A 125,582-nucleotide genomic window follows, 5' to 3' on the forward strand; every position below is an offset into this window, starting at 1 on the left:
GCAGGAGTCACCTTCTCCTCCCCATTGTGCCCGACCGGCGGCGATACGACAGTAGGAGTCACCTTCTCCTCCCCATTGTGCCCGACCGGCGGCGATACGACAGTGTGAGTCACCTTCTCCGGCGACACGACAGTATGCGTCACCTTATCCCATTGTACAATCACGTGCTCGTCTATTGAGGGGTTCCTTCTTGCCCTCAACTGCGAGAGTATAAAAGCAGCTGCCCCCGGACGCCAAAGGAGGGCTCCGATTTCTTCTGTTGAGTAAAGTGCACTCCCGTCTCTTTACTTCGGTCAACCTGACCGCCAACTCTTTGCGATGTTAGAATAAACAAGTTGTTTTGTTGTTACCAGTCGACTCATGCTTTGCCGGGACCTTCGGATGCTTCCAGTTGTACCCCAGGCCGCCAGGCCAACGCTACCCTTGGGGCTTGCGACCCAGGTGCAACAACGGGCGTCAGCGCCGAGTTCCCAACAGGTCGTACCATCGGTGCGACCACAACAACTGTCTGCCAGCGGTGAGATCGCGACAACGGAGGCCAGCAGCGAAGATATGCAGTTGACTGTATGCTGAGCAGCTCAACGACGATCCGGGAGCAGTGCAACGAGCCCTGTGTGATGACTGGTTGCCTGCAGCGGAACGACTGCGCTGAACTCTTGGCTGCGAGGTTTGGTGAGTGCGGGACTTTCTTCTTCTGAGCTTTGCCAGGCTTTTGTTAGTGTCAGAAACAGAGCTGGTAATTGTGGTTGTCGTTGCTGCCGGGTTAGTTTGCGGCAAGACAATAGTAAGCAGTAGAGAAAGCAGCATTCAGAGCAGCCATGGATTTGAAGTCGTTGCGCAAACCGAAATTGCTGGAGCTTGCAAGAGAGTTGGGTCTGGATGTCTCAGACAAACTCAGAAAACCTGAACTGCTAAAGGCTATTCTTGAGTTAGAGGCTGAGGATGACGAGCTGTCGGAATGCCTTGAGACTATTGAGGAGAGGTCAAAAAGACAGGAGCGCGAACTTAAAGAGCAAAAAGAGAAACAGGCGCGCGAACTTAAAGAGCAGAAAGAAAAAGAAGAGCGCGAACACGCTTTGGAAATGAAGCGTCTCGAGGTAGAGGTGGAACGCGCTCGTAATGGAAGTCAGGCACACGGTGCAGGAGAACGCGTATTGTTCAAAATGACTGACCTGATGCGGCCGTTTAAGCTTGGAGAGGACATTGGTTTGTTCCTGGTTAACTTTGAGCGAACGTGCGAGAAGCAGGGGTTCTCTCGGGAAACGTGGCCACAGCGCTTGCTCACTTTGTTACCCGGCGAGGCGGCCGACGTAGTCGCTCGCTTGGATAGAGAGGAGGCAGAGGATTTCGACACAGTGAAATCGAGTCTTCTAAAAAAGTACAGGCTGTCAGCGGAGGCGTTCCGTCGGAAGTTTCGGGAAAATGAGAAAGGCAGAAGTGAGTCATACACAGAGTTTGCGTACAGGCTTATGTCAAACATGCAGGAGTGGCTCAAAGAAGAGAAAGCGTTTGGTGACCACGATAAAGTTCTGCAGTGTTTCGGGCTGGAACAGTTTTATAGTCGGTTACCTGAGAACGTGAGGTACTGGGTCTTGGATAGGCCAGACGTTTGTACGGTGGCTAAAGCCGCTGAGCTAGCCGAGGAGTTTGTGACGCGTCGGGCTCGCGGAGCTAAGGACGGTCAAAAGGGTGAATTTGGCTCGAAGTTTGAGAGGCCGAAGTTCACACCCATGAGAGCAAAGGGGAACACGCGTAGTGAGGATGCGAGTGAAAGCAGTCCGACCAAACGTAAAGAGACGGCGGCAGCCGAAGCCGAACGCAGAAAGCGGTTCGAGATGAGGCAAGCGCGCGTTTGTTATACGTGCCAGAAGCCGGGTCACTTTTCGGCGCAGTGACCGGAAACAACACCAAAAGTTGTGTTTTTTTCATTATGCAGCACTGACGAGAACATGAAGCTTCTCGAGCCTTACATGCGAGACCTCCTCGTGAACGGGAAAGAGTGCCGAGTGCTTCGCGATTCCGCAGCTACGATGGATATAGTTCACCCGTCTTACGTAGAACCCCATATGTTCACGGGCGAGTGCGCATGGATCAAGCAAGCCGTGGAAGCTCATCGCGTGTGTCTGCCGGTAGCAAAAGTGCTTATTGAAGGACCTTTCGGAGCGCTTGAGACGGAGGCGGCAGTGTCATCTATGCTGCCCCCCCAGTACCCGTACCTATTTTCGAACAGGTCCGATCACCTCCTGCGCGAGAAGGGGCTTTTGTTTGGTGAGGCTAGCGTTCAGGCCTTAACCAGGTCGAAGGTTCGGGAGCTCGCTGCAAAGGCGGTAGTTGCGGGGCCGACGTTATCAAACAATGAAAAAGAGTCAGAGGCGCAGCAAGCCGATATTCAGAGCACGCCCGAACTGAATAAACTTGAGTCTGTAACGTTAAAGGCACCAGATACCGGAGAGGAAAATCCCGATGCGGGAAAGTTAGAAAAGCTATCTGCAGATTTGCTCATCGCGCCTACGTCAGACGGACTTGATAGGTTGCTAAAAATCAGCCGGTCGGCTTTGATAGCCGAGCAAAAGAAGGATGGCAGCCTAGAAAACGTGCGCTGCAATGTCAAGGAAGGTATCGCCAGGAAAAATGCGCGTTTTGTGGAAACAGGTGGAGTCCTGTACCGGAAGTATCTAGACCGCAGAGGAGTGGAGTTCGATCAGCTGATCGTTCCTCAATGCTATCGTCAGGATCTGTTGCGCTTGACGCATGGGGGTTCGTGGTCCGGACACCTTGGAGTTAAGAAAACTAAGGACCGTCTCTTGCAAGAGTACTATTGGCCAGGGTGTTTTCGGGACGCAGACCATTTCGTGAGGACATGTGACACCTGTCAGCGGGTGGGCAAACCAGGGGACAAATCGAGGGCGCCGTTGAAGTTGGTACCTATCATTACGGAGCCTTTTAGACGGCTCGTTATTGATACAGTGGGACCTCTGCCGGTAACAGCCACGGGGTACAGACACATTTTGACTGTGATCTGCCCAGCGACAAAGTTCCCTGAAGCAGTGCCGCTTAAAGAACTCAGCTCAGTTGAGATAGTCAATGCACTACTGTCCATATTTGCGCGAGTTGGTTTTCCTGCGGAAATCCAATCAGATCAGGGCACAGTGTTTACTAGCGCTTTGACGACAACTTTTCTCGAAAGGTGTGGGGTAAAGCTGTTACACAGCTCAGTGTACCACCCACAGTCGAATTCCGTTGAGAAGCTCCACTCCGTCATGAAGCGCGTGTTGAGAGCATTGTGTTTTGAACATCGAACTGACTGGGAGCTGTGTCTGCCTGGGGTGATGTTTGCATTAAGGACCGCGCCGCATGCAGCTACGGGGTTTTCGCCAGCTGAGCTGGTGTACGGTCGCTCGCTTCGGTCTCCGCTTCGCATGCTTCGAGAATCCTGGGAAGGCAGGGGCGACGACCCAGTCGTGGTGGAGTACGTGCTTAAGCTCCTCGAACGCTTAAGAAGGGCACAGGAGTTGTCAGGTGAAGCAATGGCAAAGGCCCAGCAGAGGGCCAAGGTTTGTTATGATCGGACCGCCAGGACCCGTCGTTTTGAGGTGGGCGATGAGGTCATGATATTGCGCACATCGCTGAACAACAAACTAGACGTGCAGTGGGAGGGCCCAGCACGAATTGTTCAGAAACTGTCGGACGTTAACTACGTGGTGAGTCTGCCAGGAAAGCGGAAAGCACAGCAAGTTTACCACTGTAATCTGCTCAAACCTTTTAGACAAAGGGAAGCAGTGGTGTGCATGATGGTAAACGTTCCTGAAGAGCTTCCGGTCGAGCTTCCGGGACTAGGCTCAGTGACGAACAGGGAAGACACCGATCAGGTCATTAGTGACTTAATCAGTAAAGCATCGCTGTCGCCTGAGCAGAAAACCGAACTACACCAGCTTTTACAAGAGTTTCAAGGTCTGTTCTCTGAGAGGCCTGGTAGGACTTCTGTCCTTACTCATGATATAGAACTTACCTCCCCAGAGCCAGTACGATCCAAGGCGTATCGGGTGTCACCCCGCCAGAGCGATATTATGGAGGCTGAGGTAAAGAAAATGCTACAGCTCGGTGTTATTGAGGCAGGTGAGAGTGATTATACCTCCCCTTTGATTTTAGTTGAGGTACCGGGCAAGGAACCTCGTCCTTGCGTCGACTACCGCAGGCTTAATTCCATCACTAAGGATCAAATTTATCCGATCCCTAACATCGAGGAGCGCCTTGAGAAAGTTAGTAGCGCTCAGTTTATTTCCACCCTAGATCTTGTCAGGGGTTATTGGCAGGTTCCACTTACAGAAGAGGCTAGTAGGTATGCGGCGTTCATTTCACCAATGGGAACATTCCGTCCTAAAGTGTTGAGTTTTGGTTTGAAGAACGCGCCATACTGCTTTTCAAGCCTCATGGATAAAGTGTCGCGGGGACAGCAAGAATTCGCTTTACCGTATCTAGACGACGTAGCGATATTCTCCGCATCCTGGTCTGAGCATATGGCACACTTGCGGGCAGTGCTAACCCGCCTGCGCGAAGCGGGCTTGACAGTCAAGGCTCCTAAGTGCCAGTTAGCACAGGCCGAGGTTGTCTACCTCGGTCACGTGATTGGTCGGGGTCGTCGCCGCCCCTCTGAAATAAAGGTGGCCGCTGTGCGAGACTTTCCGCAACCGCGCACGAAGACCGATATTCGGTCGTTCTTAGGTGTCGCCGGCTACTATCAGAGGTACATCCCCAGGTACTCTGATATCGCGGTTCCCCTGACGGATGCTCTAAGAAAAGCAGAGCCTCAAACAGTCGTCTGGGACGAGACAAAGGAAAGAGCTTTTAGCGCCCTAAAGAGTGCCCTAACAAGCCAGCCTGTGCTACGATCGCCAGACTATACAAAAGGGTTCGTTGTTCAGTGCGATGCTAGTGAGCGAGGCATGGGCGTTGTACTGTGCCAACGGGAAAATGGAGAAGTAGAACACCCCGTCCTGTATGCTAGTCGTAAGCTGACCAGTCGTGAGCAGGCGTATAGCGCCACCGAGAAAGAGTGTGCGTGTCTCGTGTGGGCCGTTCAGAAATCGTCATGCTATCTAGCCGGCTCGAGGTTTATCATTGAGACGGATCACTGCCCTCTCCAATGGCTGCAGACCATCTCTCCCAAAAATGGCCGCCTCCTGCGCTGGAGCCTCGCTTTGCAACAATATTCCTTTGAGGTGCGTTACAAAAAGGGGAGTCTCAACGGTAACGCCGATGGCTTAAGTCGAAGCCCCTAACGTAGGAATCAGCCTCAAAATTGTTTGTTACTGATGTTTTTCTTCCTGAGGCAGGATTTTTAACATATTGCTTTTGTTTAGTGTTTCAAAGTGATGACATGCTTTCTAGTGCAATTTTCCAATTTGTGGACGCGTTCTAAGTGCTGCTAGACTACTGTAAGGAACTAGGCAGTGGTATAGAAGGGGAAAGAGCCTGGCAGGGCTTAGTGAGGGTTGTGCCGTGCTTGCTGACTGAGCGGTTGAGTTTCAGCGTAGTTCTAACGCTTGCCGGGAACGAGAACAAAAATGTGAACTCTCCCGAAGTCACTTTGCAGTGTCCTGTGCGAACCTGAACGAGAGAACGAGGCCTTCTCTGTGCGCTGCGCTCAAGAAACGTCGAGGGACGCCCGACTTCGGTTATGAGCATCATCGAGCGACATCCCTCCGGACAGCGGATGCAGTCCCCTGTCCATCGGGATCTCCTTCCCCCGGCGGGGCGGTCTGTTACGTTTCGCCTACGACGCGCGGTTTAGCCGGCGCGACTGCAACAAAGCGGCAGACATTTTGGCCCGTTCGGCGTCGCCGCTACGCTCCCCGCCAAGCGCGTCCAGGCATGTTCCGATGCCACGTGTCTTCATGTGCGTGTGTGAGTGTATGTGCCATTGTGCCCGACCGGCGGCGATACGACAGCAGGAGTCACCTTCTCCTCCCCATTGTGCCCGACCGGCGGCGATACGACAGCAGGAGTCACCTTCTCCTCCCCATTGTGCCCGACCGGCGGCGATACGACAGCAGGAGTCACCTTCTCCTCCCCATTGTGCCCGACCGGCGGCGATACGACAGCAGGAGTCACCTTCTCCTCCCCAATGTGCCCGACCGGCGGCGATACGACAGTAGGAGTCACCTTCTCCTCCCCATTGTGCCCGACCGGCGGCGATACGACAGTATGCGTCACCTTATCCCATTGTACAATCACGTGCTCATCTATTGAGGGGTTCCTTCTTGCCCTCAACTGCGAGAGTATAAAAGCAGCTGCCCCCGGACGCCAAAGGAGGGCTCCGATTTCTTCTGTTGAGTAAAGTGCACTCCCGTCTCTCTACTTCGGTCAACCTGACCGCCAACTCTTTGCGATGTTAGAATAAACAAGTTGTTTTGTTGTTACCAGTCGACTCATGCTTTGCCGGGACCTTCGGATGCTTCCAGTTGTACCCCAGGCCGCCAGGCCAACGCTACCCTTGGGGCTTGCGACCCAGGTGCAACAACGGGCGTCAGCGCCGAGTTCCCAACAGGTCGTACCATCGGTGCGACCACAACAGCGGTCTCGTTGCGCATGTTGCGGTACCACTTGTGCTTTGGCGGGATCCCGCACCTGATGAGCTTTAGCGAACTGAACAGTCATTTTTGGTTTTACACCTGTGATGACTGTTGCCTATAGACCAAGGAAATATTTTTGAGTGGTCCTGCGCAATAGCAGCCCCCCCACTCCCTCCCCTGTGTACATAAAGCCCTGTTTTCCATCAATAAAATTCAGTTGAAGTGCGGCGTTCGTGTTGTCTTTCTCTTCTCGTCCGTGTTTAATTGTGCGCTGGAACGATGTTTGATAATGCGTCGTCTATCCGCGGAAGAGGGTATACGTCCTTCTTCGTGATCTTGTTCAGTCGACGATAATCGACGCAGAAACGTAGGGTTCCGTCCTTTTTCTTCACTAAAACAACTGGAGACGCCCACGGGCTTTTTGACGGCTGGATGATGTCATCGCGCAGCATTTCGTCGACTTGTTGTCTTATAGCTTCGCGTTCTCGCGTCGAAACTCGGTAAGGGCTCTGACGTAGTGGTCGAGCGCACTCTTCGGTTATTATGCGATGCTTTGCAACTGGTGTTGTCGAACTAGAACTGTCAGAACTAAACTGTACGACTTTGGCAAAGGAAGCGGTCAATTTTTCACTGTGAAATACAACAAGCTATATATCAACAAAAGAATGTTATATTTACTCTCCTGATAACGACAGTGTCTGTGAACTTCAATTGGGCAATGTTCCCTGCACTGCTGAATTATCGTCCACTGCTACTAACCACCATTCTGACGCGTCTTTTTCTTAACAAAAATGCGGCACCGGCCACGCAGCCAACCTTGTCGTGATTTCTCTTTTTTATTATCGAATGTGCGAAGTGCAGTTAATAAACGTGACGCTCTAGCATCTATTTTCGATTCACGTGCCGCTGACGTGGTTGTATTGACGGAGACTTGGTTGACCGATAAAATTCTTAGAGAAGAGCTGTTACACTAGACAGTTTTAGCAGAGCGTTTGCTTGCGCTCCGCACACGTTTCACGCGCACCGGTGGCTGCATAGAATGCATTGATTTCGCTTACCTAACAAGCGCGTCTCCCAGAGACGTCGCTGACGTGCTCTAAGCTTGGCGGTGAAACGATTACGAAAGCAACTGCACGCTCCCTGAGGCACCGCTAAATCCGGTTCCTGGCGGAGCGTGGCCAGCGTCCCACGTTCCGCTGCCGCTGTGTGTGCTGTGCGCCCGCGTAGCGTTTTGCTGAGCGGCTGCGTGCCAATTGTGACAGGCCGGTCTGAGCGGAGCGGACCGTAAACGCTCTGCTAAAGCTCTCTATTGTGACAAGAATTACGTTGTTCACCGTCATGACCGCAACCTAAAATCAGGCGGTTTTAATTGCCGTCGCCGACAATATAGTGTCTTACAGGATTCCACTTGCGTCGTCTTTAGAATTGGTTTGTGTGCGTATTGTCATAAACCACCAAAACACATCGCTTTGTGCGTGTTATCGGCCGCCAAGTGCACCATCTACTTTTTGCGATGAACTGCATGACACTCTGAATTTTCTTGTCTCAAAATTTCCACATTCACCGTTATTCCTTTTAGGCGATTTTAATTTCCCCAAAATAACGTGTATTTCGGTATCGCCGTTTGTTGTCGGTACGTCCACAGAAAGTCAATCTTTCCTTAACTTGTGCCTGAACTTTAATCTTACGCAACTTGTTTCTACGCCAACTAGAGCTGGCACTACTTCATGTAACACTCTAGACTTGATCCTTGTCACTGAACCAAACTTAGTACATTCTTTAACTTGTTTCCCAGGACTAAGCGATCACTGTTTTTTGCATTTTTTTGTAACAGGCCCCGTTAGATGTGGGAAGAACAATGCAAAATTTATTAGAGATTATGCGAGCGGGGATTACACTGAAATTAATAATGAGCTTGCAGTATTCATTGATGGCTGTATACCAGAATTTTTCAGCCGTACCGTGGAAGAAAATTGGAACTTGTTTAAAAACAAAGCCACGTCCCTTGTCGCTAAATATGTGCCACTGCGCAGACTTTCCGGAAGGAAACGTTCTCCTTGGTTTTCCACGAAACTAACAAGACTGTCCAACAAGAAAAAACGCCTTTTCCGTATTGCAAAACGCAGTCGAACATCTACTCGTTGGAATGATTATTCTAGTGCGCTGCATGCTTATCGTACCGCATTAAAAGAAGCGAAGGATGTTTTTTTTAATACCTATCTACCTTCACTCCTTTCTACAAATCCGTCAAAATTTTGGAGCACTGTTCAAATAAAAAAGAAAAATATCATATCTCTTACAGATACGGATGGTAACACCATGAGCAATGCAGAATGTTGGAATGTCCTAAATGACACTTTCGCGAAATATTTTTCTATTTGCTGTGTTGATACAGTGCCGCACATACGCAAAGAAGATTTTTTTCCCATGGATCCACTTGTCAATTTTGCGGGGATTTTGAAGTTAATTGAAGATTTAAAACTATCGTCTTCCTGTGGTGCCGACGAAATTAATTCTAATTTTTTTTAGGAATACTGCTGTCTACTCCTCTACATTATTTATGTACCTTTTCACCCAATCTATTGAGTGCTCAACTTTGCCCGCAGACTGGAAGGTGGGCAAGGTGGTCCCTCTGTTGAAATCAGGTAACCCGCATTCTCCTCTCAATTACAGACCCATTTCACTTACCAGCGTGTCTTGCAAAATCCTTGAACACGTAATATTTTCCAATCTTGTCTCATTTCTTGAATCCAACTCATTCTTCACTTCATCTCAGCATGGGTTTCACAAAAACTACTCCTGCGAAACACAACTAATATCGTTTATACATAGGGTGGTTCGTTTTCGGGTAAAACCCGATTTTACCCGATTTTTGCACCCCGAACGTGTTCCTAAAATATCGGGTAAAACCCGATTTTTCCCGATTTCTGAAACAACTGTGCCCACGAAAATGCTGTGCCTCCAGTTGGCGCGCAGGCGAGAGGCGGCCAAAGCGGCCGACAGACAGACAATCGTTGACTGCAGGCCCCGTGGCGCAGCAGGCCCCAGGCCCCGCAGGCAGGCCCCAGGCCCCGCAGGCAGGCCCCGTGGTTCCAGAAGCGGCTGCTGAGTCAGTCGTTTGATGACTACTGACCTCTCTTTAATTCCGTGATGGACGATGTAGGCTCGCTTCGCGAGGAGTTCAACCAGTACTTGCTGGAAGCAAGCCCCACAAATGAAGGTGTTGAAGTGATGGACTTTTGGAACAACGCAACTGTGCGTTACCCAATGCTAGCAAATGCAGCGTTATCATTGTTGTGCCTAGCTAATGGCAGCTGTGACGTTGAGCGAACGTTCTCTCAGCTATAAGGTACCTGCGGAGACCAGACAGGTCTCGCATGGAAACCGAGATGTTGCGCATGCAGATGATTATGTATGTTAATAAGGACGTGTAGAACGTCGATGACCAGCCCTCGTGAATAAGATGTTTCTTTTCTCAAGACTGACCGTTGCCTCTCACTGCGAGTAATAATTAATTACCAAAGAAACGCCAAATTTTGCAATATTTTCTTGAAAGCAGCCCAAAATCTAGCCCTAATTGTTACCCACCGATTAGAGCAAATCGAATAAATTATTAGTTTGCAAATTTAACCCGATAAAACTCGAATTGCGGAATTTTTCCACGAAAAACCCGATTCCTCCCCTATTATCAAGCCGAAAAATAACGACCGATTTTTACCCCCCGAATTTGAAAAAATATAAAACCCGAAAACGAATAACCCTATTTATACATAACATTTCTTCCTCTTTAGACAAAGGCCAAGTCATTGACTGTATCTTTCTAGATTTTGCGAAAGCGTTTGACAAGGTGTCTCATCAATTACTGCTTCTTAAACTTAGTACTCTTAGTATTGACCCTAATATTCTGAAATGGATAGAATGTTTTCTCAACAACCGTACCCAGTTTGTAACAGCTAACAATTCCGCATCCCTGCACTGCGCCGTGAAGTCAGGTGTTCCTCAAGGCTCCGTCTTGGGACCGTTATTATTCCTAATTTATATAAACGACTTACCAGCCATAGTTAATCGTTCTATAAAACTTTTTGCCGATGATTTCGTTCTATACCGTGAAATAACTAATCAGCATGATAACTTTATGCTTCAGAAAGATCTAGATAACATTTCACGGTGGTGCTCACAATGGCTAATGTTCTTAAATCCAACTAAATGCAAAATTATGTCTGCCTCACGTCGCTCGAACTCACCAACTCCTTTCGGCTATATTATCAATGAAACCGACCTTGAGCACGTGACTATAAATATCTTGGAATCCAGCTAAACAGTAATCTTTCGTGGCATGCGCACATCGGAACATATCACGAACAAAGCAAACAGATCTCTTGGCTACATTCGCAGGAATTTCTCAAAAGCCCCACCCCATCTGAAGTTACTGCTCTACAAAACACTAATTATACCGAAGCTAGAATACGCGTCATCTGTCTGGGACCCCGGTCAAAAAACACTAGCAGATACCATTGAGTCAGTTCAGAACAGGTCAGCACGTTTCATCCTTTCAAATTATTCCCGCACATCTAGCGTTTCTTTAATGAAGTCAAACCTTGGCCTTATTAACTTGCACATTCGAAGAAAAATTTCCCGTCTCTGCCTTTTTGAAAAGAACTTTTACCGAAACAGCTCGCTTAAACAAGACTTAATTTCAGAGCCTTCGTACATGTCGTCGCGCCTTGATCATCGGTTTAAAGTGTTCATTCCTTTCTGTCGCACAAATGTTTTCTCTGACTTATTTCTGCCGAAAACCAGTGCCGAGTGGAACCGCCTTCCGCCCTCCATCGCCTGCATCGAGGAGGCATCATCTTTCAAGACTGCAATAACTGATTATGTTTTGAATTTATCATCTTAATACCAATAATTGTTTGAGCATGTATTTTTTATTATTATTATTGTACCCACCCCCTCTGTAACGCCATTCTGGGCCCTGAGGGTACTGTAAATAAATAGATAAATAAATCCTCGATGACGTTGAAAAGCAGTCTTTGTATCGTCGATGCAGACTTCTGAGCTGTTGTTGCTTAATCACGGGGAGACTTGGATTTATGTCGAAGTCTGGCTCGGGAACTACGGTCGTCGGGGCAGATGCGACAGAATCCGAGAGGACAAACGCATCGCTGGTTTCCTGAATTTCCTCAATGTATGCGATAATAATAATAATATTTGGGGTTTTACGTGCCAAAACCACTTTCTGAATATGAGGCACGCCGTAGTGGAGGACTCCGGAAATTTTGACCACCTGGGGTTCTTTAACGTGCACCTAAATCTAAGCACACGGTTGTTTTCGCATTTCGCCCCCATCGAAATGCGGCCGCCGTGGCCGGCATTCGATCCAGCGACCTCGTGCTCAGCAGCCCAACACCACAGCCACTGAGCAACCACGGCGGGTTCAATGTATGCGATCGTCGTGCCCTTGTTGATGTGCTTGAACACCTGGCTGAAGTTTGTCACCAACACTTGGGGGTGACGGCGTGCGACGGCGGCGTAGGTCATCGCTCCTGGCTGGGGCTTCGGTAACTGAGGCTGCACCTCACGAACTCTAAGCGATCACTGAACCTCATCTTTCACCATGTCGGCGATTGAGGCCACATGAGGCTGCGACGAAGGCAGGACCTTGCGCAGTTCTTCGCGCACAATGGCCCTGATGGTCTCTTGCAGGTCGTCGGAACCCAATCCTTGGATGGCGTACTGCGGCGTGAGCCCCTCGCGGTTATATTGCCGGGTGCGCATCTCCAGAGTTTTCTCGATCGTCGATGCCTCTGCAGAAAACTCAGCTACGGTCTTCGGCGGGTTACGAATAAGTCCTGCGAAAAGTTCTTGCTTGACGCCCCGCATCAGGAAGCGCACTTTTTTCTCCTCTGACATTTCCGGGTCGGCGTGCCGGAAAATACGGGCCATCTCCTCCGTGAAGATCGCGATCGTCTCGTTTGGCAGCTGCACTCTGGTTTCTAGTAGTGCTTGGGCTCGCTCTTTTCGCACGACGATTGTAAACGTTTGCAAGAAGCAGCTTCGGAAGAGGTCGCACGTCGTTAAGGTGGCTTCTCGATTCTCGAACCAGGTCCTGGCGGCGTCTTCCAGTGCGAAATAGACATGCCGCAGCTTGTCGTCGCTGTCCCAACTGTTAAACATAGCGACTCTCTCATACGTCTCCAGCCAGCTTTCCGGGTCCTCAAATGTGGAACCGCGGAACGTCGGTGGCTCCCTGGGCTGCTGCAAAACTATTGGGGCTGCTCCGGCTGCCATTGGGGCTGTCTTCTTGGTCGTCTCAGGATGAACTTCTCTGATGATCATCTTGGTCGTCTCTGGTAGAATTCCGTGTTCCGGGGGTAGCTGCTGTAGCCGGCGGCTTGCTCGATGTTCCGGGACGGCGCTGGTGTTGTCTTTGCGGTCCGGGCCTGGATTACGGCTTGTCGGGGGCGTCCGGTACATGAACGTAAGGCACCTCCACCAGATGTCACGTGGTGGTGACGTTGAATAACACAGTAGCAATACTGTGAACGACAAAACTAACTTTTATTGGGCGAACCTGTGCCCACAAAACAGGCTACACTTATAGCACAACGATAGCGGCGAACACGCTCGGCGATCGTCGAAAATCTGATCAGCGGGTCAAGCACGTCCGCTTTTATACAATAGTCGTCGAATGTTCCAGACTAATCGTTGGGACCCGCGTGCCTTCCACAAAGTCCTACAACATTCGAGTCACGCGATGGAATCAGATAACACAAGGTTCGGCGACAACAGACAGCGGATAGAAGCATCGATAACCTTCCAGAAACTTCGGATACATGCAGGCGCGTCCCGCGCTGTGCGATAACACTTGTTAGGCGGCGCAACGTGGTCGCCCGATAAAGATAAGTACACGTGTCAGTTGTTTTGAAGCGTGAACGAAGGAAATCCACGCTTAAATGCCCTAGGGACAACGTCAGTGTGCGCTCGCCCCAGTATGGTGGTCATGAAGGCAGTGTCTCTGCCCTGGACGGCGGCGTGTTACATCGAGGCACCCATCAAACTCTATGGAAGCACCCTACGCCACGCGGCATACGACCAGGCCCCGCACACTCTCAAGTTCTAGCGATCGCCACAGAGGGCGAAAAATCAACCGCGGCGATTATAATACAAGCGAGATATAAGAAGGAAGAAACATGTGCTTGCTGCGGTAAAGCTAGGGAAACGACGGAGCATGTTTTATTAGAATGTGAAGACGTCTACCCAGCGGTCGATTTATTAGACACCCTTGAAGCCCTTGGGTTTAGCAGGAGCAGTGGTAAAGCAAACATGTCCGCAATAGACATTGTCCGCAATAGACTATTGTGGAAGAGGCGATTGGAGGATTGGTGGAAGAAAAGTAGGGAAACGACAAAAGAAGGAGACGTACAAAAGCACAGTTCGCAATAGGGGATCAGAAAATTTGGGCGTGGTAGTTCATAGTGTTTTTTCTTTTTTTCTTCTTTTATTGTTTAACCTAGGTAGGATATTAGGCCGTATAGTAGCAAGAGCTTTGTGGCGCCACTCACCACCCCGTTCCACAGGGGACGCTCATAACATCCATCCATCCATCCATCCATCCATCCATCCGCGTTCCAGCATAAGCGCGTAAGTGGAGCTACTGTAATTTGGTCTCGTACTTTAATTTGTATTTTTTCTTCTAGGGGCGCTCAACGAGACTAAATATTTGATCTATAAATGTACACATAATTACCGTCAAACATTGTTAACGTGTAACTTTTTTGCAACATAAACAGAGAATTGTTTTTTTATTAGACACGTTTTTAAAGCATGTGCTTTATTACATGAATAAAGGTTTTCAGGCCTCACTGACGTGCGATGAGCAGCAGCCCACTGGTATCGGCTGCAGTCCGTGCCGTTTATCCATTCAAATTGTACGGCGGTTATACTTGCGAATGGGGTGGTCGTTTCCTTCGTGCAACACCATGCAGGTTCGTTTTATTTAGCCGACAATAATATCTCAGCCAGTTTATACGTCCGACATTCGATAGCCGCTACCACGCCATCGTGTTTAAAGACGGTGAATGTTATCAGCTGCGGCGTTTCACTGGCGTAATGGCTATATGCACGGCTTCCGTCGTCAGTGATTTGCCGCGTCTAGCCGCGTAATAACGGGTTGTTTGAAAAAAAATGTGCTAGCTAGCGCGAAAACTCGTCGCTGGAACCGAGCACAGTCTGCCTGGAAACTACCCAAGGAAGCGGATTAACCTTGCAGTCTCTGGGTGTGTGCACCGGTGAGTCAAAAAACAGTGCTTCGCATTTTCAACTTTCAATTTCTTCGTGTGCGAGGCGAGTAAAACAGATTCCTGTAGTCGTTTTTTTTTTCAAAGTGGAAAATCTTAATAAAGTGATTGCTCTTCAAAGGCAATTCAAACAAGGCTCTTGTTATTTTTCCATGTTGCTAAAATTCCTAACACGGAGTACAGTATAAGAAATAAATAGTTTTGGCTGTGTCTGCATGAATGATACACTGCGATAAATTCACAGCACATTAGTGCAAGCGTACTTCCGGTGATACAGTTCATCCATAATAAAATTACTATGTTTATTACCTAGTAGCTGGCAAAAAATTTAATCGAGGCTTCACTAAGCACAGCCCGCACAAGGGCACCATTGAAAGAAATGCTCACTCAAGACAGTGTGTGTGTGTGTGTGTGTGTGTGTGTGTGTGTGTGTGTGTGTGTGTGTGTGTGTGTGTGTGTGTGTGTGTGTGTGTGTGTGTGTGTGTGTGTGTGTGTGTGTGTGTGTGTGTGTGTGTGTGTGTGTGTGTGTGTGTGTGTGTGTGTGTGTGTGTGTGTGTGTGTGTGTGTGTGTGTGTGTGTGTGTGTGTGTGTGTGTGCGTGCGTGCGTGCGCTTTTCTGTCATGGAGTGTTTTATGCACTGTTCTTAGTCATACATGAATCGCAAACTCACCAACGCTTCCACCATAGTAATTGAGGCTCTTTCTTCTTTTGCCTCCAGCCTCCAAGATGCTGCTCATATTTGATCAACCCTTTGGACTCTATTGTCTCTGGACATACAAATCAACAGTGAAGTGTCACCACAGAGCCAGAATCCTTGCAAGGTATGTTTCTGAACACTTCAAGTAGAACTGTGATTTGTTCATTTATTGGAAAACTTTTGTTTCACCATTATCTGCTTGCATGTATATCATGGCTTCACGATTTCTCTTTTCAGGAAGAAGGACAAAAGAGAGATTATTGGTTTGCAAGCTGCCCACGCCAAAGCTCAACGGTCACCATAACGACAACAGGTACGCTTGAATACGTGCCTCACCGTGAGATGTTCGCAAGTTTACCAGATAGAGGGCTGTGAGCGCTATCAGGAAAGCAGCAGTCTACAGTTTTGTATCGCACCTAGCAGGAATGTTAAAAATTTGACATATAAGCTTACTTGATTTTAAGGGCGTTTTATGACAAGCGGAGAAGTAACAAGTTGAGTCCCAGCTTGTTTCTTTTCTCGTCATGTAGCAAGCTCCTACTTGGTAATGTTGGTAAGCTCCTACTCTGCCATCTGCTATTTGCAAATCAGATTGACGGGCATTACCACCAAGTGTCACATGCTCCCTCATAGCGTTAATGTGTTACGTGAAACTGCAAAGAACTTTAAAGCCTTCAAAACCACTCAGTGCGATATTGAGGAAATGATGCTTCATGTTCACTGAAACTCTCCCGGTAACTCTTCACTTTATTATTTTATTTTTTATTTAAGGTACGCTCAGGGCCATATGTCATTAAAGAAGGGAGTGGGTACAAAGCAATAGAGTAAAACAAACGAACAAGAGCAGTGAGCTTTGGTAATACAATGATTATCCTGATCATACAATTTTAGCTAATGTTTTGCAAGAAAAGTTTGTTATCAGTGATGCTACGATACTTGAGGGAATGTGTTTCCATGCCTGAGATGTACGGGGGATGAAAGATTGAAAGACTTCGTGTAGCAAGAATCAATCCCTACGTTACTGCGACGATCGATGCAGTTTGAAATGTACTTGAGTCGTCGTGAAGTGTGGTATGACGAAAAATTTTATGAAATAGCGAAACATGGCGAATAGCTGGGGAAATAAGTGCTGGTTAGTTTCATTTTAGAAAGAATGAAACGAGCAGAGCTATTTTGTACTAGTTCAAGCGACGTAGTAAGACTAACGCGACTGGGATCCCATATTGCAGATGCATATTCAAGCTTTGACCATATCAGCGTCTTGTAAAGGTGTTTTAAAGTAGACAGTGCTTTGTAAAAGTTGCACTGTAAGTACCCGAGCAGGTGAATAGCATTGTTATGACATACTCTATATTGGTCCAATTTAAATTATTTGTAATGTGTACACCAACATATTTATAGGACATGATGAAACCTAAGGGAACATTGTTAAGATGGTGAGTGATAGGATTAGAATTAGATCTGTATATTGCATTTTTCATTTGTTATCTACAAAAGGCTCATGTACAGTTTGCATAAAATCAGTAACTAGGCTAGCCCTGCACCCTAAGAGACGGCTAGAATAGGTAACTTCACCCAACTGGCCTACTTCACACTTCTCAAACATGACAAACCAATAAAATCAAGTTTTCTTTCTCTTCAACAGCAGATGACATACCTGAGGACAGTGTGTTCTCTCGAAGTTTGGCTTAACATTCAGCCAATCAACTGTGGACGAGCAAGGGAAGCCTCAACGTGGGAACTTATCTTCATCACCGCCCTCGCAAATATGTTTTATTGTTGAAACGTTGGCTACAGGCCGAGGCTTACCTTGCTCACCTCTGTTACTCAACTGACGCGTTCATCTCCTTGTAACCTTTTTGCATGGTTTGAACACGCAAACCGAGATGTTTTTTCAACATGAAACCGTAAATTGCATTTTACAAGGATCCGTGAGCATTAATTGGGCACACTAATATGTTTATTTAGTGTCCTTGTTTATACACAATATGTGCAGAGGTCCTTGTAAGCACTGTCGTCTCCATAACGTTCCTCGCTTTCCTACGAGTACTCCACTTGTGTCAAAGCCTTTACTGCGGCACCAGAACACTAAGTGTCAAGCAGAAATATCAAGAACACACAATATGTGATCTAAGATTTAGCATAACGTTTTCTTTTTCTCTCTACTCTTCATGCCTGTCGCCAATGTGTTATGAAAACAATGCGACATCGCAGTTCGAGCTTACCTTGCTGACAGTACATCTTTGCTGAGCACTTATGTCTCTTTTTTTAATCTAGCTGAGATCGTGGAAGCCAGACAACATATAGTATGGAACACATCAAACAGCACCGTATGCAACACAAGTAAGAGTGTAGGCGAGCACAATACCGTTGTCCGTTGTCACAATATCGGCACGCCAAACGCTATGAGAAAAATTCGCTCGATTTCAGCTTTCAATTCCGTTAAATAGATTACTATCTGTGTTTCTGTATGTTGCAAGCTCAGTGACTGACAGAATTAGTTCCACCTGACCCGTACGAAAATTGTAGGCATGTATTGCGTCATTCACGATTGACAATAAACAATGTAAGTTTACTTGTCTGACGTGTTTTTTCTTTTTTTTTTTGCCAGTTGAGGCCTCTCGGTCACCTGGCCATATAATAAAAGTATCGGTAGTCATTTTAGAGTATCGCACACACGAACACCGCTCCGAAAGCGGCAGCAGAACGTCGAAAACCAGCGAGCGAGGAGCAAGCACAACGAGCCCCACCAGCCGCCACCGTAGCGGCCATATTGCTGACTACGTCATGATAATGATATTAGTTTTGTTTTTTTGCCAGCGCCACCTCTCGGTCGCATACTTTAGTTCACAACGCCACCGCTACTCTTATTTTCGTTGCATTGTGGAAGGTACAGTTTCTCTTCTCCAAGTTTGCATAGGTGTTCTGTGATACGACGAGCAAGCGGCGCGCAAGCTCTACCCTGCTCCAGCGCCCAAGCTTGTACGCTCAGAGGACTGCATATCAACGTCGAGAAACGCAATATTGCCACGTGGTAGTGACGGTAAAGGAAGCAGCCAAACTGGGAAAAACGAAACTAGCGTTTTATTGGGCGCACTTGTGCCCTCAAAAACAGGCTACACTCAAAGAACAGCCATGGCGGCGAATACAGTCGGTGATCGTCGAAAATCTGATCAGCGGGTCAAGCGCGTCGGCATTTATATAGCAGTCGTCGAATGTTACAGACTAATCGTTGGGACCCGCGTGCCTTCCACAAAGTTCTACACCATTCGCGTGAGGCGATGAAATCAGATAACACAAGGTTCGGCGACAACAGACAGCGTATAGAAGTATCGATAACTTTCAAGAAACTTCGGACACACGTAGGCGCGTCCCACGCTGTGCGATTACATTTGTTAGGCGGCGAAACGTGGTTGCCCGATAAAGATAAGTACACGTGTCAGTATCCTATTCATACGCCGACGCTTGCAACGCAGCTAAGATATTCGCCCACCCTTAGCGGAAACATGTCGTATTAGGATAGCAGTGAAGGCAAATGCCGCAGTTTCAGCATGCCCGCCATGTGTTTCTATGTCACTGGAAGCTAAGAGCGCTCATCTCTGTTTCTGTCCCCTCAAAGTGGACATGGCTACATTCTTGTCGCAGACTTGCCGATATTAACGATATTATTCATTACTGATACGGAAGAAACTGTTTCAATGCGCGTAATCTACTCACGAGAAGAAAGATAATCGCGTTCGGCTTGCTCCACCGACTTCCATTTTTGTTTCGGTGTCCCGCACTGACAGCGGCAGCCGCCTGCTTGTTGACCCGTTGTCATCCCGCAGCAAACGCGGGAAAAAGAAAATGTTTCTTTTCGCGGGAAATTTAACCCGTGTAATGATCGCACCCCTGAATTTGCGTGAATTTTCATCACAGAAAAGTGTGATCATTATGCGAGTAAATAGGGTAATAATAAAAAAGGTGAACCAAGTGTCGCCTATAGAAGACGTCTACGTACATGGTGGTTCAAATTTGATGATTAAACGTCGACTATATCTCTCTATACTTTATTTTTCATGTTCATAAATTTCGTAATTATTCGTTTATTTCACGCACAATTGGGTCATTCCATGCAAAACGTTCCAGACCCGTAAGTGACCATCATTGATTTTCTTGAAAAAGTTGGGCTACATGGCTTGTGCGGATAAGGTTTCACCAAAGTATCCTTGTCTAAAAAAAAAAATTTATCACGTGAGCGCTCTGAAATTTCCGCAAAGGTGCAAAATTTGGTTGGAGGTACATTACCTAGGTGCAATAACAAATTTTATTTGAGAGCATTGTATTGGCATCGTTCTTTCGTATGACGTCATAATTGAATGCATTTTATAATTTCCGTGTTAATTTGGCTCAGTAAATAAGCAATAAAAGTTGCGTTTTCAGAAATTTCTTGCATAGACCGCGTTATCTTTTCAGCCACTATAATTTTTCTCCCTTTTTGCCTGTTACTACAGAGACTGCTAAAAAATAATATGAAATTATTACTTTATATTTTCTGAGAACGACACCTCCAAAATTGGCAAGAAGTGAATTTCTTGTGATATTCAAGCCAAATTTAAGCATTAGGGCCCTCCAGATAAAAATATGTCAGATAGCTCAATATACGCACGACCTCTTAGCTTGTGATTTAGAAATTTTCGTTCGAGTAAATTCTGTCTGAAGTGGGAAAACAATTTTTGAGGTCAACGACCGATACCACCATTAGGCACACTGTACATGTGCCGCAGCTCTCCTCGTCGTCTGCACATCGCGTCGTCGTCTGCTCTTCTCGTTGTCTGCCGCCCAGCAGATGGCGGCTAGTATACTCTTAAGCAAAATTACACCCTTTTGCCACACAACGATAATCGTCATCTGTCTTATCCGCATTTCCTTTCTTTAACGCGGCGAGCCCGGTACTTTCCAGTAACGAACGGCATGCGCGTTATCAGCATGACATAGCGTTCCCGACAGGAAAGTAGCGGGCGCGGCGTTTTCAAGAAAGGAAACGCAAGCAAGGCAGATGGCGATTATCGTTGTGTGGCAGAAGGGGCACCCCAAAGGGTGTAATTTTGCCTAAGAGTGATACGGGATCATTTTTCACTTTTATGGGGTTTTTAAAAATAGCATGTTGCAGATACCGCAATTCTAGTTCTTGAGCTGGATTTTTCAGGGAGGCGGACATTGCTTGCACCAAAAATCGAAATAAACACTCAACGAATTAACTAGCATTCACTAACTTCCCAATTAATTATTCTACGGCACATGTTGAAATTTACGTATTGTAGCCGGTGAGATTGTCAGGCGTATCCACTTCCAACGAATTTCCAGAATGCCACCAGTTTCGAGATATTGTCACGTGGTGGTGACGTTGAAGAACACAGTAGCAATACTGTGAAAGACAAAACTAACTTTTATTGGGCGAACCTGTGCCCACAAAACAGGCTACACTTATAGCACAACGATAGCGGCGAACACGCTCGGCGATCGTCGAAAATCTGATCAGCGGGTCAAGCGCGTCGGCTTTTATACATCAGTCGTCGAATGTTCCAGAGTAATCGCTGGGACCCGCGCGTGCCTTCCACAAAGTTCTACACCATTCTCGTCGCGCATACATGCAATCAGATTACACAAGGTTCGGCGACAACAGACAGCGGATAGAAGCGCCGATCACATTCCAGAAACTTCCGATACATGCAGGCGCGTCCCCCGCTGTGCGATAACATTTGTTAGGCGGCGAAATGTGGTCGCCTGAAAAAGATAGGCAAGTACACGTGTGAATACCTCCCTCTTAAAAAAAGCATCGACCTGATGCTGCAAACGAAAGTGATAAAGAAAACACCCGTAGCAAAGAAACAACAAAACAAGGAAGTTCGTCAGCGTGCGTAACGTACACGTTTCAAGTACAGGTGTCAATATGCGCCATATATCTAGCCTAAATATGCATTGATGGTCCGCTTACTTTTTTAACAAAATGCTGTTATGCATTCAAGCATGAAAGTAACTGTATTTCGTCCCATACTATGGAAAATTTCTCCAAATTGGTGTCATGCTGGAAATTCCTTTTAAATACGTCTGACAATCTCACTGGCTATAATTTGTAAATTTCAATATGTGCCGTACAATAATTAATTAGGAAGTTAGTGAATGTTAATTAATTAGTTAAATATGCAGGGTGTCTACCAAGTTGATATTTCCAAATTCCGAGTTTTCCAGGTTTTCCCTGAGTGAATTTACAATATTCCCTTAGTGACACAGAACTTTGTTTTATGTCAAGACGGGCTCCCTACATCATGTCGTCCAATGGTGTCACTCTCTAGTAAGCATGTTAAAAATTTAAAGAAAAAGCTTAGTCCAGTTTGAATAGTAAGGGGTAGTGTTTATTTTACTCAAAAAGAAAACAGAAGGGAGGGGTAAGTAAATATATCTTCGAAAGAAATACGTAGTAAAAACCATTGCAAATCGAGTCGAACATTCTCAAATACGAATAAGAAAGAGATGCATGCAAAATATTTTCGAATATGAGCGATTTTTATCAACTGATAGCAAGCTAATTGGTATGAGGCCCGAACTTTATCACAAGTGAGATTCACAACCTCAAGTCCCCTACCATACTCTCAGCCTGCACACGACGCCTCAGTGTTGCATTTCACTGTTTTAGTTTTTTTTTGCTTGGATGAGGGACACCTGCACCTCGGCATCAGCCAACACTTCGCTTTTAGAGTGAAAGTTCCTTCAAAAAAGTGGTCGCATGCTTCCTTTCTTGTTCATTTCTGAACGCGTAGGTCCTTGTCTTCTTAGTCTACTTCGGCTGCACGTTCGCCACACGGGCTATTTGAAGCATCCTCCTGGACAATTGCACAGTCAGCGTCCGATTTTTCGGACTCCCTAGGAACCGCGAAAATTTCCGAAAAATGAATGCGTGTATTCTACAGCCCTCAATGGTTCAAATCGCCACAGCCACGTCAGAAAAAGCTCTGAAGGCCGACCAGTACACTTATTAGGCATATCGGTACTTGTACTGTGACAGGAGATGGCGGGTGCACGCTTGTATAATTAAGGAATACATACTGTGTCCCGTGACAGTTGCCCCTTCACACAATTTTATGCTTAACAGCGTAACATTACTGTAATAACGCGAAGCTGACTTACGGGAACCGGCATTAAGCAACGCGCCGTGCTTTCCAAACTTCGAAGACAATCGCGATGACCACAAAGGCGGTATCGATGCTATTGCTGACAGCGGCGAATTCTTTCAATGAAAAACACGGCACAGAACGGCAAGAAGCTTAATACCGAGCCTTGAAGCAGCTAGGCCTAGCATTGCCGCGGTGGTGGCTACGGCTGCAGGCGGATCTGCGTGCGAGTGTGCCGGGTCGAGGCGACGAGGTCATCAAAATGATGGCGGTGGTGGTTTTTATTAATGCCGTTTCGGACCTGCGGTCACGGCCAAAATTCCGGAAAATCGGACGGTGAAGCGTTCTTGTGTCCGAAATTTTAGACGTTGTTATACATTGACTGTAAGAGTTGTGTTCGGGGTTGTATGGACGACCTGCCTCTTGGTCAGGAACTAGGCGTACAGGATTTATTTGCATCAAAACAAGAGGTACGTTTCGACAGTCTGACGTGACTCCCAAATGGAGCACGCAAGACGAAGCATACAGCACACGAGCACAAAGCTCCAAGCCCCAAGCACACCGCTTGTCGAGCACGAGCACACTTCTAGCAGCCGACAAACAACTGCTTAAAATGCCTCTGTTCTCCCTGGATCCCTAGGGGAGAGAAAACTGCTGACCGACCTTCGTCCAATCGGACCGTCCACAGTCGTTGGGGCGTAGCCGCCTTTGAGGAAGAGGGCTCACACACACACGTACGCACTTTGGATTCCCAGAACCCGAGTTGAGCGGGTCCTCGTACCCAGATGGTCACGCTTGATCCCAGCCGGCGCCTCTTAATTCCAGAGCTGATTTCTCCGGTAGGCGCCACGAGTGTCAGCAGACTGACGAATCCTGGGGCCCGAGGAAAAGTTTCATCCTAGAGTTACTGTATGTGCTACCGCAGGTAGCACATACAGTAACTACCTAGGGTTGCATATACAGTAACTCTATTTCATCCTAGACGCCAGCGCTCGTTTCTCCCCTGGCGGAACGATTTCACCTCCAACGGGTGTAGGTTTCCGCCGCTGCTTCCCTTCACGATCGCGCCCGCATTCAGTTCGCGCTGCGCGCGAAACGTCTCTTGTTTGCGACGGCGCCGCTTCGGATGACCGGATTATTATTGTGTTAACTGTTACGAAAGCAATGTAAACACGAAAGGGTTGATGCCACCAGTGAAATTCTGCCGATTCAGAAGAAAATGGTACGAAAAAAGTTGACGACAGACATGGATTACTGCGGTGCGCCGAACGAAGTAAACAATAGGCAAACGAAGCGAGCTCGTTCATTGATCACTCCTGAGTGTACGACGGTCTTTATATGTAACCCACATGAATTTAATAATTACTCGGTATATAATCCTTTTATTCATATAAAAACTTTCAGTTGTTCGACCAGCGCTTGTCCTGTCTTCTTTCTCGTGTTTCGTTTGTGTGTGCGCTGCCCAAGAATGGAAACCACTTCTGTTGTATGCGCTAGTAGTGGCCGAAGCTCACGCGTGTCGAGAAATTGAATATGTGCACGATGCATTGAACATGACCGGGGTTCATTCCTGCATCACCACTGCACCGATCGATCGATCTAGTTATTGGATGATACACGCCCGCGTCTTGGTCGCGCCGGCATTGCTGAAGCAGAAATGATTACTAATACTTTTAGCTTCCGTCTCTTGAGAACATTTAAAAAATGGCCGAGCTATTTACATTGCTGCCTCTATTCTATATTGTAGGGGACGTAGTAGTTAAAGTTGTGTGCATATGTCGTACTTGTGCTATGCAGCGATATATTTTATTTCCGCACAGTGTCGATGGAAGTCCGTTTTCGCCATCAGAGGCAACACGGATTTGTAGCAAACATATTGTGAGAAACTGCAAAAATGGCTTTAGCTCGTATGTATGTGCCGACGATTTTTCCGGCGGCACATACGATGTCGTTTCCAATTACCTGCTCAGCGTCACTTACATGGCTAAGCAGACGCTGCCCTTTCGCCGCATTGCAGCCATAAAAATAATCGTCAAGCGTACCGATCTTCTTAAAGGCAAATAGAAGCGTGTACAGTCTGTCTCACACTTAGGAGAAAACTCGGAACGTATTGCATCGCGATGCGGCAAGCAATGGAGTCGTGCGGCGGCAGCAGCTCGAGCAGGAGCTGACGCTCGAGGGGCGGAGTTGTGATCTGTGTCGTCTGCTACGGCTGCGAGCGCTGGCCGCATTGTCGGGAAGCATGCTACCACAGTACACCTGTGCCACGGCCAGGGGCAGTGCACCGATTTCATCGGTACTGCGGGAAATGGGCTGATAGTCTTTGCTAAACGTTGTGCGACGCCAAACTCTGAGCCTTCATTGGCGATAATGGAATTCCACAAACTTTTGACAGCGTGCTTCGTTTGTTCTTTCGAAAGGCCGGAGTACTGAGCGCGTGCACGTTTATTTCTTCACTGTGTGTGCTACCGTAATAAGCAGCGACAAGAGGCACCAAGATGTGCGCGCAACGTGCTGTCTTTATTTGACTCGAAAGGAAAACAAAGCACTCAACAATGATAACTATGGGGGTCGAACACGATGAAACAAACGGATACGATTAAATGAATGTTTTAGGTTAACACAATGATCTGATGGAAGCGATTTTTCTCGACAATCAATCACTACACCAGACAGACCCTGCCCGCCGGCGGGGAATTGGACACGTCACGCTCCGAGCTTCAGTTGGTATCTCGTCCTGTCCCCAGCGGTAGCGATGACAGCGCACATCCTGGAAGGCAGTGAAGTGTAGAGTGACTTGATGAGAGATGTGTTCATTCGCAGCACGTCTCAATCGCTGACGATGGTGAATCGAAGCCTCTCCTCGGGCGACTGATAGCGGGGATGGTGCGCCAGCAATACTTTCAACGAGCCCCAGACATCTTAAATGATGTTGGCGCCCGGGGATTGAGGCCGCCACACCAAGAGAGTGACGGTGCGCTCTTCCAGCAGTTCTTGCACAATATGAGCAGTGTGGATCGGCGGCCTATTGTGTTAGAATATATAGTTGCCTTCCAGGAACGGGCCGTCAAGAATGTATGGAATCAGTACGTCGTCTATGACTGCCCTGCACCTTTCAGCGATGAACTTACTTGGAGGCGTATCAGTGGGCGTCGCACAACGCTTAGTATAGAGTACCGGCTCATACACGAAGTACCGATGAGAGCGGCGCACTGCAACTGACAGTAGAACGCTTCCCGACAATGTGGCCAGCGCGCGCCGCCGTAGCAGACGACGCCGTTCAATGGGGGTCTTGCGCTGGAGTTTGAGGTATAGTAGCGGCGCCTGGTGGCGGCGCGGGAAACGACATCTGGGTCGTACCAGCTTGGGTCGTATTGAGCCCTGGCTGTGGCGAAGCACGTTTCTAGGCCGAGTTTTGCGTCGATTCGCACTTTTTTCTGCCCTGTTGCGAGTGCGAAAAGGCTCGTCACTTCTCACAGACCATGCCGACCACGCTGCGAGCTCGCCGCAGCCTATAGTTTAACGAAAACGGACTCTCCGTGTGCCGTGGGACGTAATGCTGGGAGCAGAAGGAATCGGTGACGCCGATCCGGAGATACCTAGCCCAGCCTCGAAAAGGCGTCACCGTCATTACTTCTGCGTCGTGGGCTGCCATGAACAAGAAGCCCTGAATCCCAACATCAGATTCTAACGTTTTCCTTCAAGGCCTCACGAAGTGGAGCGTCGGGCGCGCTGCTGCAGTTCGTCGCGCTGAGTAAGCGAAACTTCGCGCCATGCTGACTGCTTCGCCTGTCTTGTAGCTTGCTTGATTATCTGCGTTCTAAAGTTCGGTCTTTTGCACCTACAGTCCCGACAGCAGACCGACATAGCAGCAGGCATGGCTGGTAATTATTAATGCACGATTCGAGACCCGGCCACAGCGACAATTAACAATTCGACCGATGCGAAGTAGTGAAGTGGCCAGGTGTGTGCAAATGAGCACAAATGGTCGGGCTCATTCGATGACAATTCACTACTCCACTACGAGCCGCACAGGTTAAGAGAGTTAAATGCGCTCATCCTTGATCTCAAGCCAGCACGATGAGGCAGCACAGCAAGGTAGTATTGATTACAGCAGATCGATGTTCGAGCGCTGTCATTAAAAGCTACATCAAGTGAGCAGCGCACGAGCTCGGGCTGCAGCGCGATTCTCACGTACGTGCGAGCTCACATGCATTGCATCAGTTATTACCAGTTACTAAAAGGGACTGATGGCCGCTACTACAACGCAGGCATAACTACTTGTTTAGCGGCATGCAGTCAACAAAGATTGCAGGAGGCCCGCCGTTTCGCGGCATGTCGAAAGACCGCTGCCGTCACGGCGTGTACGATCGTGCGCTCGAGCAGTTCGTACATCGCGGCGCGTACCGTCGTGTGCTCGAGCAGTTCCGTACACATGATGTCTGCTTATCGCTGCTGTGGATTCATTTGTAGCAAGCATTTCCTCGCGTTTGTGCGCCTGAATCTAGCAGCGTGCAAGAAGTTCCACTTCGTACGCGACTTGCTTCACTTGTGATTCACACCGCGCTAAAACTTCGCCGCTTAATTCTTGAACGGCGTACAGGTATTCAGCACTGCATAATTTCTTGCCTTTACGCAGCGTGCCACCCCTGAAAAAAAATCTTCGGCGCCCGATATTCGCTGCAGGCCGTGATACAACACAACCGAAAGTGGCGGGAGAGAGAGAGTAAAACTTTATTCAATGTAAATAAAATAAGGCACGATGGTTGGAGCCCCTATTCCAGGGCCCCACTGGCACGAGCGGCTCGCTGGGCTTGGTCCAGAAGAGCCAACTGGCTCTCCCGACCCTCGTCCGCAAGCCATGCCTCCCACTGCCTATTCCTCATTAGTGGATGTTGGTGTAATATGGGACTGTCGATGTGCGGAGGCCTCCTGGGGCACTCCCATGTGATGTGTTTTAGTGTGGGTGTGTCTGTGCACCACGGGCACTCGTCAGTGAACCTCGTGGGGTGTATTCTGTGTAGGTGGTGCAGGTTGGGGTATGGGTCCCTATAAACGTGCTTTCCGAAGCAGACGACCGAGCTTGGTACGACCCATTTTAGGACAGAGGGCGCTTTTTAGCACCTTTTTCACAGCGCCCCCTGGGCAATGCAAGAACCCCATACCCTGCCCCTCGAGCACCTGAGCCTGCGCGAGGTGCTGCCGCCGCCTGACTCAAGCGCTTGCTGCATCGCGATGCAATGTGCTTCGAGTTTTCCCCTAAGTGTGAACCAGACTGTACAGTGTCGTCCTTTATGAAAGGGAACACGCGAGCGCGTGGCCCGCGCTGTACGGAGGTAGAGTTACTGTATGTGCTACCGCAGGTAGCAGAGTTGCGCGTCTGTTTTATCACGCCGCTACCGCCTCTATTGGCAGAACGTCATCACGTGGTAGCCAAGCAACCGTGCATTGCGGAGAAGCAGATGTTCGGGCCAATTTTTTGTATTTCCCGACGCCGCCGCTGCAGCGAACTGGATTGACGCAAGTTATCGCCAGTCAAATTCAAATCCAATCCGGCCGATCTTGCCGTTCGCTGTCCACGTGCGTGCTAGCTGCGTAGCAACAACGCAACGTGCGCAGCGCATCTCACGTTTGTTTTGTCGGCCTGCCTCGTGAAACCTTACTGCAGTAATTGTTTTTCTTCCTTTGTAAAACTAGTGAAGGGTGTTCAGGTAAAGACACCTGAACAAACAAATTTTCAGCCAACTGCCTATTGCGCCAAGTGTGTATGAGATGAAATTGCTTGACTAACAGCTACGTGCTTTTTGGGCTGCGCTAAAAAATTCACAGCTGGAATATTCTGCAAGTCTGGATTTTTTTTAAAAATAATGGAAGCACGTAGAGCTATACAGGAGATTTAGCTGGAATTACCAGTTTTCTGCATGTGATGCACCACACTGCTTTCACAGAAGTGTCGTAAAAAAAGCCAGCTCACATTTTCATGATTATGCACTGCTTGGGTTGTTTCTGAATATGAAAGAGGTTACTACGAAGTAAATATATTGACACGTGTACTTATCTTTATCGGGCGACCGCGTTTCGCCGCTTAACAAATGTAATCGCACAGCGAGGGACGCGCCTGCATGTATCCGACGTTTCTGGAAAGTTATCGATGCTTCTACCCGGCTGTCTGTTGTCGCCGAACCTTGTGTTATCTGATTTCATCGCTTGACGCGAATGGTGTAGAACTTTGTAGAAGCCATGCGGGTCCCAACGATTAGTCTGGAACATTCGATGACTGCTGCATAAAAGCCGACGCGCTTGACCCACTGATCAGATTTTCGACGATCGCCGAGCGTGTTCGCCGCTATCGTTGCGCTATAAGTGTAGCCTGTTTTGTGGGCACAGGTTCGCCCAATAAAAGTTAGTTTTCTTGTTCACAGTATTGCTACTGTGTTATTCAACGTCACCACCACGTGGCAATATTTAATCTGCTACAGCTTATGTGAAGCAGGATGCAAGAGGAATGAATGTCGTCAATTAACATACGGTAAGGGCCTAACTGTGTTTTCAATTATTCCCTATAATGTAGCTATGTCAATCCTGCGAGAAAAACTTTCGCTACACTCCCACAGAAGGCTACTTTTGGAATCCCTGCAGTGAAAAGGCACATAATGAAGTCACACTTCCCGGTGTAGCTGATATCCATTGCTTGCTGGTAGATGGATATGTTCCTACACAATATCTAATGGGATACCAGAGTCGAAATATGAATGGTTGTTCACTGATTGACCAGTAATATTTTAGACTGGCTACATGTCGAGAGCTATGGCACATAAGCAAGTATGGGCCTCATTATATTTAGTACAGTTCCCTTTGTAAAAGAGCACCAATTGATAAAAGTCACTACATCAAAATATTTGCACGCACATACACTAGTGTTCTTGTTTTTTTCTCTGAAATTCGCATTGTGATCTTATTGCCAAAAAAAGGGGCAGTTGCGGCTCGGTGCTTTTTGTTACTGTTTACATGCTAAAAGAGCACTGCACTGCTCTTAGTAGCGTATTTATCTCTGTTGAAACAAAACCTGAGTGCCAAGCAGTATTCAAGCGAATGAAAGTTATTAATGTATCTGATTGTTCACCTCAATTACTAACGTTTGTCCAGTTTTTAATACGCTGTTATTTCGAACCTTATACTACCTTCTGAAGTGGCTTTTTCGCACAAAACATTTTGTAGGATTTCCGACATCTATAAAATAACATCACCATATTCCCTAAGTTTATTCGGTGCGATCTAATCGTTACCGTCGCGGTTCACGAATGCTGCATCTGATCGGCGTATATAGAATACACAATCTATTCTAGATACGCGAGTGCCCATGCGTTATTAGGGCGGAGAAAGTGCACAGGTGAATGCAAGTCCAAAAAACAACTAATATACGCGCTGCATCTTACGCCGCGCGCTAAAAAAGGGCAGCGCCTTTTTCTTCACAATCTAATCCAGTCAGCTGTTTCGATGCGCTTTGTTTGCGATTAGGCGGAAAAGCGGTGCACAGCGATGCAAAAGCGCCCACGGTCGATCGTCAATACGCTAGGCATGTCGCCTGCAAAAACGGAGTGCGGTTTCGCCGCATAGACTTGGTTGCTTCTCAGGCAAGATGGCGGACCTACGCGCAACTCTGCTACCTACGGTAGCATATACAGTAACTCTATACGGAGGCTGCTGAGAGCGCCAGCAACAGGCAGCAAGGGGAAGCACGTCCGCTTGCAGCGCCATCTATTGGCGGCCAGAATAAGCAGACACGGCTGCTGGACTGCCTCCCACGCCAGGTGGATGAGCAACAGGCTAATAAGCCTGCAACGCAGCGTCTGCTGCTATCAAACTAGGGTCCCTAGAAATACTTGCTAGCCTGCCATTCGCGCGGAGCTCCCCACGCAACCGGTTGACTGCGCCTCGGATGAATGCGCAGGGGACGCTGCACACAATCGGAGCGTTGTAACATCAGCGTTTTCCCGGCGTTTTCTGGCGTTTTGTCACCCGGCGTCGCTCGGCGTCGACGCTGAGGCTGGCGCCAAGCCAAAACGTCGTGCTCAAGGGACACCAGATCTCGCCGCCGCCGTCGGAAGCGGCTCGACAGCGCCGACCAATCAGCGCGTGGCAGGGCGTGGCCGCGCTGCTGGCAACTCTTGCAAGAAACTTCCGCAGATTCGCAGTTCGCGCCGCCATTGCTGTTTGTTTGGTTGCTTCAATCATGCTACCGGCGAACATCGATAACGAGCTTCTCATAGCCATTGTAGAAGCAAGGCCGATATTGTGGCAGACCAAACACAAGGAACACAAGAATCGTGTTAAAAAAAACGTTTTGTGGATTGAAGTCGCCGCCATCGTCCTGCCGGGTGTACCAAATGAGAAGCAGGAGCTTCTTTTTTAGCAGCAAAAGCTGCTGCCTTCTTTCCATGATGTGGCGTATGGCGTCTAGCAATAAAAAGCACCTACTTCCCCCTCTATCATAGAATAAAGAACCCTCGATGCTCAGCTTCGCACGCCGACGCGCCGACCGCTCGTGATGTTCACGCCGATATTGCTGCCAGTTTTCTGAAGCTTAGCCTTGTGTAATTTTTCTACACAGCCCTGAATATTTTATTTAGCGTAAAACTATGCAAAAGGCATAAGTATTGCATTGAAGAATACTTATGACAGCTCTTTTCATTGATATTACACAATTAGCTTAGGAGGTATCTGGTAAAATAAATCTGGTCACATTGTGCGACGCTGCGCTGGCGCTGGTCCGCGTGCCGCTCGTGTGGCTGGACGCCCTCTCTGGCGCCGTTCATGCGACCACGCCGGGAGACGCAACGCCAAAAAACGCCGGTAGAAACGCTGACTGTGGGGCGGCCTTAAAGGGACACTAAAGGTTACTATTAAGTCAACGTGGACTGTAGAAATATCATCACAGAAACCTCGAAACGCTTGTTTCGTGCCAAGGAGAGACTTATTTTAAGAGAAAATGCGTTCTGAAGCGTCCGCGTACCTCTAGCGCAGTTCAAATCGCCCGCCCTCCGATCGAGGAGTACTGACATCATGGTCTCATAGTGACGTTGCGCCATCGGTGAGTAGAACGGCGTCCGCAGACGGCGCTACGGCTTTTCTGCGCAAAACGCGAACGCGCGGCCAGAAACAGAGCCAAGACAGAGCCGACAGCAGAGCGAAAGCGGGAGTATGGTGGCTAGCGGAAGGAGAAACGAATTACGTCCCACGGCACACGGAGAGTCCGTTTTCGTTAAACTATAGGCTGCGGCGAGCTCGCAGCGTGGTCGGCGTGGTCTATGAGAAGCGACGAGCCTTTTCGCACTCGCAACAGGGCATAAAAATGTGCGAATCGAAGCAAAACTCGGCCTAGAAACGTGCTCCGCCACAGCCAGGGCTCAATACGACCCAAGCTGGCACGACCCAGATGTCGTTTCCCGCACCGCCACCAGGCGCCGCTACTATACCTCAAACTCCAGCGCAATACGCCCATAAGCTGGTACTTCATTCTATGACGCTAACTTCGACGCTCGTCGCAATGGACCCTGACACCGACAGATTGGCTCGCGATGGTGGGCTAAACTTCAGCGATTTGAGCACCGACGAGCGCGACCTGCTGCTGAGGGCTCGCACTGCCGGCGTCGTTGCGTACTACGACGGCGGCCTCGACACCGGCTCTCCGGAGCGGGAAAGCAACGAGGGCTTCCCACGACATCACATGGACGTGGCATTCTGGCTGCTTGTTCCAAATGAAATTTTCGCGAGCCAGCAGAACCCTCACAGCACGACGCGATAACGAAACTACTGAAACTCCAAAGCGTTCGCGGCGCAGAGTCGAGCGCGCAGAGTCGAGCGAAAACGAAACCTTTCGAACACCCATATTACTGAAGGGTAACGTCAAAATGTTATTTTTTCTTAGAATCGAATAGACGTAGATAAGTAGCATTCTTTTTCGTCTTATAATCGAATGAAATGATATTTTTAATACGAGTAGTTGAGTATTAGTAACACAAATTATGAGGAGTCCTTTCGTCATCGGGCTAGTACCGGAATGTCGCTGGGGGGTCTCAAATCGTGTCATGCATTTACCTCAATTTCTCGGTTACTAAAGCTCTGTTCGCGATTATATTGACGCCTTAGACGTTCTAGAACATTGCTCTACCACTTTAACTTGAGTTTCTGGTAACCTTTAGTGTCCCTTTAAAGGGACGGTCGTGCGGTGCCTGCCGTGGCTGCGGAAGTGTTGCGCGCTGCTTCTTGGATGAATAAGCTCATCAGGATAACGACTGCGCGTGTGCCAAAAGCAGCGTTATACCCGCAGTCCCCAAACTTTGAATTCTTAAAGGACTTCCTTGAACACCTCACAGAGTGGGAGAAGCATGCAAAGGCCACAATCGGTGGATTTTTGAGCAACAACACAGCAGAGGGACTCCGAGTTTCTATTCAGAGCACACTCAGTTTAGTTGCATTTCTCGGCACACTTGGCTTTAAGTACTTGATGACTGCAAACTTGAGCCAAGACAGGCTTGAAAGCGTATTCAGCATCGTTCGGCAATCATCGGGAAGTAATGACCATCCGAATGCCGCTCAGTTTTTGGTAACTGTTAATGTGCTCGCATTTTACAATCTTGCGAAACCACCACCACCGGGAAACTGTGCACCAGAAGTTGTCACGTCCTTAGTTTCGGTGCCTAAGGAACACCCAAGCAGCGAGAATATGCTGGCTATTCTCGACAGCCTTATTGATAAAGGAGCGCTCAATGAGGCAGAAACTGCATTGGTCTCGTGTGCTACACGTACAAGTATTACGTCTGACCAGAGTGCCTGTGTGACAGGAAAAAGCCACGAGATGTTAATTTATTATATCTCAGGCTACGTAGCTAGAAAAGCACTGAAAAAAAAGCCATTGCATAGAGTGTGCGTCAGCCCTGACGAGTGAAAAAGCAGTGGCTATAGAAAATGATCAGGCTGCAGCTTTCACTGCAAACTTTGATAATGGTGGCTTACTCTATCCGTCTGGCCCCTTGAAGAAAATTGTCACCGTCCTTGAAGACAGCTTCACTACTTATTTTAGTCTGAATAAGTTGCACGAAAAAAGCATTGTTGACTTCGCTGATGTTTTAACACATGTAAATGTTCCGTCTCTGGCCTGCGTGAAACATGGACGTGAAATTGTTAATGGCATAATGAAATTTTATATTCTGCTTCGCCTGCGCTTCTACACGAAGTCTATCAATGTTGAGAGGGCAGCTAAGAAAGAGCAGCTGAAGCTGTTAAAGATGAGAAGATGCCAGTAGGTGGTGAAAACAAAAATGTGGGCAGCCTGAGTGCAAAGTGATGAAAATAAATGGGTTCAACAACGATTTTTATTTTGTGCATTACATTAGTGATCCTTTGGTATCTTTTCCCTGACAGTACGTGTTATCTACATAGCATGGGCTGATAAGCCTATTTTACCAAGCACGTGATTCGAAGGAACTACTTAGAATGCATGCTTGTGTTCATTACTTCTGTAACACGGTTGCCTAAGCACTAAGGAATGCGTTCCTGCAGTTTGCCTAAAGCACGTGATTTACAGGGCTCAAGTTCTCATCTTACATGTTTCAATTGTGCGTGCATCTAGAAGTTTCCAGTGCTCAGTCTGCCTTCTAACTTCATTTAGAGTCCGTAGAAGTTGAGATCGGATCAATAGCATGAATGAAAACGGCGCTTTCAATAGCGCACTGTTGCGCGCACACACGGTCGTGGGGTTTAGAATCCTGGGTAATGTTTTTGATGCAAGGAATTTTTATTTAAATTCCTCAGAAGGCGGTATTATAATACGTGGATGGGCAGCAGTATTCAGAAAGGAGAATATGATGTAAAAATAAGCGGGTTCGTTTCACCTTCGACTCTGGGGTACGTGCCCAAAATTTTTCGCAATAAAAAAATCGTTTGCGCCGCTACGCCAATAACTGAAGTGCACATTGAAAAACCACGACTAAGCTAAAATAAAAAAAACAGTGCAATCGCATGCGCACGGCAAATCAACACGCGCAGTGAATTTGTTTCGCGGGGCGAGACGCGCGCGTCCAGAGCAGACGCCGCGGCTGGCATGGCACGCCGATTGCTCGCAGCGCCATCGCGGCGATCATCCAGCAGCAGCCGCAGCTGGCGGACGCCAGACTAGCAAGTATTTCTAGGGACCCTAATCAAACGGCACTTGGTACTTTAGCACATTGGAAACGTGGAAGGAACAATATTTTCCCGTTAGTTAAAAGGCACTGCTGGCGTATTTTAATGTGTAAGCATTCTTTGGCGAGTACCGCAGCAAGATCTGTCCGCCACGCGAAAAGTGTAATGCCTTGTATCTGCCCAAAAATGTGTAATGTAAGACGTGTAATGTGTAATGTGAAATGTTACGACATTTAATCATTATAATAGTTTGAATGTAGATGATTGGTAGCTTTATAAGCGATGAGGAGCAATTCAAAAAAGAATTGATTAGGGAGAATAACAACAGATATGTATAGGGTCCACAGAATATGCATGGGGAAGGATGGGCCAACTTGAAATTTGGGTGTAGGCCAACATAAATTTGAGAGTGGGCCAAATTACCTTCGGGATGCGCCATGGGCCAACTAGAAATTTTGGGGGCGGGCCAAGTTGGTATTTGAAGAAATTTGGGGGTGGGCCAACTTAAATTTGGGGGTAGGCTTATAAACACTTTGACAACTCCAGTAGGGTCTTTGCGTACTTTTTTGCAGTACGGAGCCCTGGCTACCCACTCCCACCGTAGCATGAACAAACCTCACCTGATTCGGAGCGGTTTAGGAGGGAAGTGCACTCAAGGGAAAATTTAGCTTAGGTAAATAAACTTAATTTTGTTATTTATTATTCAGACTTAGTTATTTCTAGAATGACCACGCTTGCTTAATAACGTAATTAATTAACGTTAGTTATGGTTATGACGAATTCGTTTATGCATGTAATTATAACTAAGCTTACTAAATTACGTCTAACTAATCTCAAGGTACTCTTAATTCTTGATTAGGCTCCGTTGATTGAACTTTAGTAACTTCTGATTAGTCTAATAATTTAACGTAAATTGATATTATTTAGCCTCAGTATTCCTAATTACCTTCAATCATTCGCCGTTACACTTAACTAATTTAGTCGTAACTAATCCTATTAGTCTTTATATTAACGTTACTTACACTTATAGCGCCCAGCACTCACTATGTATAGTTCAAATAAAAAACTCATTAGTCATACGTAGTCATAAGGCATTCTCCTATACACCTCTGTAGGACTTCATGTACACCTATGCATGCAGTGCATCGTGTCACGCTTTAGACAGAAAAACGGAGGGACGGACGGACGGACAAACTTCCAAGGGAAGACGCCCTACAATGCTTTCGCTTTAATATAGGTACGCCATGAGTACCTAATAACTACCGGACGTATGTTGGCGCTTCCACGTTTCTAGTGCGTTTGCGTATCCAACGCGGTTAGCAGCACGCGTTGTGCTGCAGGCCCCGCTCCTTTCGCAATAGTCATGCGAAGTGTGGGGAGAGGGGTTCCGGCTAATGCTAACAGGCGCTTGCCTATCGGCCATGCTTCGTTATTCTGGCCGCCAACAGATGACGCCACAAGCAGACATGGTTTCCATTGCTGCCTGTTGCTGGCGCTATAAGCAGCCTCCACATAAAGCCCCTAAAACTTCGTAAAGTAGTGCCACTCTCCTCCTCCGCCTTCACTCCTCCTCGTTTCTCCTCTCTTTCACGCTCCCTCCTCGACCATGGCGCCGCCTACGATGCTCGAGCGCAGCAGACGACCTTTCGCAGAGTGAATGCACGCATAGCAAGGCAGTGCTCTTTAGGCGTTCACGTTGGCTTTCCAGCTCCACGTACCTTCGTGTACAGCATAGAATTTCTAGTTGGATGCTTGTACAACTTCGGTAAACGGCAGCTTTTGTTTCATTTTTTGATAACTATTTCTTAAAAAAGTATCTGAAGGAGTATTAACGCTGTGCGTTGACGACTGCGAATGTATCGCGTGCCCTACAATTAGGTACGCAACATTTGTCAAGAACGTGTCGCAAGATTTGTTGCGAATGGTTGTAAATAACACGTTTACCATCGAATGCCAACCTCTTGGCTTCCAGCAAGCCCTCAGCCTAAAGAATCCGCGCCGCCCTTACCATGTGAATTCGCGGCGCGTATGAGCTATGATTTACAAAGGCTGACGCAGATCATTGCTCTGGAGGTTCGAAAGTGTATTACAAGCTACAGTGCCGCCAACGTGCATGCTTGCCAATCTAAGCGCGCGCAAAGACTCAGAGGTGGGCGCTGGTCATTATGTTTCTCGTGTCTCAACGCCGACAGAAATACCGCGGCCGATCATCGAGTCGGGACTGTGCGTACACAAGAAAATAAAATGAGTTTTTAGCATTCGTGCGCGAAGCGGGAGCGCGATAACAATGCTTGACTCAATCTCAAACAAGACCACTGTGGCCTTCAGTAATTTTTTCAGGTTAATGACTTATCACGAATAACACTTCATCGTGCGTTGGTTCGTCCGTTCACTAAGTGACGTACATGTCGCGAACCGAGTTGCACTGAGGTGCATGCATTCAGGACGGTTGCACTCCCTTCGAAGTAACATTTGCGAGACATGACTTTATTAGTGTAGTCATGATCGCGCAAACAATCCCCCCGCCATGACGCGGCCGGAATTGCGGCAAGTGAAATGATGTTTTATCCACAGGTTAAAATGATATGAAACGGCATTCGAGTTGCAAGTTAACAGTTTATTTTCACATAGATGCATTACAGATTTGACTTTGCAGTCACAAGTCCGTGTGCACCATTTATTGTCTCATTGCGTAAATAAACGCACCAGCCTAAGAGTCCTACAGCAAGCGCGTCTCAATTAGGCATAATGACTGTAGAAACTAATAGTGGCATAGACGAGCAAGCGAACGAGTGTATGAGCGCGCGAACTAAATGAGCGAGCAAACGACTAAGCACGAACGACGACTAAACCAGCTAGGGAACGGGCGGGCGACCGCACGTTTTCTTTGCGAGTGCTCCACCGCCGCATCTTAAGCTTTGCACACTTTAAAGCTCACGCGAATTAGCACATACGTCTTAATTATCTATGATGCGGTCGCTCGACGACGAACGCACCGCGTAACACGGTTTCGGGAGAGATCGGTGCCTCTGTATCGCAAATTCACCGGGCGACCGCCAACGAGGAACACGAACAAATGTGGCAAACAAAGCTAGTCTATCTAAAGAAGGCTAGTAAGTAACCACAAGAGGCAGAGAGTTGCTCTCCTGAGGCGCTTTCATGATCGAGACTGAAATTTTATCAAAAGGACTGCGCTGAATCTTACAAATTTCGTAATCACGTTATCGTACGCAACCTCGCGTGCCCGCGAACTCAAGCCGGTTGGCGTTCAAAACGATTAAGCGCACCAAATATGACTAACACGACCACGTAGTGCGCATATAAGCAAAGCAGACGTTGCGTAAAAATCATGTTAAAGCGTGCGTACAAATGACAACATGCACAGTGAACTGTGCAATATCTACTACGTTATTGCCCGCAGCACAATACGCAAGCCTGGCACATACAATACTCTGAGAGAGCCACAACTTACATCACATAGTCGCGCGGAGGAAGTTGGTCGGAAGTTCTCCCTCCCGATTCGGTGAAGCCATGTCTTTCTTCTTAACGCGTTGCGCTTACCGGACGGTATCGCGAACATATTCTTGCCTTTGCTAAGACTGTATTGGCATCCAAACGCGCAGCAGGTCATGGTAACAGAATATGACGTGAAGCGACGTCGCACTTGCCACAAAACATCCTTCAAGGCGTTCACAAGATCAAAACAACACAAAATAGGAACGGAAGGAATGCCGCCAACAAGCGCCGCTTCTCGAGCAAAGATGGCACTGAAGCGCGACTGTAAACAAACAAAGCCGGCGCAAGGGCCCACGTGATGCCATTAGGCCAATAGCGACGCGGCGTCGGCTTCGGCCAGAGCGCTGGAGGAGGATGCGGCGTTCTTCAAAGCGTGGCACTACTTTACGAAGTTTAAAGGGCTTTACCTCCACATACCTCCACAGAGCACGGGCTAAGCGCTCGCGTGTTCCCTTTCATAAAGGACCACCCTGTACATCGTCCTTCGAATAAAACGTCCACGCACACACACGTAGGCACACACCGCGCGCGGCACGAAACGTGCCCGAACACGCGCAGTGCAAGAGGCAATCAAGGCGGTGCGAACGAGATGGGAGGCGTACCACCCGCTAGTTGAGTTTTGCCCTGCATGCGGCGCTCTCAACACCAGCGCAGCTGCGTCGCTCGCGGTGCCGTTCTTGTCTATGGGGTACGTAGTTGTGCCACGAAGCCGTCCGAATTATCTGGCGTCCGGAAAGTCAGTCGTTGACTGTACTCTAGGAGGAGTACTCTGTACTCCTCCAGCCGACGCGGCGTCAAAGATCATTAGTTGCGATTCCTCTCTGTTGCTCGAGCCAGCATTACCGTGACTTTCATTCCCCTTCAATAAACATCCAGAGTTTTTCCAGACTACTCAAAATCCCTGAGAATTCCCGGTTTGTAGACACCCTGAATATGTGTTTAAATTTTTGGTGCATGTCCGCCTCCCTGAAAAATCGAGAACTAGAATTATGGTATCTCCAACATGCCATTTTTAAAAATTCCGCTAAAGTGAAAAATTATCCCGTAGACAAGCCGCAGTCTACTGGGCGGCAGACGACGAGGAGAAAAGCAGACGACGACGAGAGCTGCGGCACGTATGCAGTGCCTGCTGGTGATATTGGTTGACTTCAAAGTTTTCTCGCTTCAGACAAGATTTACTCGAATGAAGATTCCTAATGACAAGAGGTGGTTGCGCATATTGAGCTGTCTGACATTTTTATCTGGAGGGCCTTAATGCTTAAATTTGGCTTGAATATCACAAGAAATTCACTTCTTGCCAACTTTGGAGGCATTTTTCTCAAATAATATATTTAATAATTTCAAATTATTTTTAGCAGACACTAGTAACAGGCAGAAAAATTATGGTAGCTGGAAAGATAAAGCGGTTTACGAAATTTTTTTCTAAATACGCAACTTTTATTGCTTTTTTTACAGAGCCAAATAAACACGGGAAGTTCTAAAATGTATTCAATTATGACGTCATACGAAAGAACGATGCCAATACAATGCTCTCAAATAAAATTTGTTATTGCACCTAGTTTCAAACCTGAATAAAAAAAGTGTACCTCCAACCAACTTCTGCAACTTTGTGGAAATTTCAAAGAGTGCTCATGTGATCAAACATTTTTTGAAGAAAATACTTTCGTAAAACCTTATTCACACAATAGCCATGTAGCCCAATTTTCTTCAAGAAAATCAATGATGGTCCCTTTTGAGTCTGAGACGTCTTGCGTGGAATGACCTAATTATGCCGACCTTAGAGTCGGCACTAGGTTGACTTTTTTTAACAAAGAGCCAGGTGGACCAATCTACAAAATGTGGTCTGCGGTGCAATGTGGCTAATTTTCAACTATATTGGCACTACTTACACCCGTGCTATTTATTTTACTACGCTGTCACTAATCCTCACTTCGTCTTGTTGAGACCTACATTTAGATACCTTTTCCAACTCACTACGACGCTCTGGAGGTGCAACAGGACCATTTTTCCTTCTGCATGTAAGATTACAAGATACCCAGATATGGCAAACCATGTGAAGTCAGCTAAGACGTCTTGTCTTCAAAACAGTGAAGACTGCTTGGGCGCTAGGCTGATGCGCAACGACTTATGGGGGTCCTAGGGTCCCACAGGAGTGTTGACCACCATGAATTCGTGCTTAGCGAGCCCACACTGCACCACCAGCCGTTGCCTAGCACGCCACTGCATGCATGCTCAGGCCACAAAGAGGCTACCAAGCGCTACGCACACAGGAAAACGCAGTATCACCCCGAGTTGGAGGAAACCGTTTACTGCCTCTCGTGGCACCCAACCAACCAAACACAGTCCTGGGGTTCGTGGGAACCAAAGGGCTCTTGTGCCAAGGCCGAAATTAGACAGGGGCACCTATAGTACATCGCAGCAAGAGCAAAGGCACCTGCGATAACCAATGGGCCAACCTCTGAGAGCTCGGGCAACCTTCAGCTTGGGTTTCTGATAAGTGTGGCTCGGCGCAGTTCGACCATGCGCGAGCACTAGGCACCGCTCTTCAGCTTAGCATCCGGAAAGGATCGACACAAGGTGCACGCTCATCGTATGGGCAAAGGCACCGTATGCGAGCCCAGGAATGAGATACAAAGGGGCCGGCAGATAAAAGGGAAGCCTGTACATACCCAGTGCTGGTCCCAGAGCGATGAGAACCGTGCTCCCGTTGCGAGCAGCCGACAGCGGCTACCCCTGGAATAGCAGCTTGGGCTTGTTGGTTTTCCATCCTGGTGTTAACAAAAAAATGTTCAAGGGACATGAGACGCGAAGACACCACAGCGCTCGTGGTGTCGTCTTCCTGTCTCGTGTCCCTTCTACGTTTTGCGCTGTTAACACCAGGAGCGGCTACCCCGTGACGCCACCTCTGACAACTGTCGCCAGTGGAAAAGGGGAGAGGCGTAGGGACGACAGAACAGGTGAATGCCCACGCAATGGTGCCGGGGCATACCTCAATCTCCACAAGCCTGACTTTGGCAAACAGACTGCATCAGGGTGCATCTAGGCTTGCAGCTTACACGTGCGCCTATCACCGGCTTGTACATTTGCTTTCATGACCCGTTTCTGTTGAAATAGAATTCTAAGAAAAATAATAAACTGAGTGCTTTTTCGCTTTACGCTGACAACACAACTTTAAGTAACAGCCCTGGTAAAGGTGCCTACACGGAAACTAAGCCGATATATGTGGCACATTGGAGGTGATCCAGCTAATGTCCATGCTAAGATGACAAATGAACTATACATTTTCTGAGCTACCACAATGAGAATAATTTTTTTAGTACTGAACCATTTTGGAGAGAGAATGGATTAAACATTGAATTTTTTAGAAAAAAAACTACAAACATATTCAAAACTGGTTCGAGTTGCTTTTGTGTAATAAGTTATGCAGAAAAGCGCACTTCGAATACCATGTAAGCAGAAAAATGTTTTATTCAATATCTGCCACATAGCTTGTTCAGCACTGGCCAGTGAGGTTGTAGATCGCAAGTCATGCAGGCCTTCAGTGCAGGGAGCAAGTGGCAGTAATGAACATGAGTAGGATAATTTACATGCACTCGTCCCTGTCGTCATGACTTGAAGGGGTGGGCTCAAGCTTGATGAGGTCATCGATTCGCAAAATGGTGATGGCTGCTTCAGTAGCAAACTTCAGGGACTTGATCTTGGACACAGTTGGCTCAAGGACACCAGCCTTCTGGTTGTCGCGCACTGTTCCCTCATACAAATCCAAGCCAACCCTGAAAGAATTGCCACTCTGTTTAGTCTGTGTACACTACATAGCTGCAAACTAATACTAATGGCTTGGCAGACACACTATGAACACTACTACAGTGCGACAACATCTAGAGGTGCTCCAGATGTAGAAAACATAAATATATCCTCATCATGGCAAAATGGGGATGTAAAACAAAGCCTTGTGATCTATTACAAGGCACAAGCGTTTTTGGAGTGCATGCCGCAGCTCAACTTCAGCTGCGCAGTGTTATGCCTAACAAAGCAAGAAAATTCTCTTGAGAAGCTTCATTCTGCTGCCATCAATGGCCAAGTTTCTTTGGTTTAAATGGGGGGGGGGGGGGGGGGGCTTAATGCCTTAACTGCTCCATGCATTATTAATCTCAATGTTCATGCCACCTGCTGAACAGTATGAACGAACTAAAAGAATTGCTCTAACAAGCAACACTGCACTACACTAAAGAAAGCCAGCTGTAATGGACGTTTATTGCAGAGAGCACATATGGGCATTTACTTGCACAAAATTTAGTTTAAAATTATGCTACTATTTGCTAAAAGTTTTTTGACCCACCCTGACAAGTGACACAAACTGTTCACCGGCAACTTTGGTCTGTGTTTTATGAATAATTAGATATCATTCATAGAAAGTAGCACTGACACAAAGTTTCAAATTTGAGATCTTTGATTCATATGCGTGCATAGGCACCTCTTACTGAGTATTACTGATGAAGTTTGCCTTGAACACATATCAATGTGATTCAAAATCAGCACAAGCAGCTGGTTTCGAATTGCAGCATCTCGCGACACCTATCAGTATGACGCAATCTGTGGCTCCTAGGCTCACACAGACAATTTACCAGCTCATCTGCAATAAAAATGACTGATCATCTGCAATATAACCAGTATTTAGGTTGTTTTCACTGCACATGCCCAATAATTGTTGCACTTAATGTGACGAATCTCGGCCAATATTTGCCAGCAAATGCACAAAGATGTGAGAATACAGGTATCAATCTCTTAAAATTTTTTTTTACATGTACTTTAGTAAACGTTTTTACATTAGTAAATGTAGTAAATGAAGTTTTCTACATGCACTAATGCACGATGTCTACCAAGTTGACATTTCCAGGTTTTTCCCTGAGCCCCTTTGCAAAGTTCCCTGAATGAGCCAGGATTTTGTTTTATGTCAAGACAGGCTGACACCATGTCGCTCGATGCTGTCACTCTAGTAAGCATGTTGAAACAAACAAAAAAATGACATAATTTAGTTGGAGTAGTAAGGAGTATTATCTATTTTATTTAAAAAGAAAGCAGAAGCCACAGCGAAAAAAATGGTAAAACCCATTCCAAATTGAGTCGAACATTTTCAAATATGAATGAAAAGGAGATGCATACCTAAGTAAATATTTTTGAATATGAGCTATTTCTATCAACTGATGACAAGCTCATCGGTATGAGGCCTGAACTTTGTCATAACTAAGATTTTCTCTCAGCAGCTGGAAAGTCAACCTCAACTGCCCTGACATACTCTCAGCCTGTACACAACATATCAGTGTTGGGTTTCACTGCTTTAATGAGTTTATTTTGGCTTGAATGAGAGACACCTGCATCTCGATGTAAGCCAACACTTCCGTTTTTTGAGCTCAAGCTCCCTCAAAGAGGCGGCGGCACGCTTTCTTTCCTGTTAATTCCTCAGTGCTTCGGTCCTTTCTGTTCTCATCCTCCTTCTGCTATGCGTTCACCCCATGGATCATTTGGAGCATCCTCTTGGTCAGTTGTACAGTCAACGTGCGATTTTTCAGACTCCACCGCAAAAACATTCGAAAAATCGGGCAGTCCGAAAAAAATGAATGCATGTCTTTAACTGCCCTTAAGGGCTAAAATTGCCACAGGCACGTCCAAAAAAGCTCTTAAGGCCTGCCAGTACATCTATTAGGCATATCGGTGCTCGTACTGTGACAGGAGACGGGGGTGCACACGTGTGTAATTAAGGAATGCATACTGTGTCTCGCGACAATTGCCCCTTCCCACGCTTGTTATCCTTCACCGCATAACACCGCTGTACTAAGGCAAAGCTAACTTTCAGATACTGGCAATACACAACACTGTGCTCTGCGGGCTTCGAAGCCAATCGCGAGGATTACAAAGGCGGAGTCGGTGCCATTGCTAACAGAGGCGAATTCTTTCAATGAAAAACGCAGCACCGCACAGCAAGAAGCTTAATAGCGAACGTAGAAGCAGCTAGGCCTACTAAAGTTGCCGTAGTGGTGGCTATGGCTGCCACCGGATCTGGTTGTGAGAGCGCCAGTTCGAGGCGCTGAGATAATCAAAATGGCGGCGGTGGTGGCTTTGATTAATGCCATTTCAGACCTGCAGTCAGTGCAATATATGTTGACTATATGGAGTATGCGGTGGTGCCGCAAAGCTGTGCGAATTATCGGGCATGTTCAAAAAATCGGTCGTTAACTACTCTGGCAATACCTCGTGCCGATGACACGGCGTCAATGACGATTCGTTGCAATTCCTCTGTTACTGGGGCCAGCATTGACACAACATTCGTTCCCTTTCAATAAAGTTACAGCTAATTTTCCCTGATAAAGCACAAATTCCCTTTTCCCTGAGTGAGACTATTTAAATTCCCTGAGAATTCCCGGTTTTCCCAGTTGGTAGGCACCCTGTAATGACAAGACAAATCATGCCACCAAATTTTGTTAGAATCGACATTTCAGTTCAAAAGTTGACCTTTCAGCCCTGCATTCCCCTTGTTGGTTCTACAGGCAGAGAACACTGCTGCCGGGATGTCCAAATAATCATGCAGGCCCGAAAAACAAAGCTCCTGAAAAATCGGCTGGCCATCGCATCTGACATGTTTATCGCCATAATACCCATCCTAATCCTTGCACAAACAAAAAATTTGCTTCACTTTAAAAGACACTGTGCTGGGTCTTGCATTTCTGGCTTTATTATAGCAGGAAGATGTGCCACTAAGTAAAGAATGACGAATCAAATTTTATATTTACTTAGTTGTATCCATGTTGGTTATAGCAAAGTTCGATTGTACAGTCGCCGACCGATTTTTCCGGACTCCAAAAATTCGGACATGCCCGATTATTCGGTCAGCTTCGCGGCACCGCCATTCTCCTCATAGACCATAATGTATAACAACTGCCAAAAGTTCGGACACCTTGCAACCTCTCGTCTGATTTTTCGGACACTCCTTTAGCTAACTCGGTCGAGAGCACCATGCACCAACTCTGACCGGTGCATGGTTCGACTTGCTGAACGCCATTTTTGTTTTGAACGGAGCTTCCTTGCTGCCCCACGAAGTGGCGTTACTAGAAATCCCCGCTCATCATCATCGTTTCTGCCTGGTTAGATAGAGCGGCTCTGCAGCAGTTCCGGTTTCAGCTTAGTAAGCCATGTCAAGACAATCCAGCAGCTGATTTGTTTCCTTCCGCAAGACGCTGCGAGCAGGCCGCGTTTTTCGTTTGTGCGACTGGTGTCGGCACGGTGGTGTTTGCTTTGTGTGCTGTGTCGAGGTTTCGGTGATCCAACGCGGCATACGTAAACATCGCGTCAAGGGTCTAATGGCGCCGACAGTGCCCGCGCAGACTGCGCTGGGGAATGCCGGCAAGCGGGTGCCGGGAGGCCTAAGATTTGTCGCCTTCCGATGTGCTCCCTACTGACGCGGAAAATGTTCTGCCGAGACCTGCGCAGTGGTGGCATTGCGATTCCGGACAACGTCTCATTTGACAGTTTCATAGGTGCTGACACTGCTGTATTGACATGCGCAGAACTCGACGATGGCAAGATCATTCGTTAGGTTTCTGCTGCACCGCCGGACGATGACTCCGAGTCGGAAGATGACGCACCATGTGCTACGCTGCCGTCGCATGCGGAGCGTGTACAAGCAGTGAGTGTGCTTTCAGCCACCAATAGTGACCATACAACCCTCTCAGAGATTCAGGCTAATCTGATTGCGCGTAAACGGAACAGCGTGCAACGGCGCATTCACGATTTCTTCCAAGGCTACTGCCGAGCCCGAATAAGTGCGTGGAAATAAAGGATTTCATTTTTTTTTTCTTAATCTGCTTTTTCGGACACCTGTTTATTCGGACATTTTCGCAGTCCCCGTGAGGTCCGAATAAACGGTCGGCGACTGTATACGCCTACTTCCCCCTACGTCATGAAGGTGCAGTGGCGCTGTCGCCCTTATCAACTTCGGCGCAGTAGGCACTCCATCAGCTCTGCCCACCTCACTCAGTCACACTCTATGCCTCAGTTGCTGTGGGACTTTCATTTGCTAGTTTGGTGCGTGTATGGTTAGCAGTATTGCGAGGAAGGAATTGCAGTTTGCCGACAAGCTGTGTTGCAGCGAGTTGTGCCGAAGAGAGGAGAAAAAAAAAAGGAGGCTCAAGTTTTCATAGGTTTCCTGTTGATGAAAACTGCCACAAGCAATGGCCTGCCACGCTAAAATGCGAAAGCTGACTTCTGACATACGCCCATCAATTATACGCCTACTGCTTTTTCACAGTTAAGCTTGTGTGTTATTTTGCTGTCCTGTGCTTTGTAAAACAAAGGTGTCTAGCCTCGTTATAGCTTTAGCTTGTCATTACAATTTCCTACCGCACTGTGGGACAGCTAGATTAGTCTTGAATGTAGGTGGAGCAAGCGCTTCATAGCACAACATGTTAGCAGTGAGGACAGCCTAGCGCACTTTCACATGCGCAAAAGGCTGCACCGTCACAGCTGCATTAATTGCAGTGGGGATGTCAGAAACCAGCCTAAATGTGTTAGTGAATTTCCAAGTGTGAAATAAATTTTGCAGAGTTGGTCATTCACAGAAAGTAAATGAAAGAGCAATTCTGGCGATGCTTTACCGGTAGGAGCTGGACACACATGGCATGATGCGGCATCCAACTTGTCATTCCAACAATCGCGTGCAAACAATTTCTAACAAGTGGTGACAAAATTTGGTGTTGGATAGGAAAAAAAAAAAGGGGGGTTTTACGCGCCAAAACCACTATCTGATTATGAGGCATGCCATGGTAGGAGACTCCAGAAATTTGGATCACCTGAGGTCCTTTAAGGTGCACCTAAATCTAAGTGCACGGGTGTCTTCGCGCCTCGTCCCCATCAAAATGCGGCTGCCGTGGCCAGGATTTCACATTAAAGAGCGAGGTTCATCTTGTATTAGCGACAAATCAGTTTTACTCTAGCATGCAGAAAGAAGGTTTTTTGATAGCTGGCTGTGATTGGGGTGTTGCGCAATTGAAGCATGTTCGGCACCTTGCGCATTTGCTTGCATATATATATATTGGATATAATACAAAATAGAATAAACAGCAGAAAGTTGGTGCTCCCCTCATTCTTTCCCATCCCTTTTTGGTTGTGCTAAGCGATCATAAATATTTATGGTCTACAGAACAACATGTATGCCAGTCTGAGCTTTTAATACATCAAAGAGAGCAAAGCTGTATAAGTGAGTTCTTGCACCCTTCATCGGAACTACTGTCTGTTTGCTAAGTGCTCTTAGTGATGATCCATCACCGACACTGCCTGCGAATTTGACGCCATGGTCATATGGCTGCTAAGGCACTCCATGCAGGCGGTGCTGTTGAACCCCGCTGCCAACTTTCACCACTGACTTCCAACGTGGAGCCAGTAAAACACGATGTGCGGCACAAAAATTACGTATCACTAAATTTCCCCTTAACAACTTTGCTGCGAAATGGCATGCATGGGGAGCAAGCCATATTTTGAGCTCTACTCACCACTTGAGCTGTGCATGGTCCTGCTTGGTCTGGGAGCTGTTGTGGTATGCCCGGAGTTTGGAGACTAAGTCAGTGGCATCCTTGGCAGCATTCACGGCCAGGGTCTTGGGAATGACCAGCAGCGAGCGTGCGTACTCGGCTATGGCCAGCTGCTCACGAGAGCTCTACCAAAGAAACATGGCAAGTAATCAATGAAAGCAGCATCATTCACCGTCAATATGCACTTGAAGCACAAAGTACCCAAACTGGTTTCGGTGGAAAGAGAGCAGCTCCAAGTTTTGTGAGTGTGCAAACTGAAGCACACACTTACACCAATGCCTGCCTCACCGAGACTACTGCAAAATTTTTTTGCAGTGAACACACTTTCAAATCACATAGAAAATTACTGCAGAAACTCCCTAGTGGGATTTGTCAGGTAGTGTGTAAGCAGTCTTCTTTCTAGTCGCTCACCTTGCACACATACATCTGGTTGCATGATGTTTGCTAGGCTTCTTTTATTTTATCCGTGTGTGTGTGTGTGTGTTGCATGCCACAGTACTCCATTGAGTCAGTGTGTAAAAGACCGACTTAAATTTCAGATGCAAAGACCCTTTGCTGTCCAATTTTCTGGTCTTTTTGCCATGACCGGAGGTATTGTCAACTAGAAGGGGCAGTGCAGCGCGCGGAGGCAGCGACGCATAGGGGCACCAGGCACCACTGGTGGCGAAAGGTGCGGTGCCTGTTGTGTGGCTCAAAAGTGCTTCATAGGTGGCGTTTCTCCCCGCTTTCTATGAATATCTGCTGCTTTTAAATTCGTTAACATTATAGCTCACGTCAACAGCGACGAGGCCGATGGCTAATATTGTGCAATACAGTAGCCAACCAATTTTTTTTTACCTCCAAAAATTCGGACTTCATGGATATTCCAGCCTTCATAAATGCACCATGAGAGTTCCCATAGGGCTACTGCATTTTCGTGACTGATTTTTTGGACAACACAAAGCCAGAAGTTTGATTTTCTGGACAAAATTTGCCACGACAGACCAGTGCTATGAGTTAGGGAAAACGCCATTTTGAAACTTGAGCCACCTGACTTGCTTCGGATCGGACGTGGAGTGGCTTGGATTGGTATAGTAATTTGATTAGCAATTATAAAAGACATTACAATTCACGCGGCAATGGTGGCGCCTATTGAAACGTCGATCTTAAAGGCCATGCTTTTGCCTGTAGCCTGTGGCAGAAGCAATCTTCAGAGCCAGAAACTGGTCATGCATGACCAGTTTTGGACACCACCTATGAAAGCCAGGTGATGCTCACGATAACCACCATCATCATCAATTTTGCCTCGGTTTTGTAGGTGGTGTCGCGCACATTTTCGTCCAGCAGTGATCCGCCGGCTTTTATCCAGAACAGTGTAATTGAAATCATCACCTGCCACCACTTGCCACTGAAAACATCAGTATTTCAGTGTGTTGTGGCCGTTCATTCAGTGCAACACTGACATGTTTTCGACGCCATGGCCCCTGCTCTTCACCCGTCTCCACCGAATGTGTTGAAGCGTGGAAAATATTCAACTTGACGCTGGACAAGAAGGCTGTCACCATCAGGCTTATCAAGGAAGAACGGACCCAGGAAGCTGTTGCGCAGGAGTTTAATCTCCAAACAGACCTTGCCTGATTACGTGAAAAACAAAGATCTTGTCTGTAGTTGACCAGTCGCACTGCTAAACTACAAAAAATGACCGGAAAGGACAACATCCGAAGCTTGGAAGAGGCCCTGCAGCTGTGGTTGAAAGGAGTGCAAGCAAAGAACCTCCCCGTTTCGGGCAACATGCTCAAGCAGAAAGCCGAGATGCTTGCTTTAAAAATGGGCATTCAGGACTTCACTGATTGGTGGATCCGTGGGTTTAAGAAAAAGCACGGAATCTGTTTCAAGAAAGCTTACGGGGAGAGCGGTACCGTGGGTCAATCTGCTGTCACGGATTACCGGACAAGTTGAAGGCTCTGCTACAAGAGTATGCTCCTGTAGATATTTTTTACCCTTTGATGGTCAATGACGTAATTATACGGCACCGCGAACAAGCCCAAAATGGTCGATGCCGTCTATTTACGGCGCTGTCTGTACGTTTAAAAAGCGTGCCTATTTCCTAACTTTTTCCTTTTCTGGCATGTGCTGCCACTATGTGGGAATACAGGGAATTTTTCTCACGCCTTCCTCTCTCGGTTTTCGTTGCATGGTTTGTTGTAGAGCTAGTTTTCTCCAGTGCATCTATATAGCTCAGCGCTGGTGCGCGGGCGGGCGGCAGCAGTTTGGGTTTTGTTCTATGGGTGGTTTTGGCTTCTTGCACTCGCAAAGCTATTGGCTACCTTGTTACTAATCACTCAAAGGGCGACCGCCTGTTTCTTGCTCGTTTAGTGCTCATAGAGGTGCGCATAGGAAGGATGCTGCCGTGCGTTTACTTTTCTTTTTTGGAGACGTGCGAAAACTAATTGCCTCTGGCTGGCAATAAGATGAAGATCAGCAGAAGTTTGTCACAAGTTTTGCTTTTTTGACGGGCACAGAACCACACAGTTTTCTTGAGTGCGCTCACCTACGCAGTTCGATTACGCTATGGATGTAAATATTAGTGTAAGAGCAGGAACATTTGAGAGTTGCAAAATATTCTTGTGTGCGCATTTTCTAAGCCTTGAACTATGTGTATAACAATGCATCAAATTATTTATTCTTACAAGTTTATTTCCCTACTTTATTGCTATTCACGAATAAACAGTACATATATACCCACACAAAATATTTTTTTCTCACTTTATGGTCACCCTAGAAAATTTACGGTAATTTTTTTTCAAAATAGGTCCCTGAGGAGAATTGGAATCAAATAAAAATAATCGACCCTGGGCGGTCGCATATGGCGAAAAAAAACTAGATCTTCGAAGGGTTGATTGCGACGAGACAGGCCTATTCTTCAAAATGCTGCAGGACCGTTCACTTTCCTTTACTAATGAGGCTTGCGCTGGTGGGAAGCATAGTAAAGAGAGGGTAACAGTCGTGTTTGGGGCAAATGCAGTTGGCACCAAGAAGCTGCCCCTTCTAGTGATAGTGAAGGCGAAAAAAATCTCAGTACCCTACCACTCTAAAAAAGGATGACTAGCGAAACGAAACTGTATGTGGGCCCCTTAATGGCGAACTGCACCTCCACCGCAGGTCGGCCCGGCATTGCGCTATCTTCGGGATCGGCCCACGTATGGGGAGTGCTTAACGCCTGCTTCACCTCCACCGCTGGTCAGCCCGGCATTACACTAGGATCGGCCCGTGTATGGCGAGTGCTTAAAGGGACCCTGAAACGCTTTTGACGATTTTCTACAAATGTACTGAGTCGTTAGAGTAGGTCCTTCTGATCATTAATTGACACATCTAAGTGCTCTGCGTAAAGCGTGTAATTTATTATAAGGTTTTAAAAATGCACATCGCTGCCGATCGCAGTGCACTGCTCGGCGGAATTTTAAGCCGCCCCTACCCATATGACCAAAATCACCCATATGACGTCAGTGGGGCGAGCTATCCGATTGGCTGACCAGGGCACGTGATCGATAATTTTTCCAACTTTATGGTAAACAAATGATCTTCGTAATAGTTGGAATGTTAGTTAATTTGTTTTTATGATAAGAAAGTAGCATAAAGAGAATGCACAAGAACAATTTTTCAGTACATTAAGCACTTCCGGCACACAGCAAGTGTCGTCTGCTTGTGTTACAATGTGCTCCGTCTTTGACGAGAGCTCCGCGGTCACAGTTGGTCTCAGTCTTTTCGCGAGCACTATGATTCGACTTTGTTGCCTTGTGGACTGCAAACGTAGCGACTGGCAATATGTCAAGCTGCGACATCGTGTCCCTCTGCAAGGAAGCGTACGAGCGAACTGGCTGCTGCGCATCGGACTACCGCTATCCGATCGGCGCCAGGATTTGCGCGTTTGTGGCCGTCACTTTACACTGGAAGATTACTAACACAACAGCGTTTCGCGAGTCCCGTATTAGGGCAAAAGTAAGCGCAAGGGGACAGGGTCTGGCCGCTTGACTGTGCCGTAACGGGATGAGCCGAGATGAGCAGAAGGGCAAATGTGAATAGTCTGCACGGTGCAGCCACCTGGTGGCATAGAGCGCAACCATACACACTAGCAGCAACGAAGCGTATTCTTTGCTGCTGGTGCGTATTTTTCGCAGGAGTGTAATCATCGACACGTTGTTTTTATAAATGTTTAAAATGTTTTACACTTGGTTAGAGCAATATTAGCGCTTTGTTTGGCCGGTTAAGCGCTGCGCCAACAAGTGTCTGGACCGTGTAGACCGATCAGGCCGCTCACGTACGTCTACGCCAAAGTTCCTTTATCAGCTTGAGTTTATGCCTCCAGTGATTTGCCGAAATGACCAGCTTGCCTGTGGTTAACGGAATACCAGACACGTTTGGCGCTACGAAAGAATGCTCGCAACGCACACTCGATAGCTCTCGCTTGGGGTCGACAGCCAAGCGGCTAGCGGAGAGGTCTCGCGCGGGCGGGGGCGGGCTCCAAAACAACCGGAAGTGGACGATGTGACGTCGCATCGTGACGCAGGACCAGTGAAGGTGGAGCGTAGCCCCGCTGGCTCGGTGAACGAGTTGAGGAGGAAAAGCGTGGATGGGGAGGAGGGTAACTTCTAATCGCTTGTAGCTCCATTAATACGCAACGCTTCACTCAAATTGTGGTGCGAATGTTCTACTTAAGCTGTACCCTACGCGTCTACAAAATTTGTCCGAACCGTTTCAGGGGCCCTTTAACACCTGCTTCACCTCCGCCACGGGTCGGCCCGGCATTGCACTATTTTCGGGATCGGCCTACGTATGGCGAGTGCTTAGGGTCGATTTACGTTCGAGCCGCCAATCGCCGCAAGCCGCACTGCACGCATGCGGTCCCGCGAAAGGTTGCACGTATCAAACACTTGTGCACAAATTTCGGTTTACAATGTGTAAGGTATACACTGTGCACACAGTGTAAATCGTAATTTGTGCACAAGTGCTGGATATGTGCAATTTTTCGCGCGACCACAAGTGTGTGGTGCGGCTTGCGACGAAGGGCGGCTCGAGCGTAAATCGGCCCTTAGCGCCTGCTTAACCTCTGCCGCTGGTCAGCCCGGCTTTGCGCTATCTTTGGGATCAGCCCACGTATGGGGAGTGCTTAATGCCTGCTTCACCTCCGTCGCTGGTCAGCTCGACATTGCACTAGGATCGGCCCACGTATGGCAAATGCTTAATGCCTGCTTCACCTCCGTCACAAGTCGGACCGGCATTGCACTATCTTCGGGATCGGCCCACGTATGACGAGTGCTGTTAGATACGGGACCTTTCCCTGATCCTCCTTCGAGTTCACCAGACCACATCGAATCGTGTCCCACCTAATTAAGGAGCGCAGAAGCACATCTACCACGTTCCTGAGGCGCAGCACGTCCAAACAAGTTGGCGTCCCCCACCTCGTGCACCACATGTAGAGCTATTGTCCCACTGCTTGACTCATCCCGAAAGTGTAGCGGGAGCCTGGCACGGTTCCAGGTAACGTGGGTCCTGAGCCAAGCTGCTTTGGGGCTCTGAAAGGTCGCTTGAGTACAAACCGCCTGCCTCCACTGAGCGCTTGCAAGCCGCGAGGCAACGAGGCTGTGATGCACCGTGAAGCCCTGGCAGCAACCCCCCATCCACCTTTGTGACGGCAGTTGCAGACCAGGAAGGCAATACCGCAGAGAAGTAAGCCCTCAGACAAGTGGAGCGACCCTCTGAGCCGAATGTGACTTGCACTCGCACGGGCGCCTACCATTGGCCGAAAATGATGCCACCTGAGCGAGCTCGCCGATTCGCCGAACGTGACGTGACTTCGAGACACCGAATGGGTTAAAGCCAGAGACCGGGAGCAGCAAGGGAGCATTCCTTCATTCGTCTCTTTCAAGCTTCTTGCCACGAGCCGCAGCGTCCGAGTTGCTGCCAGCCCGTAATGACTTTATGACTGTTAATTTCTTTGTACTCTCGCTGTAAATGATGTAAATAAACCTCCAGTTTTCATCTCAAAGTCCTCCTCAACCTCGGCCAACTCCCGCACCCAACGGTAAGGTCCAATACCTGGAGGACAGCAATTGGGAATGCCCTCCAGATCCAACAGTGCTTAACGCCTGCTTCACTTCTGCTGTGGGCAGGCCCGGCATTGGACTATCTTCGGTATCGGCCCACGTATGGGGACTGCGTAATGCCTGGTTCACCTCTGCCGCGGGTCAAACCAGTATTGCACTATCTTCGGGATCAGCCCACGTATGCGGAGCGCTTAATGCTTGCTTCACCTCCGCCGTGGGTCGGCCCGGCGTTGCACTATCTTTGGGATCGGCCCACGTATGAGGACTGCTTAAGCATGCATGCGTGCACCTGTGATCTCGTGTCACAGTACGAGCACCGATGTGCCTAATAAGTGTACTGGCAGGCCTTTAGAGCTACTTGGGATGTGCCTGTGGCAAATTTGAGTCCTTGGGGGCAGTAAAAGGCATGCATTCGTTTTTTCTGGCATTTTTGCAACCCCTAGAAAGACCGAAAAATCGGACCTTGACTGTTTAACTGTGCATTACACACGCACATACACACACACACACCCCATAGGATCCTTTGGAGTGCATTGTGCCACGCATTACAGGCAAACACAGACAGATTTCCGAACGAAGTAGCCCTATAATGCTTACACATTAAAATATACAGTAACCTTTGTTAACTCGAACTGCACTACCTCGAAATATCATGATGTGGCAGCCCACTTCAAAACAAGGACGTAACACAGAGTGAACAAACACGAGCATTATACTGCAACTTGTGTTTGTTCACTCTGTGTTATGTCCTTGTTTCGAAGTGCGCTGCCATATTCCATGATGATTAACCAACTAGCTCACCAGTACGTCTTAAGCAATAAAATATCATTTAAGCCGAAATTCTTTCACAGCATGGTGCCAACTCCCATGTGTTTCTCTCTTTTCTTTCGAAAAGTTCTTGCGTCACATTCCACAAATTTCAAAATCTCAACTCTGAAGATACCAGGGACAATCCCTGCCCAAAGGTCTCCATACTTGGTACACAGCAGTGATATCACGAACATGTGAGAACACAATTCTGTGGCCATGGCATGTGCTTTGTGGTTGTGCCAGGCTGTCCGAATCCCTGGCAAAAGAGGTGAGGCACTTCCTCACTCCTGAGGAAGTGCGCCTCCGCACTGTGCCAACCAAGGTCGTGTCAGGTAGACAAATGTTGCCATTTTGCCCCATGAACGAGGGTAAAAAGAATAACACGCGGCTTCTGCAAAATAGCAGCGCATCTGGGATTGTTTGGGCCTTTTATCTGTACCTTTCAGCCTGTTGGGTGTGGGTTGCTTAGGCAAAGGGGCAGTGTCGTTTTGCACTCGTGAGCGAAGCACCGAACTTGCTAGCCAAGACAGACACCACATGCCTGTTCTCCTCTCGTCTATCGCAGGCGCGCAGTGATGGGCTGATGCTGAAATGCATGTGCACAAATGCATGGCGAGTGAGTGTTTTTTCATTTGGCAAAGGTGCAGGCTCAACTCAACGCACTCTCTTCTGTGGATACAAACTGCAGGCTGGCATCCTGTCATCCAGCTAAGATATTGCATGATGCAGTATATCAGGGATGGAAGTGACAAAGGGAGCATTGGAGCAGCACTGAGAGCAGCAAATTGAGAATTTTGTAGCAGGTTTGGTGCACGAATTGTCTATAACGGAGCAGAAGATGGGCATTTAGGAGCCACTTGGTCAAGCTTAACAGGAGTAAAATAAAGGCAGATCAACAAAAGGTGTTCTTTATTTGACTTTGCAGCATTAAGTTGTGGCAGTTCTGCGGAAGTCCGAAATGTGCATGAAAATTCATAAAAGGGAGTAACTGTCATCCACCTAACAAAGGAAACCGATGTGGGTTTCTCAGGAACCATAATTAAGGGGAGGCCCTACATCAACAAACTTTTTTTATTTCCAAGTCAATTTTGATGAAACTTGTGGAGTTTATGGATTTCCATGTGCCAATTCAATATACATTCCATTTTCTTACACAATAAATATATCTCTAGAAATAAAAAAAATTCATGAATATATGGTGTTATATACGTTGACATATAAAAAATAATCTTGAGCAACCAGAGCATGCAGTGGTACAAGAATGAATGCTCTACACTGATTGGAATCAATGTTACAGCATGACAAATGTTTTTTAAAGTATGGACTCACAGTAACACCCGGGAAATATTATTACTTTTTAAATATTTCTGTCACAATAGTTGTCTACATTATATTCCAACTGCAATCTCTATTTGTCTGCCTTTCTCACAAACAAATAATTATTGTGGTAGGATATGTAGAACCTGAGATATTGTTACGTCCAAGCGCGTCAAAGGGACGCGGGATCAAGAAGAGAGGGGAAGAGGAGAACGAAGACTGTGCAGCGGCCATTCCTGTTCTTCGTAGCCTGCCGTTCCTGCCCTCGCACGCCTAAATAAACCCCTTTTCCCCGTGCTTGTAACAAATTGGTGGACGGTGCGGGGTAAACCTCGTAATCACGGAGCCTACGCTGCTACAACTTCGCCGAAGCCGTCGACTTGCCGGACTTCCGCCACCCTCACCTGCCATGCCTGAATACGCCTGCAAGATTCCCGAAGGATCTGACGCGGTTTCAAGGCCAACACCTGGTGTTCCATGGCAATACTACCGGGTGCCACTCACTTTCGGAGGAAAAGCCGGAGAAGATGTCGACGAGTGGCTCACGAACTACCGAAGGGTGAGCCGGTCTAACGGTTGGAACTCGACCGCACAGTTGTCCAATGTTGTGTTTTCCCTTACCGACACAGCGCTCGTCTGGTATGAGAATCACGAAGACACGCTCACTTCGTGGGAGCTTTTCGTCGAGGAGCTCAGAGCGTGTTTTGGAGACTCTAGCGCAAAAAAGAAACGCGCTGAACAGATGCTTTCGCAAAGAGCTCAGATTCCCGGCGAGACCTGTACGACTTATATAGAAGAAGTGCTGAAATTGTGTAAAATAGTCAACTCTCAGATGTCTGAAGATGACAAAGTGGGACATTTGTTGAAAGGAATAGCCGAAGACGTCTACAATTTTTTGATCGGCAAGGAAAGCTTGGACTCCGTGTCTGACGTCATTCGCCACTGCAGGACCTTTGAGACGTTGAAGATGCGACGGATAATACCGAAGTTTGGTCGCCTGGCTAATGTCACAACGGTGGCGAGTGTAGACCTTCCATCCACTATACGGCAGATTGTTCGCGAAGAGTTGCTTCATCAGGAAGAGATGTACCGTTGCACACCCGGCATCACTGGCGCATACTCACCACACGAGATGAGAAACACGGCCGTTTCGACCGCATGGCAACCCACGGTTCACTCAGCGACCATGGAGTATAGGTCTACCCCACAAACGAGAGGGACCATGAGCTATCAAGGTCATGACTACGGCCAACACCCACGCCGCACGCAGGCCTCCCGGCGGCCGATGCCTAGCCATGATGAATGTCACCCACCTGCTGTCTATGCAGTCGACAGCAACATGTGCGACTACATGGAAGAACATCGCAATTCGAGGCATCTGCCGGTGTGTTTCCAATGCAGTGTCGCGGGCCACATAGCGAGGTTTTGCAATCGTCGCCCAACAATGTGGAATGGTCGATCCGGATTTTCAACCAGGCCCACACCTCCTACGAGGACAACTCAACAGCCGTACACCACCTCTTGGTCAGCTGGCGTCCCTCCTGGCAACGATTACTGGCAGAGAAGCTTCAGGAGCCGCTCGCCGGCATCTGACCGGAGTTTGACGCCACCGCCAACTTCTCGTGCACCGCGTTTACGTCAATCGCCATCGCCAGTGCGCCGCTCCTCCTCGCCTTCACAACCGGAAAACTAGCGCGGCCGATGGGGGTGAGGTCGCTCGACACGTGCTATCGACAGAAATGCCCCCCGCAGTTGCTATGATTAAGAACAAAGTGCATGTACTTGTTGATGGTGTTCCTACAATGGCTTTAGTGGATACCGGAGCGACTGTATCCGTAATGAGTCTCGGTTTTAAAGGTCGGTTGGGGCGCAAAGTTGTCTTTCGGTGGGACCAGGCTGCAACGTTTTGTGGAGTGAGCGGCGAGTCGTTGCGCCCTGTTTGTGTGTGCACTGCTGACGTATCCTTGGCTGGTGGAATTTTCGCGACGGAGTTTGTAGTTATTCCCCGATCGACGCACGAAGTGATTTTGGGCATCGACTTTTTGCGACAGTGTGGTGCGACCGTCGATTGTCGCACGGGGGAAGTTTGCGTCGATGGCCATGTTTCGTCCGGGCTCTTAGAGGAGACTTGCCGTCAAGGTGAACTTTGTGTGTCTGCAGATACTGTTGTGCCTGCGTCCACCTCTGTGTGCGTGCCGGTTGTGTGTCGCGGTGAAGTTCCAGACAGTTTTGATGCCTCCGTAGAGCCAATGCATCTCGATTGTATGAAGAAGAACGTTTTTGTCCCTCATTGTGTGGTATCCATCGGCAACGGGCGTGCTGGCTTGTGGACGGCCAACTGCTCGGCAGAACCCATCCTGCTTCCAGACGGCTTGAAACTCGCCTACTTTACAGAATACACGTCTTCGTCCGTAGCCGTACTAACAGATCGGCCGTGTGAACCTGCTGACCTTCGCCACGTCTCAGACAAAAAGCTTCTGTCTATGATAAACAAGTCACTCAGCACAAGGGAGCGCCATACCTTGGTGGATACGCTTTCTAAGCATCTGTCAGTGTTTGACTTTGCGCAGCCGGACAAAGCGTTCTCGATCCCCGAGTCACGAACACGCCATACTATCGATACGGGATCTGCGCGCTCGATCAGGCAAAAGCCTTATCGCGTGTCGCCTAACGAGCGGAAGATAATCGGGGAACAAGTGAATGACATGATGAAAAATGGAACAATACAAGAGTCCTCGAGTCCTTGGGCAGCTCCGGTCATACTTGTCAGAAAGAAAGACGGTAACTGGAGATTTTGCGTCGATTATCGAAGATTAAACGCCGTGACTAAGAAGGATGTCTACCCCCTGCCCCGGATTGATGATGCAATTGATTGCCTGCATTCGGCCTCTTATTTTTCTTCAGTGGACCTGCGCTCAGGATATTGGCAAATCCCGATACACCCGGCAGACAAGGAGAAAACAGCCTTCATAACCCCGGATGGATTATTCGAATTCAATGTGATGCCATTTGGGTTGTGCAACGCTCCAGCAACCTTTGAAAGGTTCATGGACACCATTCTACGTGGGTTAAAGTGGAACATCTGTATGTGCTATCTTGACGACGTTGTTATATTTGGGCGCACATTCAATGAGCACAATACGCGCCTGGATATTGTCCTCGACTGCATCAAAAACGCTGGCCTGGTTCTGAACTCCAAGAAATGTAACTTTGGTGACCGTCAAACACTTGTGCTGGGTCATCTTGTTGACAAAGACTGTATCCGGCCTGATCCCCTCAAGACGGCAGCTGTCGAGGCATTCAGTGCACCACAGTCAGTGAAGCAACTTCGTAGTTTTCTGGGTCTTTGCTCTTACTTTCGCCGATTTATTCCTGGTTTTGCTGACGTCGCTTATCCTCTGACAAATCTGCTACATAAAGACGCACGGTTTGAGTGGACACCCGAGTGCGATTCTGCATTTTGTCAGCTGAAGTTCCTGTTAACCTCCCGACCTATCCTTCGCCACTTTAATCCTACTGCGCCAACAGAAATCCACACAGATGCTAGTGGCGTTGGTCTGGGTGCTGTCTTGGTCCAACGCTATGACGACCGTCAGCACGTGATTGCTTATGCAAGTCGCTCATTAAGCAAACCTGAACGCAACTACACGGTGACAGAACAAGAATGCCTCGCTGTAATCTTTGCGGTTCAGCGATTTCGCTCGTACTTGTACGGACGCCCATTCCAAGTCGTCACAGACCACCATTCCCTGTGCTGGCTCGTGAACCTTCGTGACCCTTGTGGTCGCCTTGCGCGCTGGGCTTTGAGGTTGCAGGAATATAACTTCACTGTTTCCTACAAGAGTGGCCGAAAACACGCTGACGCAGACTGCCTTTCCCGTATGCCGCTTGCCACGACGGACTGCGACGCAGACGATTTTGATCATCTCGTCGCTTCTGTGACACCCGCTTTTCCAGATATCGATGCATTCAAAGCAGAACAACGGACAGACACTAAATTGTAGCCACTCTTTACTTCTGCCCATTCAAGTGCAACAAGCAGCTACTGTGTACGTGACGGGCTCCTGTACAAAAAGAACTACTCAAGCACGGGTGCACGCTTCCTTCTAGAGGTGCCGGAGCGTCTCCGGCCAGCAATCCTTCAGGCTATGCACGATGACCCTACCTCCGGTCACTTAGGCACTGTGCGCACACTTTATCGCATTCAAGAACGCTTTTACTGGCTCCGGATGCGACATTCGGTTGAGTTTTATGTCGCCAGCTGCATACAGTGCCAACGTCGGAAACGCCCAACCACTGCCCCATCTGGTCTCCTTCAACCTGTGCCGCCTTCCAGCTCACCCTTTCGGCAAGTTGGAATTGATCTGTTAGGCCCTTTTCCAAAGTCATCTAAGGGGAACCGCTGGATAATTGTCTGCGCCGACTTATTTCACACGCTATTGCGAGACGGCGGCTATACCATCAGCAACTGCCACCGAAGTGTCGCTTTTCTTACTTCACGCTATTGTTCTACGACATGGACCACCTGGTGTTATCATAAGCGACCGGGGACGTCAATTCACGGCGGATATCATGGAAGAGCTTGTGCGTTTATGTAACTCGCACCTCCGGCACTCGACGCCGTATCATCCGCAAACGAACGGCCTCACTGAGCGCACTAATCGAACAATCACCAATATGCTTTCCATGTATGTTGCGTCCGATCACAAGAATTGGGATGAAGTTTTATCGTTTATTACATATGCCTACAACACCGCCAAGCACGAGACCACCGGCTACAGCCCCTTCTTCCTTCTATATGCTCGGCCGCCCCAGTATACGCTCGACACTGTCCTCCCCTTTTACCACCACGAAAATCCTACGGTCGCCGATACGCTATGCCTCGCTGAAGAGGCTCGGCGACTTGCGCGTCTGCGGACTTTGGCATCACAAGAAAACTCCAAAGCCTGCTACGACGCACGACATCGGCCTGTTACATATCACCCTGGTGATCTCGTTTGGCTTTGGACTCCCACAAGGAAGCGCGGTTTGTGTCAAAAGCTGCTGGCAAGCTACGATGGACCGTATGTTGTCATCGACAAAGTCAGCGAAGTGAACTATACTCTCGCGCGCCTCACGAACACTGGTAGACGTTCTGCTAGGACACAAGTCACGCATGTCGCACGGTTGAAATCATGTACGCCACGACAAGCTAGTTGACTCGCCCAGGGGGCTTTGTCTGCGAGGGGAGGTATGTTACGTCCAAGCGTGTCAAAGGGACGCGGGGATCAAGAAGAGAGGGGAAGAGGAGAACGAAGACTGTGCAGCGGCCATTCCTGTTCTTCGTAGCCTGCCGTTCCTGCCCTCGCACGCCTAAATAAACCCCTTTTCCCCGTGCTTGTAACAATATCATCCCTCCAAAACAGTGACACTGCAAGAAATGCTGTTTTGAGAAAACAAGGAAAAACATTCCACCACCAGCTTATGATGATATAGCAGAGGCTAAATCAATCAAGGATGATACAAGGATCCAATCAAGAATAAATGCTCTACACCAACCTGGAGCAATGGGATGCATAAAGATATTTGGGCCAATTTTCAGCTCCAAAGAGCAGGGTTTCCCCTTAATGATGCTATATACCAGAAGTGTCCAAGTAAATGTGGCCAAAAAAAAAAAAAAAATAACCAAGGGCTTTATGCAAATAGCACCCACTGTACAATGATAGGTGTCTGTTAATGCTAGTCAACAGGTTTTTCTTTTGTGCACAAGCAACCAATATTTTAAGTTTAATTAGCTAACACTTATCATATTTAATTGCATAATGAATGCACTTTTTCTTCCTAAACATCTTTGCTAAGTGGGGTGTACTTATTATGCGGAGTAAATTGTGAGCATTACTTTTAGAGCGCAGCTCTTGGGCACTTGTTCCTGCGGCAACCGTTGTTATCGTCCCTCGGTGCCCCCGTAACGGAACGAACGAGCACAGCGAAGGATGAGTGAACGCAGAGTGTGGATGACAGATGGCGATAGGGAAGATAGCGCGAGGAGGAGGGTATGGCGAAATCGTGAGAAGCAAAGTGCCATGCAAGATGGGCTTCATGGCGATGATGGCTATGAGATGGTGCTAGAGTATTGCATATCATCTGTTCACCGCTGACGTCACCGATGCCACATATGGAAACAAAGCCCTGCACGAGTGTAGGTCTGCCTGCAGCGGCCGCTGTGAATCACACCCCCATGTCACCCACATGCTGCCTCTCCCGATCATCTCCTGATTAGCGAGGCAGTCGTGCTACATGCACCAAATCACACCGCATGTCTCCTACTTTATGGCAGCAAGTTCGGGATGCTATCATGCGAGGAAAAGAAAAAACACAGTTTCTGATTGGACAAGTAGGGGCAGTGGTGGAGGAATAGCTATTTCACCTTTCGGCACAAGTCCTGGCGCAGGCAAAAAGCAGATTCGGCGCAGCAGCAAGCACTTTTGGCAGAGGGTCAAATGCACGTGTGTTTACTACATAGCATGCAAATTTTGACTCACGTAGTCAATATGTTGAGGAGACGGATTTGCGCGAGGCTTGCCCTGCGAGCGTGATCACCAAAGGATGCGATGCTCCTTCACACCTTGATGCACAAAGGGCGCTACGGCCGGGTTTGTAGATACAGTGCCGAGAAGGCACCACAGACGGATCGTCAACAAACGCTGGTTTATTAACCGAGGATGTAACACAGTGCGACAGTCACGGCTTGTGGGCAAAGGCTCATGGCAAGATCGATAGAGTACGCGTACCTACGCTGAACATGACATCATTCCATACACTCATGTCACGCCATGTCCATTACCGAGTTTTTGAACAAAGAAATAGTGTCAGTGCCATTGTGCCTGCGCAAAGAGGGTTTTGCGTTTGTGTTGGTGATGCTATCTCACTGACGTAGCACAGCGACTCAAACTCGACAATAGTTTTGCGTCAACAAATGCGGCAGCATACCTGGCGGCACCTATCGAAGTGGTGGCTCTCACCGTGTGACACATTTGAACTCAGTCCTGTAAATCTGCGGCTATCAAAAGCAATAAACGGTGTCGTAGGTTCTCGCTTTCCCTAATTTTATTCAATAAAGCATGACACAACCTAAGGAAGTTACGCAAAAAATGTTTATTTTTCAACCTTTGCAATATTTGCATTCAAAGCATTAAAAGCAGATATTGTGACTGAAAATCAGACGCAATATTTGGTCATGGCAAGTAAGTTCAAGAACACTACACATAAAACATGACAGTGGAACGCACTTAGGCCAGCGACGAACACTCGCACCATTTTCTTTCTCAAACACCCCTTTGTGTTCATGCTGAATGCTTAAACATAATGCCAAAACTAACCTGGCCCACATCCCCGCAAGCAGTAAACTGGTGGCACTATTAATATCGTAATCTATTCACTAGCTCAGACATGCGGAAGCTGACATGTGCTTGCTAATAGCGTTCTAAACTATGCACAACATGCAATTCTGATCACAGCAGCTCTTTTACAAAACCCTTATATCACTCATAAGCATCAAAACAGCTAACCTTTAATCCTAGAATGTGACATCTTCCTTCGGCAAACTTCACGGTACCATGCGGGTTCGATGAACACCGAAATAAAGCGTGAGCAAGCAAGAGGGTACAGAGGCACTACATTATACGTCCGTTGGAGAAAAATACAGGAATAACAAACTGGACGACTCCAACAAGCCTCCGATTCCTTCTACAATGATAACGACAGCATGCTGTTGGTTTTGATTTCAGTTATGTTAGCTGCGAGGCATTGATGGGAGGAAGGTTTTGCTTGAATGCTTGCTTTAGCACAAGCTTGGTGCAATTTTCCACTAAAGTGCCGTTCTGATGCAGGATGGTGCAAAGGTCCACTCTCAGCGCAGTTGGGCGCAAATGGCACAGCTGTTCTACCATTGTGGGGGTTGCGTTCATTGCGCATTCATAATGGGAGTAAATACAGTATTAACTTACTTATTGGATAAGCTGCCAATGTAAAGTTTGACCAATAACAGTGTTTAACACAACCTAAGTTTTGTGTGGTCCTTTTTTCTGGCAAAAGTGAAAAAAAAAGCCCACAAAAATAAAAAATAAAAATAAACATGAAAACCACGTGCAAACATGTCGCCGTGCCAGTGAAATCAGTGGTGTCAAATGTAAACACTCATCTAGTATGTTGTGTATATTACGCGGCCTTGTAACGGTTCGCTTTCTGAACAGTTACAAGATCGCATTACTTCACATTTCATAATGACTGAAGATGTGCGCCAAGAGCATCTGATGCATCAAGAACAGCGCGTGGCCGCTCGTTCCCAGTGTTCGCATGACGACGTTTGCGTTGAGATTGATGCCTTTTATGGCATGCGGGAACGTCACGCGCACAGCATTTACACACAAAGAAATTAAAATTATGGTCTTTTTCGCTAGAAAGAAGTTCCGCAAGAATCCTAGGTTGCTTCCAATGCTGTTATCGACCATTTGTCAACGTCCACAACTTTTTCATTGACATCTCATCATCGGCTAGGGAAATGATTAAGTTAGCTAATTAAGCTTGCTGATGCACAATAAACAAGAAGTACTCACAGTGACCACCATGAACTGCACCCATTAATATACAGTGAAGGCCATTTGCATAATTATTTTTCAAGCCTTGTTGACAAGACTAGGCCCACGGCATCACCCACCTCGGACAATTCCACCGTCAGCTCATGTTTATAAATTAAGTTGATTACTCCTTCTTGTCAACATTCAGTTGGAATAGCAGAATACCACAGAATAAATGTAAAGTTACTTCGCTGCTCATTGCATTTTTGCCAATATTCCACAACGCTTGCCAAGAAGTTATATTTTTTTTAAAGAAGAAAGATTTTTCACTGGCTTTCCAATCGACGTCGTCGACAAATATAGTATTTTGTGCAAGCTAGGTTATTTGGGCTTATTCGCAGCTTCACTGGAGACGTCATCAAGCCACTGTAAAACACTGACCAATATTTTGGATGCTGAATGATGGTTTGTTAAAATTTTCGAATTCGACATGCACAATTGGCATCGTTAGCATAGTTGCCGTAAACACAATTTATGTTATTTGAATATTCTCCGACCTGTTTTTACAATTGCCATATAGCCACTGAGGTTGACTAAAACAAACTTTCCATCCTCAGCTTGCGTTTTGCTGGGGCAAAAGTCCGACTGTGTGGTATGATTGTGAAGGAAACAGAGTACCTGGAGTCCAAATTCCAGTAACGATTACGGTTCCTATTGGATATTTTTGGTCAAGAAGTTTAGCGAAAGCAAGCAGGTCATTTGTCAGCGTGCTGGAATATCACCCCGGTAACCGGACGTGGTGCAGGTGTGAATTATATTTGGAACATTAGATGCAAAGGTGTTCGCCACTAGAGGAAGCTTTAGCTCGGGTGCTCCTATCTAAATACATGTAAAAGGAGAATTAGTTTTTCTTGGCAACCACTGCACCAAATTTGGCAAGGTTTGTTGCATTTAAAAGGAAAACTTAAAATCTAGTGACTGTTGGTTTGGAATTCTTGATTAAGGTCGCCAATTTCTTATTAAATAGTGGCAAAAAGAACATTTTCAAAAAACGAGACAATCAAATTTACCAATCTGTAACTCAGCAACGAAAATGATATACAATTCTGTGAATTGCATTAAATAGTACATCTAAAGCGGACAAAATTAATATGTTACACATGAATCTAAAAAAATTTAGTAATATGGAAATACAGCTTTTGCAGAACCCTTGTAAACAACGTAACAAATTCACGTAAAATATTAGACATATCAAATTTGTTCGCTTTGAATGATCTAATGAATGCAATGCTGTTTACAGAACCGTGACATCTGTTCTTGATGCAGAGCTATGAATTTGTAAACTTCGTGCTTCTACCTTTTTCAGACTTTTATTTTATTATTTTATTATTTATTTTATTTTATTTTATTAACCAAATTCAGGCCCTACATCGAAATTCGCCTTCCAACAGTCACTAGAATTTAACTTTCTCTTTCAAATGCAACAAATTTCATTAAAATCAGCCCAGGGGTTATCTCAGAAAAACGTTATTGTGTTTTACATGTATTTGAATAGGCCGCGTCAGAGTTGGGCCCAAGCTAGAGCTTCCTCTTAATCAACACAGATTTACTAATAGGGCGCACAAGCGAGCCCTAAAATGTATAATGAAACTGCTGAGCTACATGCTGAATGGACTAATTCATTCAGCTGAGAGCATGGCTTTCGTTCCTGACTATCCCACAAACTGAGCGCCAGTTGAAACCATCTTTAGCTAGTCCGCATAGTACGCAAACACGTCAGACTTATATAAAACATTCAAAATGCACTGTACAGCACAAAACAATTTAGTGTTTTTTGTAACCAAAATACAATGCTCAGCCAAACACATCCACACGTCAAAGGCACCAATGGTGAAACGAATTGCTTAGGCTTGGATTCCAGGGGTAAAAGCTAGCCAACAGACAGCTGTGTGGTCGCCACACCACCACACATTGCATAAAATTTAGCGACTTCATTCAATATTAGTGTTTTTAAGCAGGTTGGTGTGGTTTGGCACAATGGGCACAGCACTTGAGTATTCTCGAGTGCATGCAGTGTGGTCTAGAAGTTCCGCCAGCTATCGGGTGAGGTAGCGTGTGTTCTATTCGTGTGACGAACGCTGCCAATCGTGTTGGGTTTTGTGCGTATTTTAACTTTCGGCAAAAAAAACGTCTTTTAGCTGATTCTTGCACATGAAAACTGCCATTGGTCTAGCCACATACAGTCGACATCCATTAATCTGACCCTGATGGGACTGATGAAATTGGCTGAAATATTCACCGGGTTGAATACAGTCAACGACTGAATTTTCGGACGCCCAAATTTTCGGACATGCCTGATATTTCAGACGTCTTCGCGGCACCGCCACGAGCCCCATAGAATCAATGTATAAGGACATCTGAAGTTTCGCACGCTCGAACCTTCCGCCGTCCAATTTTCCGGACTTTTTGACGCGACGGAAGGTCCTTTGGCTCCTCACGCAGCAGCGCCCTTGCAAAGGAAATCGACTTGCAGCCAAAGCATATCACTGCTTTGAACCATGACTAGCCGAATATAGCCGTCCCACACCGATTTGGTCTGGCCACGCTGGCTATGTTCAGCGTCGCAAATGGCCGCACTTCCGCCTCCGGCGGAGTTTCTGGAGCGGCGCTATTTCGTTTGTTTGCGCAGGCCACATTTTAGCTAGCGTGGTGTGTGGTTGTGCTGTTGTGTCAAGTGTGCTCTGCGACGCTAGGCCTAGGTGCTAGGCCCAGACGCTCGTCAGCGAACTCTACTGTTCGCAACTTGAGGATTTCGCTTGCCTTCGATGGCCCCCACTCCGTCTTCGTCGACCTCGCCGATGGCATCGAAGTGCAGAAAGCAGTACCGTACCCACGGAAATAACTTTTGAACAGTTTGTTGACGCTGACAACGAGCTCAACTTCTGCGCAGAACTGACCGACGAGGGAATAGTCCGTCAGGTTGTGGGGGATTCAGAAGACTCCGATGTTGAAAATGAGGAGCCAATGCCTGCGCCGCCAACAAGCGCAGAGTTGACGCGAGCACTTTGACTTTTTCATCGGTGTACAGTGCTGACATGACCCTTGCTCAGATCAAGGCGAATATGATCGCATGCAACCGGAACGCCGTCCAAACAACAATCAACAAGTTCTTCAAGCCACTGCAGCAATAACAGTGGCTGCCCGACAATGCACATGTACATAATAAACCGGCAGTCGGCTGCATACAGAGTTTTTGAACGCCTCTTTTTATAGCACCTTCATTGATGCTTTGGCAGGGTTTTGAAAGCCTGGTTTTGAAAGCCCTTTACCTCTAGATCCGAGAAGAAAAAAGGTGCGGTTTTTCGCATGCATTCATTTTTTCGGACAGCCTGAATTTTCAGACGTTTTTACTTTCCCTAGAGGGTCTGAAGAATCGGTCGTTGACTGTAGTACAAGCAGAATATTTGCCCAGATTTACCATTTAACATATTGTCCCCAACTTGAATGCGTACACACTTTGAACCGCTTTATAATGCGACCCACATTTCGAAGTTGCGTGGAGCAAGTCTACATGAAAACTACCATTGGTCTAGCCAAATGCAGTTGACTTCCACTAATCTGACCCTGATGGGACTGACAAAGTTGGTTGAAATATTCGCCGGGTTGAATAATACAAGAGGCAGACTATTTGCCCAGAATTAACATTTAACAATTTGTACCCAAATTGAATGCGTACCCAATTTCAACCAGTGTATAACTACAACCAACATTTCGCAGTTGCGTGGAACAAGTCTACTTGCTGCAATTGTCACATGGAAAGCGACGTTGGGCAGTCTGGTAGATGTTAGAATTTTAAATTAACAGAGCAGAACTGGCACAACTGGTACATCCAGTGCTGTGAGTGAGATTGCACAGCTTCCTTTCATGAATGCATGTCGGTGCACAGGCATCCAAGTACACTGACAAGATACTAGCCGCCCTTGAAACAGAAATAGAATGATGCAAGACTGATTGCGCTATCAGCCCTTCAGTGCATCTCTATGAAAAGAGACTGAGCATACTCGTGCAGCATGCAACTGTCACAAAAACTGAACGCATATTAGAGTTTACTGCAAAAGCTGCAATGGCGACACCCTCACCAGAGAAGTGGCGAAGTTCTCCAGGTAGATGGAGAGTGCAGCTTCTACGGCCCCACCTCCAGGCACCACGGTCTTGGACTCGAGCACTCGGCGGACCACACACAAGGCGTCGTGGATTGACCGCTCTACTTCATCCACAAAAAAGTCATTGGCACCACGTACTACAATGGAGCTTGCAGTCTGCACCTTAGGCCTGGTGACAAATGTGCAAAATAGATTTTTTTTCCACAGTGGTATTATGAAACAAAAGCTGCCCACAATGTGACACTTTATTGAACATGCAACATTACGGTATTCTGACCGAGTCTAGACAGCAACACATAACTATGTCATAAAGGCAAGCACGACACAAGGTTGTATTGTGCTGGCACGTGGCATTGGCCTCGAGTGGTGTTGAGTTTTCTTTGTGATGGTTTAGTTGCATAGTGCTATCTAGACTTGGCTAATAGAGTGCAACCTCATTTCTAGAACACCACATTAACAAATTTTTCATATTAAACATCTCAGAAATCCCCTGCTAACTGCTTATAGTTTCAATGTAAAGGTACTTCAGTACTACAAACTTCAGAATACTAAACTTTTAAGAATAATGACCACTATTCAGTTTCCAAAATCTGGGGATTATGTATTCTTCATGGCAGTCGGCATGACACCACAGTACAAAAAGCGCGTGCCACGGCGCATTAGCTCAGGAAACTTGAGACAGTGAGAGAAGAAATAAGAAAAATTATGGCGTTTTGTGTGCCAGAACCACTATCTGATTATGAGGCACGCCGTAATGAGAGACGCCACATTAATTTTGACTACCTAGGGGGAGAAGAAAAAGGGGACCACACATCAGGTTCTGCAAGCACATGTTCTGTTGAGACGAGTGTCACCTAGCAACAGAGGTGTGCCTCTTTCTTCAGCAGCAGTTAGGCATGCTGAGAAACGTAACCTCCGTGCCTATGAGGCCACACGGCCAGCTTTTCCCTGACGGTGTAGCTTACCCACACTTGGGTTTTAGAATAATTCAGGTGGCTGCCTGCAGCAAGGCAGTTGTGGTGTCTGCGATAAGATATGCGGAAGGAAAGAAAAGGACCTTTGTGCTTGGAGGTGAGTCGCTGCTTTAGAAGGCGTCGTCGTTTCTTTTGTGGCACCATTATCACTATACAGTGCATCGGCGGTCCATGGTGGCGGAATATATTAACAATACCAACAGCACAGGCCAGGAGCCAACAGTTGCCTTTTCATGGATGGCTCACAGAGTGGCACTGACGGAACTGGGGCACTGATGGTTTGATGGGCAGAATGGCTCATTCTGATGGTTTCACTATTACGACCTTTCAGAATAACGAACAATTTGCCACCGTCCGCTGAAGTTTGTTATATCGAGATTGCACCGTACAAACAAACTAGCTCAGAAGGAGCCACTTTTGCATAATGCTAGTTCCACTTCATTAACTTGCATGGAGTCACTGTACGTGGACATGGAGCCACTCACCAGTGTGGCAATGACGTTTTTGGTTTTTGCAATACTTTGTTAAGATGGAAGTGCACTCTGGCACGTCCATGCTCACAACTCTCCCCAACATTTTCCATCCCAAACAAGGGTAAAACTTGTGATTAACACTTTCAGGCAATTAACTATGTGCACTGAAAAGTTACTATCACCACATTTCCTGCATTTTACCGTATTTACTCGCATAATGATCGCGCTTTTTTGTCGGAAAAATTGACGCAAAATCATGGGGTGCGATCATTACGCGGGTTAAATTTCCCGCAAAAAGAAAAAAAAAAACATTTATTTTTCGGCCCGCGTTTGCTGCGGCAAACCAAAACAAAAATGGCAGCCGGCGGAGCAAGCCGAACGTGCCGAATGCGATTTTTTTCTTATTCTCGTGAGTACATTACGTGCATTGAAACAGTTTCTTCCGTATCAGTAATGAATAATATGGTTAATATCGGCAAGTTTGCGGCAATAATGTAGCCATGTCTACTTTGAGGGGACAGAAACAGATGGGCGCACTTAGCTGCCAGTGACATAGAAACACATGGCCGGCATGCTGCGGAAACTGCGGCATCTGTCTTCACTACTATTCTAATACGGCACGTTTCCGCTAAGGGTGGGCGGATATCTTGGCTGTGTTACAAGCATCGGTATATGAATAGGGTGCACTTTTAACGTATCAGTGTAAACGTGGCTACTATCGTTTCCGCTCGCGCTTTGTTGCGTGCCCACGAGTGCAGATGAGAAGAAACGAAAGGCGCCTTTTTTGTTGTTGTTGACCACAACCATTATAAAGCCTACACGTAATTAAGGAAAGTTTGGTTGCAGCTTTTTTTTAGTCATGGAAGTGCGGAAAGTAATGAAAGTAATGAAATGAGGCATCTACTTAAGGGGGGTAGTGGGTCTTAAAAATTTTTTTCTTATTTTTGGGTGAATCTTTCATAAACTCCACTGTCTGGGGTAATTTTTCGTGCTGATTTCAGATCTGTAATTAGATTTTTGATAGCTGTAGCAGTTCAAAAAATATTGAGGTCTGAAGTCAAATTAATTTCAAACTCGTTACGGGGTTTTTTGATGATTCCGTCTTGCTAAATCAAAAACTAAATGCATGACACCATTGCTAAAGACCTACTGTAGGGGGTGATGCTATTTTTATTCATTTGGAAGCATTTTGCGGACAAGAAAACAATCTTGCATTTATTATGAACATTTTTTTCTAATTAGCAGCGCGTACTATACCTGAATGTAATTTTCATGACGGTGCAAGAGTAATAAAAATAGCATCACCCCCCAGATCATTTCAATACGAATAAAATGATACCACCCTTGTCATTTTTGGCCAAAGACAATCCAGAAAAAACACCCATAAGGCGAAGTACAGTGTGCAAAAACATCGAACTGAAATAAATGCATTTGAAGTTTCAAACAAATGTAGCTTTTGCTGAAGTGAATCTACAGCAATACAAATGGCACCCTTTTGAAGCTCTATGTTTTGTAAGAATGGCCATACTAAATGTGTGACTGCACACTCTCAAAATAATAGTACACTGGCCACTGAACTAGCACAAGAAACTTTATTAGGCACCATGCTCTACAAAGAGCATGGTGCCTGGGTTTCAAACCGAAGTGTAGAACTCTGTGTGGGCATGAATATAGTTCCAGTGTTGTACATGCAGGCTGTCTGATTGATAGCAGTCTCCATTACAATCAGTGAGGCATTTTTCATTTGGTATAATTGACCATGTTACTGAATGAAGGCTCTGAGTGTAAGTAGCCTTCCAAGTCATCTTCACCTGACAGTGGCTGTGGAACTTAGGATCAGAGAGCCAGTGATAGATATGCAGCTGCTAGGTGCTTTCCAGAATTTTACTTTTGTATGATGCCTCGATGACTTCTGCAGCCAGGTGTGTGCCAGCCCAAGGGGCCTAGTGAACAGAGCTCATGATGAGGTTCTCTTTATGAAGGGGTGGTATGATAGATATTGTTACGAGCTATCGTGACAATCTGATAATAGAGTGAACGCGCAATGTGCTTGGTTGCGAGTCCGAAGTGCCGATGTGAGAAATGCACAGCCGCAGAATACAAGGAGCCGACGCGCGATGTGCTTAGTCGTGCAGTTCAAGGTGCCGACGCGCGAAATGCCTAGTCGCGGGCTCGAGGAGTCGACCCTCGACGCGCTTATTCGGGCAGTCCGAGGTGCTGACGCACGAAATGCCTAGTCGAGGGCTCGAGGAGTCGACCCTCGATGCGCTTATTCGGGCAGTCCGAGGTGCCGACGCGCGAAATGCCTAGTCACGGGCTCGAGGAGTCGACACTCGATGCGCTTATTCGCGCAGTCAGAGGCGCCGATGCACAAAATGATTAGGTGACGCTCCGAGAAGTCCGCGCGCGATGTGCATGATCGCCGAGTCGGAGACTCCCTATGCGCGAAATGTTTAGCCGCGTTTCCGAGGATTGCATGCGCGATACGTATTTGTCACGAATTCGAAACACCGAGTGCTGAAAGGCTTAGCCGCATGTCCGCGGATTCCGCGTGTGAATGTTGGTTGCAAAGTCCGCGTCGCCGATGCTGGGAATGCTTAGCCGCGAGTCTGAAACGTCCACAAGTGCAGGGATCGGCCACGCAACTGCGATGTCCGCGTAGCGCCCGTTTTGACACGTCGAGATTACGGCGAGTGGAGACATCAAACTCGCGAGGTGCAAAGAGCCGAGCAGACGACGCGAGCGCCGGACCAATGGCAAACCACGCTGGAGTCACGTGGCAGGCGTGGCCAATCGCAGACTCCGGCACGACCTTCAATCATTTGCTTTTTGTGCGCTTGTTTCTGTATGGAGGAGATCGCTGAAGCGGCAAATTTGAAGACGGAGAAATGCGCTTTCCAACGAGACCAAGATGGCGGCGCTCAGTCGCGCCGTTCCGGAGATATCGTGGCGTGAAAAACGCTGTTCTTTCTTGATTTCCGCAAGATTTTTCGCCACCTTCGCTGATAAAACAAATTTTTTAGAGTACTTCTAAGTGGTTTACAGTGATGATACTTGGGTATCAGATAGAAAAGGGGTCATAGAAACTGAAAATGTGATTTTCAAAAAATCGGTTTTTTTGCCATTTTTCGAGATTTAAAACCCGCGTCCCCCCTTAAGAATGTTTGGTGTGTGCAGACCGCTTGGTTTGTCTTGAAGAGTCGTTCGTGTAGCATTCGACAGATGGTAAGCGCGATCAATATTAGCTAGACTTGGCACACGACATATCGCTGCAGCAAGTTCGGGGTGCGATCATTACATGGGAAATAAAAAAAATAGAATTTTGACAACAAAATTCAGGTGTGCGATCGTTACGCGAGTGCGATCATTATGCGAGTAAATACAGTAATAATAATGAAGATAAGAATTTTCAGTTGAGTGAGTTTTGTGAAGCTTATGGAATGTAGACTGCACGTGAGAACTCTCTTCAGTAACAAAACATATGATAACTCTTATGTCTAGCATACTTGGAAAGCACCTATTTAGCCACTTAAGAAAAAGAAATGGAACAAAAAGAAGGGCTCATGCAAAAGAATTAGCGACATTTAACTTCGTAAATGCGGGTTATGCGCAAGTATATGAACATGTGCAGCGAACACCATGGCGTTGAAGCAAAAAAATGAAAGGGCGCAAACGCGGACGCTACACTGATTTCGACGGTGCGACCCCTGTTGTGCCATAGGGAAAGCACAAGTGCTAAACATGCAAAGAAACCTCCCGAACATGAACAGCAAGCACTACGATGTCAAGCACGAACTAAAAGGGCACGAATGCAGTCGTTACATTGATCTCGACAATGCGGCTCCTGTTGTGCCTGCCATAGGGAAAGCGAGCACCGCAGCACCGAAGCATAAAGGAAAAGGGCGTGAATGTGGTCGCTACATTGATCCCTACGCTGCAATGCCTGGTGTGCCACATTGAACTCACCATTGCTATACATGCACAGCAAGCACCATGGTGTCAAGCACAAACTGAAAGGGCACAAACGCGATTGCTACACTGATCTTGACAGTGTGACCCCCATCGTGCCACAGAAAAAGCGAGCACCGCAGCACCGAAGCACAAACAAAAAGGACATTGATCTCTACAGTGCAACGCCTGGCGTGACACAGGGAATGCACCATTGCCACACGTGCACAGCGAGCATCACGGCATCAAGCACAAACAGAAAAGGTGCGAACACGGTCGCAGACGGTACACTGATCTCAACAGTGTGATCCCTGTTGTGCCATAGGGAAAGTGAGCACCGCAGCAGCAAAGCACTAACGAAAAGGGCACGAACGTGGTCGCTACACTGATCTCTACAGTGCAACGCCTGGTGTGGCACAGGGAATGCGCCATTGCTACACGTGCACACTGAGCCCCAAAGCGGCAAGCACAAACCGAAAGGATGCAAATGTAGTCGCTACATTGATCTCGACAGCGCGACCCGTGTCGTGCCACAAAGTCTATCCAATTCAGCCAAGTTTCTCTGCACCTTCTGCATCTACTCAGGGTGCACTGTACATAGGCTTTCGATTCCCCAAGGTTTCCCCGAGGATTCCCCAAGCACTCCCGCACTCGATTGAAAGGGGTGAAAGGCAAGGTGCCGCCGCGGTGCGGTGCACCCTTGAACCTTGCAGCGAGTGCGTGCAGCCTGGCACACCATAGCTGGCACCCCCTGCACCTTTTCATTTGTGATGCCATGCACCTTTTTCTGAATCGAACAAACCTACAGGGAAAACGAGCACTGCAGCACCGAAGCACAAATGAAAAGTGCGCGAACGAGGTCTATACATGGATCTCGATGGTGCGACCCCTGTTGTGCCATAGGGAAAGCCCAAGTGCTAAACATGCAAAGAAACGCCAATCAGCATTGCTCTTTCGGAATTTCACCCTTCGAAAACGTCACCGATACCGTCGCTCACAGAATGCCTTTGTCATGTTTAAAGGCGCCAAAATAAAGTACGGAAAACCAGCTTTCAAATGAGACCAAGAGGGCGGCAATCGCCCTGCATCGTCCGGAGCTTTGGCGGCTTGAAATTAGGCAAAATTTTCGAGCTGGGCCTTCAATCCCGGCCCACCGACGCTTACAAATTGCCGTTTTTTTAATACTTTGAGAAGGAATTGAGCAATAATTCTCTGTGGGGTAATACTTTAGACAATGAAGACTTCAAAATCGTGATTTTTGAGAATTGGCATTTTTTTGCATTTTTTGCAATTTCAAGAGCCACGTCGCCCCTTAACAAGTACAATAAAGTCAAGAGGACCCAACACAAACCAGCAGGGAGGCCAACAGTGGAAGGGAGAAAAGGATCCATGGCTAGTGGCACATACTCACTTCTTGATCAAAATCAGCTCATCGTCACAAATCTTCTCCTGAACCACTTCTTCTGCCTCTCCCAGCATGCTTGCATCAAAGGACTCCTCGCCTTCCATGTTGGCCAAGCTGACCAGCAGCTGAGCTGAACAGCAGAAATAAAGAAGTACAATTAAAAATGCTGAATGCAGCAGAGTGGCGGCATGGAGCAAAAGCTCCTTGGCTCAAGTTGTCATCTGACCACTGCGTTTTCCAGGACCGGAGTGAAGATCAGTGGCGCTATGCTAGTCACTATCAAACTATGGGCCTCATGTAGGTTGCAATTTTGCTGTGATCAGTTTGCTCTGGGTAAATGTTCTGCAACGCATCCGTTCAGGTGTATGTAGCTCTCTTCCCAGAAATAAAGGCATTGAAGGTAGCGCCGTGTATGTATCTGTGTCGGGCACACTTTGCATAAAGCCTTTGACGTACGAACAAAGTCCGGCGTCCGGTGCAGCGCACTGTGTTCTCGTCGTTTAGTTCGCGTTGAAGCTGGAGGCAGCACAAATGTCAATTCCCTCCCTCCTGCTACAGCACTTCCTCGCTCCAGCGTTTTGATAAAGAGTTTCTGCGGTCATAGAGTGAGACGTGTTCATGTTTACTTGTGTGTGTGTGACACCATGGTTGTTAATTTAGCTAGCAAGCGAATGTTTAAAAGTTTATACGGCCGATAAAACTACAATCCTTACTTTTCGTATAGCTGTCTACTAATTTTCTATCGCAATCGATGCTTTGCCTTTCCGGCGAAACTGCAACTTCTTTTATTTATCGCAAATTCAGTGCATTGGGAGTAAATCCTTGTTTTTTCCAAATGAGAGAAAGTTGTATTTCTGTATGAAAGAATGAGTTGGGTGGTACTGTAAAGGACTTTTCTTTAAGTCATGGCAAACGGGTGCGCATTACACTCGACAGGATTCCCCCCCCCCCTTTTTTTTTCTGGTCGCAGAAAACGGGTGCACATTACAATCGAGGGTGCGTCAAAATCGAGCAAATATGGTAAATAGATTTTATGTTACAAAGCAATCCAAGCATCATGCAGGATGCAGAGGTGCTATGTGTGGTAATGTGATACATCTTCCCTAACCTCTTTTATACTAAGATAATACTTCCGCCATACAGTCGAACCCACTTATAACGACACCGGTTCTAACAACATATCAGTTATAACAATGAAAAGCTGCTGCACCATCAACTTTTGTATGTTTTCTACGGGGTAAAAGCCCGGTTACTAAAATGTCCCCATGCCGCATTATCGGTTATAACAATGAGGTCTGGCTGCTGGGTGTCCGTACCAAAAGGTAATGGAATGTGAAATCCTTGAAAAAAAAAAAAAGAGAAAAAGTGAAATGCGAGCAGCTGCACGATCGCCCTCTACCCCAACTGCCACCGTGCACATCTCTCCCATCACCCTTCCACCCCTCCAAACAAGAATGGGTTGCACCCCCCCCATAGCTCTGCACCGCTCCACCCTACGAAACAATAATGGACCGCGCTAACTGCGTTGACAACGCTGCCAGCGCTGCTCCCAGATTACAGCACTCTACCTAGATTGCTCGCTAGGCCAGGTCCTCACAGTTTGTTCTTTATTCTATGGCCCTCATTCTGTGCCATTCTGCTTACAGATTAAGTCCCTTGTGCTTGTCTTTGGTCGTTGGGACTCGCCGCTGAAACGGAAGATGGCTGATCTGCCCACAGATCATCGGTAATGCACGACATTGCCAGTGAAAAGAAAGTGCACTGCTGTAGATTTGGAAACGAAGTGCTTCTAACCGATGAGGCGATCGTCGTGAACGTGCTTGCATCGGATAGTGACGGTGATGGCCACGACGGTAGCGCTGATGTGGTAGGGCAGGTCGTTTAAGGGGGGAAGCGGAGATCAGATCGCGAAAAAAAATCGATTTTTGAAAAGTACGCTTTTCAGAATCTACAGCATCATTTCTATCTTGTACTGAAATATTTCACCGAAAAACAAACTCTAAGCACTGAAAATAAATATATTTGTCGGTGCCGGCGTCCACACATCCGCCCGAAATCGCGAAAGAGCCGCGAAGTTCAAGGCGCGACTGCTCAGCTTTCCCGCCACGGAGCGCCGCCATTTTGATATCGTTGGAAAGCCCGACTCTGACTCTTTGCCCCAGCCCTTCCCTTCCTCCCCTGCCAGCCAGCAAACGCCCAAAAAAAGAAAAATTGGAGGCTTGTCAAGGTTAAGCCCAGTGGATGCGAAGCATCCACTGGGCTTAACCTTAGCGTATCCTTAGCGTTTGGAGGCATCTTGACCGTATACACGCCCGGCACAAAGACGCTGGCGCGGTTGCGGGCACAGAGACTGACGCGACGGCGGGCGTGCGCCGCTTCATCCCTGGCATGACGTCACATATCACGTGATGCAGCGACGGTGGCGCTGCCGCCGCATCGCTCGCGACGGCGCGAACCGAAGCGTGGAGGCCTCCGCCGGGCGACGTCCGACGGCGCGATATGAGGCCCCATCTGCAGCCGGTGTGACGTCATCACGTGATGTCACATCATGTGATCTCACTTCAGGGTCAATGGTGGCCACCGCCGGGAGGCGACCGACGGCACGATATGAGGACCCATCTGCAGCCAGTGTGACGTCATCACGTGATGTCATGTCACGTGACCTACTTGAAGGTCACTTGAAGTCAATGGTGGCCACTGCCGGGAGGCGACCGACGGCGCGATATGAGGCCCCATCTGCAGCCTGTGTGACGTCATCACGTGACGTCATGTCACGTGACCCCACTTCAGGGTCAATGGTGGCCACCGCCGGGCGTCGCGCGAAGGCCCGAAACCTACACTAATATGCTTCGCATAAAACAGGAGGGTGGCAGCACAGAGCAGCCAATGGCTGCTGCGCCCCGATTGGCTCTGCGCTGCGGCTCGTTGCAAGGCGCCTCCTCATTGGCCGACGCCGCGCCATAATGGCGGCTGAGGCAAGGAGCGCAAGGAGCGTCTGCTTTTGTCCGCTGCTGGGAAGCCTTTCTGGCCTTTCCTTCTCTTGTGTTTCGAGGACTTCGACTATGTGCAATGGATCCGCGCACGTTCGAAAAGAAGTACCGGACGAAGCATGCCTACGGGAAGCGGAAACGCAAGCCCGTCACAGCAAGGAAGAAGCGGCGATTGTCAGCAGGTGGTTCGGCCGAGCCGAGCGTCCGTTCAGAATCGGCGGAGTACGCGCCCAACGTGCTGTGCGATCTCTCGCCCAACGTGCTGCGGGATCTTGCGCCGAGTTGAGCACCAGCCAGCGATAGTGAGACGAACCATGATCTTTCGCCGTCGAAGCGCGGGCGCAGTGTTACTTCACTGGTGACAATCGACATGCCAGTGAGTCTCGCCGTACGCGAGCGTCCCGTCGCAAGTTCATCCAGCACAGATCACGGAGTGGGCTTGCAGCGGTCATCGCCGCTCGACTGCAGAGCATTGGAGACGCGTTTCCGCGGTGAGTCGTTCAACGCCGAGATGTCTCCGCAGCCAACAACCGCCAGTGAAGGCAGTCTCATGCCATCGACGAGTTCCGGCGCTTCGACGGAGCTGCAACGCGGGCGCACGCTTGCTGCCGCGGATGCGCTGGCGGCCGACCTTGCCGCTCATCACAGTGTTGACTGTTCGCCCAGTGAACGTCGCACTATTCAAGCTCACCTGAAAACACGATTTGTGTCCGCGGAAACTGCAGAACTGCAAGTGTCGAGAGTTCGCGAATCGCTTCGCGCGGTTTCAGCAACGGAGCGCAAGTTCGGGCTGACTGGCTCACAGGAAAATGCCATTCCCGCACCTCCAGAAGAGGAGTTTATGCTTGTTCAAGTTGCTGCTCTGAACTCGCTGATTGGTTCCGCGCTTTGCCCAACTTGTCAGCAGCCCGGCCTAGCAGTGCACCGCGAGACTGAACTGGGGCTAGCTGTGAAGATGGTACTTCCATGCATTTCCTGTGGTAGTACCCTACAGTCTGAGTGGTCCTCACAAAGGAAGAGCGGCTCTAGAGCTTTTGAGGTCAACATCAGAGTTATGCAAGCAATAAAGAGCATTGGGAAAGGACCAACTGCTCTTAATGACTTCTGGGCCACCATGAATGTCTCACATCGTGGGTTACACCACAAAACATATGATGGGCACCTCAAAAAGACTTTCAAGCCTGCCGCAGCGGCGGCTGCACACAACATCTTCACAGATGCTGTAGAGGCAGTGAAAAAGGTGTACACTGAAATGGAGACTACATTTTCAAAGAACATCACAGTAGTGTATGATGGCACATGGTTGACATGCGGCCACAGCTCCCATATCGGCGTAGGCTGTATAATTGAATTCCTACAGGGCTTGTGTTGGACTGCGTAGTTCTGTCCAACTTCTGCCTTGGGTGCAGCCGACAGCCAGCAGAAAGTGACCCCAACTATGCTGAATGGAAGCAGCAACACCAGTGCCAGAAAAACACTGATGTGAATTCTGGAAGAATGGAGGTTGAGGCTGCACTACAGCTCTTCAGGCGCTCCTTGAGCAGAAATGATTTATGTTACACAAACATAGTTTGTGATGGGGACAGCCGCATGTTTCACACTCATGTGATGAAGTTTATGGTTTTGTGCAGCTATCTAAAGAGGACTGCATAAATCATGTGAAAAAACGAATGGGGGCTGCACTTCGCTCTTTGGTGGCCAAGGCAAAGAAAGGAGAGCCACTAGGTGGAAAGGGGGGCCTGACACAGCAGCTCATCAAAAAACTGACGAACTACTATGGCCTTGCTCTGCGGAACCACTCAGAAGTCGAGGAAATGCAAAGGGCAGTAATGGCAACGTACAACCACATCACATCAACAGATGATGAGCCCCATCATAAGCTGTGTCCTCCTGGCCCCCTTAGCTGGTGCAACCACCGATCAGCTGAGGCAGAAGGGCAGCCAGCACCAGCTCACACGTACAAGCTTTCAGCTAAAGTTGCTGAAGCACTTCTGCCTGTGTACCAGCGCCTCTCAGACCCTCAGTTGCTGGCCCGGTGCAAAGGAGGCAAAACTCAAAACGCGGCTGAGAGTCTCCATTCAGTGATATGGTCACTAGTATCAAAAGACCAGCATGCCTCACTGTTTGCCGTGGAAACAGCAGTGCACGAGGCAATTTCAAGGTACGGCCGCCCTGATTTTTAATAATATAGCGCGAGCGTCGACTGAACTGCTGGTGAGCGCCTTATAACGGCGATAAGCGTGCAACAAGAGCGTGCAACAAGGTGAGTGCAACAAGGCAACAAGGCTCGTGCGCGAACTCTCGCCTTGTTGCACGCTTATCGCCGTTATAAGGCGCTCACCAGCAGTTCAGTCGACGCTCGCGCTATATTATTAAAAATCAGGGCGGCTGTACAACTCGGGCAGTCTGAAAGCTTATTCAGACCTGTGCACAACATTGGGCCTGCGCCCTGGTGCCCTCTCTCTTCAGCGGGCTGTCGAGAAAGATTCCCAGCGAATGAAGAAGGCACACAAAGTCCATCTCCTGAAAGGACAGAGGGCTAAGAAGTCACCTGCTACCAAGGACACCAAATTTTACAATGCAGGAGCATTCTAGACAGTCTGTGCCAGTATGGAACTTTGAGGCTTGTTTTCTCAAGAGTTTGTTTTGGGCTTATCACTTCGCTCGTGGAAAGCATAGCACGGCAATGGGAGCACGGATTTTAATCCTGTTTGTTTTGCTGCAATTGCTGAAGTGTGCCTTATGTCAAGACAGTCTCAGATTTACCATTTAGGCTCACCATTTCTTATTACACAATAATTGGAGCATGATACATTCTAAACATAAAGAGAAGGTGCATACTATATCGTTTAGAAGAAGAGCAGAGAAATTTAAAAAGAAATTAAGAGAATCTTGACTTAGACTATACTTCTTAGCAACTATTAAGAACATTTACAGACCCATAACCCATTTTGCTGTCACGCTAGGCTTTCCACGAGCAAGCAACATGTGAGCAATATATAAATAATGATAAAATAAAAACTACTGAAGATATTATTGTGAAACTTTGTAGCTGTCTGTTTGATGCTATTTCAAACCTGTATGCCAAATTTCATCACTCTAAGTTAAAAAATGAAAAAGTTTGTTCTGATCCCCTCATCCCCCCTTCACATTGTCCCTGTGGGAAGTCCTGTAGATCGTTCAGTCCCTCATGGGACTGTTTTCGCAAGGGGCTTGCCGCTTCACTACGTGGAGCACCTGGATGCCTTGGAAAAGGATGCCTGCAAGCTTCGCGTAAAGCAAGCAAGGCCGACGGACATGCAGTTTTCTCGTGCAAGCCAGTGGGAAGTACGTGGCGAGATGCTTGTGGCGATCCCGTTCCAGCATTTCTTTTGGATTTCTCAAGCGGAGAAGCTGCCGCGGCAACCTTCCCACATTGTTTAAGAAGTACCTTTTGGGACCACCAAAGCGATGCCTCGACGGAGCTCGTATGTCACTTGCCGCCCGTGACCGCTCTTTGCAGTTATAGCAGTGTCGTTCTCGAACGCCAACAGCCGTGGCTTGTTAACAACACGAGATCGGAGCGTGTGGGAAGCAGAGTTAAACGAGTCAACACAATCAGAAGCCGGATGGGGAAAGGAGGTGGGGAGGAGAACTAGCCTCACTGCTATTATAGTTTTCTCAGAACAGCTACGCCATGCCCCATGTTGATTTTCTTTTTTACATGCAGCCCGGTTATAACAATTATCGTTTATAACAACGGAATTTTCATGGCACTTTCATATTGTTGTAAGTAGGTTCGACTGTACCACCGATCACTCTGCACTCCAAGTAAATATTGCTCCTGTGCTCAAGACAGGAGGCAGAAAATGGAAGTTACTCAGACCATGCAAATGACTTCAGTACCTCCAGTGGCTTTTGCAATGCGTCGAAGATCCTGCTTCTTGCAGCGGCGCACGGCCATGGCACCAGCCTCCACAAAGTACTTGAGGCACAAGTCATCGATACCTCCAGTGACCAAGATCACATTGGCACCAGCACCCAAGATCTTGGAGATACGCTCTTTGGTGATGTCCATTTCTCTGCAAAAATCGCAACGGACAAGCTTTGTTCGAGAATGCCCATTTTCTCTCTAGAGATACAGCTGAATTTTTATACTAATTACTAAGCTCAAAACTGCAGCCAAACATTCTGTTTAGCCGAGGGTGCCATGTTTTAGCAGTAGGAATAAAGTAGCGCATGCAGCTTAAAAGTCTTTCTGGATGGCACAGCTAAAAAGCTTGGGCTATCATTTTAGGTAAAAAAAAAAATTGATATTCAATATGACATTCTGCTTTTTTTCTTGATTCAGTTCAACATTCAATTTGAGATCTACTATTTGGTATTAGCACAGCCCTACTGAAAATGCTTTCGCCTTGCCCTCAACAGTGTCAGGAGAAAATGACGGCACATAATGATTACATAATTGCCAGAATCTGATGTGCACACTTCTTTTTCAACAAAATGTTTCTGAATGTTTCGAAATGTTCTGTGCTACTCGTAGCACATTACAATTGGATGCGAAAACGAAATTGAGTTCACAGCCTACTGTCAGAGTCGGTGCCAATGCTACTGTCCTCACAAGAGAGCAACAGAACGAGTTTTTGCTTTCTTTTTAGCATATAAGATGGAGTGGGAAGCTATGTGATAAGATAGTGGCGATGAAACTGCATCCCATATTTCCAGCTTGTCAGCATTTCATGACAAATTGGTGAAGTGGTTAGTCTAGGCATGGGCCACAATATCATTTGTGATTGCTGCAGAGTCGTTGTGGAATATCAAATGCACTCGACTGCGCAAAGGACCACATGTGGCCCAAAGCAATTAAAGGACTATCTGAGAGTACGAGATTGAACATTAATTCCTACCATGATGACTGAACATGATAAGTCCTAGGCTACCCACAACAGCCATGCCCAATCTCAAGGCTCGAGGTACCCTTAAGCTCAGACCACGTGTATGTTTGCAAATGCACACAAGCTCGCATCCGCGCACCCACGCATGCGTAGACGGTGCGGCATGTCTCATACATGTCAAAACGCGGTGTGATCTTGGGGAACAGCTCCTCTGTTATCGCACGCCTGGGCTGCGCCACATCGGTACGCCTGGCTTCGCAGCTACAGCACGGTACATTCAACTCTCAGTGAAGCAGATTTATAGCACGCAAGAAAGTGCTTCTTTCCTTTTTGTGCTGATCTAACAGCTATAAAAATATAACAATTACATTTATAGATAATGAAGTGTTTTGAAACACTGTCAATAACAAAGTACGAAGCGGAATCTGTCAAGGCGTATGTGAGTGAGCCCAGTGAGCACACACTGTCGCGCGTCTTTGCACATGCAAACTGCCATTCCTTGCAAGGCACGGCGGTCAACACTGGGCTACTGTTACAGTATTATGGCCAAGGCATAGAAGCGATCGCTGATTGGGTCAAGGGAAAGGACACTGAACTGAGGGAGTGAAACAGATTGATATTCTTCCTGCTAAAAAATGGCAGAATGTTTTCACCTTTCTCATTATTTCGATGTTTGTTTTGAAATCTGAAGGTGCTGCCACTAGAAAGGCCCCACTGGTATCTTTTCAACAATGTACACTTCATAATCAACCCTAAAAATTTCAAAATTTTCATCAAACCCAGCAATAACCGTTAAACCCATAAGCAATATGAATGTCGCCCGTTACCACGTCTGGTTTTCCCCCTAATTGTAGAGTACTTCTTGTGCAAAAGTGGCAATGGGAAACAAGAGTCGCAAGAAATTGAAAATTAAGTGGTCTACTAAGGGAGAGAGCCGAGGCAACAGCCAAATGGGAAGGAAAAGCAAAAATTAACAAATTTAGCCATTGATTGTGAAAATAATTAGGGATGAAAATCTTTTTATTTAAAGAGGAAGTAGAGAAAACACAGATGTAAATGCAGAATGATTCCGTGTGTTTTCAATGGCGCTTCTACCGTTATCAGTCAAGCCGCCCGACCTAGGCATTTCTCTGATGTGCTTATGAGGGTGTTTTTCTAACCTTCTGTGGTGGGCACAGTACGTCTAGAACCACAGCATCCTGCACTCTACGTGGCCACGCATCATTGCGCAACATCCCAAATAATACAGTCAATTTTGTCATAGAGTTTCCCACAATGTACTAAGGGAACCCTGGCGCTTCAATCGTTGAGCCACCATGGGAGTGATGGGAAGCACATGGATTTGTCTGATCGTTGTGCTCGTGGATTCGCTTATTACGCTTTCGATGAGTTCATTGTCGTAAGCTTCAGAGCAATGTATACTTTTCTAGGTGCAGAAGATGCTGCCAACACAAACAATCGCTGCTAATTGCAACAGTTCAGCTTGTCAAGGTAGGCAAGTCGCAAAAAAAAAGGGGGGGGGGGTTTATGAGCCAATACCCCTACCTGATCATCAGGCACACCGTAGTGGGGGACTCCGAAAATTTGGACCGCCTGGGGTTCTTTAATGTGCACCTAAATCTAAGTAAACAAACATTTTCGCGTTCCGCCCCCATCGAAATGCGGCCGGGATTCGATCCTGCGACCTCGTGCTTAGCAAGCAGCCCAACACCATAGCCACTAAGCAACCACAGCAGGTAGCGGCCAAATCGAAATGTGCCTAGCGTCTCAAGGCACTCTATAAATTCATAAGGGCGTTATATGTCACTTGTCGATGCATGTGACCGTGGTGTAATGGTTTCAATATTGGGCGTCTACACCTAGAGGTCCTGTTTTCGAATCCTGCGGTTGGACAATTTTAATAATGTTTATTTAATTATTTACTGCAGAGTACATTGTTGAAAATGATGAGTTCACAAAACTACGAAGCCATATGAAGCCGTAAGAACGAAGTTTAAGCAAATTCATGTACTACCCATAATTCCCATGCTGGCTCAACCCTCCCATTGCAGCTCCCATAGACACTACCGCCAGAGTTCCCTCTAGCAATTATTGCATGAAACTCTATGGGCTTTGGCACTTCACTAGGTGGAGCAGTAAACAAGGGACCCAAAAGAACTGTGATTGTTCCACGAATATATCTCACTATAATTCCTCCAGAGCTCATTAGAAGAACACCACTAGGAATATTCATTTTACGCTTTCGCTTGTTTACTTGGTCTTCACTGTCATTCCTGTGTTTCTTTCCTGCGTGAGTCAATTTGATGTGGTTCCTGGTTTGCCAAGTAAAGCAGAGGTGTATATCACAGGCATACTTGTGACATACACCTTATTTCACTTCTGTTTTGCGGGTTGACGTGCCCTTATAGCGAGCGGTGTCATTAACCCTTTGAGGGGTCAATGACATAAGTACAGTGCAGTCCACTTATAACGATACCACCATATAACAATATATCGGTTATAACGATGGGTTGACATGAGAGTGTCATTTTATGCATTAGGTCTATGGGGAAAAACAACATTTATAACGATAGGTTATTCACCGCATATCGGATATAACGATCAAAATTTTGCCGTCCGGACGGCGTTTTCCGTGCCAAATAATCGTGACATTTGCATTGCTTAGTTCCCTGAAACGAACTATGTCGAGACGAGGCGATGTTTACCTCCGTAAGTTATTATCTGCCACCATTACCGCGCAGCGCGTCCCGCCCCGCCCGTGCACCGGAGAATAGCTGAGTAAGCACAGCGTGCCACAAGATGGCGCTAGTTGCTTCATGCGCGTCGGCCACAGTCACTCCGAAAGAGAGAGAGAAAGAAAAAAAAAAAGCTACAAGCAAAGCGGCACGGTGGCACCCGTCCCGCGTCCCTCTCTCTTGCGATACCAGGCTGACGCCACCGAAGCAGCGTACAATCAACGGTTCAACCCAGTTCGAAGATGGCGCCGACAAAGCGCAAAGCTGTGTCGCTTGACACGAAGATGGATATTTTGCAGGACTCTCGATGCGGCTTCAAGGTGAGCGCCCTTGTGAAGAAGTATGAACTCACCCAGTTAACGATATCAACCATCTTGAAAACCGGGAGCACCGTGATTGTGAAGGCAGGAGCTATCAGCGGCCATGCCGATCAGCACCTCTTCAACCGATGTTGAAGAGGCGCTTTACCAGTGGTTCATCACCAATTGCTTCAAAAAGGCGGGCTTTGTGCGTAGGACGAACTTCCCCAACCCACTGAGACAAACACGGTGCAAGCCGCTGACATAACCGAGCTCTAGGAGCTCGTTCCTACTGGTGACAGAGGTGGTGCGTCGAAGGAGGAGTTTTTGACTGCAGACAATGCTGCCTCGTTCTGCGATGAGGTCACCGACGAGGTGATCACCGAAGATGTGCGGTCTCGACAGACGACAAAGTTGTGCAACGGTGGCGACGGCAGCAGCGACAGTTACAAGATTGACAGTGGCTCCTTGACCCCGACCTCGATGTCCAGGCAAAGTGCACTGTCGTCGATCGACTCCTTAATTGATTTTATGCATGCTAAAGGATTGCCGCCAGTGTTCGCGCAGCAGCTGGAATCCATGCACACCGCGGTTGTGAAGCTGAAGCTGCCGCAAAAGCAAGTGCAGATTTGACTATTTTGGCGCGCCTAACCCTTGACACGGTCATTGGCGCTAGAAATAAAGTTTGTTTTTCACGGCCTACTTTCTACATCATCTATTCTTTAGAGCAAGTAGCAACTTCGAAGCTGCAAAGGTATGTTCCGCGTTTTTTTTTTTTTTTATAACTGCAGTCCAGATATAGCGATAATCGGTTATAACGATCATATTTTTCGTCTTTCTAGATATCATTATAAGTGGACTGCACTGTATACGGCGCCACTGATTGTAAACTCAGCAACACTGATTGTAAACTCAGCTTCTTCTGATTAAAAGAATGAGGCATGCATTACTTCTTTTTTTTGTTACAATATCAGGCGCGTGTAAATTTAGGTGCCCAATGTATTTCTCTGTGGATTCATAAAAACTGGGTGCAGATTAGGCGCAGGGCATTTTCTTTTGTACACATAGTTGTTTGCGTACACTAACCTTAAGGTAAGCAAAATGTAAAACTCCTCAATAACTGCCGATGTAATGCAGTGTTAGTATCATGTATTTTACTTTTTTCTTCTACTCAATCTAATTGTCCTTGCTTTACCAGTGTTGTTGCAGTTATTTGTAGTTATAATACTACTTTATTTACTATCCCCCTCGTGTATGACCTCACAAGCGGTCCATTAGCTGTACTCTGAAATCAATAAAAACCTCCGATGTAAATAAAATGTTCACAAAAAATGTAAACAATTATACAGACACGTAGAAAAGAAGGCAGAGGTCACGTGCAGGTAACACACATCAGGGTGACTGCAGTAATGCAGTGCACTTTAAAGCATTGACCCACCTCTGGCGGATGGCCTCAAGCTTCTCAGGATCAGTGACCAGCACCTGAACACCCATGTGCATCTTGGCCTTCTGCAAGCTGAAGTCCAGGCAAGCTATCTTAGCACTGGAAACCTTCTTGGTCATGGCTGCAATAGAAAGGGCACCCATCACTGCTGCACAGGCCCAAAGGAAGCCACCCATAGGCCTGTCCTCCCAGCTAAACAAAAATTCTAGCTTGCAGATGTAATTTCTTTCGCGTCTTAGTACAGTAAAAGCTTAAGTCACAGCTCATTTATCTTTGGATAATCCAAACTAAATGGCACAGTCCAGTAGAACTCTATATAACTCGGTGTAGGCTGTGTTCACACTGGTCTCGAAGCAGGCGGAAGCAGCAAAAACTAATTTTTGCAATTACTGCCAGGCAATAATGCATTATGTGATGCTCTTATTATTTATTAAAAGAACTCGAATCATCATTGGAAGCAGATGTGCAAGCAACTAGCTAGGTTAGCATATTGATTATTCTGACAAAGCCACATTGACAAATACCTGCACATTAAACTTCAAGCTAAATGTAGTGTTGTCTTAGTGCAGAACACTTCTTAGTATTATATTCACTGATGACTTACGCACCACTTCAGGCTTACACAGGCGCAAGGTACAGTTTTCAATATGTGGACACTGCATTTCTAAGCATCACTTCCCAGAAAGAGCATATACAGACGAACCTAAACAATATGAAATGCTTGGTACATATCTAGGAAAATACTAATACATAAAATCCATACGATGCATAAAAAATCACAATCACAGCACTAAAGTGAAGGTGAAGTCTTGATAGCTTTCTGGTAAGGGTGTGTGAATACCGAATAGTAGCACACTCATACCTCGATATAACGAATGACACGGGACCACTGAAAATCGTTCGTTATTCTGAAAGGTCGTTATAGTCAAAGCTCCAAAATTAACTATTCTGCCCATCAACCCATCAGTTTATAAGTTGTCACCGTTTGAGCTATCCACAAAGACGTCGCTGTTGGTTCTCGGCACACACTATTGCTAATTTCCATAGATTCCGCTGCCACACACCACTGAAGCACCGTATAACAAGTGACGCATGCAAAGCAGACGCTGAGAAAACTACTGACAAAAAGGAAGCTTTATGTCGCCTCCAAAGCGCGATGTTTCTTGTTTGTTTTTCACATCCCTTGCCATGTACAGTGCAAATGTTTTACTCGAGCCAGACACATGAACTATTCCACAGTGCAAGCCCGTGTAAACGACACCATCTGGAAAGTTCAAAGTGCCACTGTGTGGCACCCGCGCTTGTATGGAGGTTGCACTTTTCCGCGCATGTAGCTAGCACAGCCGCAGAAGGAGGCATGCGCAGAGAGAAGGGCGAAAGAAGAAAGAGACGTGCCTCCATTACTAGGCAACACTTGCCTGGGCGGAGTATGCACACGCAAAACACAATGCGTTGTCACCTCCGCAATAGATTTTAAAAAATTCCCTCCACATTTTTTTTTTTTTTTTACTGAGCACTGTCCCAGGTTTTCCAAATCCGTGTGCCACAGTGTCCACTTTCTACGCCTTTTCTGCTAGCCTACTGTTTTGGCTGCCGGAAAAAAAACAGGGAAATCTAAGAATCCCCACATTTCGGAATATTAGTTTGCAGTACTGAGATGATGTTAACATGGCACAGAAACTGAATAATGATAGGTATTCTGAAAAGTTCAGTATAAGAATCCCCAGATTTCGGAATATTAGTTTGCAGTACTGAGATGTTAACATGGCATAGACATTGTATAACGATAGGTATTCTGAAAAGTTAAGCATTTTGAAGCTCGCAGTACTGAAATTATTTTACATTGAAATCATAAGGAGGTCAGCTGCAGATTTCTGAAAAGTGCGTTAATGTGGTGGTCGCAATAACGAGGTTGCACTGTATCAAACTGAATACAGAAAATCGATCAAAGTATAACGCTTACATATTTGCTCACTCGAGGGAGCATCCGAGCTCCAAGAAAATGTTTTGAATCACATTGGTTAGGGAAATAGTGCCCGTACAAACAACATACACAAAACAATTTTACATTTATAGTATTTCTAATTATTCATTCGCTATAAAGCTTCGTGAGAATGGCTCTGGTGTACCAGGCAGGGAGTGATGTATGCTTGACAACAAATTGCATCTCCATTTGGACGTTGTCTCCCAAAGTGATACATATCGGAAGAAGCATGTCGCAGCCGACAAAGAAACGAAAGTTTTCGTCATTAGGAAAGAGGGCTTGAGTAATCGCCCAAGCTGAAGCTGGCAAGAAAAATAAAACATTGCTGAAGAATTTGGAATTCAAGCAAGCTCTCTTTCAACAATATTGAAGAATACGGACGCTATAGCCAAAGTACAAGAAACTGACTTAGCTGGTGCACGACGCCTTAGACAGAGAGGGGGTCTAGGCATTCAACCGAGGCATGGGCAGGCTAGGCCGAAAGGAGTGCCAGCCAACCTCGTGCCATGTTTGATAGCACGAACAATGTCCAATTTTTATTCTAGGCTGGGCACCCGGTTTTTGTCTGAGCCTCGGCATGACGCGAGCCCTAGCATGCACGATGCCACAACAGAAGCCAGAACTTTCTCTGGCACAGGGCCAAAATGATATGGCATCACCCTTTCAATCCCCCTCTGCGTTAACGCTTGGAGGCCATTCCAATCTCTGAGGCTCATTCTGCCAGGCCGACCTACTGCAGTGATTACGCAACGAAAAGTGGAAACACTGTGTTGACAAACACGTACGAAGTAAGATGGTACGGTTTATGCGGATACAAAACACATTAAGTTCAATGGCCACCGAGTCAGTGATTTGACTTTACTACTTTTAAAATGAAACTACAGTTTAAGCGGGTACAGTTTAAAGTGGTTTTACTGCAGTAGATATTCAAGTATTCGCACACCATTACTTTCTTGACCTTTCTCTTCCCTGCTGAGGAGAATCTTTTGCCAAGTCTTCACCTGTATTGCTGCCACTTCAGTGAGTACACACACAATGTGTGCAGGATCCTGCAAGACTGCAAGATTTCACACCCCAACATCGAAACTGCACCCCATTGTCAGTGTTCCCCCAGGCTGAAACAGCGGCTCGGGAATTAGCATTATTCTCGGCAACCCAGACAAGTGTTCCAGTCAACCAAAAATCCGAAACGTTGTACTCGCTGCATTCTAGATGGGACTTTTCGAAATTCAGATGAAGCATGATTGTACAATTCAGATTTGTTTGTACAGTCGAATCTCGTTAATTCGAACTTTCGGTTTATTCGAATCGATGCTGTCGTCCCGTCGAACTTATACGTACAGTCGTACCCACTTATAATAATACTGGTTTTAACAATATATAGGTTAAAACAATTAAAAGCTGCTGCACCATCAACTTTTGTGTTTTCTACGGGGCAATAATCCGCTTACTACAATATCCTCACATTGCATTATCGGTTATTACGAAGTCTGGCTCCTGTGCGTCCCTGCTGAAAGGTAATGGAATGCAAAATCCTTGAAAAGAAAAAAGAAAGTGACATGCGAGCAGCTGCATGATTACCCACCACCCCAACTGCCCCTGCGCGCATGACTCCCGTCACCCTTCCACCCCTCTGAACAAGAATGGGCTGTGCTCATAGCTCTGCACCATGCCAGCCTTTGAAACAGGAGTGAACCGCGCTAACTGTGCAGCCGGTGCTGCTCCCAGATAACGGCAGCCTACCTAAATTGCTCGCTGGGCCAGGGCCTCACAGTTGGTTCTTTATTCTATGGCCCTCATTCTGCGCAATTCTAACGGATTAAGTCGCTCTTGTCTTTGTTCGTTGGGACTCGCTGCTGAAATGGAAGAGGGCTGATCCGCCTGCTGATTGGCAATGCACGACGTTGCCAGTGAAAAAGCACACTGCTCTTGATTTGGAAACGAAGTCCGATGAGGCGATCGTCGTGAACATGCTCGTATAGGATGGCGGCCACGACGGTAGAGCTGCGTTAGGGCAGGCTGCCTCAAATTTGTCCCCGCGGGAGGTCCTGTAGCTGATTCAGTCCCTCATGGGTTTGTTTTCGCGAAGGACCTTCTGCTTCACTACGTGGAGAACCTGGATGCCTTGGAGAAGGATGTTGGCAAGCTTCGCATAAAGCAAGCAACGCCGACAGACATGCGGTTTTCTCGTGCAAGCCAGTGGGAAGTACAGGCGCCCAAATCTTTAACTGGCGTGCGCCAGCGGTGACTTTTCTGTGCGTCAGCGCCATATGACAAGGCGAGGCTGGAAACAGCCTAGCAGACGATGGGCCCAGCTGAGCGCGCTTTGTCGCCGTGCGCTTAGCCTCAGACTGTTTCTAGCCTCGCCCCGTCATACGGCGCTGACGCACGGAAAAGTTGCCGCTCGCGCAAGCCAGTTAAAGATTTGGGCGCCTGTACATGGCAAGATGCTTGTAGCGATCATGTCCCAGCGTTCCTTTTGAATTTCTGAAGTGGAGATGCTGCCGCGGCAACCTTCCCGCATTGCTTAAAAGGCGCCTTTTGAGGCCACCAAAAATGATGCCGCGACGGAGCTCGTATGTCACTTGCCGCCCGTGACCCCTCTTTGCAGTTATAGCAGTGCCATTCTTGAATGCCGATCGCCGCGTCTTGTGAGCAACACGCGATCGGAGCACATGGGAAGCAGAGTTAAAGGGCCCCTTACTAGGTCTGGCCATTTTGAGCTGACTAGCGCTGAGCATAATTGGCTCGATAACAATCGTGCCTGCACAGTATTACATCGCTAAGCGTCACGGAAAGATCTGAAATTTCAAAACGAATGCTGTTTTTCCTTCACCTCGCGGCCGCCACGCTCCAAGCTGGAGGATGACATACACGTGCTAGTGCGCCTACGTACACGTGTTCGCACTGTGACGCTGCTCATGGTGACACGTGACTTCCAAGAATGACAAGCCAACATCTGTTATTTGTGTAATATGTTGCTAGAATATACGAATTTAGGCTTAGAGAAATAATAGAACACATAAACCGAATGTCTGCACATTTGTATTTTACTTTGCACCGCAGCAAGAGATGTACCGTAAAAACCGGACTATAGGTCGGACCAGAAAATAGGTCGATCCCCCAACTAACGAATTCTAACAATGAAAAAAATCTTTTTCAATGGAAAATGTACCGAAAGACACCCTTACCTTGAAACAAATGCGAATCATGAACAACAGTGACAGTATTTATTTAAACGCTGCTCGCATGTGCACCCGGCCAATTTTTAACAGTATCGCGCTACCATCGACCCGTGTGCTTGTCAGCATTTTATTAACGGCGCTGAGCGGCGAAGCAAACGCGATATGCGCATATATACACATGCGCTTAATTTTGCTATTTCGCCGCTCTGTGCCGTGATGATAAGGTGCTGACAAACATGCGGGTGGACGGTCGCGCGATACTGTTAAAAATTGGCCGAGTGTACAGTACACAGAAAGGCACGAAGTGCGCAAGCACTACTCCGAATCAGAGCAACGCCTTTGATCAGAGTCATCCGAACTAGAGTCGGATGGCGAGTGCTTCTCGCTGCCCAGTCCAGAGGCGCGCGCTATCCCTACCGCTTTCAAACGGATGCATTCGGCAGTCACAGGCAGCGATCCTACACGCAGCTCCCGAATGAACTCCGCAGCCTTGTCTTCCAGTTTTGCAGTCCGCCCATGAAATGACGTTTTCTGTTGGTTTGCTGCTTCTGACTCCGCTGGTACCCGAATGCTCTTTTCGGATGCTCCAAATTCGCACTGTGCCGCAAGGTTGCCATGGGCTTCCGCGCACTCAATTGCCTTGTTCTTGAAGGCGACGGTGAATTGCCGTCGGCTTCCGCTCATTTTGTAACAAAATGTGAAAAAGCAGCCTTTAGCCAAAATAACTTTGCGACAATGTAAACGCAAATTGGCGATGCCATAATGTCGCCATGCCACGCTGCTGCTGATGGCGATGGCGGCTCTTTACTTCATCCGCCCATTGCTGCAAGACTTCCGTAGTTTTTCCGCCAATGTCCGGAATATAAGACGAGGGTCGACTTCTCGCAATGGTTTTTGAAAAAAAGTTCGACCTATATTTTGGTTTTTACGGTACTTCAGTTTCATCTGCTTGTTCCTATGCCATGCAGTCGCACGCGCAGACACCGAAACAATGTCATTGTCTACCGTGTTCCAACGTGGGATCATGCTCTGTGATCCTATTGTGTCTGCCTCAGTATGTGTGTTGCACAGACTTATACCACTAGTTGGGTGTCGTCGGGCAGAACGCGCAATATCATGTGCTCAGCAATCTCACCAGCTCGCATGTGACGCCGTCAACAGAAGTAGGCGGTGCCGCAAAAAAGCGTAAAAAAAAAAGAAGGCGGAGTTGTGACATATGCGTCACATGATCCTCGGGGACCGTATGAGAGAATGGAAGGAAGAAATTTCGTTTGCGTAGGCTAAACGGGGCAAGCGGAGAGAGCATCTATGCTTGCAGTGAAGCTTGCTTCCTGAAATCATGGGTTTGCAACACTGAACTATTTCCATCTCGGCTATTAATGAGCCGATTCGAAAAATTTTTGCGGCAGAACGCTCCCTAGAGCAGAACTTCCAGCGTATAACGAAAATTCGCTACGGGGCCTGGTGAGGGGCCCTTTAAACGAGTCAACACAATCAGAAGCAGGATGGAGGAAGGCGGTAGGGAGGAGAACTGGCCTCCTTGACATTAGTTTTCTCTGAATAGCTATGCCACTCCCCATTTTGATTCTTTTTCCTGCAACCCGGTTATAACAATTATAAGTTATAACAATTATAGGTTATAACAAAGGAATTTTCGTGGCACTTAAATATTGTTATAAGTGGGTTCAACTGTATTCCAACGGGTGAGAACGCCCAGTAATTCAAACATACTGCGCTCTCACAACATTCTCAGCAGCACGCCAAATCACACGGCAGTGCTTCCGACCAGCAGATGCACTGGCAGTTGTAGTCACACCGCAGCAATGCTAGGCCTAGCTACTTCAACATTCGCTACCAAGCTTGTTGCTGTTCGGTGCCGTGTTTTTCATTGAAACAACTCGCCGCTGTTAGCAATGGCACCGACTCCATCTTTGCAATCCTTGCCAATGGTTTCGGAGCGCGGAAGGTACGGCGCGTTCTCGAGAGTCAGCTTCACCCCAATACAGCAGAGTTATGCGGTGACGTTCTCACGGCCCCTGAGTCCGAAAAATCGGATGTTGACTGTAATTGGTCAATACATGTGAATAAATCTTCTGGAATTCCCACATATGTGTAAGCTCAGTGCATATGCGCCACTGCAGGTAAGTCCTCCATTCAATTAGCTTCCTTTAATTTGAACAAATTTTCGGGCCCCTTCAGGTTTGAATTATCGAGATTCGACTGTGTAGGCACTGCAAGAACAGGGGTCACTCAATAGGTCTAACCGTAAAAGCTACCTATAGCCAGAAAGCATACCTTGGGACGCAACGGTGCAGTTCAAGGCATAGCCGTGAACAAGCATGCTCTCACGAGCACTACGGCCATGTGCCTTAAGCACATTGACAGCCTTAATAGGGTAGCGGAAGCCTCCTCGGCCATCGGACACCTTGATGGCATTGGCCGCATCGACAACCATGTTGGCGAAGAAGTCCGAATCTCTGGGACACATAGTCAAGGAAGTACATTACTGTGCTGCAAGTACAGTGCAGTCCACAGCGATGAGTCGACTTAAGAGTATCAACTTATGCGTTAGGGCTATGAGAAAAAAAAAAAAACATAACAATATGTTGTTCACTGCATATCAAATATAACGATCGAAATGCTGCCTTTTGGGCGGCATTTTCCATGCAGAATAATCATGGTATTTGCGTTGCTAAGTTCCCCTCTTAACCAAGATGGGGCGAAAAGTTTGCCTACGCAAATTCGTTTCTGCCGCCATTACTGCGCAGCGCGTCCTGCCAGCGCGCCGATTGCGAAAGCCACGGAGAGCATGGAAAGTCGGTGCTACAGGTCACATGATGGCGCAAGCTGCTTCGCATCCGCATCGCCGACGAGCGTCCAGAGAGAGAGAGAGAGAGAGAGAAAGAGAACAGCGAGGAGCGGGTCGCACCCACGCTCCTTCTGCAATTTCCTTCTCTTTCTCAGCGAGTGCAGAAATGTGCCCCAGAAGCAGAGGCAGGTACGCAGCACCAACAAAGCGAAAAGCTGTGTCGCTTGAGATGAAGCTGCAAATACTGCGAGACTTAAAGTACGAGCTCTTGCCGTTGACGAATCTGAAAACTGCGACTGCCACAACCATGAAGGCTAGAACCAGTGACTACGCCGATCAACGGAAACGGCATGCTTTGTGCACCAGGGCGAAATCCCCCATGTGTGTAATCAACATGGTAGCAGCCGCTGACATTATCAAGCTCTGGGAGCATGTCGCTACTGGCGATAAAACAAATGGTTCTTTGATGGAGGAGATCCCGAGTGCAGATAGCGCTGCTTCATTCTGCAAAGACTCTCCAACGGGGTGGTTGTTGCGACAGACGGCGGCGTTGTGCGATGGAGGCGACGACAGGTTTGACAGTGGCCCGTCCTTAACACAGACCTCAACGTTCACGCAAAGTGCACTGTCGTCGATAGAGTCGCTAATTGATTTCATGCACACTAAATTATAGCCGCCACTGTTCGCGCAGCCGCTGAAAGCGAAGTTGTGAACCTGAAACTTCTGCGCGCCTTACGCTTGGCACGCTGTTTAGAGGTATAAATAAACATTTCATTTTTCACAGCCTGCTTTCTACAACATCAATTTTTTTATCGTAAGTGGCAAATTTGGTTTCGGAGCTATGGAGGTATGTTTGGCAGCTTTTTTTTAAATGGCAGTCCAGATATAGCGATGATCGGTTATAACGATAGGATTTTTTTATCTTCTTGATATTGTTATAAGTGGACTGCACTGTACCACGAGTCACTGCTTACACCTCGACTGCTCATAATTGGGGCTAGCAATGGCTTGGTACTACTGATGAACTAGAATGTAGCTGTAAATACAAGGGGAGATCAAAAAGCTTTGCAACTTGGCTATAACCAAATACCTGACAGTGATCTCTCTACTTTTGTTTACATCCTCTCTGCAGCCTAGCAAGGTGTGAATACCGAGCCTTCCAGTTCGTTACTTGGTCTGCATCAGTCAGTCAAACAAGGCGTCCTTCCAAGATTTCAAGCTCGAGTTCCGGAGTGTTATCGAATTTTTTCGCAAAGAAGGAAACTCCGCCAAGGAAATCCACAGTAGGATGGCGAATGTGTATGGCAGTAAATGTCCTTCATATGCTACAGTGACTTGGTGGTTCAAGGAGTTTAAACGTGGCCGTATTCACATGGAAGACAACCCAAGGTCAGGGTGGCTGACCACTTCAACTGATTTGAACCATTCAGCCTCAGCAGAGAGCCTTATCATGAATAATCGCCGAATCAAGGTGTCCCAAGTTGCCGGAGAATTGAACATTTCTTGAGGCAGTGCTTTCACTATCATCCACAATGTTTTGGGTACGTCGAAGGTTTGGCATGATGGGTGCCATGGAACCTCTCAGCACAAGACCGACACCACAGTGTACATTCAACAAGGGAACTTTTGCACCTCTATTTAAGCGACCTAGAAGATTTTCTTTCCTGCCTTGTGACTGGGGATGAGGCGTGGCTGTATCAGTGGAACCCAGAAACAAAACAGCAGTCTGTGCAGTGGAGGCATTCGGGGTGCTTTTCCCTAAAAAAATTCAAAACCTAACGCTCGGGGAGGAAAGTGATGGCAACACTTTTTTTGGGACGCAAAGGGGATCCTGCTCATTGAGTATCTTGAAAACAGTAGGACAGTTACAGGCGAATACTACACCAATGTTATTCGAAAACTGCGTAATGCCATGATGGAAAAACGCCGAGGATTAGTAACGAGAGGTGTCCTCCTCCTGCACGACAACGGTCACGACAACGGACAAAGGTCTCGTGTTGCCCAGGCTGCCACTCAAGAGTGTGGTTTCAAACAGCTGGACCACCCACCCTACAGCCCCAACCTGGCCCCGAGCGACTTTTATTTGTTTCCAAGTTTGAAGAAACGCCTCGAGGGAACGTAGTTTGACGACTTGAAATCGCTTCAAACTGCCACAGAGGAGTGGCTTGGCAACCAGGAAGAAAGTTCTTTTTGCAATGTACCAAAAGCCTTCCAGGAAAATGGGAGAAGTGCATTAGTGTGAAGGGAGATTACCATATTTTGAAAATAAATTTTTTTTCAAGGTCTGGCAGTTTTTCTGATAAGCGAGGTGCAAAACTTTTTGATCACCCCTCGTGCATCTTAAAGGGAATGCAAATGTACACAACCAGCCAATTATATTCGCTTATTCTTCCTTTTATTCTCCTTGATACTGAAATCTCTGACCTTAGTAAGCTGTTACAGCGTGAGCCTGCTATCCAATAAGGTACATATTTTTACATTTGAATAAAATGCATGGCTGGCATTGCTGAAAGAAGTACTAATCCAATGCAGAGTATTTACCCAAGCAAGCAGAGAGTGCACTTTAGTTTTTCCTAGAGTGTCTTTTTCTTTCAGTGGATTCCGATTGGCTAAACCAGCGGATAGACACCCAATGCTCTGGCGAGGCATTGCACCAGATGCCACATCGTGCGAAGTGTTTCCCTGAAAGTGATTGACCAATTCAGCCCGTTTAACTTCAGTAAAAAAATTATCTTCTGTGGGATCTGTGCATGGCATTAAAAGGCTACTGTATGTGCCAGTTCCATCTGCCTTTTGTCTCAAAGAAAAAAAGGACAAAAGGTTTAATTTTCCAATTAGCCTTTGGGGTGAGACAGTCCAAACATTTCACTTTCTGAATGTCTGCTTGTGTTTTTAAGTCGCCGGCACCGAGCTTTCGTCAGCGGTCATCAGTGCAGCGAGGCAGGAGCGCAAATGGAACTCCACCTGCTCAGCGATATAAGAACTGAAGCGAATGTAGGAAAAGCAAGATGCTTGCTGCACTATGCGACATTTTATAGAACTGATCAAACTGGGAAAAGTGCCATTGGACAATTTAAAGGCTGACATTTCAATACAGTTAAACCTTTTAAACCATAGTTGGCCGGAGCTCGGAAAAAGTATGCACTAAACGGTAGTGCTGCTTAACCAAAATAGCATGAGATCGGCCACTTACTTGTCAAAAACCGAACTAAGAGAGAGTGCGATGAAAGGGCAGAAAACATGCAGTACAGTAAAACCTCGTTAAACCGTACCCGCTTAAACAGTAGTTTTGTTTTAAAGTAGTAAAGTCAAATCCCCGACTCAGCGGCCATTGAACACAATGTGTTTTGTATCCGCAAAACCGTACCAGCTTATTGTGTACGCATCGGTTAGAACGTAGCATTCCCACTTTTCATCGCGCAAACACGCTGCTGAGTCTGCGAAGAGATGTCGGCTACGAGGTTTGACTTTTCGCCATCGCTGCCTCTGTTGTTACCGAAGTGTCAACTAGCGACAGTGATGAAGATGGCACGGAAAGCGATAGCACGGGCGATTTGGGCCTGACAGTGGCAGAAGCTGCGCGTTACGTCAGCCTCGTGAATGCAATCGTCGCGACGAGAACAGCACCCAGCAATGAAAAAGGCGCCCCAGGACTTCTGCAGCACTACTGCGCGCGTGCACGGAGAATACGTAACACCAACGAGGCATCTGCCATGCCAGTGTTTGCCGAGAAGAGGGGGCTGGCTGAAAAGCTGGCACGCAGTTTCAGTAAGCTTGAGGCCGCTGTCGTCGTGCTAGGCCGTGGCGGCATCAAACGAAAATAACACTTTTGTCGCGCGAAGTAACTAACTACTGCATGTTTTTTCCCCTTTCATCGCACTCTCTCGAGTTCCGTTTTCGACGGGTAAGTGGGCGATCTTATGCTAATTCAGTTAAACAGTACGACCATTTAGTACGTACTTCTTCCAAGCTCCGGCAAACTACGGTTTCACGAGGTTTTACTGTATTTACTCACTTCACGCAAGTCTGTTATTTTCATTTGATGCCACAGTGGGCTAGTAGCGACGACAGCGGCTGCAAATTCACTCAAGCTACGAGCTAGCTTTTCTACCAGCCCCCTCTTCTCGACAAACACCCGCATAAGGCTGACGTAACGCGCAGCGTCTGCCACTGTCAGGCCTGAATTGCCCGTGATGTTGCTTTCATTGTCATCCTCATCCTTGTCGTTAGGCAACTCTTCGTCAATAACAGGGGCAGCAATGGCGAAAAGTTGAACCTCGAAAAGCCAAAGCTCGTAGCCGACGTATTTTCATTGTCACAGCAGCATTGCCAACCAACTTCTTCGCATTCCAAATGCCACACACCATAGTCAAGTAGATCCCTCTCACGTGCCAGCACCGACTTCTTCGTGCCACATTTGACAGCACGAACGATGTCCAATTTTTCTTCTACGCCGAGCACCCGGTTTTTGTTTTAGCTTGCACGACACGACAACCTGGATCACAACACTCCAACTCTGGCACGGCGCCGAAATGATGCTGATGTTGATGTTGATGTGGCTTCACCCTTCCAAGCGCCCTCTGCATTTCTGCTTCGAGGCCGTTCCGATCTCTGATGCTCGTTCTGCTGGGATGACGCACCACCGCGATTTCGCGATGAAAAGTGGAAACATTACGCTTTAATTAATATATATGCAATAAGCTGGTATGGTTTATGCATATACAAAACGCATTATGTTCAATGACCACTGACTCGGGGATTTGACTTTACTACTTTTAAGACGAAACTAAGCGGGTACTTTAACCGAGGTTTTACTGTGGTTCCTGCGGAGAAAAATGCTCTACATGTTAGGCTTAAGTAAGCTCCAGCAGAAGGCCAAATGACATTCTCAGAAATAAAGCCAGCAAAACAACAGGCCCACAAGAATATTCCTCACACTATTAACCAAGAAGCCCTTCAAGCAAGACATGCCTGCCCCCTCATTGTGTAGCATGAACGGGTTTTCCTCATAGAAGAGGTTCAGGCCACTACTCTTGTAATCATTGGGGGCAGGTTGAGGCAAGGTCCTGGAAGCAGAGACAGAGGATGTGCAAGACCAGGCAATTCACAAGAGTCAATGTACCTGGAAATCATCTTGACAAGAGTAATATCAATTTTACATGCAATGACTAGCTTGATTGATTCAAAAGCGAGGAGTCACACATCAATGCCCCACGTGGGTGAAGCAGCACGCTGACCAGGACAAAGTGGAGAGACACTCGCTTCGCTGCTCCCGAAATCAGCCATCACCAATTCGCCCAACTTTCCACATTAATGAGTGCCCCGTCAATCAGTGACAGGGGGGTTCCTGCTGAGTGAACGTCTAATATGCTTGCAGCATTACTTTTGTGCTATATTTTTACACTGTAGCCGATAATCTACGTAATGAGTGGTGCTTCTTATCTACAAGGACTCTGTGTTGAAAGTTATCAATATTTGGCGTGTAAATTTATGCTCATCTTTGTAGTGATGCATTTTGATTATCGTGCTGGACCCACGGGTGTGGCCCACCGCACTGCAAGCAAGGATACGGCCCAATGAGCTTGGAGGACATGGCTGTCTTGGCAGCATTCACCACACTCTCGTGGCCCAGTTCTTCAACTGACGTGGTAAGGTGCTCCTGGATGTACCGGCAAGCCTCTCTGAGGGATCATGAGAACGGCACATCACACCATGTGAGATGCTTGGTCCAATGTAAAAACCACAACAGCAGGCACCCCGATGTGCACTGCACACAAAATCTAACTAAGCTTCTTACAGGTAACAATAATGTGTGCAAGCCTAAAATACTTCCTTAACGTTTCATGCTAACAAAGGGGTAACAGAGGGTGCATGCAGTTTTCTCTAGCAGATTAAAACACACGTACTTCCCAGGCAATTTCTTTACAGCAAATATTGATATAACGACGCTCCATGCACTCTTGAGCAGCTAGAATATATGTTTTTATTTTTTTCAATGCTGCAAAATACCACTCTCAAAAAGCAGTGTTTCCCCCAAGTTTTCAGACGCCCGTTTTAAAGCAGACTTCACACAGCTTTACTCACTTGCAAGCCAGGCGGTATCCACTGATGATGGATGTAGGGTGGATTTTACACTTGACAAGCTCATCTGCATTTTTCAGCAACTCTGCAGCAATCAGAACCTGGTGCGGTAAAATACCACAAAAATGAAATACAATTGTTATATGCAACTACAAAACCCTTGCACAGTGAATGCAAGCCATCATTACAGCCAAGGCTCACAGAAACTTTTGCCACAACAACCTGCCTATCACAGTTGCAGCATGAAACTTTTCCTGCAAGGACAAGGCAGGATTAACCACAGCAGACAACATTCATTTATTGAACTGTTTCTGAGCACTCACATTTCACCAACTGTCAAAAACTAATACCCATGCCACAGGGGCCCAGAAAATAATCTTTGTAATGGCTCAAATTTTAGAGCCTTGTGTGATCCCACAAAGATAAACCTATGTCAGTCGCTATTTAATGTGTTCACCAGAATTCATTTGACTAGGAAATGCATACACTCTATGCCAGTGCTTGCTCACTGCAGTGTAACTTGAAGCCTTTGAAACAGCTTTTATTCAGCCAAAGATAATTCATACACAACTTTCAACTACAACACTTGTGTCAGGAGTTGTGCTCAGCAAGCTTCTTCAGGTTGGCATCGCAACGACTATGACACGGCGCATGCCATTTTGCTTCCAGACTTTGTATTTAACATGCAATGGACAAAGTGGCTGTGGTCGATTACAATGCTTTAAAAGACAACTAACTGAAGCTAATGGCACCATAGTGACGTGACGTTTAGTGACATTTAGTCTGCCTATTCAAGAAGGAAGACTAAACTTGTAAGTGCCGTGGACTCGGGACCATGGCTTCTGAGCCCGACAGCCAGCTGAGGCTTTCGGAAACAACACCAGGCAATTGAACAGGGAGCAGGGACCTTCACCGAGTTGTGTTCGGGCACAGTGCCAATCGCAAGAGGGGCACCTCGCGGCTACATTCCGATATTGCCAGCGCGCAAGGAGGAAGCGCGGAAACATGCACGCTTCCAGTCTTGGAGGGACGCGCATGCGTTGGTCTCGACACCAGGGGTGCACAGCTAGAAGGGGAGGAGGGCCATTTTGCCACGCGCTTGCGCACCCCGCAATATTTTGTGGGCGAGTGTACATATGACCACAGCTTGAGGGAATTCTGTATACTACTTCTGAGACACAATGGACAAAACGATTAACATGTTTCTAGCTGCACCCTCTATCACCCACTGACATTGCCTGTGCCCTTCTGTGCACAATGGTGCAAATGTGACTAATACCTCTGTCACACGACAAATCTAATGTCATTTCCAACAAATGACATTTGTTGCGATTAATGTCATTATCACAGCGCAGTCAGCAGTGGGTTTGAGCCACATCTGACGACTTCAAGCTGGGGTGTGGTAGAATTGAATATGTCATGGTTGAGATCCTGCTCGACGTACCACACCAGAATCAGCGCAGAAACAGCGTGTTCGTCCTCAATATCTACAGCAACCCCAGGGACTCGCGCCAGCAGTTCAAGACCATCCTCAAGAAAGCGACCGACTTGGCCGGCCCTCGACCCTTGGTCGTCGTCGGTGACTTCAACGCACAGTACGGCATCTGGGGTTACGTCTACGACACTACCAAGGGGCGCAACCTGTGGCAAGACGCCAACGAGATGGACCTTACTCTGGTCGCTGACAAGAATTTTCCTACTCGCATCGGCAACTCCGTCCCTCGAGACTCGACACCCAACCTCGCGTTCGTCAGGAACGTTAAGGACGTGGGCTGGGAGAACACCGCCATGGAGTTCGGCAGCGACCACTACATTCTCGAGACCAACTTCAAGGTGTCTTGGAGTAGGATCAAGGAATTCACGTTCATCGATTGGGACCGCTTTCGCAAGATTCGCGAAGAACCTAACAGAGCCAGGGCACCCGCCACCCTCGAAGAATGGTGCGAAGGCGTCCGGAACGACGCTTCCGCGGCTACCAAGAAAGTGGAAACCGATCTCGACATCGAGCAGATGGACAGCAGACTTGCCCACCTGATCGAGGCCAAAAAGGCCTTGCTCCGCCGATGGAAGGGTCAAAGACTCAATCGCAGACTTCGAAAAAAGATCTCGGAGCTCAACAAGGTCATCGATTACCACTGCAAGGCGCTATGCCAGCAGCAGTGGGACGAGCTCTGCGAATCCATCGACGGACAGATGCGCAACGGCAAATCCTGGGGTATGCTGAAGCACCTTCTCGACGAAAGCGGTTCAAAGTCAAATCAGAGGCATACGTTGGCCCGGGCCCTTCACAAGGCCACCAGGTCTCACACGGTCGATGAGCTCGTCGCAAAACTGGTACAGAAGTACTTGCCCGTCCGTCGCGACAAAGATCCAGTAACCCAACTCCCAGACTACCGAGGCCCTCCACGCCCCAAGCTCGACGAAGACTTCTCCGTTGCCGAGGTCAGACAGGCCATCTTCGCGCTCAACCGCAAGTCTGCGCCGGGTCCAGACGGAGTCACCAACAGAATGTTGAGAAACCTCGAGGACACGTCGATCGTCTTCCTGACCGACAAAATCAACGAGTCCTGGAATAGCGGCGTTGTTCCTGCAGAATGGAAGATGGCCTGCACGGTGCTCATTCCCAAGCCCGGCAAGGCCCCGAACATCGAGAACCTCAGGCCGATTTCTCTAACCTCCTGCGTCGGCAAGGTCATGGAGCGCGTCGTCCTCAACAGGGTCAACGGGTACCTCGAAGACAACGAGGTTTACAGGTACAACATGATCGGCTTCCGCGCCGGACTCTCGACGCAGGATGCAATGAGGCTAATAAAGCATCAGATTGTGGATGGCCGTTCCAGAGACGTCAAGGCTTTGCTCGGTCTGGACGTCGAGAAAGCTTTCGACAACGTGCTCCACAGCTTCATCGTAAAGACCATTTCAGACCTGGGTCTCGGCTCCAGATTCCATAGCTACGTCAGCTCTTTCCTAACGGACAGGAAAGCCAAGCTTCGCATTGGGGACTTCCGCTCCAACGATGTGTCCCTCGGAGGGCGGGGCACTCCTCAGGGCACCGTCATCTCACCCACCCTGTTCAACATCTGTATGATTGGTCTTTCCGAGAGGTTGGCACGCGTAGAGGGCGTCAAGCACACCATATACGCCGACGACATCACCTTATGGTGCTCTAGCGGCTGCGAGGGCAGAGTCGAAGAATCCATGCAGGAAGCGATCAACGTGATCGAGGAGTATCTCCGCCCCACCGGACTTCGATGCTCCCCCGCCAAGTCGGAGCTTCTGCTTTACAGAAAAGAGAAGGGAGGCAGACCCAAAGATTGGAAGCCAGTCTCCGAAAGCAGCATCAGTCTTCACACTTGTGACAGGGGGGGTGATACCCAGAGTCGACGTTATTCGGGTCCTGGGCATGTTTGTCGAATTCAACGGCGGGAACGGAACGGATCTCCGCAAGATCATCGCAAAGACAGACAACGCTTTCCGCCTCGTTCGCAGAATAGCAAACCGGCACCGTGGAATGAAGGCAAACAATCTCCTCAGGCTTATCAATGCCTTCGTACTATGTCACTTTACGTACACAATTTCTATGCATAACTGGCTCAGAGCGGAGCGTGACAAGCTGAACGCTCTCATCCGCAAAGTGGTCAAGAGGGCTCTCGGGCTACCCATCAGGACCCATACCGAGGATCTCCTTAAGGGGGGACGCGGGGATCAACTCGGGAAAAACGACCAAAAAATCGCTTTTTAGAAAGTTGCAGATTTCGAATGTTTGACCCCTTTTCTATAATATTTTCAAGTATTTCCGCTGAAAACGACTGCTAAGTACCATAAATAAATATATACATAAGGCAATACAGCGAAAATTTCGTGAAAATCGGTGGAAAAGTCGCGGTTTTCGAGCGTCCCTAGCTCCGGAACGGCAGTACGCAGCGCGGCCATGCTGGTACCGTTGAAGAGAGTGCTTCTTCGCCTTTTGACTCCTCTCTTTCATTTCCTGATAGAGAGAAGAGCAAGCCCAAAAAAATAAAAAGTCTGAAGGTCGTAGAGCTGCTTGTCACGGCCGCTGATTGGCTTGCTTCGTCACGTGCGTTCTATGAGGCGCCCCATTGGCCGAGTCTGGTAGCGAGCTGCTGTGGCGTCTGCTTCTCCCGTTTCTTCGCGCGCTGGCCGCTGCCTTTGTATACACGTTGGATGCTCGAGGTACGCTGCCACTTCATCGCTTTATTCGGTTTTGAGTTTTTTATTTCATTTTCTGGTTTCGAGCATGACTGGGCGGACGTGGACGACGAAATTCGCTACCAAGCACCGCTTCGGCAGCCGCAAGCGCAAGCCACCGAACATCCGAAGGATAAGTAGGCCTAGCGGAGATGCGTCCGCGCACGAGCTTGCAAGAGAGACTGTCGACGCATTGCCGGGCAGTTCGCGAGCTGTTACAGCCTTGTGTTCCAGTGGTGACAATACCGAACTGATAACGACCTTTTCAGATGCTTTCGGGCCTTCGACGTCCTGTGAATGCCCCGCGACGTACCCCGATTGTGCCACCGCCGTCACCGAGATGGACGACGAAAGTGCGGTCCAAGCGCGTGCGTCTGTCGGCCGTGAGGACAAACCGTGCATCAGCAACGGCCGCACCATACAGTCACATCATGAGCCACAATTCATCTTGTCGGAGGAGTTGAATATGACCGCTGCCACTGTCCGCGCGTCACTTGGTTCGGTGCCGGCAACAGAACGGAAGATAGGGTTGACGGCTGGAGGAGCATGCTCGGTTGCGACGGACTCAAGCGAGTTTTTGCTTGTGCAAGTTGCCGCAGTGAATGCACTCCTCAGCAAAACACCGTGCCATCAGTGCTTCCAGCCGGGGATAGCGGTAGTGCCGGGAACCAGGCTTGGCCTTGCCGTAAAGATGGTTTTACGTTGCTCAGCATGCGGTGCTTCGGAAACACAGTGGTCGTCACCAAGAGAAGAAGGAAGCCGGGCCTTTGAGGTGAACCTGAGGTCCATGCAAGCAATCAAAAGCATAGGGAAAGGTGCCACTGCCCTTACAGACTTTTGGTCTGTGATAAATGTTTCAAACGGGGCTTCATCAGAAGACATTTCAAGGGCACCTGAAAACGAAATGCAGGCCTGCTGCAAGCAAATCTGCAACAAACGCGTGCACTGATGCTGTAGCAGCTGTCAAAAGAGTCTACACCGAAATGGACCCAACATTCCATAAGAACATCACAGTCATTTATGATGGCACGTGGATGACCCGGGGTCATAGTAGCCACATTGGTGTAGGGGCTGTGATTGAATTTTACAGTGGCTTGGTGCTGGACTTCGTAGTCCTCTCGAACTACTGTCATGGGTGCATGTTGGGGCCAAAGCCAGGTGACAGTGACTATGATGTGTGGAGGCAGGCGCATCAATGTCAGAAGAACACGGACGTGAAATCCGGCAGGATGGAGGTGGAGGCGGCACTTGAGCTCTTTCGTCGCTCCTTGACAAAGAACGATCTGCGTTACACCAATATTGTGTGCAATGGTGATAGCCGGACGTACTTGGCGCTTTGTGAGGACCAAACCTACGGGTTTATCCAGTTCTCTAAAGAGGACTGTGTAAATCACGTTAAAAAAAGGATGGGGACAAACTTGCGCACTTTGGTCACTAAGAGCGGTAGAGACCAACCATTTGGTGGCCGAGGGGGCCTGACACAAGACCTCATAAAGAGGCTGACCAGCTACTACGGAATGGCCTTGAGAGGGAGCGAGGATGTGAAGGACATGGAGAGAGCAGTCATGGCAACGTTTCATCACGTCACCTCTACAGATGAAGAACCGCACCACGAGCTCTGTCCTGTGGGCCCGACAAGTTGGTGTAGGCATCGAGCAGCAGAAGCAAAACAGGAACCGCAGCCTGCTCACAAGTACAGGTTGAAACCGCATGTAGCTGAGGCCATGTTGCCAGTTTTCCAGCGTCTCTCTGAGCCTCAGTTGCTGGAACGTTGCAAAGGAAAAAAAACTCAAAACGCAGCAGAAAGCCTGCACTCCGTGATTTGGTCAATCATGCCAAAGGATAAAAATGCTTCCCTGATTGCTGTAGAGACAGCCGTAAGTGAGGCAGTGTGTCGCTACAACAGTGGCACCCTTCGAGCTTACATGGAGTTTTGCACCTCGCTTGGCGTGAAACCTGCAGGACATGGACTCCGTCGAGCGGCCGAGAAAGATGCCTTGCGCAAAAAGAGGGCACAGAAAGCCCATGAAGAAAAGCATAGAAGATTCAAGAAGCCAAGAGATGTACCTGACACCTGCAACTACAAGGCCGGTGGTTTCTAGTCGAATAAACATGGCCCAAAACTTCGAACACCTCTTTCTCAAAACTTTTTTTCTACCACCAAGGTCAGCTTGCAAAGCCAATATCTCAGCCACCGTTATGCATATTTTTACACCGTTTTTGTTACACTCATTGTGCACCACTGCACACAGTGACATGTTCTGTTTTCAAAATAGTTGCTTTAATAATTTGTTATCTTTTGTTTTCACAGTCGATATTTTCATGCAACTGAAGTAGCTGCAAAAGAATGAAAATATAAAAAAATTCTGTTAGGCTAAAAAAATTACAGGAATGTCACTGTGTGGAGGATACACATAGGAGTGCTATCAATGTTTGTTTGAACTTCTAGCATCAATATACAGGTGTGCAGGCATTTTGCAAAAATTAAAGCAGACCAATTTTCTAAACAAAAAAGTACTTCAGATATTGCAGCCATATTTTCACCATATTTTCACAGTTTTGTTTATGTGATATTATTAACATCTGTGCGAAATTTCATCAAAATCGGCTGGTAAATAAAAAAGTTAGCTTTGATCCCCATATCCCCCCTTAAGCTGGGGGTGCATAACACTGCCGAGGAGATTGCCGAAGCCCAAGAACGCGCGCAACTCACTCGCCTGAGCACCACAGCGGCAGGTAAACACATCCTCGAAGAGCTGGGTTACCAACCTGCGGGATTCCCGATGGTCAGTACCCCGATCCCCAGGTGCATTCGAGACAAGTTCGAAGTGGCCCCTGTGCCCCGAAACGTCCATCCCGTCCATAACGACGGCAGACGCAAGGCCAGAGCAGCAGCCATCCTCAAACAGATCAAGCAACGAGACATTAGAGCAAGCTTCGTCGACGCCGCGGAGTACAGCGATGGGAAGACCTTTGCCATCGTTGTGGTCGACTCCAGCGGCAAGATTTCCAACTGCGCCTCCATTCGCACTTCAGACCCCGGTGTCGCCGAGCAAACCGCCATCACCCTCGCCCTGCTAGACGGTCGTGGGTCCGAGATATATAGCGATTCCAAAACGGCAGTTAGGGCTTTTCAGAAGGGTTGCATCGCCAAGCAAGCTGCTCGTCTCCTTAGCAGCTCGAGTCGAGATGCTCTCACGCATCATTCAATCCACTGGTTTCCAGCTCACGTAGGGTCGGTCGAGGGTGCTCCCCCGAACCTCAATGAGTCTGCTCACGAGGCTGCACGTGACCTCACCGACCGTGCTTCCTCTGCAAGAAGCACCGACTCCCCTCCTCCCTACGGCCACAGGGACGCTCCCGCTACTCACAACGAGATCATTAAATTCTTCTACGTCTAGAAGAGTCTTTCCACCCCCTCACCCCAAGTTGAATAGGGCGCAAGCCGTTTCGCTTAGGCTTCTGCAGACCAGTACGTATCCGTGTCTGTCCGTTCTCCACGAGGCTTACCCGGACGTGTATCGCGACGACGCCTCCTCCTGCGGGCAGACCTCCACTCTAGCGCACATGCTGTGGGAGTGTGGGTCGACATACCCCAAGTTCATCAAGGAGGAGTGGGACTCGCTTCTGCTTAGCCCCGCTCTAGAAAAGCAAATCCTGGCTGTCCGACGTGCCCGCGACCGGGCCGGTGGGCTAGACCTGCCGGTCCCGACGTGGGACTAGCCGGGTGCGCGACGAGTTCGCGTCCTTGCCGGACCTACAATAAAAGTTTCTTCACTCACTCACTCACTCACTGTCACACGGCGAAAACTAATGTCATTTGAAAATGATGACAATGACAATAGTAAAAAAATACACGCCTCAAACCCACTTTTGTTCAACAATTATTTTTCAATATGCTAAATTCCACTAGAATATGTGATCGTTGCTTTCAAACCGTAGCGTTCGATCACTAACTTGTCGACATTGCCAACGAAGTCGAGTCAAGCCAAGCCAAAGTTAAGGCAAGCAACAGGGCGAAGAGAACAATAGGCGCGTCCGCTACATCTGCTAAAGTGGTACAAGAAGGGCAGTTGCATGTCATCGCCGTTCTGATGTGCATGCGGGCTCCTAATATCCTCATTCTTGGCGCATACCACAGGAAAACACGCGCACGCTTTTACGCCAAGTCAATTGAAGCGGCCGCGGCCGATGCTCCGGTGCGAACCAACACGACTGCTGCAGCGAAAGCTGAAGACTGCTGTGTGGTCACTGGACCGAGAGTAGTTTTCTGCATTTACGCACGTGATGGACTTCAATGTCGTTAAAGCAATATTTAGGTGATAAAAGTGATAGAATAATAGTGATTTTTTGTTAAAACAAAAAAGAAGCAGTACTGTTTGTGAAACACTGGTACACTCGTGGTGTCGAGAATACACATTCAGTTCCAAACGGATGCGAAGGAGTTTGGCGAACTCATTCGTTTGTAAACGTCATTTTCAACGAATGTCATTATGTTTACCATGTGGCAGCAAACAAATGGCATTATCAGTGAATGTCATTCGTTGTAAATGACATTAGATTTGCCATGTGACAGGGGTATAAGCCTGTGTGATGCAGATAATGCCATCCGAACGCCATAACACTTTGCCACATTTTTAGGCCGTGTGAAATTTTATGTTCGTAGGGGATAACTGCCAATTTTTCGTTTCCTTCATTTTGAACAGAAGGACGACGCCCACATTTTTCTTGCTTTGCAATGTGCACGAGCTTTTCACAAACTGATGTGATGAGGTACATAGGGTAACCTGCGGTCTTCAGGTGTTCCACTTGCATTCAAAAACTCGCGTTCAACTTGTGCATGCAAGTTTTTTCCAAGGCACGACCAGTACAATTCAGCGCTTCACAATTTTTTTAGTGGCCCGGCGCGAAATCTATAACAGATTTTGCAGATCTTGGATTGTAGTGCCAGCAAACATGATCCGAACCAAAATTCATGCACAAGTCAAGAAACTAATCTATTATTGCTTAGACTATTAAAAATTGGCAGTGGCTTAGGTTGGCTATGCCAGCATATACGTAGCGAAAGCTAAGGCATAGCATGGTTAGCCCTGGTTAATCTTGATTGCAAGTCCAGGTTAGTCTGGTTGTCTAGCTATGCTGCGGCGTTTAGCCAGTCGTTCGGCGCACCGTTCGTCTGTTTCCTGGGTGATTCGTTTCCTCTTCATCTCGTTCCGATGTCGATTCCAGGCCTCCTCCTGCTCATCATAATTGTCGCCGTCTATACTGCTGCCTCAACTGAGGTTGCGGCGCACACGAGCTCTCTTTTTAATCCTCCTAGATGTTCAGGCATGCGACGCAGCTGGCAAAGCGAGCAGAGGTGAATGCAACGACGAGGAACGCGGTGTGACGTCATGTGCCTCCTCGGAGCACGGCCACGGCGAAATTGCAAGTTCGCGGCCAGTAAAGCTTTGGCTTTAATATCAATTATTCTGGTAATCTATTATTGTGAAGCGCGGAATTGTACTGTCGTGCTTATGCACGGCCTTAGAAAAAGCTTGCATGCACAAGTTGAGCAGAAGTTTTCGAGTGCAAGTGGAGCACCTTACGGAGTCCCCCCTTAAGGCGCTTTTTTGTGATTTCTCGATCCTTAAGACCCGTGTCCTGCGGGTCTTAAGGATCGAGAAATCACATAAACATAGTTTTTTCAATTTTGTCATATTCATAATTATCAGGGTCTCTTCCACCCATAGCCAATGTTTTGGGCCTTTGAGACGCTTTAAAGACACATTTAGTTTTAAAGAAATTGTCATATAAACTAGCGAACTCGACGTGGCTTCTTACGAAAACATTGAAAAAAGAACGCCCATATTCGGCGGCGCCACATTTCGTAGCCATCCACCATTACGCGGCCATCTTGGCCTCATCTGAAAGAGTGATCATTCAGCTCTTTTTCCCATCATAGATGAGCTTCATGCATTGCGTTAATGCAGACAAAAGCGGAAAAAAGTAAAAAACGAATGTGAGCCCATCATTGGCTGCTTGGGATCATGTGGCAAAATGGAAGCTTCTCATTGGCCCACGCGAAGTTCAGCCGCCCACACGCACGCATATCATTTGCACGTGCTGCCATTTTGAGAGCGGATGAAGACGCGCTTGTCAGCTCAATATGGCCAGACCTGGTGAGCGGCCTTTTAAAGAATGCAGTATCTCATATGCCATCAACGGTGCCCAAAGACAACGTGCTATGAACTGTTGATAGCGATCAGAGGGCAAATTTGTAAGGTCATCCTACAAACATGTAGGATCAATGCCAAAATTGTAAGTGAAGGCAGGGTTTGTCAAGCAGCACTGAGACGCAGTTTTTTTTATCTTTCCTCTTCACATCATGTACATGGATGTACAGTCAACAGCAAAAATTTGCGGGATGCGCGAGCGCATGGCAAACAAGTCCCTCCTCCCCTTCTAGCGGTGAGCCCCTGAGACCGACACCTGCACGCATGCGCGTTCCTCCGAGACTGCAAGCGTGCATGTTTTTGCGCTTCCTCCTTACGCGCCGGCGATATCCGAATATAGCCGTGAGGTAGCCCTCTTGTGACATGCGCTGTGGTGGCTTCGACCGGCGAAACTGTTTGAAATGTGTTTAGAAACGTGAACTTCGGGCGCCACTGCGGCCGCTTTTTGTCGAGTCACGAGCGCTCACGCATAGGTCTGGCCCGGTGGCGAACGCAACAAGTCATTTTTTTTTTCTGGGCTGCACCTTCTCGTGGCCAATCTTCATTGTTTCTTTCTTTTTACGAACGGTGTGTTCTACCGCAGAAGAGCGTGGCAGAAGACGCGCTCTATAGAAGGAGACAGGCAAGACGAAAATGGACAATTGATTTCCATTGTATAAACAATGTTCTGCCCGTTGAAGCCGCCACGGTGCATATCGAAAGAGGGCTATGTTGCTGCTACATTTGGATATCGCTGGCACACAAGGAGGAAGCGCGGAAACATGCACGCTTGCAGTCTCAGAGGGACGCGCATGTGTGCAGGCACCGGTCTCGACACCAGGGGTTCACCGCTAGAAGGGGAGGAGGGTCGCTTTGCCCCGCGCTCATGCATCCTGCAATCCTTTGCTGTTGACTGTATATTTTTGCTATACATAAAATGCAAAAAAAAAAAGCCAAGAGGCCTTTGAAAGGGATACGTGATGCCTTGTCCACTGAGGGATGAATGCAATTTTTTTTTTCTGAGTGAAAACAAATCGTCATTACTTTTGCCCCTACTATAAATATTTGTAGGTTAACAGTCAAGGCTTTCACATTTTTCATATCTAGCTGTGAAAGTCGTGCACATTATAATCGAGGGCACGTTAGAATAGACTAAATAGGGTAGCTGTATCCCCTTATTCCTCAGAAGAGCAGGCTTAAGTTCCATCCTTCTTGAATAAATGTTTCGTCGCAATAAATATGATGCCTTCGTGGCATTTCCTATTATGTATGAAACCGAGAGTAGAATGAAATAGTTTGTCAGCTTCCTCGGCCAGCTAAGAGGACACTCGATCTCCGACTTCCTGTCTTCACTCCAGTGAGGCTTCGCGCAAGAGCCACATGCCAAGTGGTTCAAGAGCAGGCATCTCCTAATCCCCCCCTTATTGCAGCTGAGCAAATATAATGGCATCAGCTGAATACATTGTGCAGGTGTACTACAGTAGTAGGACTAGCACCTTACCCACAGTTCTTAAATTAGACACATGGGATGGGCAACCAGGTATTGACTTTTTTCAAGAAACATGCAATTCATAAGCATAGGTCCTGCAGATTATGCCACTGGGCACCCGGGTCTTACTTTTCGAAAGCGAATTAATCACATCGTATAAATTTTTCTTTACTGTCCCTTTGCTTTAAGACTGCAAGTTGGGCCAGTTGGTTAAGATTCACTGTAAGGTTCGTTACAGCGCAACACAAGACATGGACAAAAGGAAGGCATAAAACGACGACACAGCGCCATGTCATCGTTTTATACCTTCCTTTTGTCCGTGACTTGTGTTGTGCTGTAACGAATCTTACAACGAATTCCTTTGCTTTTGTCCTAATGCAGTAAATAATACCTGCTCATTTTATGACCACTATTTATTTATCCTTTCTGCCCGCAGATGGGGAGCCTCCACAACTATAGAAAGCATGGGATGAATACACAGCCAACAGTACCGTATTACGTAGTAAGTTTTGACCAAGGCAAACTTAAAATAAAAGCCATACCACAGATGTAGTCCCATCACCAACTTCTTGGTCCTGCAAGTCTGCAAGCTCTACCAGAACTTTGGCTGCAGGATGTTCAACCTCCAGGAGCTTCAGTATAGTTGCTCCATCATTGGTGATTGTCACGTCCTGAAAGACAGCTTGGAATAGTGATGAGCTGCATTACCACATGCCTTAAGGCTGAAGCTAAATTCATTTATAAAGCAGTTCCAGTCCAGAAACCTCACATCCTATTAACATCTTCAAGTCAAGCAGGACCCTAATTGAACACATTTTTGGAGCAGCAGTTACTACTAGAAAATGCCTCACCCCTATGTCATCGACGAGCATCTTGTCAAGGCCTACAGGCCCCAAAGAGCTCTTCACAATGTTGGCAATGGAGCATGCCGCCATCACTGCAAGAAAAGAAAATTGAAAGCAATGTGTAAGACTCTACTGAAGAAGTACATTGCTTCACTCTGGAATTTAATATTAAGAGATCAATTTAGTTGTTAAAGGGTCCCTGAAGTCAAGAAATGCATTTGAAGATAAAATAGACCGCTTCAGAATTGCATTGCAGCAAAAAGTATGTCAATGCATTCAGCAGAAGTGGAGCTATTTGCAATTAAAGATGGTCGACGATCCCCCTCTCGGTGCTCCGGCTTCTTAAATGCCTGGCACTGCAAAGGCCACAGGGAAGCAGCATGTGCCCACAATGCTCCACCTGCTGAACGTCACTGTGGCAACCCTTTGAGGGTCAATTACGTAAATATAGGGCCCACCGTGAACAAGTAAAAAAATTGTCAATGCAGTATATTTACGGCGCTGTCTATACATATAAAAGCGCGCCAATTTCCTAACTTTTTTCTTTTCTATCATGTGCTGCCACTATGTGGAAATACAGGAAATTTTTTTCACACCCCTCCCTCTCTCGGTTTTCGTTGCATGGTTTGCTTTAGAGCTAGTTTGCTCCCGCGCGTTTATATACTACCGCTCGCGCATTGTCGCGCGCGCGTGTGGCTGGCGGTTTGGATTTTGTTCCGTGGGCAGTTTCAGCCTCTTTTGCTCGCAAAACTGATGGCTATCTTGTTACTAATCGCTCAAAGGGCTACCACTTGTTTCTCACTCGCTTAGTGCTCACAAGGGTGCACATAGGAAGGATGCCGCCGTACATGCGTTTCCGCTTTTTTTTTTTTTTTGGACACTCGTGAAAACGAATTGCCTCTGGTTGGTGATAAGATCAAGATTAGCTGAAGTTTGTCGCACGTTTTGCTTTTTTGATGGGCACACAACCACACAGTTTTGTTGAGTCACCGCGCCTACGCAGTTTGATTACGCTATGGACGTAAATATTAGTGTAAGAGCAGGAACAGGTGAGAGTTGCGAAATATTTTAGCATGCACATCTTCAAAGCCTTTTCTAATTTTTTTTCTAAATTTTTAATTCTAATAAGTTTATTTCCTTCTTTATTGTTGTTATTCATGAATGAAGAGTATACATATACCAACGCAAAATATTTTTTTCTCACTTTACGGTCACCCTGGAAAAATTACGGTAATTTTTTTTTAGAAACAAGTCCCTAAGAAGAATTGGAATCTGCAATAAAAAAAATTGACCCTTGGCGGTCGCATATAGCGAAAGAAATCGACCCTCAAAGGGTTAAATTTGATTTTGGATGTTCACGGGGACACCACTACTTCCAATTTTGGTGTCCCCAATGCGCCAAACTTGGAGGCTATCCTTCCACTTATGAAGGATGGTGTTTGTGGCGTCTCATGCATTTGCTGTGCCACAGTGTACTAGATGGCTACATGCAGGTTTCTAGCGACTAGTGGCAATTAGCACATTTCCGTACATACTTATCTTTATGGCAATCTCACATTTTCAGAGGATCGAACGACATATCGTCTTTATGTTTCCTTATAACGAGTTTTGACCATGATGGCGACACACCTTGACAGTGTGCAACTCGGGAGACAGACAACCTGTTGTAGTCGGACTTTTTGTACTTGGACAGGCTCACCACATGCCTGGAGCCACATCGCCCTTAGAGACTACTCGGAGCAGGCAGCTGGCTCGTTGCAGTGCCCCTTTGCAGCCGCAGTATCTATGTTGCATAGCAGACGTAGCTACATGCAACTGTAGTGTGTTTGCTATGTGCACTACAAGGCTGGAGTGCATGTTCAGGTTCATATGCGCTCCAGTCTGGCCACGCTACGTGGTGCAGTCTGGCTTTCTCGTGCATCAGCTTGAGCCACTGAGAGTAGCCATATCCAAATTGCACATTTAGAAGCAGTCAATAGCTTAATACGAAGCGATTTGTCCATGCATCTAGCCAAAAGTGAGCGCATGCTGGCAAGCGTACATGTAGTCTGACCTTAAGTTTTAAGTGGTTTGGGGCCAGTTGGCTGTTTAAAATTAATAGAAATTAGCGAGGCCCAAAGGCTATGGCACCGATAAGCGGTATGGCCAAAGTTTAGTTCCTATGCAGGCGGATGCGACTGAGCGAGAGCAGACGATAGCTTCTTCTGGAGGTATGCAATTCTTATTGAAATTTGAAACATCGATCTTTACTTACTTCAACTGGTTTGGCAAATTGCGTCAAGATATATATGCAATAACAGCAGGAAGTGGTGCACTGATCCAAACACCAATTTTTAATTTATGTCAGGTATCAGTCAATGGTCTGTGGAAATCTGCCCATCGAGGGGCAGCTGCTGGCGGCCCCGAAAGGGTGAGAAGAGGGCCTCTGTGCTCTGCTTGCTAGCCCCATGCACCGCACACGGGTGTGAAATTTGGCTGAGCTACTCACAGCAGCATATGCCATCTGCAGAATGTGTTTTTTCACCAAGCCCGAGGAGTGGCCACCAAGCCCAAGAGAAACACTGAATCGGTTTAGAGTGATAATGTATACTTTAAATACTCTATTTTCGTTAATTACCCTGTAATGGGCTAATCATTAAATTAAGGCCAAGGTTACATTTTTTGGCTTTTGTGCCAATACCACAGCATTGACGTCACGGCTTTCAAACTATTCTGTCATGTTTGTGCCATTTTGGTTGAATAAACGTTCTTGAAAGTTCCGTTTCTGGCTCATTTAGAATACATTGTAGCCCATCTTCATCAGTTACAAGTTTACTAGACCCGAGTAGACACCGTCAAAATCCATGACTTCACGACAGGCTGATGCGGGAACTTGAAGGTGGTTTTGCCACTCGTCTGCAGTTCTTGTCTCTTTTCTGGCTTACGAAGCCTCCTTTAATGGCAGCAGTGACTTTTCATTGATACAACTTATGGTTTCAGTTTAGTGGCCATCCACATTTGGCTATGGTAGGTGATAAACTAATAGAGAAGCAAATACACTGCTGTAGAGACTTTGCATGGACGAAGCCAATTACGCTTACTAATTTCCGCGGTGTCATAGATTGGTGGCATCCCTTAATTACGGTTTGGAGCGACTGATAGCGTTGCAGCTTGGATGTCTTCAAATGATTTCCTATGCTGTTCAGCGCAAAGTCGGTATGCTGCAACGAAAAGAAACCAATGTCTATGCGTTGCCGTCTGGAGAAGAGCGGAATCTGCGTGAACGTGCGGACCACACCCTATTCGGCCCGGTACGTTTAACTTAGCAGCTGTTGTGTTAGCACTCTGCTCTGTTGCGCATCGCTAGAGCGCTCTAGGCACAATGGACGCAGGATGCACGCTTTTTCACAGACCTTCACTACTGGTGTATACAAGGCAAGCTATCAAGACGTGCTATGGGGCGTAGGAGACTCCATGCCACTCCGCCCACACATTCTCAAACTAGGTTAAGAGAAAGGCGTGGCGTTCCATCTTTTCTGCAACTCCTTAATTGCAGAGTTAAGGATCAAGCTTATCTACACCACCCAAAATATATGCACCGTAGCACCCAAATACATGCATCGCAAAAAGAACGTTTCAGATTTTGCGCTGGTACGCGAAAACCCCTTATCACATGTGCAGGTCACTGCCATTTATAGAAGTTCGCAGGTCTTACACAGTGGAAGGAATGTTTTCAACACGTTTAGTCAGGCAAACAGAAGGCAATGCACGTCGATCGGCACAGAATGAAGTCATTATTTAACAGCCGCAACACCTACTAGACACGAAATTAGCGGTTTTTCCATACACAATTGTTAGACCGCACACGTGATAGCTAGTATACAAGCACGCGTTTGACGACCGGCACACAGAACAAGCAACATACCATTCTGGGTACGCACCGAGGCGCCAGAGGATCGCTTCCCTGATACTGAAAGCCCTGTACCAACAGACATTTTCGACTATTGTTTCTGTAAAGAATAATTATAAATAACGGTAGAACCACACTACAAAGACGCCTCACACCAGCGCACTTAGTGTTAGGCCTGCTCTTTCTGGATGGATGGATGGATGTTATGAGCGTCCCCTTTGGAACGGGGCGGTGGCTTGCGCCACCAAGCCCTTGCTACCATAGAGTTTCTCACTATAACACCTAGAGGGTAATCTGGCGCCACCGTCTATGGGAGTTTCTTAAGGGGGCACCGTGCCGTCATGGGAATGACGGTACCATAGAGTTTCTCACTATTACCTAGAGGGAAATCTGGTGCTGCTGCGCTGTGGTATGCATGGGAATGCCGGTATATTGTGACTTCGGATTGACATCGTTCTCGGAGAGACAGGACACCTTGAAGACGCGCCTGGCAAGTACCGTTCAGTCTGTCACAATGATTCATTTCCTACTAAAACAGCGCGTAAAAAGCTGTTTTAGCTTTATTATTACGCGAAAACATGTTTTGTTTAACTATGAAAACTTGTTATTGCGTGTACGACTATACGTTACGTAAAAAATATCAGCGGGCCACTAAACTTGGAGGACAGACGACAAGGTTCGCGCTCACTCTGAAGCAGTTGGTCGTCTGTTCTTGCTTTTCTTCGCTTGGTGATGCAGTGCGGGTGAGTAAAGATGTAATATGCGTGAATGGAAACATTTCATTAAGATTTTACTTTGAGAACGCGTTATTTATGTAGCCATATCCACGTTTTAGACGAAGCCTCTTACAACACCAGCCAACACGAGCCTCGCAGACACATATACCGTCATTCCCATGACGGCACGGTGCCCCCTTAAGAAACTCCATAGACGGTGGCGCCAGATTTCCCTCTAGGTATTATAGTGAGAAACTCTATGGACGGTACAATGCCTCCTTTACTAGATGCCAGCCGCGTTGTCCGTAAACTCGGTTCCTGGCCCTCTCCCTTTTCTCTCCTCCGCGAAAAGGCAACAAGCGCCACTTGTGGCGGACGTCTGCAACCTAGATCACGTGCTGCGGCCTTTGAGATTACCGTGGCGTCTGTTGCCATCTCGGAGGCCCGCCATAACGCTCGCTAACTGACGCCCGCACATATAAAGCGCCGGCGGAGCATTCAGCCACCGCTGCCACATCCGCCAGAAGTTGAAAAGGCAGCGAGCGCCGCCTCACGGAATTTATGCTGAACTAACTTCAACTAAGGGAACCGCCGCCGCAATGGGAAAGCGAGCAACGCGGCTGGCATCTAGTAAAGGAGGCATTGGACGGTATATGTATGGACAAGAACGGCACCGAGAGCGGCGCTGCTGCGCCGGCGTTGAGAGCGCCGCATGCGAAGCAAAATTCTATTAGCGGGTGGTACCCCTCTCCCACCTCTCGTTCGCACCGCCTTGATTGCCTCCTGCACTGCGCGTGTTTGGGCACGTTTCGTGCGGCGCGCGGTGTGTGCCTACGTGTGCGCGCGTGGACATTTCATTCGAAGGGTGTAGTACAGTCTGTTTCACATTTAGGGGAAAACTCGGAGCGCATTGCATCGCGATGCGGCGAGCGCTTGAGTCAGGCGGCGGCAGCAGCTCGCGCAGGTGCTCGAGGGGCGGGATCTTGAACGGCGTCGTCTGCTACGGCGACGCTCGCTGGCCGCATTTGTCGGGAAGCGTTCTACTGTCAGTTGCAGGGCGCCGATCTCATCGTTACTGCGTGAAATGAGCCAGTATGTTTTACTAAGCGTTGTGCGACGCCCACTGATACGCCTCGAAGGTAAGTTCATCGCTGCAGGGCAGTCATAGATGACGTACTGATTCCATACATTCTTGACGGCCCGTTTCTGGAAGACGACTATATATTCTAACGCGATAGGTGGCCGATCCGCACTGCTCGTGTTGTGCAAGATCTGCTGGAAGAGCAGCGCGCAGTCACTCTCTTGGAGTGGCCGCCTCGATCCCCGGGCGCCAACATCATTTAAAATGTCTGGGGCTCGTTGAAAGTATCGCTGCCGCACCATCCCCTCTATCAGTCGCCCGCGGATAGGGTTCGATCCACCATCGTCAGCGACTGAGACGTGCTGCGAATGAACACATCCCTGATCAAGTCATTTTACACTTCACTGCCTTCCAGGATGAGCGCTGTCATCGTTGCCGCTGGGGACATGACGAGATACTAACTGAAGTTCCGAGCGTGACGTGTCCAATTCCCCGCCGGCGAGCAGGGTCTGTCTGGTGCCGCGAATGATTGTCGAGAAAAATCACTTCCAGCTCATTGTCTTAACCTAAACCTTTCCTTTAATCGTATCCGTTTGTTTTATCGTGTTCGACCCCCACAGTTATCATTGTTGAGTGCTTTGTTTTCCTTTCGAGTCAAACAAAAGACTGAGCACGTTGCGCGCACATCTTAGTGCGTCTTGTCGCTGCTTATTACGGTAGCACACACAGTGAAGAAATACGTGCACGCGCTCAGTACCCCGGCCATTCGAAAGAACAAACGAAGCATGCTGTCAAAAGAAGTTTGTGGAACTCCTTTATCGCCGATGAAGGTTCAGAGCTTGGCGAGGCACAACGTTTAGTAAAGAATATCAGCTCAGTTCCCGCAGTACCGATGAAATCGGTGCACTGCCCCTGGCAGTAGCACGCTTCCCGACAATGCGGCCAGCGCGCGCCGCCGTAGCAGACGACGCAGATCACGACTCCGCCTCTCGAGCGTCTGCAGCTGCTCGAGCTGCTGCCGCCGCACGACTCAATTCCTTGCCGCATCGCGATGCAATACGTTCCGAGTTTTCCCTTAAGTGTGAAACAGACTGTACACGCTTCTATTTGCCTTTAAGAAGATGGGTACGCTTGACGTATATTTTTATGGCTGCAATGCGGCGAAAGGGCAGCGTCTGCTTAACCATGTAAGTGACGCTGAGCAGGTAATTGGAAACGACATCGTATGTGCCGCCGGAAAAATCGTCAGTATGTGCCGCCGGAAAAAGTCATTTTTGCAGTTTCTCACAATATGTTTGCTACAAATCTGTGTTGCCTCTGATGGCGACAACGGACTTCCATCGACACTGTGCGGAAATAAACAAAATATATCGCTGCATAGCACAAGTACGACATGCGCACACAACTTTAACTAGTACGTCCCCTACAATATGGAATATGGACAGCAATGTAGACAGCTTGGCCATTTTTTAACAGTGCTCAAGAGACGGGAGTTGAAAGTATTAGTAATCATTCCTGCTTCACCAATGCCGACGCGACCAAGACGCGGGCGCGTATCGTCCAGTAACTCGATCGATCGGTGCAGTGGTGAAGCGGGAACGAACTCTGGTCATGTTCAATGCATCGTGCACATATTCAATTTCTCGGGACGCGTGAGCTTCGGCCACTGCTAGCGCATACAACAGAAGTGGTTTTCATTCTTGGGCAGCGCACACACAAACGAAACACGAGAAAGAAGACAGGACAAGCGCTCGTCGAACAACTTAGTTTTTATATGAATAAAAGGATTATGTACCGAGTAATTATTAAATTCATGTGGGTTACATATAAAAACCGTCATACACTCAGGAGTGATCAATGAACGAGGTCGCTTCGTTTGCCAGTTGTTTACTTCGCTCGGCGCACCGCAGTAATCCATGTCTGTCGTCTGCATTTTTCGTACCATTTTCTTGTGAATCGGCAGAATTTCACTGGTGGAATGAACCCTTTCGTATTTACATTGCTGTCGTGACAGTTAACAACACAATAATAATTTCCGGTCATCCGAAGAGGCGCCGTCGCGAACACGAGACGTTTCGCGCGCAGCGCGAACTGAACGCGCGCGCGACCGTGAAGGGAAGCGGCGGCGGAAGCCTACACCCGTTGGAGATGAAATCGTTCCGCCAGGGGAGAAACGAGCGCTGGCGTCTAGGATGAAACTTGGCGTGCGGTCGTCTATAGAGGCTAGAAGGTTATCCTAGTGTCGTGAAGGCGCGTGCCGACGTGAAATACTTTGCTATGCTCCGGCAGATGGCGCCAGCGCTCGCTGGCGGGTTGCTCTTGCGGGCTCCGGCGCGCTTTGCAGCGGGCGCTCGCAAGTGACCGGCGCTTTCCGCCGATTTGCAAGTTCAGAAAACAGGCACGCAATAATCTATGAGGGCTAGTCAACCTTACAATATTGGCCAGTACGCTTATCGTGACGAGCGGTGAAATAAAACTTCGTTTTGGGCTAGTTCGCCCATAGCTCGTTATGAGATGAAGACACACAGAAACTAGACGGTGCACTTGTCATGTGTTTCTATGTGCCTTGTCTTCGTCCCTGTTGTGCTGCCATTTTAACCAGAGTGACGGAAGCTACGCAAGCGGCCGTAATAAAATGCGGTTGGTATATTTTTTTTTCTACGGGATAAGCGACACTAACCAGCCCACAAGCGTGGAGAGAAAATGGAATGCATTCCGTTTTTCTCGTGCATATAGTTTATTGCAGCTTTACAAAACTGCACACTATGGTCCGCAAAAACGCTGTATGGGGAGCGCTTTCAAAACCTATGTTACAAGTTTTCTTTTAGAGCGCAGCTCTTTGGCGTCCGTTCCTGGGTTTCGCGTCGTCGTCGTCGTCGTCGGCGTCGTCGTCGGCCTCGTAACCAGCTCCGCCCCCCTTTCATCCCCCCAGCGCTAGCAGCGACCGACTGATACCGCTGGATGCCGCTGACGCCGCTAGAGAGTCAAGATAACGTGACTGCATAGAACACCGTCGCCGCCATGCAGAAAGAGGAGGAAAGGGTCCCCCCCCCCCCCCTGTTCTTGTGTGGCGGATAGCTGGGGTTGACTCACTATCGCCGTCAGCGGCATCAGTCAGTCGCTGCTATCTCTTCCCTCCTCCCTTTATCGTGTTGTCCGCTTGCTGCGCGCGCTTCTGCCCCCATCGTTTGCCGCTGGGTGTACACGCCGCCCCCCTCCGCTTCCGCTTACTGCTGGTTGCTCTCGACGGCGGCGATGAGCCTCCGCTTCGGCGGCGCGAACTGCAGGGTCTTCTCGGCGGCGGCGATGAGCTTCTGCTTCAGCCTCGCTTACTGCTGGTTGCTCTCGACGGCGGCGATGAGCCTCCGCTTCGGCGGCGCGAACGGCAGGGTCTTCTCGGCGGCGGCGCTTAGCCTCTGCTTCCCCCACGGCTGTGACAACCTCGCGAGGCACTTGTATAGATCTCGTCTTTGAGAATCAAGCATTGGTGTACCAAGTCGAACATATATCAGTCTATTTCTCCGACCACAAAGCTTCCTTCATGACTGTCAAGAACTGTTAGTGGAGTCTTTGTTAAAGGAATACGTGTGAAAAATAAAAAAAAAAATTATGTGATAGCGCATACATGTGTTGCTCGATTTCTTTGCCTCAATCTATCCAAAAGGTGAAACAGCTTATTTGCTGCGCTCAAATTTCGCATTAGGAAGTAACGTAATCGTCGGTAATTTTTTTTTTATTATTGCACAACGAAGGTAGGTATGTACAAAAGCAGGGAGCATTTTCGCGACTGTCATTCTACTGGCATCGCCTCATTTTCAGGAGCTTCTGTTTTTCTCTTTGAGTGCTCCGTTCCATGTTCTTTGCTTTTGCAAAGAAGTGCAGCCTCGTCAGTGCATAGAACTTTATTATGTTTGTTGTCAAACACCGCCCATGCTCACTGCAACCCACTTCTTTAATTAAGCTTCGCTCCCTGAAGGAAATGCAAAAAGCAGACCATGCTTTCAGCATGAAGCTGATTCCTGCTGAAATACACAGTAAATGTGTCCTCAACTTTACAAACAAGCTCCTCAACAGCTTTGGAAGGGTAGATCAAGCCCCCATGATCAAACTGCCTGGTTAGTATAGAATTTACATCAGAATTAATCTGCTTGTAGGGGCAAAATACAAAGGCAAGAGGCACACTCTGGGCATGGAAATTTTTTTAAAGACTTTCTGACAACATAGCCGGCTATATAATATACTAATCTACTGTCACTGTGCTTTTCGACACAGTTGTCATGATCAAACTGCTTGCCTTGTATTTTCAACACAGATTCTGCACACTCCAAATTGCCATCATCCAATAGCTCATCAATAATTTCTGTTAGGTGGTCAGCCTTTCGTTTTCCAACATCACTCTTTCATTTTCCAACGTCTCTCTTGATGTTCCTTGCCCAGGCCTTCAAGCGAACAGGGTCGGATGGAGCGCGGAACAACACCTTTTCTATAGACGACTTGTAACCGCCCTTACAAAGGGGAACAAAACATGTCCTCTCTTTTTTTGAAGGCATTATCACAGAAGTTCAACGTCGCATCGCACCAAGCCGTGGCACTACGGTCTCAACGAAAATAAAGGCTGCAACAAAGTAAACTACGTCGGTACACGTGCTACCAAAAACTGACGACGACTTGTGTCTGCATTCCTTCGGCTGGCGTCGGTAACCCGCCACAGGAGCGCAGCGCCCTCTTCGAACTACCCCGCCAAGCATCCAAACTGGTTTCTCCAGCGCTTCGGGAAAGGGCGCCCGCTCCCGACACTAGGATAACCTTCTAGCCTCTATAGTTCAGAGATGACAGTCATGTAAATAAATATGCGGTGGAAATTAGCAAAAGGCGATTGGAGGATTGGTGGCTCAAAAGCAGAGAGGTGACATAAGGTTAAAAGGGTAGGAAGACGTATTTAAAGAAAATCGAGAAATTCAATAACACACAACACAGATAAAAATAAAAGGCAAAATAAAAATCTGAGCATGGTGGCAACTGCCATCGCC

The 125,582-nt window shown here is 47.6% G+C and overlaps 1 protein-coding gene and 1 pseudogene across 2 annotated transcripts; one reads left to right on the forward strand and one right to left on the reverse strand.

Annotated features, from left to right (window-relative positions):
* Window positions 1-41,862: 41,862 nt before the first annotated feature.
* CCT1 (chaperonin containing TCP1 subunit 1) lies at window positions 41,863-118,950 on the reverse strand. Of its 2 annotated transcripts, none has more exons than XM_075697223.1 (12): window positions 118,771-118,950; window positions 114,873-114,958; window positions 114,564-114,692; window positions 102,133-102,230; window positions 101,619-101,729; window positions 95,535-95,716; window positions 88,065-88,191; window positions 82,604-82,779; window positions 75,735-75,858; window positions 68,905-69,097; window positions 47,962-48,125; window positions 41,863-42,192 (listed from the first exon to the last, which is right to left on the reverse strand). In XM_075697223.1, exons 1-12 carry the CDS (start codon window positions 118,838-118,840, stop codon window positions 42,003-42,005), a joined length of 1,650 nt encoding a protein of 549 aa, XP_075553338.1. In that variant the 5' UTR covers window positions 118,841-118,950; the 3' UTR covers window positions 41,863-42,002. The 2 variants fall into 2 exon arrangements, with proteins under 2 accessions (XP_075553338.1, XP_075553339.1); XM_075697224.1 differs by having other exon boundaries at window positions 118,787-118,935.
* LOC142584530 (uncharacterized) lies at window positions 106,388-108,440 on the forward strand (annotated as a pseudogene).
* Window positions 118,951-125,582: the final 6,632 nt, after the last annotated feature.

Source organism: Dermacentor variabilis, chromosome 6 (assembly GCF_050947875.1).
Source record: "Dermacentor variabilis isolate Ectoservices chromosome 6, ASM5094787v1, whole genome shotgun sequence".
NCBI classification, from domain to species: Eukaryota; Metazoa; Arthropoda; class Arachnida; order Ixodida; family Ixodidae; genus Dermacentor; species Dermacentor variabilis.

Bases quoted from the DNA above. Each gene is read 5' to 3' on its own strand.
- CCT1 (XM_075697223.1), bottom strand. From the start codon at position 118,840: ATGTCTGTTGGTACAGGGCTTTCAGTATCAGGGAAGCGATCCTCTGGC. The intron at 95,717-101,618 runs GTATCCTTGCTT...TATGTGTCCCAG, and splicing joins TCCTCCAAGCTCATTGGGCC to AGATTCGGACTTCTTCGCCA. The intron at 88,192-95,534 runs GTATGCTTTCTG...TTTCTATTGCAG, and splicing joins CTGCACCGTTGCGTCCCAAG to CCATGACCAAGAAGGTTTCC.